Source organism: Folsomia candida, unplaced genomic scaffold, assembly GCF_002217175.1.
Source record: "Folsomia candida strain VU population unplaced genomic scaffold, ASM221717v1 Fcan01_Sc004, whole genome shotgun sequence".
NCBI classification, from domain to species: domain Eukaryota; kingdom Metazoa; phylum Arthropoda; class Collembola; order Entomobryomorpha; family Isotomidae; genus Folsomia; species Folsomia candida.
In genome coordinates this window covers 4,657,608-4,778,724 of record NW_019091196.1, presented here as the reverse complement: position 1 = coordinate 4,778,724, position 121,117 = coordinate 4,657,608, and the positions used below count along the sequence as shown (strand labels likewise).

Below are 121,117 nucleotides of genomic sequence, written 5' to 3'. Positions count from 1 at the left end.
CCAACTTTTACCTTATTCTTTAACCAGAATTCGAAAATTGTCATAATTTTTTACTACTCCGATCTTACGTGCAGTTTTTCATAGAAACATAAAATGCTATTTAAATTTAACTTGATTGTGATAAAATAATAAGTTTTCAAAGTTACAAAAAACATCATAATCTCAATTTTTCAACTCTAAATACCCTTATGCGTATCTAAAACTGCAATTAAATAAATTATATAATTAGATAATAATTAGATAAATCATGTTATATTTCGATCAAAATCTTTCTCTGGAGTTCAAATTTTGCAAATATATCTTTTATGAAATCAAATCCTGGCTGTGCTTTGCATAATTTAACTTCCTTCATTGCTACAAAATTAAGAAAAACATCAAGTTGTCTACCCCAAACTTAAATAGTGAGGCAATTCACGCAGTCGTTGGTAACATTGTAAAATTCGTAAATTACGTAAATTTTCAAACTTCTACAAAATTTATCAAATATTTCGGAGGAAAGTTAGCTTCCAAATTTTTGGAAACTTGCTCAGATCAAGGGCGTCATTTTATTTTTTGAAAGTTTGTATAATCGTTTTTCCAAATAATCGTATTATACGAAGTTACCAATGACTGAGTAAATTGTGTAAAATTGTGTCCAACAAGTGGAATTACGGACGAATTTTCACGTGATTTATATCTTATTCGTAACCGAGGTTTCGAAATAATTTTCTTATTAGAAATAAGAAAATTTCTACTCCGATATTTCCCGTCTGAAGGGGAGTATCTTTTCATTATGAAAATTAATAATTTTTTTTAATTACAAAATATCATAGTCTCAATTGTTGATGACAAGGATCTCGTCATGAACCATCTGGAAATACAAAATTAAATATATTTAACCTTTCAACTTTTTTCACTGACATTGAAATATTACACTTATTTTTCCATTATTCGAAAAAAAAACTCCTGCCTTTTTCATTAGCTTATTTCCATTTTATCCATTTTTTTTATGAAATATTGTGCAAATCGTGTTTAAATATTTTTCTGTGGAAGAAACAAATCTCTTCGAAGTCGAGAAAAATTCTTGAGAAATTTACAAATCAGAGCATGATTCTATTTCATTTTCTCTTTGAATGAGTGAGCCGAAATTGGAGTCGTCGACTAGACCAGAATTGGATTTACGAACTGTAAAACTTTACAAGTTTTGCAAAACGTGGTAGAAATTTGGTACTAAATAAATTTGTTAATCAAATCCGTAAACTTGCAAACTTTTACAAAATTTTACAAATATTTCGAAGGAAAATTTTTGTGAACTTACATACATACTCAGATCAAGGGCGTCGTTTTATTTTGTAAAACTTTGTAAAATTATTTTATGAAACGCACACTGCGTGAATTGCTTCAACATATTTTACACAGGTTTCAAAATATTTATTATGTCCAGTGGCACAAAATGGTTGTAATTACTTCTATCTAAAGCATATCCAACTTTTTGGAATTGAGTTTAGAAATTTGACCAACTGAAATTTTGAAGTGCCAATCAAAAAAAAATTCTAATTGGATTTATCATTTATAGATGTGGCAGCAAGGAAATGGATTTACTTAGAGTTCAACGTAATTTTTTTAATTTGACTAAAATTTTGCACATTATTTCAACAATTTTATAATTATTGTTAGGATCGAATCAAGGGGAAAATTGTTTTTTGTGATTTATTATAATTTTTCTCGAACTTCTTGTTAGAAATTTGATAGGCTAAAATTCCGAAATGATAATTTTTCGAAAATTAAAATCACATTTTTTACTTCAGAGGTTACATCGGTCACATCGATGTGAATGTCCGGAGTAAATGAGCAAAATATTTGTATTCTTAGGCCATCCTATTTGTATTCTTAGGCCATCCTATTTGTATTCTTAGGCCATCCTATTTGTATTCTTAGGCCATCCTATTTGTATTCTTAGGCCATCCTATTTGTATTCTTAGGCCATCCTATTTGTATTCTTAGGCCATCCTATTTGTATTCTTAGGCCATCCTATTTGTATTCTTAGGCCATCCTATTTGTATTCTTAGGCCATCCTATTTGTATTCTTAGGCCATCCTATTTGTATTCTTAGGCCATCCTATTTGTATTCTTAGGCCATCCTATTTGTATTCTTAGGCCATCCTATTTGTATTCTTAGGCCATCCTATTTGTATTCTTAGGCCATCCTATTTGTATTCTTAGGCCATCCTATTTGTATTCTTAGGCCATCCTATTTGTATTCTTAGGCCATCCTATTTGTATTCTTAGGCCATCCTATTTGTATTCTTAGGCCATCCTATTTGTATTCTTAGGCCATCCTATTTGTATTCTTAGGCCATCCTATTTGTATTCTTAGGCCATCCTATTTGTATTCTTAGGCCATCCTATTTGTATTCTTAGGCCATCCTATTTGTATTCTTAGGCCATCCTATTTGTATTCTTAGGCCATCCTATTTGTATTCTTAGGCCATCCTATTTGTATTCTTAGGCCATCCTATTTGTATTCTTAGGCCTTTTTTTTTGTTATTCTTAGGCCATCCTATTTGTATTCTTAGGCCATCCTATTTGTATTCTTAGGCCATCCTATTTGTATTCTTAGGCCATCCTATTTGTATTCTTTTTTTTTTAGGCCATCCTATTTGTATTCTTAGGCCATCCTATTTGTATTCTTAGGCCATCCTATTTGTATTCTTAGGCCATCCTATTTGTATTCTTAGGCCATCCTATTTGTATTCTTAGGCCCATCCTTATTTGTATTCTTAGGCCATCCTATTTGTATTCTTAGGCCATCCTATTTGTATTCTTAGGCCATCCTATTTGTATTCTTAGGCCATCCTATTTGTATTCTTAGGCCATCCTATTTGTATTCTTAGGCCATCCTATTTGTATTCTTAGGCCATCCTATTTGTATTCTTAGGCCATCCTATTTGTATTCTTAGGCCATCCTATTTGTATTCTTAGGCCATCCTATTTGTATTCTTAGGCCATCCTATTTGTATTCTTAGGCCATCCTATTTGTATTCTTAGGCCATCCTATTTGTATTCTTAGGCCATCCTATTTGTATTCTTAGGCCATCCTATTTGTATTCTTAGGCCATCCTATTTGTATTCTTAGGCCATCCTATTTGTATTCTTAGGCCATCCTATTTGTATTCTTAGGCCATCCTATTTGTATTCTTAGGCCATCCTATTTGTATTCTTAGGCCATCCCTATTGTATTCTTAGGCCATCCTATTTGTATTCTTAGGCCATCCTATTTGTATTCTTAGGCCATCCTATTTGTATTCTTAGGCCCATCCTATTTGTATTCTTAGGCCATCCTATTTTTTTTTTTTTGTATTCTTAGGCCATCCTATTTGTATTCTTAGGCCATCCTATTTGTATTCTTAGGCCATCCTATTTGTATTCTTAGGCCATCCTATTTGTATTCTTAGGCCATCCTATTTGTATTCTTAGGCCATCCTATTTGTATTCTTAGGCCATCCTATTTGTATTCTTAGGCCATCCTATTTGTATTCTTAGGCCATCCTATTTGTATTCTTAGGCCATCCTATTTGTATTCTTAGGCCATCCTATTTGTATTCTTAGGCCATCCTATTGTATTCTTAGGCCATCCTATTTGTATTCTTAGGCCATCCTATTTGTATTCTTAGGCCATCCTATTTGTATTCTTAGGCCATCCTATTTGTATTCTTAGGCCATCCTATTTGTATTCTTAGGCCATCCTATTTGTATTCTTAGGCCATCCTATTTGTATTCTTAGGCCATCCTATTTGTATTCTTAGGCCATCCTATTTGTATTCTTAGGCCATCCTATTTGTATTCTTAGGCCATCCTATTTGTATTCTTAGGCCATCCTATTTGTATTCTTAGGCCATCCTATTTGTATTCTTAGGCCATCCTATTTTTTTTTGTATTCTTAGGCCATCCTATTTGTATTCTTAGGCCATCCTATTTGTATTCTTAGGCCATCCTATTTGTATTCTTAGGCCATCCTATTTGTATTCTTAGGCCATCCTATTTGTATTCTTAGGCCATCCTATTTGTATTCTTAGGCCATCCTATTTGTATTCTTAGGCCATCCTATTTTTTTTTTTTTTTGTATTCTTAGGCCATCCTATTTGTATTCTTAGGCCATCCTATTTGTATTCTTAGGCCATCCTATTTGTATTCTTAGGCCATCCTATTTGTATTCTTAGGCCATCCTATTTGTATTCTTAGGCCATCCTATTTGTATTCTTAGGCCATCCTATTTGTTGGTATTTTTCTTAGGCATCCTATTTGTATTCTTAGGCCATCCTATTTGTATTCTTAGGCCATCCTATTTGTATTCTTAGGCCATCCTATTTGTATTCTTAGGCCATCCTATTGTATTCTTAGGCCATCCTATTTGTATTCTTAGGCCATCCTATTTGTATTCTTAGGCCATCCTATTTGTATTCTTAGGCCATCCTATTTGTATTCTTAGGCCATCCTATTTGTATTCTTAGGCCATCCTATTTGTATTCTTAGGCCATCCTATTTGTATTCTTAGGCCATCCTATTTGTATTCTTAGGCCATCCTATTTGTATTCTTAGGCCATCCTATTTGTATTCTTAGGCCATCCTATTTGTATTCTTAGGCATCCTATTTGTATTCTTAGGCCATCCTATTTGTATTCTTAGGCCATCCTATTTGTATTCTTAGGCCATCCTATTTGTATTCTTAGGCCATCCTATTTGTATTCTTAGGCCATCCTATTTGTATTCTTAGGCATCCTATTTGTATTCTTAGCCATCCTATTTGTATTCTTAGGCCATCCTATTTGTATTCTTAGGCCATCCTATTTGTATTCTTAGGCATCCTATTTGTATTCTTAGGCCATCCTATTTGTATTCTTAGGCCATCCTATTTGTATTCTTAGGCCATCCTATTTGTATTCTTAGGCCATCCTATTTGTATTCTTAGGCCATCCTATTTGTATTCTTAGGCCATCCTATTTGTATTCTTAGGCCATCCTATTTGTATTCTTAGGCCATCCTATTTGTATTCTTAGGCCATCCTATTTGTATTCTTAGGCCATCCTATTTGTATTCTTAGGCCATCCTATTTGTATTCTTAGGCCATCCTTAATTTGTATTCTTAGGCCATCCTATTTGTATTCTTAGGCCATCCTATTTTGTATTCTTAGGCCATCCTATTTGTATTCTTAGGCCATCCTATTTGTATTCTTAGGCCATCCTATTTGTATTCTTAGGCCATCCTATTTGTATTCTTAGGCCATCCTATTTGTATTCTTAGGCCATCCTATTTGTATTCTTAGGCCATCCTATTTGTATTCTTAGGCCATTATTTGTATTCTTAGGCCATCCTATTTGTATTCTTAGGCCATCCTATTTGTATTCTTAGGCCATCCTATTTGTATTCTTAGGCCATCCTATTTGTATTCTTAGGCATCCTATTTGTATTCTTAGGCCATCCTATTTGTATTCTTAGGCCATCCTATTTGTATTCTTAGGCCATCCTATTTGTATTCTTAGGCCATCCTATTTGTATTCTTAGGCCATCCTATTTGTATTCTTAGGCCATCCTATTTGTATTCTTAGGCCATCCTATTTGTATTCTTAGGCCATCCTATTTGTATTCTTAGGCCATCCTATTTGTATTCTTAGGCCATCCTATTTGTATTCTTATTTTTTTTTTGTATTCTTAGGCCATCCTATTTGTATTCTTAGGCCATCCTATTTGTATTCTTAGGCCATCCTATTTGTATTCTTAGTTTTTTTTTTTTTGTATTCTTAGCCATCCTATTTGTATTCTTAGGCCATCCTATTTGTATTCTTAGGCCATCCTATTTGTATTCTTAGGCCATCCTATTTGTATTCTTAGGCCATCCTATTTGTATTCTTAGGCCATCCTATTTGTATTCTTAGGCCATCCTATTTGTATTCTTAGGCCATCCTATTTGTATTCTTAGGCCATCCTATTTGTATTCTTAGGCCATCCTATTTGTATTCTTAGGCCATCCTATTTGTATTCTTAGGCCATCCTATTTGTATTCTTAGGCCATCCTATTTGTATTCTTAGGCCATCCTATTTGTATTCTTAGGCCATCCTATTTGTATTCTTAGGCCATCCTATTTGTATTCTTAGGCCATCCTATTTGTATTCTTAGGCCATCCTATTTGTATTCTTAGGCCATCCTATTTGTATTCTTAGGCCATCCCTTTGTATTCTTAGGCCATCCTATTTGTATTCTTAGGCCATCCTATTTGTATTCTTAGGCCATCCTATTTGTATTCTTAGGCCATCCTATTTGTATTCTTAGGCCATCCTATTTGTATTCTTAGGCCATCCTATTTGTATTCTTAGGCCATCCTATTTGTATTCTTAGGCCATCCTATTTGTATTCTTAGGCCATCCTATTTGTATTCTTAGGCCATCCTATTTGTATTCTTAGGCCATCCTATTTGTATTCTTAGGCCATCCTATTTGTATTCTTAGGCCATCCTATTTGTATTCTTAGGCCATCCTATTTGTATTCTTAGGCCATCCTATTTGTATTCTTAGGCCATCCTATTTGTATTCTTAGGCCATCCTATTTGTATTCTTAGGCCATCCTATTTGTATTCTTAGGCCATCCTATTTGTTTTTATTTTTTTTTTTTTTTTTTTTCATCCTATTTGTATTCTTAGGCCATCCTATTTGTATTCTTAGGCCATCCTATTTGTATTCTTAGGCCATCCTATTTGTATTCTTAGGCCATCCTATTTGTATTCTTAGGCCATCCTATTTGTATTCTTAGGCCATCCTATTTGTATTCTTAGGCCATCCTATTTGTATTCTTAGGCCATCCTATTTGTATTCTTAGGCCATCCTATTTGTATTCTTAGGCCATCCTATTTGTATTCTTAGGCCATCCTATTTGTATTCTTAGGCCATCCTATTTGTATTCTTAGGCCATCCTATTTGTATTCTTAGGCCATCCTATTTGTATTCTTAGGCCATCCTATTTGTATTCTTAGGCCATCCTATTTGTATTCTTAGGCCATCCTATTTGTATTCTTAGGCCATCCTATTTGTATTCTTAGGCCATCCTATTTGTATTCTTAGGCCATCCTATTTGTATTCTTAGGCCATCCTATTTGTATTCTTAGGCCATCCATGTAAGATCCGTAAATTTGGCAAATTTTCAAACTTTTGCTCATAATTCTGAGGGAAATTTGCTCTAAATTTTTGCAAACTTGCTCAGATCTTTATTTTTGTGGAATTATTTTACTAAACTTACGCATTTTCCAAGTTACTGGGTGAATTTCCTTATTTTTTTGACGCTATTTTTTACACACTTTGTAAATTTATTAACTTTTCCTCATTAGAAACTGCACCCATTTTACCCACGTTAATTAATCCAACTTTTTATAATTGCAAACAATTTTATGGCCGAATTTTTAATTCGAAGATTGACATCATTTTAACCTACTTTGATTTCCGGTCAGAATGATAGTACTTTCATCTGTATCTTGTAAAAATTATTTTACGACGTTTTATTTCGCTCTTACAGCCTAGAAAATCCAAACCCTTGGAAGAACCGAGCTCAAAATAGGGAGACGCAGGCCTTGCTAACACTGTAAAATTAGTAAATTCTGTAAACTTACAAACTTTTACAAAATTTTACAAATATTTCGAAAAAATTAGATTACAATTTTTTTTTAACTTCTTCAGTTCAACGGTGTCATATTATTTTTACAACTTTGTAAAGTTATTTTTCCAAATTTACGTATTTTAAAAAGTTAAAGTTAAAGATAGAAGTTATTAGTATTTCAAACTACACCGATTTTCCGTCCGAGTGAGAGCACTTTTTCATGGAAAAATTATTCGCGATTAATGCCGAATTAAAATTTAGGTGCAGAAATAGAAAAATAAGTTTTTACCTAAAACTACAAAAAATATCATTATCTGAATTTTAATTTAAGACAGACAAACGTACCAAATCTTGCACCTCAAGTATCAACTATTTTACCTCACATCTTTTTTTACTGGCATTCGAATGTTGCATTATTTCTTCACTAAACGAAAAATACTGCCTTTTTCATCGACTTATTTGTCTTTTATCCTTTTTTTTGTGAAATATTATGCAAATCGAGTTTAAATATTTTTGTTTGGATGAAACAAATCTTATCAAATTGGTGGAAAATTCGTGAGAAATTTATAAATCACAGCATGATTCCGGACATATTTTCGCTCTGAATGAGTGGGACGAAATTGAAGCCTTTCTCGAGACCAGAATTGGAATTCGGAAACTGTAAAAATTAACAGGTTTTGCAAAACGGGGTCTAGAAATTTCGTACTAAATAAATTTGTTAGTCAAATTTGTTAAATCCATAAACTTACACACTTTTACAAAATTTTACAAATATATCCATCGAAAATTATCTAGCTTCCAAATGTTCGTAAACTTGCACAGATCAAGGGCGTCTCTTTTTTCGCAAAACTTCTGTCCTTATTATTTGACATTACGCACCAATTTTATCTATAAATGACACATATTTATAAAATTTTGGAAAATTATCATTTCGGAGTCTTAATTGGACAAATTTCTAAGATTTTGTGAGAGGTTGGACCAACCGTTTTGTCTTCATCTTCTTTAAACTGGGGAATTTTATTGGGTGACATTGGCAGGTTTGGGATGAAAAATGAAAAAGGGGGCACCCGGTAGAAAATGTAGGGACCAAATTGTCTGTTTTATTTTATATTTCCCGCGTTGGTATGTAACGGTTTTGCAGAAATTGTCCATGAAATTTTATTCCTTGGTTTAGACTAACAGATGAATGCAAAATTTTGAAAATATTTGAATTGGCTGCATTTCGAGTATTTCTATGTTACTCTTATTTATTATAAAACGTTATCCTGCATTATCTGGAAATGATAAATCGTTATAAAATTGTGGAAAATTATCATTTCGGAGTCTTAATTTGACAGATTTCTAAAAACATAAATAAATTTAAAAAAAAGTTTGCATAATTCGAAGTTCAAAAAAATTATAAAATTGTTGAAATAATGCATACCATTTTGACAGCATTTCAACTGAAAAACTTAAATTGAACCGTAATTGGATTTTGTTTCACAATTATCAGAATACGCAGCAGCTTGATCTATAAATTATCAACAGATTCATAATTACTGAAAAATTATCATTTCGGAATTTTAATTAGACAAATGTTGAAAAATTGAAACAGTTAAAAAATGTTGAAAATGTTTTGGAAGTACAGTGTTTTAGAAGTACCAACAAAGCCATTTCATAATTGTTGAAACAATTAGGAATTTATTGAGACAATTCCAGCAATCCTTTGTAACTTTGTAAAATCCGTGCGTTATGTAAAATAATTTTACAAAATAAAAAGACGCCCTTGATCTCAGTAAGTTTTACAAAAATTTCTAATCTAATTTTCGTCAGGAACGTGTTAAATTATGTAAAATTATTTTATAAATTTATGGATTTTACAAAGTTATCAAGGACTGTGTGAATTTCGTCTTTGATTCTGTACAAGTTTCAAATTAGTTATTTATTATTTCTATGTAATGCCGCAAAATGGTTGTAATTGTATCCAGTTTTTTTAAATTTCAGTTTCGAAATTTGACCAATTAAAATTTCGAAATGATAATATTTTTTGAATATTCTAAAATGATTGATCATTTATAGATGTGACAGGAAAGAAATGGAATTAAGTATATTTTTCAATTTAATTTGTTAACTGACTGTGTTTCCAAAATGTTGCACATTATTTCAACAATTTTATAATTATTGTTAGGGTCGAATTAACTGTTTTAGTTGTAATTTATTTTAATTTTAAAATTTTCCAACTTCTTTTTAGAAATTGGACCAACTAAAATTCCGAAATTGTAATTTTTCGAAAATGTTAAGGGAACTTATTATTTAAAGGTTATGTTAGTCTAAATGGTCGCTCGGAGTAAATGAAAAAAATATTTACATTCTTACACCAACCTTTCGAGGTCAAGCAAAAAGTTGCAAATGTGTGTTGCTGTTGCAACACAGTTGCACACACAACAGCCATAGAGTCGACTAAGCTTGTTGCCATGCACTCGGCTGACCGGAGTGCAGCGGAGGTCCGTAAGGTCCATAAACGGTCACCTTGCCCAAATAGCTGACCTCCAAAGGTCAAGGGTTGACCTTTGACCCTATTATGGTGTATATTCGGACTCGTGAGGTCCGCAGCTTTCCAAAAATATACGGTTTGTGGGGTTTCGAGCGAAAAAGTGCACTGACCTTTGACCTCGGTTCCGGTCGAACCAGGTCACTTAGGGCTTAGGGACCAATACATTTTTTGATAAGCACCTCGAGGTGTACAACATATCAAAATTTGGGGCAAATATCACGGGGGGGGGGTGGATTTTCTCATAAGAAGGGTGCGTCCTCCTTGCCTTACTTTTTGACGCTATTCTTATACACTTTGTAAATTTATTAACTCTTCCCCATCAGAAACGGTACTCACTTTACCCACGCTAATTAATCCAGCATTTTATAATTGCTAAAAAAATTTCGGCCGAATTTTTAATTCAAAGATTATCATCATTTTAACCTACTTCGATTTCCGGTCAGAGTAAGAGTACTTTTACATAGCAAAATTCACGATTCGCGTCAAATTCAAAAATTGTTCGGTGCAGAAATAAAAAAATATAAACTCCAAAAATTACTAAAAATTTTTATTCACAAAGAATGATAGACCATCACCATATACGTCAAAATATCCGTACAATGAATAATAACATACTTTACATTAAATTACTTTTACTGGGGTTCAAATGTTACAATTATTTTTCCATTAAACAAATTAAAATTCTGTCTTTAATCCACTTTTTTATGAAATTGTATGTTCAAATCGAGCTTAAATATTTTTTATGTGGAGGGGACGAACCGCTTCTATCCAATGCAAAAATTATGTAAAATACAAAAAATTTTGGGTGCCGAAATAAAAAAAACCTACAGTGCAGACTCCGAGTAAGAGTTCTAAATTTTTCTCTGAATAATATTACCGAACTCCGTTAATAGTTTAATGTTTATTAGATTTTCTACCATTTGGCATCAAATCCTTTAACATCTTCATCTTCCAAAGCTGTGTGTGCTATCCAGAAGTGGTTTTTATCCCCCATACCAAATTTCAGATGGAAATAAAAACGGAATGGGTCAGCCTCTAGGTCACTCTGGTTGCACGTTGCTCACTTCTAACTTGATATTCTTTCATAAGAAGCCCTTAACAATGGAACTTTTTTTTCAAGCTACAGCCGGATTGCCTAACGAGTTATATCCAAAAATCAAGCCAAAAATTAGGAATCGATCATTCTGTTGAATGGCTCAAATATTGGCAGCAAAGTTCAATTGTTTAATAAATTTTCTCTTGCCTTCTCTCCCGTAAAAATTGAAATAATAGCCGTTGCTCAAATAGGAAGTAGCCGTGCATTTTTTCATAATTTGATAAATAATGACCTTGTCCAAATAGTAGCCATGCCCAAATACTTACAATAGAACCTGTTTTCATGCTACACCGGGATTGTGTAGCGAGTTATAAAATCAAGCCAAGGGTCGTTTCTTATATTTTGTAAATTTAAAATTATAAAATACATTAAAATTAGCATTTTTAAAGTTAATGAGACATGCAATAAGATGAAAAATATGTGGTAAACTTTTTCTCAGAGCTGAGAAGTAACTATATGGAAAAATTAATAAAATTATTGAGGGAACTCACGTCAAAGTTTATATAACCTTCGTAATTGTGTAAGGTTTGTAAGCTTACAATCTTTTAAGAACTTTTGACTTACGAACTTTTACAAAACTGATGTACAAACTGCAAACGCATGTTTTTGGTTCCTAAACAAAAGTTCATAAATAATTCGAATATTTGATATTTGTGTTTTCAGTTGAAATCAAGGTTAATAACCTTGATTTCAACTGAAAACTTCTAATACGCATATTATTCGTATGAGAAGTTTTTTGTAAAAAAAGTATTTACGAAAAATGACAAAGTCAACTCACGTCAAAAATGTGTAAACTTACAAACATAACACACTTACCTACATAGATACAAACTTGATGTGAAGTCCGTCATCCAGATATTTTCATCCATCATCCATCCATTTTCATCCAGATAAATAGTCCTTTGTTCAAAATTACGGTTTTTATGTAAAATTTTGGTGTCAAGCTTCCTGCAAATTGGTTTTTATAGATGACACCGAAATAAATTAATCTATACAACATTTGGTTTCTTTATATTGACAATTTTTACAAATGGAATTACAATTGTAATTTAAACTTCTATGTACATAATTTCCAATTAACATTCGAATTTTGGATCTACTTTATTAATTTTACAGCCAGTCTGTATTTGCAGATTTTTGTGAACGGAACCAAAATCATGCTACGATGTTACATTATTTCAAAATTTGTAAATTGTAAAACTCAAAATATGAAGTAAGTGTATATTTCGAAAAATCCGATTTTTAAAAGTTCACTCATATTTCGTCAATTTCAAATTATAAAGTACTTCACATTTGTATGTGACACGTGAGAAAAAATATGTAAACTAAAATGTAAAGATTTAAAAATATGAAATTTTCACTCAGAGCTAATTGCAAGAAGTGCATGAATTGTATAAAATTCGTGAAATTCATAATTGTTTGCATGAAAAAAAACTCTATTCAAAATGATACTTATGCAAATTTTTACTATTAAATTTCGTGAAAACTTGATTTCATTTATTCCACAATAAAAATAATTACAAAAAATAACAATTTTTACATCGATCTCATTACAGGTATTACTCCAGGTTTTTGGGGGTAGTGGGTTTTGCGAGTTTTGGTGGGTTTTGAATTTGAGCAATACCCACGGGTAGTCAAATTTTATAAGTATGATATCAGGGCTTTCAATGATAACAGGTCTAACAATTCCACAATTTTATGTTATGAAAATAAAATTAATAAGCAGCATTGTTGCGAAATTGCTGAAAAAGCAGAATGTTCTCACAACTTAAAACATGAGAGAATGACTCAGTTTACCCCCAAAACCCCGACCACACCTACTATTCGCAAAACCCCTGGGTTTACCTATCATAAAATGGGTTTTCAATTCAATAGCAAAACCTCGGGGTTTTATTACCTTGCTCATTTATCTAAATGCAACATTTATAAATTAAAATTCCTCAAAATCTTTGTCTGGAGTTGGAATGTTATAATTTTGTTCTCCATTAAACCAAATCCTAACTCAAAAGTGTGTAATTGTAAACTTTGCTCAGAAATTAATGTACATAATTTACATAAAATTATTTTGTAGTAACAAAATTCACATCACTAAACCTAAAATTTCAAATTAATCACTAAATCTGCAAAATTTTAACAAACGACCTCAAACGTTTGTATACCTTAATTTCCTGAATTGCTACAAACTTAAGAACAATATCAAGTTGCCTACGCCAAACTTAAATAGTGAATCAATTCACTATTGCATCATTTCCTACTCCGATATTTCCCGTCTGAAGGAAGGGGAGCTCATAGAAAAATTAGTCACGTTTCACATCAAGTTTAAAAATTGTTATGTGCTGAAAATAAAAATTTCAAAAATTTCGAAATTTCAAAATACTAATCATCGTCTCAATTGTCAACATGAATGCAACCCATCTACAAAATCAAAACTAAAATATTTTACCTTCAAACTTTTTTTCAATGCCGTTGAAATGTTACAATTATTTTCCCACTAATGACTAATCCAAAAAAAACTCCTGCCTTTTTCATTGGCTTACTTCAAATTTTATCGAATTTTTAATGAAATGTTGTGCAAATCGAGTTCAAATATTTTTAACCTACTTTGATTTCTGGTGAGAGTGAGAGTACTTTTACATATAAAATTCTCGATTCTCGTCAAATTCAAAAATTGTTCGGTGCAGAAATAAAAAAATAAGCTTTCAAAATTACGAAAAATCTCCAATTGTACTAAGAAATAATGGATCATACACATTAAAATATCTGTATAGAAAGTATAAACCTATTTTGCATAGATCAAATTTTTTTTCCTGGGGTTCAAATGGTACAATTATTTCTCTATTAAACGAATAAAAATCCTGCCTTTAATCCAATTTTGTGTGAAATTTTATGTTCAAATCGAGTTCAAATATTTTTTATGTGGAGGGGACGAATCGCTTCTATACAAATGCAAAAATTATGTAAAATGCAAAAAAAAATTCGGTGCCGAAAAAAATATAAGTTTCCGAAGTTACGAAAATATCATAACCTAAGATTTTACAAGAAATAAATCTCAATTACCAGTTCAAATTATTATCATTCAAATTTTTTTTTACTGGAATTCAAATGTAACAATTATGTTCCCATTAAACGAAATTCTTAATGGGCTTCCCTTTTATCTAATTTTGTTTATCAAATGTTCTTCACTCTACATCACACACGCACGCACCGGAAGTGGAACCACGCCCAATAATATGTCCAATTTTTCATTTTCAATGAATCATCACCACCACATTTTTTAAAAATATTTACGAATATCTAAAAATATTTACGAATTTTGCAAACAATGAGAGCAAGATTAAATACATATCCATCCATGCATCCCCTTTATCCAAATTTACGACATTCGCCAGACAAAATTTAAGGTATTTATTGTTGCATAAAAAATTCTACTTTACATACATATTACAAGATCTAGTTAGTAAATTCAACTTACTATCAAAGTACTAAATAGTATAGTTGTACTTTGTTCATGACTGAGTCTTGACAAGTTTGCATGCACGCAAAGCCACACGCATGGATTTATCGATCGAATTTGTCCAGCTGCTTTCTCTTTGATTTCTCTTCTTCGCTTGATTTGTTTGTAAATTCTTCCCTTCATTTAATTCAAAGTATGGAATAAATCTTTTTTTTTTAATAATCCTGAAATGGCTACCATTTCCTTGGATAAAATCTCTTCCTCCTGCGAAACGGCTTTAAAGAATCATTTGGTTAGAGAAGAACACAGAATTTATTAACCTAGATCTCGCTGACTCGTCACCAAAATCCTCAAAATCAACACATTTTTAATCATTTCTCGGCTCTGGGAACTTATTTTAAAATTCTGGACGACGTGGTGTAAGGTGATTAATAGAACGGCAGTGAATTTTTTCAGCCAGTTTCCACGAGTTCCAATAATTTTTCTGGAGGCTCAAACTTGAGATGTCCTCCTTAAAAATGTGGCAAAATCTAAGGTATATTTGTTACAAAATTGACAACGACTTGCTCTACATAGTTGTCCAGAAATTTAAAATAAGTACAAAGCGAGTGATTACTAATATGTTGGTTTAGACGATTTTGGCAATGAGTCATTCATATGTTAAATACTTTTTCAATTTATTCTATCATTTGAAATTATGCAGATTCTGTCCAGAATTTTCCAGTATTTGGACCTCACCTCACTAAAAGCTGTCCGACTTGTGTGCAAAAATTGGGATGTCGAAGCTATCAAAAAGTTTCGAAATTTCGACATTATCATCCGTTTAGAGCCTCCGTTCGAGTCAGAAAAATGGGAACATTTGCAACGCTTGCTCAACCTCCGGGACGACTTTCACCCCATTCTTTTCCTCTCTTTCCAGTCCCCTGCGTGGGTCTACTATTCCTTGATATCACAATTCGGAGCGTTCGAATTTGAGAATGAAAACTTCCAAAAAGTTTGGGCAACTTTAAACGATGTTTTAAATTCAAATTTTGAGCCACGTCAAACTTCGTGTGACTTTCGAGTTTTTGAATTATTGACTCAAATTGGAGTTTGCGTGAGGGAATTAAGACTTGAATTGACCCTTCTGAATGAAACAGATGCGGAATATGTGGTCCAGCTCTTATCTGCGTTCCCAAACCTGGAAAAGTTTTACCTGGATATTGTCGACGTTGGGGATGAGGGGCTTCTTGGTTTTCCGTTGATAACCACACCCCCCGATAACTCAACGCCGACGGGTTTCCTTCCACCATCCCTGGTCACACTTGGACTACGGATATATGGGGTAAGTAATTATTTACTGGGTAACAGTATTCCGGTTTACTTTTACACACGTAAAACTAGTTTTGGACTAGACTAAAGGCTTCCAAAATTGACTCAACGCACGATAATATGACACAACCAATATTGACTCCAATTATTTTTCACAAAATGTAATGGCACAATGTGGTTTCGTAACCATACCTGTTCAAAAATTTAGTATTCATTCAAGTCAGTCATCCTGATTTCTGCCTGTGAATTTTCATTTACATTCAGTCAGTTTCGTTCAAATTCATTTCATTTCATATCACTTCATCTGACTTCATTTCTTCCTTCTCCCCAAGTATGTATTAAGCATAGGCTGAAAAATGAAATGAGTTAGGAATCCCTTCATTTACAGTCATTCATATGAAATGACGAAATCTTTCAGTTATTTAAATCACAGGAAATTCATTTTCACTCATTATCCCTCACCATCATTATGACTCAAACGAATGAAAGTGAACAGGTATGAGTGCACCCTTAACAAAAATTCCACTTTATTAGGAGCCAGATGAGGATGATAGTCATATCACTGTTGGTGGACTCAAATGAATGAAAGTGAACAGGTATGAGTGAGTGCACCCTTAACAAAAACATTTTCTGCAATCCATTTTATTAGGAGCCAGATGAGGATGAAAGTCATATCACTGTAGGCGGTCATGGCGTATCCCTGGATGCGGTCACCCATTTTATGAAAACTTGTTCCATTTCTAACATACAGCTCTTGGATTTCGAAGGATGGGCCTATCAAGATCTGCTTCCTCAAGATGAGGTCGTAAAAATGATGTGGATGACTGCAATTTAAAAAATTATGAACCAGGAACCCAACCCATTCCCTAAATTGAATGGAATTCGGGTAGGATGGCACCCTCGTGATGAAGACGAGATCACGGAACCTCAGGTCAGTGTTTCGTTTAAACCCGAAATGCGACTCACATTTTTTCCAGTGCAGAGCAATAAACACAAGAAATTACTCCCAGAATCTGCAAAATTTCAATTGATAGAGTAAATTGAAAATAATTCAACATATTGAATTATTTTCAATTTATTATCAATTTTTCAAGCTGCGTCCGCATCTTGTGGGTTTGTTACATTTCTTGCATGATGGTGCAAGAAACCCAATGCCTCGTAACACCATAGTTAAATTGGAGACTCGATCAAAACGGATGAAGAGGAGCGCTCTGACAGAGAAAATAATAACTATCACAGAACCCGAGACACAATTTGAGGCTGGATGAAAAGAAGGCCTGTGTCCTATATGTGGCGTGCAAGTTCGCTATATCAGTTTCTATAGGACACAGTCGCCACCACTCAGGCACTGGCCTGAACTTATCCCCCTTACTCTATTAACAAAGAGCTCTCGTCGCTTCATTCTTATACATCCATGAAGAAACCGCAAGAAATACGCACGCGCCATCTAATGAAGTATGGCGGCGAGAAATAGTTTCTAGCGCCTTGCATTTCTTACAGATCGAAATACCTAGAAAAACCCACTTTCTTACCATTATTTCTTGCAAGTGGTTACTTATAATAGCTCCCGAAACATTGTTTCAGATACACAATCTGGCTTCCCTCCCAAGATCAATGACTCATCTCGACTTAAATGCCTATATAACTGGGGACCAATTACACCAAATCTTGAGGCAGCACGCGACCATCCTGCGCACCTTGGACCTCACTTATTTAGAAAATTTGGGTCCACTCAACTCCTTGCGGTTTCCCCTCCTCACAACATTCGAGGTGGATATTTGCCATGAATTCTCCAAAATTCGAGTCATGTTTCTGGTTAGAAATTTTTTACAATTCACGCGGTAACATTGGAAAATCCGTAAATTCTGTAAATTTACAAAAATTTTACAAATATTCCTGAAAAAAATTGGCTTACAAATTTTGTAAACTTACTCCGATCAAGGGCGTCTCTCTATTTTGTAAAAGTTTGCAAAATTATTTTACAAAAATTACAGATTTTCACAATATTACCAAAGAATAATTAAGCACAAGTTCCAAATTATTTAAGCAATTGCATACAAAATGGTTTTCTTGGAAAAAGTAGTACTTATTAATTACTTGTAAAACATATCCAACGTTTCTTTTAAACTCTGTGTTCGAAATTTAAAACTCAAAATCCGAAATGAGAATTTTTGAAAAATTTTAATTCTACTTGTAATTTATAGATGATGATGGGAATCTGGATCAAATTACAGTTCAATTTAAGTTTTTTTTTCAAGTGAAATGTTTCAAAATTTTACACATTATTTCACCAGCTATTTTTACGGCCGAGTTAACCTTAATTTTTTTGTAATTCGCTTTAATCGTAAAATTTGTCAACTTTTAAAAAATAAATATGTCCAACTACAATTCCGAAGTGATAATTTTTGAATAATTGTAAACGTATTTATAATTTTAAGATTTTTATTTCCAGATCATTCAATTAGTTTTGTTTAATTCAAATGTTTACAAAAATTTTACACATTTATGCAAGAATTTTATAATGATTTTTAGAGTAGAGTTATATGACCCGATTTTTTAGTAATTCATTTTAACATTTCTTTTTCATTGTCACACTTCTTTTTAGAAATTTGTTCAACTAAATTTCCGAAGTGATAATTTCTAAAAATTTTTAATTTATTTATAACATTCAGATTTTCATGTCCCGAACAAACAACTTCAAAATTCAGATGTTTAAAATTGTTGGCATGAATTTGATGTGTCTTGATTTTCCTTTGTTCAGAATGGACCTCAATCTTTCCAGCGAACTTTCCCTTCTCTCTCCACCATCGGAGTATTTACTTCCTTGGAGAAACCCGAAGTTTGGGAGGATATTTTTCCGAGGGAGAATTCTTCCGGGGAACGGTTGGAATTTCGGCAGATAAAAGTTTTAAATATTTCGCTCAAAGTGGATGATCGTGACGATGATAAGCAAGAAGATAACCACTGCTTGTCCCAACCCCAAATTATCAGAATTTTGGCCATTTTTCCATCTCTGCATACTTTACGACACATCCGAAAGAGAACGTCCGACGGGGTTTTATTCGTTTGTCGGCATGTTCGAAGAAGTGATGTCGTGTGGTCAACGGCAGCGAAAACGTGGCGTGGTCGAGGCGGTCAAGAATTTTTGAGTGAGGGTAAACGAATCAGTAGGTTTTTCACGCCACGCTTGAGATACTTGTTAATGAAGTCGCATGAATCTCAGGGTTTTGAGTGGTATTGAATTAAAGTTATTAAGATATTAATTAATTTGTGTTCAAACTGAATAAAATTTATGCAAATGATATAAATTATCGCTTTAATTTCAAATATGGTTCCCATTAAAAAATAATTTTTAAAATTCCAAAATTTTTTTCAATTTTTACTTCATCTTTTAACTTTACAAAACAAAATTTTACAAATATGTTGAAGGAAAATTAGCTTACAAATTTTTGCAAATTCTTCGATCAAGGGCGTCTCTGTATTTTGTAAAGTTTGTAAAATTATTTTACAAATGCATGGATGCTTTTACAAAGTTTCCAATGGCTTCGTGATTTGTCTCAATTTGTGTCCAACAAGTGGAATTAAATGGGCAAATTTTTACGTGATTTGTTTCTTATTGTTAACCCAGGTTTCGAAAAATGTCATCGCTTTAACCTACTCCTATTTCCTGTCAGAGTAAGAGCAGTTTTTCATAGTAAAATTATTCACGATTCAAATCAGATTTAAAAATTGTTTGATGCAGAAACAAAAAATAACTTTTCGAAATTACGACATATCATAATTTCAATTCTTAAAACAATTGTATCGTATCTAGAAATACACTAAAATATTTACACATTATTTCAACAGTTTATTAATTATTTTTAGCGTCTCAAAAATTGTAGGTAACTTAATTTAATTTTAAAATTGTAGGTAACTTATTTTAATTTTAAAATTGTTCAAGATTTGTCCAACTAAAATTCCAAAATAAAAAAGTTTTGTGAAAATTTTAAATAGAAATATAATTCAAAGATAATGTTTGCAGAATGACAAATAATAATTTCGTAGGACTGCAACAAATTAAAGTATTTTCAAGATGTTACACTTTACACTCATCTTGTAATAAAATCCTGTAAAATCTTGTAAAAGAAGTGATATTTTTTTGAAAATTCTAAAACGATTGATTATGTATAGATATGGCAGGAAAGAAATGGAATTCATTATAGGTAATTCAATTTATCTTTCTTAATTTTCCAAAATTTTACACATTATTTCTACAGTTTTCTAATTATTGTTAGGGTCGAATTAACCCGAAAACTGTTTTTTTGTAATTTATTTTAATTTTTAAATTCTCCAATTTCTTTGTAGGAATTTAACAAACTAAGATTCCGAAATGATAATTTTTCAAAAATTTGAAGCGAAGTTATTATTTAAAGGTTAACCCAAGCAAAATATCTGGGGCAATTGAGCAAATTAAATTATATTAAAATTTACTTTCACACCCACCTTGTAAAGTCCGTAAATTTTGTAAACTTTCAAACTTTTACAAATATTTCAAAGGAAAATTAGCTCTTTGTAAACTTGCTCTGATTAAGGGCGTGTATTTATTTTGTAAAATTATTTTACGAAACGCACGTGTTACCAACGATTTTTGTGAATTTCCTTATTTTTATGACGCTATTTTTGTATAAACTTTGTAAATTTAGTAACTCTTGTCCAGTCAGAAATGTTTCCCATTTTACACACGCTAACTAATCCAACTTTTTATAATTGCAAAAAATATTTCGACCAAATTTTGAACTCGAAGATTACCATCATTTTAAACTACTCCGATTTCTTGTCGGAGTGAGAGCACTTTTTCATAGTAAAATTCACGATTCACGTCAAATTCAAAACTTGTTCGGTGCAGAAATTTAAAAAAAAGTGAGTTTTCAAAATTACAAAAATATAATCATTTTAATTTTTGCAAGGAAATAATGACCCATATACATCTAAATACAATAAAGAAGTATTTTGCATACTTTAAATTTGTTTTTACCGGCGTTCAAATGTTACAATTATTTGTCTTTTAAACAAACAAAAGACTCCTTCCGTTTTCATGGCTTACTTCCCTTTAATCCAGTTTTTTAATGTTCAAATCGAGTTCAAATATTTCTATATCTAGGGAACGAATCACTTCTATAATATCAAATACAAAACTTCAAGTGTTAGAGTTCAAATGTAAGAATTGTTTTATCCCTTACACCAAATCTTGACTATGATCCTGCGTAATTGTAGACTTTGCTCATAATTTAATACAATTTACATAAACTTACTACAAAGTAAGGATAGTATTTTACGTGCGCATTTTCCAAATTACCAATTGTTTAACGCAATAAACTTTTGTCCCATCAGAAACGGTACCCATTATTTTACCCACGCTAATCAATTTAATTTTTTATAATTGCCAAAAAAATATTTTGACTGAACTTTTAATTTGAAGATTGTCTTCATTTTAACCTCCCCCGATTTCCCGTCCGAGTGAGAGCACTTTTTCGTAAAAAAAATTATGCACGATTCACACCAAATTAATTTAATTTAATTAATTAATTAAATTTAATTTAGTTCCTAATTTAATTTAGTTTAATTTAGTTTTAATAAAGTTTTTAAAATTACAAAAAATATCAAACTTTCAATTTCGGAATTCGGATCCAAATCCAACCTGTATCTACAAATACACTAATCACAATGTATCTACCAATAAAATTTTTTACTGGTGTTAAAATGTTACAATTATTTGCCCATTAAACGAAAAAAATGCTGCCCTTTTCATCGACTTACTTACTTGTCTTTTATGCAATTTTTATGAAATATTGTGCAAATCGTGTTTAAATATTTTTATGTGGAGGAAACAAATCTCTTCGAACTCGAGGAAGTTCTTGAGAAATTTACAAATCAGAGCATAGTTCTATTTTATTTTCTCTCTGAATGAGTGGGCGAAATTGGAGCCTCCAACGAGACCAGAATTGGAATTCCAAACCGTAAAAATTAAAAAGTCTTGCAAATCTTTACATAATAAAGTTTCTACAAAATGTACAATTTTTAAACGATAAAATTTCGACTTAAAAAATGCATCGATAACTTTGCAAAATGTTTCATAAATTGGGTAACTTTTTAATTGCACCACTTCATCTAAAACTTTATTATCCCTGTCATAACTTTGGAAGGAAAACCTTATCCTGTGTTAACATCAACAATTTTTTGAAAAATGTTCAATTTTTCAAATTTTGCACAACTGGGTAGAAATTTGGTACTAAATTCGGCAACTCAGAAAATTGTACAAAATTTTTACAACTATTTCGAAAGGAAATTCGCTTCCAAATTTTTATATAATTTTTATTTTTATTTTTATTTTTTGCTCAGATCTTTTATTTTGTAAAACTTTTTTTTTTTAACAAGGGCAAAATTAATTTTATTCCAATTTAAGTACATTTCATATCAAACTATTAAAATAAATATTAATTAATATGTTGAGGCGACGTCTTCAAAACAGGACTTAACTTTTTGGCCGTCAGGGGTAGGAACTACCCCTGACGGGGTAGTTCATAAAGTTCCTAAAAAAATTTTCAAAGTTTTTTGTAAAACTTTGAAAAATTATTTTACGAAACGCGCAGATTTAACAAAGTTATCAAGGACTGCATAAATTGCGTCTTTAATTCTGCACAAGTTTGAAACTTGAAGTTTCAAAATATTTATTATTTTTAGTGACATCAAATGGTTGTAATTATTTCTAAAACATGTCCAGCTTTTTTAAATTTCAGTTTAGAAATCTGACCAATTAAAATTCCCAAATGGAGTGTTTTTAATTCTAAAACTTTTTATCGTTTAGAGACAAAAGGACAGGGAAGGAATTCCTAATTCATATTACTTTCAAAGACTTACACATTGAGGGTATTCATTTCTACTTCGCATCGTTACTAACGTTCGCAAAAAAATAAAGTTCGCAAAAAAATAAAGTTCGCAAAAAAATTTGGCTTGCGAACTTGCGCATCTCTAAGGCTAGTATTTAGTTCGCAAAATATTTTTCACGAATATGGAAAATTTTACAGAGGGAAAAAGCCATATATCTTCATTAGTTAACGAAGTTTTGCCTCTGAAATTTGTTAATTTCAGAGGCTGACTAATGAAAATTCCAATTGGAAAATTCGAAACATTTGAACCAAATTTTTTTGAACCAAACTTTTTCATTTGCCAAGTGTCTTCATTTCGTTGCTTCGCAAAATTCGCAATTTCGAAAAAGTTATGTTGCGATGCGAACCTGCAAACCATGAGGGTATTTCAACAGTTTTATAATTATTTTTAGTGACGCGAATATTGTGCCAATAATTTATTTCAAGTTTAAAGTTATCCAACTTCGTTTTAGAAATTTGTTCAACTAAAATTCCAAAATGATAATTTTGGGAAAATTTTAAAGACGAGGTATAATGGAAAGATAAAATTTCCGAGTGTCAAATCGTAATTTTATAGGAATGCAGTAAATTTAAAGTAATTTCAAGATATTACACACATTTTGTAATAACATCTTGTAAAAGAAGTGATATTTTTTTAATTCTAAAACGATTTATTATTGATAGACGTGGCAGGAAATAAATGGTAGTTCAATTTATCTTGTTTTAATTTCCAAAATTTTCCACATTATTTCAACAATTTTCCAATTATTGTTAGGGTCAAATTTACCCGAAAACTGTTTTTGTTTTGTAATTCATTTTAATTTTTTAATTCTCCAATTTCTTTGTAGGAAATTGACAAACTAAAATTCCGAAATGGAAATTTTGTAAAAAATTAAAAAGAAGTATAATTTAAAGATAAAATTTTTGGAATGACGCCTGCAACAAATTAATAAAGTATTTTCAAGATGTTACACCCATCTTACATTCATCTTGTAATAAAGTCCTGTAAAATCCTGTAATTTATAGATTTGACAGGAAAAAATTTTCCAAAATTTTACACATTATTTCAACAATTTTATAATTATTGTTAGGGAAGAATTAACCCAAAACCTGTTTTTTGTAATTTAGTGTATGAAGTGAGACCTTCAACTTTACTTTGGTTGTCGCAACCAAATCTACATTATCTACTTGCCCGAGACAGGCAATCTAATAATTTACATTATCATTAGTTGTTAAGTTCGGTTGATCTCTGAGATTGAGATCAAACCTACACATTAGTTATTAGTTAGTTTAGTTAGTTAGTTAGTTAGTTATTATTTACATATTAAGCGAGCCGGTCCCCTATAAAAGGACGAGCTCCAGCCCAACTTGGGATCATTCGGTTTGCAACCGTGACCGTTGCGACAACAACAACCTCCATGCAACCGAGACGGTTGCATACTTAATATATGTATGATCACTAACACTCCCATTTCCTTGAGCATGAGATTTGCTCCCGTGACGCCTGGGACGGGCAGATGGGTTTCCTTATATTTCGGAAACTAACATTATGATTATTTCGGATAGTATGTAAGCAATATGAATGATGCTTAATTAGAAATAAAACTTTATATTTTCATTATTTAACAAAACTCCCACTGGTTATCCTTCATTTCTTTTTCGTAAGGTTGTTTCCAAACAAAACCCCTTACAAGTGTAATTTTTAAATTCTCCAATTTCTTTTTAGGGATTTGACAAACCAAAATCCCGAATGGAAATTTTTCAAAAATTTGAAGTGAAGTGGTTATTTAAAGGTTAAACCTACGTGAAATTGGGGATAATTAAAACATAATTAAATTTTTACACTCATCTAGTAAATTGTCTGGCATCCTTAAATTTTGTAAATTTTCAAACTTTTACAAATATTTTAAAGGAAAATTAGCTTACACGTCTTTGTAAACTTGTTCAAACGAAGGGCGTCTCTTTATTTTTGTAAACTTTTTTTATAAAACTTAAACATAAATAATTGCTGGCATATTTTTAGGCCTTTTAAGATGGCCTTATAGATTTGTCAGGATGTCTGTCTGTCCGTCCGTCTGTCTGTACGCACGATAACTCTCTTTAAACACATTCTATCGACTTGAAATTTTGTACACTTGATCTTCGGGTCAAAAGTAAGGATGAGTTCGAAGATGGGCATGATCGGTCAAGTGGTTGGCCGGTGGGGGCCATTCCCAAATGTGTTGCCATTAACTACCATGATGGCATTAATGCCATCTTAAAAGGCCCCGCAAAGTTGCTTGGAGTAGGTTTTTAATTTGTGCGCAATGAAAGAGGCAATTCACGAAGTCCTTGGTAACTTTGTAAAGTATGTAAGCCTTATAAAATAATTTTATAAACTTTAAAAAACTAAGAAGCTGTTCAAAGTAAGTTTACAACAATTTGAAAGCTAATTTTCTTCATGAATATTTGTAAATTTACAGAATTTACGGATTTTACAAGTTATCAATGCCTGCGTGAACGTTATTTTTTTAAACTTTGTAAATTTAATAACTTTTATCCCATCAGAAACGCTGTCCATTTTACCCACGCTAAATAATCCAACTTTTTACAATTCTAAAAAATTCTTGACCTAATTTTGAATTCTAAGATTGTCACTATTTTAACCTAGTTCGATTTCCCATCTTAGGAGTGAGAGCACTTCCTCATAGCAAAATTCACGATTCACGTCAAATTCAAAATTTGCTCGATGTAGAAATAAAAAAATAAGTTTTCAAAATTACGAAAAATATTATAATCTGTATTTTTATAAGAAGACCATACACATCTACATACAAAAAGTATGAATGTATTTTACGTCCATACTTCAATTTTGTTTTTACTGAGGTGGTGGCTCAAATATTATAATTATTTCTCTACTAAAGGAAAAACAGTCCTGTCTTTTCGTAGGCTTACTTGCCTTTAATCCAATTTTTGTATGCAATTATGTTCAAATCGAGTACAAATATTGTGATTGCTTCGATCCAAATACAAAAATAATATTAAATACAAAGTTTTTCTGTGCGGAAAAAAATAACTTTTCGAAATTACAAAATATCATAATTTTAATCTACCGATAAGTAGAAGTTATCATCTTGAAATGCGAAAAATTAAATATTCTTCCCTCAAAACTTTTTTACTGGCGTTTAAATCTTCAAATATTAACCAAGATTTCGAAAATTGCCATCTCCCGTCTGAGTAAGAGCAATTTTTCATAGAAAATACAATTCAAGTTCAAAAAATTGTTCACGTGCAGAAATAATTTTTTTTCAAACTTTCACAAAAATTTCATAATCTAAATTTTTTAAAAACAACAAGTTCAGATCTAAATAAGCATAAGTCGTATTTTACATCCTTCAAAATTTTTTTTACTGGATTTCAAATGTAACAATTATTTTCTCATTAAGCGATTTTCCATGGGCTTCCTTTTTATCCAATTTTGTATGCAATATTCTTTACCCTGCATACACACGCACCGGAAGTGGAACCACGCCGAATAATAGGAACAATAAATAAATATGCTCAATTTTTCATATTAAATGAATCAATTAAACACGCACAACCACATTTTTTTAACGCACTTAAAAAATATCAAATTTATTATCCTTGGCGAGACTAGAAACGCACATATTTTGACATTTCATTTTAATAACGAGAATAATAAACCATACATTTAAACAACAATTAATATAATAATAATCAAAAGTCAATTATTAATTAGTAATTAATTAATCAATTAATTAACTATTAAATTAATCCCAAAACAAAAATGTATCTTATCTGAAAAATTTATACCAAGCAAAAAAAACAAGTCAGAGATAAGGTCAGTATCTTATCTACAATAATAATAGTAAAAAAATCCCTCCTACTAAATTCAACTCTTCTCAGTTTAATTAAATCATTATTCATTAATTAGAAAACACCTCCTTAATTAATTAATTAATTAAATGATTAATTAATAATTAACCGTGTATACATACATTACAACTGCTACCACTAATTTTCTATCTATCTAAGCACGTGTACAAAAAGCCAAAAAGCGTCAAAGCACCCAACAAATACCGTCGGTTTTTCGTCACCTCTCTTCTCAAATCCAAATTCACACACTTGACAACATTTAAATACACATTTAAATTTAATTATAATCTTAATTAAATCTTCACTCAGAGATTTTTTCTTTTGTACAAATCTTTTCTTATCCAAGCAAAATCCAAGGATTACAAATTACAAGTTACACTACTTAACTGTCCCAGATTTGGAATTGAGATTCGCAAAAATCTCTTATAAATCTAGAAATACGATTTTATTTCACTCTCTATCCGTCAAGATATGGATCAAAATTACGGTAATAATATCGGCTACTCGCTAATTTTTCGATCTATACATACATATTTTTATAGCCCCATGAATACATACGTACATATGTTGTTGTCGACTTATCATCTCGAATTTAAGTCTTACAATTAATTACTGGCTTAGTAATTACTTAATTTATAAGGAAAAAAATTAGTCAAATATTTATTTACGTCATTAAAAATGTAGCTCACTAAATATTTACTTTACGCACTTTTGTAATGTAATAATGACGATTCTTCATCTCCTGATCAATTATCATTTAGGAACTTCAGTCTCAACGTGAGTGAGGAGATTCACGTTGAAAGTAGTAATTAATTAGTTAATTAATTACAATTATTATGTATGTAAGAGAGAGAAACTAGAATTCTACACATTGTCACCTTAAAAACTAGAGGTAAGATTGTAGATATTTTGATATACATAAATTCAGAGCAGCTAGAAGACTAAATTTTGATGTGGATCTCGTAAATCGCGATTGTTTCTGCAAAAAAACTACTCGCACGTCTTATTTAGTTCAAAATGCCAAAAAACGATCTTAAAAATCCTCCCCGAAAATGAGATTCCTCCAAAAATTGACAATTTACGAGATTTAAAATCCGGTACACAAATTATCGCTCCTTAATCAATTAATTAGTATTAATTAGTCAAGCATTAATTAACTATGAATAATTTAATTACATGAAATAATACTAATATGGCAGCTGCTGTCAGACCAACTCATATTTACTCAAGTCGTGTCCATCAATTATAAAATAAAACTTAAACTTAACATTTTTTCGTCAATTAAATTAATTAATTATAGCTAAATTAGATATTTTCGAAAAAATGAAATTGGATTTTGATATGTTTAACAAAAAACAGAGAAAAAAATGTCAAAAATAATATCCTACAAAATTCCGACTCGTAATTTTCTACTCGTCGTCGTCATCCTCGCAGAATCGGGCGCGCCGCTGGAGCGCTTTCACTTTTTCTTGCCAGTCATCCTTCAAAACAAAATAATAAAAAAAGTTCAAAAATAATGTTTCTATATCATTATTATTGTAATAGTTAGCATGATATAGTCCTTCACATACCTTCCATTCGATGACGACGGAGGATTTTCCCGCCATGAGGCCGGGTTGACCGTCCATGTGCTCATTCCCCATGATAAGGTAGGGCTTATCCACCTTCAGTTTGGGACACTTGCAGACCAAATCTTCCATTCGGACCCAGAGGAAAGCGGAACCACGGCGGATTCGAGAATCCATAGATTTCTTAAAAATTCCGAGAATATTCACGGTAAAGCGGGCCCATTCGTCGATCGTTTCACGGGTTAAGACTTGCACCATGACGGCTGCAAAGAGAAAATAAAATAGGTTAAGTCAGGTTTCTATTTTAAATGAGGCATTTTACGGTAGCCATGAATTAAAAAAGTAAAAATCTTATAAAGAAACCGACACAAGTTAAAAAAACCGATAGCAATCTGAGATTTATTTTCGTAATATACAAGATTTGTAAACAACACAAAATTGGCGTTAAATCCTTTCTGTTTTCATGAATGTTACTAAACATTTTTGAAAATCGGATTGGAAGTTTAAATTACATGTTAAAAAGCTTGAGACATTTCACGTCAGCTTTCGTAAGTCTGTAACCGCGTAAACCTACGAAAATCAGCTTACGAACGAATGAAAACATGTCTGTTATCTTCGTAAGGTTTTGTAAGTTCGTAAGCAACGAGATGTTCCTAAGTTTACGCGGTTACGAAGTGAATTACCACAATACTAAACGATACAAATTGACCGATTTTATTTTACATAAAACTATTTATATGAAATTGTACTGTATTAATATGCTGAATTTTTGGTAGGATATTACGCGGACTTATGTACCATTATGTTGCAAATTTTTACTAAATAAAAAGACCCAGTGGATAAATTATTAATCAAATTTAATATTTAGTAAGAGATTGACGTCGTATTCATATTATTTGCAAAATCTCCTATAACTAAAATATATTTGTAGATTCTTCAACTCGTAATTCGAATGATTCGTTCGTTCCAAAAACATTTTTTTTGTATGAATTATGTACAACGGTGTCTGATGATAAATTGATACCGAAATTATATTGAGGCAATTCACGCAGTGTTTGGTAGTATTTTAAAATCCGTAAATTCTGTAAACTTTTACAAATATTTCGAAGGGAAATTAGCCTACAAATGTTGGGAAACTTAATCAGATCAAGGGCGTCTTTTTTCAAATTTATACATTACATAAATTTAAAATATGCGTCTATAACAGGGTTCGGAAAAACCCAGGGTTTTAATCAAAAAGTAACGACCCAGGGGTTTTAATGGGTTTTTTGGGTTTTAATGGGTTTTATTGGGTTTTATTAGGTTTTACATAAGCAATACATTGAACAACAATTTTCACTACTATTGCAATCCAATTTCAGTTAATATGCAAATCCTCCTTGTCCATGTTAGAATTTGTATCCGTTTCGAAATGGTCCTATTTAACTGATCATAATCTAATACTTTATGTGACCATAATTAATTACATATATTACCTTTTTCTCGAATGCTTCCTCTCATCATAATGAAATCCAAGTTGTTTAAACTTTTTAAAATTTAATATTTCAATGCGATCTTAACGTGTATTATCAATTCTGGAAAAAATCGAGTACTTATGGAACAATGAAACTTATGGAACAACAAAAGTACGTATGTATTATGATCAGGAATATAATAAGTGATTTTTACAGACACACTTCTTTTGCTCATAATAAAGTACTTCGTTGTCCATAAGTACTCGATTTTTTCAGAGGTGATAATTAAGATCGCCTTGAAACATTTTAAAAAACTTTATAAATTAAAAAAATACTATAGTATTTTGTTTAATTTATTCGCTGAGATGAGAGGAAGTATTCGGGAAAAAAGTATTAATTATGACAGCAAAATGTAAATTAAATGTAATTAAATTATGTATGCTCAGTTAAACATACCTCGTTCCGAAATTATTTTTTATTTATTTTTTGTCACTTGAAACCTGTAATGGCACTCGCTGATTTATTCCTGGTTTTCAAAACTTACAGTATTAATCAAATAGACTGCTAGCTGCCATAAAACAACTTCGTCTAACGTATGACAGCTGTTTTCAGCTTTTAGAATATAGTTTTAAGCTGAAACACAGTTAAAACCCATTAAAACCCGAATAAAACCCAAATAAAACCCATTTAACATGGTAAAACTCAATGGGTTTTATTCGTTAACAACCCATTAAAACCCATTAAAACCCAACCCAATAAAACCCTGGGTCGGAATACCCTGGTCTATAAATGTTTGTGTCATAACGTTATCAGTAGTAGAAAACTCAAGCAGTTAATCTACATAAACAACCTTCCCGACATATTTTTGCGTTCTGATTCACGCAGAAATTTGTAAACTTTGTACACCGATATTGCAACTTTTTAAAAAAGTAGTAATTTCTGCCATTATACAGATTATAATATGAAACGGACCCTGATTTTTTTTGCTACAATAATGTTTTCTAAAATTCTTCTGAAATTTTTAAAATTTTTGTTAAAATTCTTCAACGTCCTATAAGTCCTATCAAATCCTAAGTTTAGGATTAAGAGTACAAATATCCGAGTGAGTTTATAATATAATTCAAATTCACACACGCACGTAGATAAATTTTATGTCATTAGTACATCGATTAGTTTACAAATTGGTACCCAATTAAAACCGTCTTTAATTAGGCACCTCTTCTCTCTCATAAACAAAGCATTCCCCAAATTTCCATAACTTACAAAATTTCCATACATGCACACTTTACAAATAAACCTCATTCATGGTACATTTGTACATACGTAACTACATTTCCTCTCATCTTAGCTCATTCCATTCCACACAAATCATACCTCAGAACTGGAGACACGTAATTAAAATGTAAATTATCTTTCAGCACTTTAAAGAAATTAACAAAACTCCAGTCTCCACACTTGTTGCTCTAAATGGGTTCCGCATGCAAATTAGTGAAAATATATTAGGCATGCCCGGCACGTGTTTTCCGTAAATATTTTCTTCCTCTACATGGTCACCATCACATCTTTATCCAATCCAGTCCACCGACGAGGAGGCAAAATAAGGACCAAATACGGCATAAAATGAGATGTTCATTCACTTCTGAGGACTCCATTTCCTGTCTGACATGAGAAAACAAATCAAGAAAAAGATGGTAATCTATGCCACCTTTTTTATTCACTCGTCGTAAGTTTCTGGACAAGCAGGCAGAGTAAACGTTATCTAATCTTGTCCACTTGGCACTTTTTCCTACCTGAAACAGAGTGACGCTCCATTTCCCCCATTTCTCATTCCATCCAACCAAACCATCAAATCAAACCACCACTTTTGTTTGAGAAATGCTCGGAATGCAAACTATACATGTACGCACTGTAAATAATGCGGGAAAACAATTGTCGCTAAATAATTAGTCGAATTAAAATTATTAAAATTAAAATTGGTTAACAAGCTAGAATAAATTTCTTTAAAAAAATTCTGTGAAATCAAACTAATTTAAATTGAAAATAATGCAAAATCTCCCGTGTCGTAAATCCGGTTTAATTTTTGATGAGGCCACTTTCAAATTGAATTTTACCATGATTTCCTTAACAGCGATTTACAAAATTGCACATTTGTTACCACGTTGGAATCAATAAGCTTGAAATTTTTGGGATAATTACACAAGCAGGATTTTGTTACCATATTATTTAAAGTGTAAAGTTATATTTACATGGATCCTCTTCTCTCCATCATCAATTATTTACGCAGCCAACAATACGAGAACAAAAGCATGGATGGATTTGCTTTACTTCCAGTGGTCCTTCTAATACAAAACTGATTCAGAACGGGAGGAAACGAGGGAGTGAAAGCGTATTTCCTGATCCGATTTACCCCACTCTATATAATAACGTGGTAACAATCTACTCTATACCGGAACAGAAACTAGCCTAAGCTCGTGGGAACACGTGTGTAAACTTACAAATTTAAGAGATTCTTCATGAAAATGGAGGTGAAAATTTATTTTGCAAAGTTTTTACAAAACTTAATACGTGGTCAATTTTAAAATTATAAATTTCCTAAATTTCGACATAATTATCACACGCGATCAAATGTTACAAAATTTACACCGTTACAAAGTTAGCTTCTCTAATAAAACATTTCCAATATTTGTAAACTGTGCAATTATTTGTAATATTTTCTAAATGAAGAGTCATTTCTGTAAGTAGATCAGAGTAAAAACGTTGAAGCCAATTCACTCAGATATTTGTAGTCCAATAATTTTTATAACTACGTAAAAACCCGATGTCGTAACCCTTACAAACTTATTCCTACAAAATTACAAAGTTACAAAAATATCCCGGATTCTCTGACGAAATTCAAATTTAAAAAAATCATTACTGTCCTGTCATAAAACTGATAAGAAATGTAGTTGCACAATTTAACTTCTACATAGTAGGATTTAGTTCATCTATGCTAATCATTTGTTTATTTTATTATTTTAAAAAAATCATCAGAGCCGTCCAACTTGTAACACAATTTTTGGAATGAAAGTTTTTTTTACATGAATTTTATACCCTATTTTATCTTTCATTAAGCACGACAATTCACGCAGTTCTGGGTAACTTTGTAAAATCAGTAGACTTATAAACTTTTCCAAATACTTCTAAAGAAATTAACTTGCAAATTTCTACAAAATTACTCAGATAAATGGCGTCTCTTTATTTTGTAAACATTATTTTACAAAACTTACGAATTTTACAAGTTACCAAGCACTGCGTGAATTACCTTAATACCACAATTTTACACAGTTCACAAACATCCGCCGAATGCATTTCACCCGAAATTATTCAGAGTGCGGTACAAATCCATGGTGTACTTTAAGGTAAAAGGTTCCGCCGTCCCGAGGGAGTCGGTCATCGTAATTGCCTCCTAAGCACATTTCAGTCCTCTCCAAAACACTAAATCCGAATCCAAAAACCGGCCACCAAAACCAAACCAGAATTTATTCATTCCCCTCTCTCCCGTCCCGTCCTTTGCTTATTTACACCCAACAAATTGCCTAATGTGGACAAAAACACGGAAATTTATCTCATTTTCATCCCTAAATTTATTAACTGTCCTGTACAAAATTAGGGAAATTTTACCCCCCCAAAACGGTGCGTAAATAAATAGCCCAACTAATTTATAACTGTTCAAATTAATCCTCAATATATGTATATAGGCAAAAAAGAAAGCTTAATACATATTTCCCCCATGCAACTTTCTCTTATCTCCAACACTACGAAAACCCACGGAGACGGAAGTCCACTCCTTCACAGATAAGACGAGAACAGGGTGCGAACAGGAAGACAGATAAGCTCCAACTTTCTCTCCCTCCTCCCCAACACCTGTGATTTATGTATGCGTATGTATGTACGCAACTGAGGGGTTCAGCGCAGGGGTGGGCAAAATAGTTTGGCAATATGAGCTGAGGAGTTGGATAATCAAAATAAATTTAAAAAAAGATGGATTAACTTGACCCTAAAAATAATTGTAAAATTGCTGCAATAATGTGTAAAATTTTGAAAACATTGCAAAATTTCCTAAATGTTCAAACATAGCAAATCATTTGAATTAAAAAAAAAACTAATTGTTTGCTCGCGACAACTAAATCTGAATTTTATCAGTAAATTAGAAATTTTCAAAAATTATCACTTCGGAATTTTAGTTGAACAAATTTATATAAAAAAAAGTTCACAAATTTTAAAATTAAAATAAATTACAAAAAACAACTTTTGAGCTAACTCGACCCTAAAAATAATTATAAAATTTCTGCAATGATGTGTAAAATTTTGAAAACATTTGAATTAAAATAACCTATCAGTACAGCTTTGCTTAACCCGAACCAGGATTAGTAAACCCATGTTTCTCAGTATATTTAATGTCGTCGAGATTAGAATAATCATTTTAAAACAAATATATGAACTCTTAATGATAATGGAATTTGCATGACATGATAAATATGAAATTTTGTATGGTTTTGAGACTGGAGTCCGGTAGGGAAATTTGAACCGGCTCCAGTCTGCCTGCGGATAATTGAGTTTTGTTCACATTTTATCTTCTTAAATTTGTATTTTTCAAAAGTTTTTGACCTCTCCTCTCCTCCTCTTTAAATTAAATTAATTTCAAGGTGTTCTTTTGTGATTGGTCGAGAGGAGGAGAGGAGGAAGTGCTTTTGTAAAGTTAGCGTCGTCTTTTTTGTGTGATATTCCTGCACAATTGTGAAAATTAAACAGTGTCCCTCCAGCCTTAAGAATAACAACACCATTTTTCCCCTCGTCCTCTACACTCACATTTTGTAATTGGCTTTTGTGATAATAAATGACACCGCAAAGTAACCAAATTTTGTGACCACACCGCCGCCTTATTTACGCCTCGCACGGTCACTTTTCACCATCGCAGTTACACAAAAGTCACACACATACACAGAAACATACAATTCTCTCGATTTAAAAACTACATTTAACTTCATATTATTTCACAAGAAAGCAGTAAGGATCTCTGGTCCAAATTTCAGCTTTCTACGTTAATTTCTAAAAATCGATATGGGTCACCCCATAGGGTAGCTCTAGATAAAAATTATACCAATTTCATGTCATATTCTTCCATTAGGACCCATAAGCAACCTCTCCACCAAATTTCAGCCCAATATGACAATTTTGAAAAATCAGTATGGGTCACCCCCTAGGGTCCCTCAAGATGAAAATTTTTCCATCTTGAACTCATTTTTATCTATTAGGAGCCATTAGCAACCTCTGTGCCAAATTTCAGCTTTGTACGACAATTTTGAAATTTTGGTGCAGAATGCCCCACCCACTCATACGACCCCCACCGGTCCAAAACTTTTCTGATCGAACCCATCTTCGAACTCGGTCGTTGCATTGCCCAGATACATGTCTGTACCAAATTTGGTCCAAATCCGTCAACTCGTTCGAGAGTTATCGAAAGAGACGGACAGACGGACGGACATGACGATTACATAAGCCCTGGTTCGGGCTCAGTAAATAAAACATAAAAGCTAAGCCGACGTCCTCCCAAACCAGTGAAACTCGGTGATTGGCTGTTGTTGTTTTTGGCTGCACACTTAAAAATATTATGTTGGATTATATAATATTGAACGCATCGAGATAATCGAGATCGGTTTGCGGCATCATATTTATGACCTCGGGGGGAGGATCCTCTTACCTCAATCACCACCCCCTCACACCCAGGGGGTGTGGTCGGGGGAAAATGAGATTTTCACTGAAATTGAATCTATGCATGAGATACTGTGAAATTTAGTGATTCCGAGTTGTGCCGCACCCCCTCGGCACCAAAGGGTGTGGTCTGGGCAAAATGAGATTTTGACTCAAACACTTCGAGTGTCTCATCTATAGATCCAATTTGAGTAAAAATCTCACTTTGCCCAGACCACACCCTTTGGTGCCGAGGGGGTGCGGCACAACTCAGAATCACTAAATTTCACAGTATCTCATGCATAGATTCAATTTCAGTGAAAATCTCATTTTCCCCCGACCACACCCCCTGGGTGTGAGGGGGGTGGTGATTGAGTTAAGGGGATCCTCCCCCCGAGGTCATAAATATGATGCCGCAAACCGATCTCGATGCGTTCAATATTATATAATCCAACATAATATTTTTAAGTGTGCAGCCAAAAACAACAACAGCCAATCACCGAGTTTCACTGGTTTGGGAGGACGTCGGCTTAGCTTTTATGTTTTATTTACTGGGTGTAACAGCTCCTGAAATTTAGACCATGGAAAGAACAGAGCTCAAAATTTTGCCAAAGTATTTTGCCCAGCCCTGCAGAGTTTTAAAGACGTGCACACTTCCAGGATTTCCTTCCTGCAGGATTACGTAACTCAAGACTGAGGAGACCTCCAAGTGGAAAGGCAGGGCTTAACTTGATAAGCTGCTTTCTCGCACAAAATGACTTTCTCTCTCCCTGATTAACTCACCTTCACCTCATCAAACCAAAAAAGAGCGACTTTCCATTACTAAACTACTTCCCTGTCAACGAATAAAATTACACAGGGTTTATTTATTTACAGGAGGAAGTACACGGTAAATAGGAAATGGCCGCTGCAATTCACGCAGTTTTTGATAACTTTGTAAAATCTGTAAGTTTATAAAATAGTTTTAGGAAATCTAACAAACTTTTAGGAAAAAAATTATTTACACATTTTTGTAAAACCTACTCAGGTCAAGGGCGTCTCTTTATTTTGTAAAATTATTTTATAAAACGCACGGATTTTACAAAGTTACAAAGGACTGCGTGAATTGTCTCAATAAATTCTGAATTCTTTCAACAATTATAAAATGGCTTTGTTGCAATTACTTCTAAAACATGTTCAACATTTTTTAATTGCGTTTTAGAAATTTGTCCAATTAAAATTCCGAAATGATAATTTTTCAGTAAGTTTAAATTCGTTTATAAATTATAGATGAGGTCTGTGTCCCGATAATTGAGAAACAAAATCCAATTACGGTGTAATTTTAGTTTTTCAGTTCAAATATTGCCAAAATGGCACGCATTATTTCAACAATTTTATAATTAGAGTTTTGAACTTGGAATTAACCCCATTTTTTCTAATTTACTAAAAAATGTCTTTTTAGAAATTTGTCAAATTAAAACTCCATAACTTTAATTTTTCAAAAATTGTAAAACAATTTATCATTTACAAATAAAGTTGTAATGACAATGACAAATAAGAATGACTTACAAGGGAACATACCGAGGTGTCCAACGAGTTAAGGGTCGACACCTATACCAAAATGACCACAATACATGACTTATTAAACAAACTGAAGGAATTTCCGTGTAAAATTCACTTTTCGTCACGTTGTGACGATATTTGTGACGAGCGCATGACCATCGGGTTGCCAGCGGGAGAGGTCGGCCGCTGAACGATCAGGTCGACCACAGAGAACCGTCGTCGTCTTCAGAGATTTCGAATTCTTTCAAACTTTGAAAACATTTTGAAATTTAGAAAAACTTTTTCAAATTTAGAAGAAATTTCGAAATTTTGGAAAAGTTTTGAAATTTCGAGGAAATTTTGAAATTTTGAGGAAATTTTGAAATTTTGAGGAAATTTTGAAATTTTGAATTTTTGAAACAAATTTCTTCAAAATTTCAAAATGTTTTTAAAATTTCAAAATGTTTTCAAAATTTCTTCAAAATTTCAAAATATGCAAGAATCCGAAATCTGTGAAGACATGAAGACGACGACGCTTCTCTGTGGTCGACCTGATCGTTCAGCGGCCGACCTCTCCCGCTGGCGACCCGACGGTCATACGCTCGTCACAAATATCGTCACGACTTGACGAAAAGTGAATTTTACACGGAAATTCCTTCAGTTTGTTTAATAAGTCATGTATTGTGGTCATTTTGATATAGGTGTCGACCCTTAACTCGTTGGACACCTCGGTATGTTCCCTTGTTAGAACTATGAGAAATGCAGCAAATTAAAATATTTTCAAAATTTTATACTAATCTGTTAGTCTGTTACAAGGTATAAAATTTCAGCGACAATTTCTACATAATCGTTACCAACGCGGTAAGAAAAGCAATTTTTTTCTCGATTCCCACATTTTTACGGGGCGCCCTCTTTTTCATTTTTCATCCCAAACCTGCCAATGCCACCCAATAAAATTCCCCAGCTTACAGAAGATGAAGACAAAACGGTTGGTCACAAAATCGGCTGACCTTGCGTTTCGTTTTCTTCATTTCCTACGACCAGACCACTAAACAAATTATCACTAATGACCCAAAACCAATAAATAAAATCTACCCCCCAACTCCTCGTCAACACGAGCGAGACTTTCTCTCGACAAAATCTATCCGATCGTAGGACGACGACTATTGTCAAATTACAGCATTACTACTAATCCTTCCTTACTTTCACAATGTCACCAAAATTAATGGACCAGCTTAAACAAGTCGGCATAAAGATTACGCTACATACACGCACCCACCGATTGGATTGGGGTGGCTTTGAGGGTTGTACGGGAGGGGAAGCCATATATTCAATTTTGATCATCTACACAACCTACGAAAATTTGGAATAACTTGCCAAAATTTTGTAAAATTCGCTGTTGAAATTTTGCATACAAAATCTCGCGATTTCTTGTGCTGAAAATTTACCCAGGAAATCGATATGGACTTAATTTGCAAGATGCTAAATATTTAGGTCTAAATTCGCAAAGTTTTTCGAAATCTGTGGAATTCCTAGACAAATTTTACCTGGACAAGGATGGGATTTCTTTCTTAACTAAATTCACCAAGAAAAGGACATGTTTTAATTTTGCAAAATTAATTCGCAAACTATGTAAGTATTTGCTAAATGATGATGAAATAAGAAATAAGAAACAAGAAGGTGAAAGGTGAAATAAGATGTTGACGTGAATATGCCCAAAATAACGTGCTTATCTATTTGAAACAGGGTAATTCACAAACTATTTGGTATTTAAATGCTAGATGTGTGATGCGAAATAAGACATTGACGTGAGTACGCCTAAAATAACGAAAAATGAACATGTTTAGCACAGCCCGCTCAGCTAATGACACAGTCGACACAGAATTTTTTTAGGGGGAATTGCATCGTAGCCGAACAAATATTTAGTGAGTGACCATAAACTTTCTCTCCTCTCCCCCTCAAAATCTTACCATAGTCTCGGTTGCAGTATCGTTTCAGCGTGAGGCGATTCGTCGTCACTTTGCATCGTCCGCAGCTCGAAGACGCGTCTCCTGCAAATCAAATCAGAAAATTAGTAACTTTCCCACTTCATTCATATTAAGCAAAAAAATTATTCATAATTTTTTCACTATTTCAGTCAAAAATTCATACATAACTTCATTTAAGATTTTATTCGAGACTACGTTCCATAATTGTTTCAAAATTTTAACATTGCGATATCAAAGTAGGCATTTCACGCAGTGTTTAAAAACATTGTAAACTCCGTAAACTTTGACTAAATTTTCAAAAAATATTTCTGAGGAAAATTAGCTTCCAAATTTTTGTAAACTTACTCAGATGATGGGCGTATTGCTATTTTGTAAAAGGTTGTAAAATTATTTTACAAAGTTACCAATGGCTGCGTGAATTTTCATCACTATTAATTAACTCTACATCCTCTAGTTTTCATGTTCGTTTAGTAAAACGTACTTACATACACTTATTCTCGCTAAAGCGTATAAAATGTAGGGATTTCAAGACACTATTTTACTCCTTTTTACTCCTCCATAATTTTACTCCTTCAAGATTTTACTCCTTTACATCTACCATTCATTTTTAATATTTATTAAAAATTGTACAAATTGCTTGACGGCATTTATTCATTTTTAATATTTATTAAAAATTGTACAAATTGCTTGACGGCATTTATGTAACTCAATTTCAATCCGTGAAATGCCTATGATTCCTATATTTATGTCAAAATTGTTACATCTTCTACTTTCACCACCACCCCAAAAAAATCGTCACCACCACCACCACAAAAATTTTACCCCTCATTCCACCTTCTTCTCAACCCTCGTCTCATTCTTCTTTATCCTCTCCCGATATCTCAATTCCAATCGGATCCATATTCCATTCGTGAGATCCTTAACTTTTCCATCCCACAAAATTTCCTCTCTCTCTCTCTCACCTCATCTATTTCTCCCATCTCCCCAAATTTATCCCATCCCATCCTCGACTGCTTCCATAATATGGTAATGAATTAAGACATAACTCACCCACCTTCTCACAAGGAGAAAAAAACAATACTAGACATATTTTTCCTCCTTTTACTTTTATGACGAATTTCTTGCTCTCCTCACCCAATAATAAACGCCTGCCTCTCGCAACAGTGGCCGCGGAAGCGGTGGGGACATGTGGGGACGGGTAACATTGTAGGATAGGGGAGGGACGGGTTTATATAATGTGCATACCTGTTCAAAAATTCAGTTTTCATTGAAAAGTCAATCATCCCGATTTCTGATTGAAGATTTTCATTCACATTCATTCATTTCACTTCACTTCATCGGACTTCATCTCTTATTTGCCCCATGTATTAAGTACAGGGTGAAAAATTAAAAGAGTGAAAAATCCTTTCATTCACAGTCATTCATCTGAAATGAAATTGTCATTTTCATTCAAATAACAAGAAATTATTTTTCATTCTCTATCAAAATCAGTCAAACGAATGAAGGTGAACAGGTATGATAACATGGGGAGATGATATGGACATTGTCCCTCTGTCCCCACCCAAGCTTCCGCGGCCACTGTCTCTCCACATAGAAATATATCGAGCCTTGTATGTATATTGTTTTACGAGGGGAGGAATGTGGAGGCCTTGGGGAGCTATTGGAGCTCGAGAGAAGGGAGTAATTTCATTAAGTGTAACACGTTTCCACATCAGACACCCCCAGGGACACATTCCTACCAGATCTTATCTTCCACACACACTTATCTCCTTCCCCATCTCGAGACGGACAGACAACAATCCAGCAGATAACCCCGAGAAGAAGGAGAAGATCTCTGCTGCAATTGCTGGTTGGACTGGGCTGGACAAGGGTAATAATCTGGACGTATGAAAGTAAGTGGCCTAGCCCTTGGGCTACCGTTAACCCTTAAACGGACGCACTGCATCCCTATTTATTTATTTTTTTGGGAGTTTAACACGGCACAGATCCGGTGGAATGAGTGTATACAAGTGTAGCCGGATTCCCGGTATGATCATCATCATTACGTAACACATAGATCAAGACAAAGAAGGTAAAACAGAGAGGAAAACATTTACTCGGATCAGAGAGAGGATATGTATTTATTTATGAAAAAGCGGGGAAATATGGATAATATTTGTGAAAAAATGACAAACTATGTACGAAAAAATAAGATTTTTTAAAAATTTGTATTCTTGGTGGTATAGTAATCCACATGAATTTTTTTGACCTTATTTCTTTTAAAATGGACCGAAACAAAATTTGTCCCAAATCGTTGAAATATTTATAAAATATGTTTACGAATTTTTCGAAAATAATATATGTAACAATATTTTGAAATTTTCGTGAACTTGAAGATTTAGGCAACACACCCATAAAGTTTTAACGTTGGTCGTCATCAAATGAAAAAGTTATATGAATACATATCCATCCTCTGTTTACAAGAACACTTCTTAATCCGACCTAGGCAAAAGATGCGTGTTAAAGTGTAACGAGTTAACGAGAATGACATAACATGTACGAGTAAACTTATATGTAGCCATGTACATCGGAGAGGAGAGATGACATTACAGCGGGGGCGGTTAAGAGGGGATCGTAAATTGTGAAGAAATGAGAGTGTCCACTAATTGTTCGTGTGTGCACACTTTGCTTGGCTGAACAGAGTGCATGTCGTGGCAAAATTTCCACCAAGTGGGGTAACATATTTTGTAACCAAATTGACAATTTTGTTACTGCTGAGAGGTCAAAATTTCCTAAAAATTCGACACATCCTTCCCGCACGACACCATTACGTAACGAAAGGACCGGATATCTCTGACTGAGGCCAACTTATTACTTACTCCTCCTGGATTCCACTTGCTTAACCGGAAATTGGCCTTGCTAACACCCCTGAGCGAGATCTGGTTTCTGCATTATCTCCAAAACACGACCACTTTTACTAAAAGTGTGTGACTAATAAAACTCAAAATCCGAGGTAAACCCTTCCTCCGCCGTAATCTCACAGAATCTTGAAACTAACTGTGCCTGTCTTCCTTAATGGGTAATTATTCACGACACCATAAATTAATCTGTACATTTCCTACAAAAATATAGAAACTTTCATGTTCTCAAAAAATATGTCGGAAACATATGAAAAAAAATTATTCACTCCAAAAAATCATATAAAACTTGATCACAAAATAATACGACACTATTCCAGTAACTCTAATTATTCACGTCACCATTAATTAATTCACATATTTCCTAAAAAACATCTCGGAAACATTCCTAAACAATCTCTTGGAAGCATACAATATGCGGCTTTAAAAAAAACGTAAAAATTCATTTCCTCTCAAACTTGATCACAAAACCTAAAGAATATTAAAACAAATTATGCATAGGTATATATATTCACCATAAATCAACGTATAAATTTCCTAAAAAAATATCTCGGAAACATACATATTGCCAAAAAATATCTCGTCTTCCCTCCCAAAATAATTTTCTATCAAGACAACCCAATATTTCCCACCCACCGTGGGAACAAAAAACCTACACACACGTTCCTTCCTTCCTTCCTTTCACCCCGCAGCACTTTCTCTCTCTCTCTCCCCTTAAAAAATGCACACACACAAAAAATCAGGACCCTACAGAAACGATGGAGCAGCATCATCTCAACGCTGACCCCTGTGAGCCCCCACCCACTTCTTCCTAAAATATGCCATCCCCCAGAAAAAATAAAAATAAAATCTCTCCCAAAATTGCCACGGGTTATACTCAACTCTTCTCTCTCTCCGATTGAGTGACGTGCCGTAATAACCATCACATTTTATATTTAGCACCATTCCCACTGTCTGGACGAGATAACGGTCTGCACTGCATATCCACCCACTCACCCACAAGAACAGTGTTACCACTTCATTTCAGCTTTGACACTCCAATAGCCGCGAGGATACATAAAATACTTGGAGAAAGTCCGCCAACCAACCAACCAACTTTCTCTCTCCACATACTTATGGTGAGAAGATAGTGGTGGTGGTGGTGGTGAAAGTAGGGAGGATTTCACCACACGCACAATAAGAGATCGAGCCTGATAGCTCGTACTCTCAGTAGCCAACCAATTTCCTCCCTCCCTCAACAAATGCATGGTCATTTGCATATGTAACATACATAACATAACTTCCCCACCCACGCAGGCAGCATTTCAAATGTGCAACCGCAGCCCTGCACGCACCATTTTAATGACCTGTCCTTCAAAATTCCAGCACAAACCGTGCCGAGGAATTAGTATTGTGCCTCCCTCCCCCACACACATACTAATTTGCATATTACTATTTATTTTCCCCTCCCCTTGAAATAAATTTGTCCATATCAAAATTCCAGCACAAACCACGTGGAGGAATTAGCAAAATTCTATGCACACATGTACTCCCACACTAATTTGCATATTAGTATTTATTTCTTCCCAACTCCGAAATAAATGCAAATACAATCATTGCCGATTTCAAATTTGCAACCAGCCCCGCACGCACAATTTTAATGACCTGTCCTTCAAAATTTTACGAACCACGGGGACGGATGAATTAGCAAAATTCTATACATACACAACATGTACCCCTCCCCCTCCTATTTTGCATATCACTATCCCCTCCCCCAGAAAGAAATGCATCATTATTCTCTTTATGACCAAATATGTAGCAACATCATGACCATAATAATAATAGTAACGAGACCACATTTATTTCCGCTTTTCAAAATATATACCACGAGTCTATTTATCATCGTCATCTTTATCATCATCATCACAGCCCTGTCCATCCAATCTTCTCATCCGACTTATTATTATTAGGGCCATAAATATTGCAATATTTCTACAAAATCTTCAATCATTCTGGTGAAAATGAAGGTACACATTTTCAGAAATATATATTTTTTTAATCCTTCAATTTTTTACTTTATCATCATTCATGCCTAGCTTTCTCCTTGTTTATTCACTTCAAATCTTAAATCATTCCTGGTCAAAAACAAATCAACAAAACTTAACACAAATTTTCAGAAACTAAAAAATCCTTCCTCGTCAAAAATAAACAAAAATGAACACAAGTTTTCAGAAATTAAAAACTCCTCTCATTTTCCTCTTCAGCATTTCCCTGACTTTCTTCTCGCCACGTGTTTCCCTCCCTTCAAATCTCAGATTATTGCTCGTCAAAAATTAATAAAAATTCATACAGCTTTTCAGAAAATCCAACATTTTTCCAGGTAAAAAAGTAAATACAAATTTTCAGAAATTCAAAAATCCTTCCTGGTCCAAAATAAATAAAAACCATACAAAATTTCCGAAACTACAAAATCCTCCCATTTTCCCCCCTCCTCCTCATTCTGCCTGACTTTCTCCTCGCCCTCCACGTGGTTTGTTTCCCTCACTTTCTCTCCTACCGAATTTATAATTTGCTCTCTGTTTTCTTTCCATTATATACAAGAAATCCATCCAAATCCATTCGCACCCTTCCGCCCTTCCAACTTTTAACCGTGACACCTACACGAACTATGACATAACCCTCTCAACAAGTGACTTCCATCCTCAAAAAGTAGATAATCTCTCCAGCAGACAAATCATAACTAACAAGTCAAGTCTCTCCCCCCACAAAAAGTGAACAGCATGCAGCTCAAAAAAACAGCGTCGTAAAAACTTCAAAGGCTTTTCTCGTACGAGAGATTAAGTCAAAATCTCTCCTGCTGCAACATAAAATATGAAGGCAAACGGAGGAGGGGGACCCACGACTTTAAGTCATTCGTCACCCACATCACATTCTCAAGGAGGAAAAAATACACACCAATTTTTACCACGGCCGGCGGAATGAATTGATGAGACCAACAGACCCAGGCCCAGCAAACACTCTAAATAATGTCGGGGCAAACGTGGGAATGATTCTTTGACAGTGAATATTACGGTGAAAAATTGAAAATTTATTGTCTAAAATTTGTGTCAAAATTCTTGTGTCAAAAAAGTTGTCAAAATTCTTTTACTCTGTTGTGACAATGAGTCAATTCACGCAGTATTTTTTTCTAACTTCGTAAATTAGCATGTTTTTAAAAATAATTTTACAAACTTTTCCAAATAAAAGGACGCCCTTGATCTGAGCAAGTTTACAAAAATTTGTATCCTAGTTTTCCTTTTATTACAAATATTTGTAAAATTTTCCAAGTTTATAAAATTTACGAATTTTATTAAAAAATTGGTGTAAAATTTTGGAAATATTTAAATTTTGATTCATTCTGATCTCATCTTTAAGTTAAATTTATATTAAAGTTTTTGCAAAATTATCATTTTGGAATTTTAGTTGAACAAATTTCTATCCTAACCCAACCTGTAAAATCGATTAATTTTGCAAAATAATTTTATAAACTTGTACAAAATATAGGAACGCGCCTCCGATCTGAGTAAGTTTACATAAATTTGGTAGCTAATTTCACAAAGCAATATTGAAAACAATTTCGGAATTTTAGTTGGACAATTTTTTTTAGAGTTTGGAAATTTAAAAAAAATAAACTAAATCATGCAATAAAATATATTTTCCAGGCTAACCTGTTCCTAAAACTAATTATAAAATGGTCGAAACGATTCTAAATTTGAATTTTGCTACAATTTGTGTCACCAACACGGTCACAATTTTGTCACCGAATTATTTCCAGTGTAATTTTTCCTGAGAGAAAGCCCCACCGATGAAATATTAACGTGCGTCCTGCACCAACCGGAGTAAATCATGACCAAAAAGTATGCAGCCCTGCGTAAAGCAAGTCACCAAATTTTTTCCCCATCGACATCGCCGACATGACCCCAAATCCTTTCCGCACAACCTCCAAAACTGCATCTCCTGCACAATCCGTAATACTCTTATTTGTGACCGGAATGCATTTCGTGTGAGTGCCCGACCAAGACCAAAAATCTATCCTACATGTGACATGCACTAAAATCATGGTGTGCCAAATCCATTAAAATAATTAACTTTTCCCCTCCTTCTCCAGCCCGCAAAGTATTAACGAGTGGGTACTTATTGGGATCGATTTGTCCGTCCGACCGTCACATGAAAGTCTTAAAGACAGTAACCTTTTTGATTCTGTTTTCCACCTAATCTTTACAGGAAGAGTGACTTTGCAGGTTAAAAGGTCACGACGTCAGGTCATAATATGGACTTCTTTCCCGCTAATTAATGAGGCAATTCACGCAGTGCTTTGTATCCGTAAATTCTGTACACTTACAAGCATTATCTAAATTTTACCAAATTTTGAAGGAAAATTAGCTTCCAAATTTTTGTAAACTTACCGAGAGCCTCTCCTTATTTTACAAAGTTGCAAAGGACTGCGTGAATTATCTCAATATATTTTTCTCTCTAGTTTGTGACATAAGTTACGAAAACGTAAATATTTATTGATATCAATTTGTCCGTCCGTCCGTACGACAACGAACTTTTTTTTCGTAAATCGACATTTAATTTTTTAATGGACTTTTCATTGGGTGACCTTGCCGGTCAAAAGGTCGCGATGTCAACGGCTATAATAATACACATTTTTCGCTTCCACTACTATATTACATCTGTCGCTCTTTTCCTCTCTTTATTGGAAGACAAGACGAACCTACACCGTCTCCAGATCGAGTCAAACACCCAACAAAATTAAAACCGGTTGAGAAACTGCGCAAAATAATTATCCGCACGGAGATTTATTATCTATGCAATAATAATTTCGCAACATTTTATCCCCCACAAAAATATTGTAAGTAATTTACACCCATTTTAATTACATACCTTGATCCGCAACTCGTCCACTGTTATCCTCCAGCGCCTCGGGCTCCGGCATTTTTGGAATTTCTGCAACAAAAACAAAATAATTAGTGTTAATGGGGGAATTAAAATTTCTACAAAATTATGACACGGAGGACTCCGCCTACTCAAAATTTAAATGTTTTTTTTCTACCACCCAAAATTTTAAGAATGCAAAATTTTGAAAATTTTTTAATTTTCTACATTACGATTTCGAATACTTTGATATCGTTCTTATTTGTCAAAACATGGACTTTATCTGTAAATAATAAATCGTTATAAAATTTGGGAAAAATTATCATTTCGGAGTTTTAATTGGAAATCTTTAAATCTTTAAATCTTAAATCTTTGACAAATCACGGGTTAAAAATCGGGTTAACTCGAAATTGAAACCTATAATTATAAAATTGTTCAAATAATACGTAAAATTTTGACAACATTTAAAATAAAAAAAACATGAATTGAACCGCAATTCGATTTTCTTTCATAATAAGCGACCTCATCTGAAAAGTATATACAATTTTAAAATTATTGAAAAATTATCATTTCGGAATCTTAATTTGACAAATTTCTAAAACGCAGTTTAAAAACTGTTCAACTTGTTTTAGAAGTAATTGCAAGAAAACCATTTTTTTAATTGCTGAAATAATTCTAAATTAATTGAGACCATTCACATATGCCTTGCTAACTTTGCAAAATCAGTGCATTTTGTAAAATACAAAAGAATTGGACGCCCTTGATATGAATAAGTTTACAAAATCTTAGAAGCTAATTTTCGTCCGAAATTATTTTATACCTTGATTTCAGATTATGCAAAAGATTTGTGTAAAATTGTTTTTTACTAGTAATAAAATCTTAAAATAATAAATATGTTTATATTTCAGAAAAATTATTATTTCGGAATTTTAGTTGAACAAATTTCTAAAAAGAAGTCGGACAATTTTAAAATTAATTAGTTACATTATTAAAAAACACATTTTCGGGTTAACTCGACCCTAAAAATAATTACAAAATTGTTGAAATAATGTGTACAATTTTGAAAACGTTTCGGTTGAAAAATTTAAATTGAACTGTGCGTCTATCTACGGCGATACGGTATCTATAAAATAAATGACAAACATTCTAAAATTTTCGAAAAATTATCATTTCGGAACTTAAGTTAGACAAATTTCTAAACACTAGTTTAAAAATTGATTGCCAAAATTAGTACACAATTATTAATAATATTGCAATGACTCCTTCCCTCTGGCACACCTATAAAAACACTATTTTTTCATGCCAAAATTTGAAGATAAAATCATCACAAAAATACTAATTAATTTTTGACAGGGAAAGTACAACAAATTATTTTCTTTCCAAAAGCTCAGGAAATGACGGGACTCGATAAACATGTCAGATCAAAAAAAATCAGCCAAAGCATTCCAATCAGTACACAAAGTTACGTAAGTATGACAGGGAGCAAAAGAATATAAATCAAGAAACGAAACGAGGGAAATGTCCAAAATAATTATTATTTCTCCTTCATCCTGGCTTCGATTTGTTTGATATTATTCTCCCAATTTTATCCCAAAAATTGAAAAACGGAAAAAATTCGAATTGTTTTTTGGTCATGAAAATTTTGAAGGGACCAAATTTTTGGAAACTCTTAAGGAAAAAAAAGCGAACAAGTGACTCCATGCGTGAATCGAATTTAGGAAAATTTTCGGCTTTATTTCTCCTATACTAAAATAAACTTAAAAAATGTCCAAAAATTTTCTAAAAAACTGAAAATTGAGAATTTAAATCGTATTTTTTTGCAATGAACAGTATAAAGGAAAGTAAGTTTAGAATTTTGCTGGAAAAATATGTAGAATTTTTCTTATCTCATGAAAAATCAATCATCATATCAATATGCGAATACTTTTTCGCATATGCATACAAAATTTGCCTCTATAAAAATCAGGATTAAATAAAATCGTGAAAAGTTTTTCGCATATACAAAATTTGCATATCTAGAAAAATAAGGATTAACTAAAACCTGGTAACTAAATAAAATGCATGCAAACCTTCCTTCGCCTCCAACTTTCTCCCGATCCAAATAAAAAGTATTTCGTTTAAACAAAATCATTAAAAAATGCAATATTCATCACAAGAAAATAATAAACCCTCCAATTTTTGCACTGCCACCCATTTCAAACCCGAAATTAATAAGCTCTCCCACGAACGAAACGCAAAGTAAATATGGCTCAAGAAGAAGAAGTAACTAAAACTAAAGTAAATCCTTTCCCGTCAGGGCAACGAACGATCTCAATCTCGCAGATTTCAGCCATTATTATTATTATTACAACGTCCTCCTTCCTTCCTTCGCCTCATCCCACAAGCCTCGTCCAGCGCAGGAAACGTGAAAGAAAGTAAACTAAACTAAACTAACCCAACTAGTGCTTCCAATGAGACGAGACGAGTTGAAATTCACAATTTATAAGATTATCTATCAGAAATTTTACATTTAAAAAATTGTAAATTTTTATCAAAACATAGTGGGAAAATTGAAATTCACAATTTTTAAAATTCCGGAGAAGATCAGAAATTGGTAAAATTTAGCAGGAATTGTAATCAGAAATTTTACATTAAAAAATTGTTAATTTTTATTGAAGCATAATGTAACTTGGTGCAACTCCGTAATTGAAAGTATATATTTTTTTAAATCGACGATTATCCGATTTTCAGATAAAGTATTTATCCAAACCGAATCTGAATCATTCTGTTTCGTCATCAGAAAAATTCGGGTTCGGTACAGATTCGGAACTTCAGATGGATCACACAAAGTGCAGCTTGATGAATGATCTAAAAACGTTTAAAACACTAGTAGTAGTTTTTTTCTTTAATTTGTAAAATGGTGTTTAAATGTGCAAAACTGCAATTTTTGCATAGAAGAATTTTGTTTGCATATTAATCTTGCAGAAACTCTAGTAAATTGTAAATTCGAATTTATTTTGAATTTATTTTCCCATAAAATCAACCCTTGAATTTTCAAATTTTTTCCCCATTTCGTGTTCAGCCCTACCTCCCGAAAACCAGACAAAGTCGAGTCGCACCGTTTATATTATTATTATCCGAAGATCAAAATCTGGTCCAGTTTCTTCCTTCCTTCCTCTCTTACCAATCTAAATATTTACCGGGTGGCTGCCTCATAAGATGATGATGCCGATGCCCGTGCAGATTAATCCTCCCCCGTCCAGGCAAACTTTCCCCGTAAAAATAATGCATATGATTTCAATAAAATATAAAAATATCGTAATAATTATCAAAAAACTTTGACAAAATATTACCGAAAAAACTAACTTTCCGACTAAATATATAACTCCCCTCCCCGTAAAAAAATAAAATAAAGAAGGAAACCTTGTCCGGAATCCTAATCAGGAAAAAAAACGTATCAAGTCATGGGGAAGAATAATGCGGGGAGAAAGTTAAGACGTGAGATTAGTGGAAAGCAGCGGAGAAAGTAAGTATGTAGTCCACAAGTCCACCATAAAAAGAAAAGCTGGCCAGGGAAGAGACGAGCCTTGCAGGACGGATGACATCGTGGAAATATTAGTGATAAGATTTGAGGAAAGGAAATATTTTCAACTTTTTGGGAAATTTTTTAAAAAGGGAAATATTTTTAAGTGTTGCATTTCATTGGCGCGCGTTTAGGCCGTTTAGGGCGCATACAATAGCAGTGATGTTACATATCTAATGAAACGAAGAGGCAATTCAGGCAGGTCTTTGTGACAATACATATAAAGTCCATAAATTCTATCAACTTGCAAACTTTGGCAAAATTTTACAAATATTTCGAAGGAAAATTAGATTCCAAATTATTGTAAACTTATAAAAGCTCGCAAAATTATTTTACAAACTTGACGGATTTTACAAAGTTACCAATTACTGCGTGAATACAGTGTTGATATTTTATCATGCAAAAAGATCAAGGTTTCGTGCAAAAATTCGCGACATCTCTTCTGCCCGGTCCCACAAAGATCTCTTTCTCTTGATACAGATCATAAACTTTATTACGTACACTGATTATTATTTCCGTCGGGTGTACGTAGCCCTAAAAGTGTGCTCCACACTTTCTCTATCCTCTCCTTACCAGCCTCAAACTCACAATGGAGGTCTCCCAGCGTATGCGGTCCGATTTTGAGCAAATTAGTGTCAATCTATCACTAATTTAATTAGTATGAAATTTGCAAAAGACACGATCTCCCAATGGGCACGTTTGGCAGAGATATTTGCATCCCAAGAGGAGAAAACCCCCAGTAAATTTGAAAAGTGTATACTTTGTCAACTTTAGGGTGCGTTTTCTCCTCTTCAGATGCAAATATCTCTGCCAAACGTGCCCATTGGGAAATCATGTCTTTTGCAAATTTCATACTAATTAAATTAGTGATCGATTCCCACTAATTTGGTCAAAATCCGACTACATACGCTGGGAGACCTCCATTGTCAAATGAAATCTATGTATGTCAGTCAGTCGAATGAAGTAAGTAATATTTTCCCCTTGCAAAAAATTGACAAAATATTTTTCTGTTAAGCATATCTAAATTTCTGCAAAAATACAAACTAATGCCGCAAAATGTATCGCTCTTTGCTCCAAAACTGTCAAAACTTAAATTAAACCATGGTCGAATCCAATTAACATTTGCTACTTCAATTTTTGCCGATCAGAATATTTGTATTCTGATCGGCTGTCAAAATACTGATGACAAGTTACATTTACCGGTGACAACTTGTCACTGACAGGTAAATACAGGTGACTTATTCAAGTTAATGACCATATGCAATACCAAATCGGTGCAATTATTTGTAATCCTGTCGCTAAAATAATAAATCCAATTCACTTACTGACGCAGGGCGCGATGGGTGACCGACTTTGTTGATATCCTTTCGCACATCGGTTGCAGGTGAGGCCTGTCACACCATCCTTGCAGGGACATTGACCCGTCGTCTGGTTGCATGTACGGCCTGACGCTCCGACCGGGTGACATTCGCACACTGCAAAAAAAAACGTAAAAAGTTTATGTAAAATGTACAAAATTTTGTGCAAAAAACATAGATTGATAGTTATTTTCAAAGGTTTACAACGGTTATGAAAACTCAATGAGATTCATTAAAACAAATATAATTTCAAAAATTTTATGACTAGTTATCTAAAAATTTTGTTCAACCTTTCGACAAATTTGTGTAACTAAAATTCCGAAATGACAATTTTTCTAAAATTAAATTTGTTGATCATTTGTAGATGACGATGGTTCTACATGTTAAACCAAATTACATATCAATGTAAGTCTTCAATTGAAATGTTTTCAAATTTTACGCATCATTTCAAAATTTTTAGAATTATTTTTAGGGTCGAGTTATCCTGAAAATTAAATTGTTTTTTGTTGTAATTTATTTTAGTTATCCAACTACTTTTTAAAAATTTGTAAAATTAAAATTCCAGAATGATAATTTTTCTAAAATGCTAAATCTAGTCATCATTTATAGATCTTAATCTCAGAAGCAGAATAAATTCAAATAGAATTACAGTTCAATTTAAGTTCTTAAATTGAAATGTTTTCAAAATTGTATACGTATCGACAATTTTGTAATTATTTTTAGGGTCGATGAGTTACCCCGAAAATTGTTTTTTTTTGTAATTTATTTATAGTTTAAAATTATCCACCTTTTTTTAGAAATTGGTCAAATTAAAATTCCGGAATGATAATTTTTCAAAAATTTTAAACCGGTTTATCACTAACAGATCATCTGTGGACCCTAAAATACAATTTATAAACTGTTACTAAATAAAGACACATTTTTTGATTTGTGCAAATTTACGGTACATAGATTCGAAACATGATTTTTATTCGTAACCTTCTAAAATTATTGGGATCTGTAAACAGTATAGTCTTAAAAATGTCTCTTAATTCCATCGGAAATTTTATAAAAATAAAATTATCCCACCAAATGAAAGAAAATCTCTTCATTTTTGCAAATTTACTTTGAAGATTTTCTTCATAATCGATGTCAACTCATCGCGAAACGAAGTCTTTGCAAATTTACCGGGTTCCAAACATTTCTCCAGCCAATCGCGTGATCAACGATTAAACCATAATTGTAAAATTACGACGTACTTACTTAAGTAATCGACCACTCCAATGTAAACATTTAACCTTCTTTTTCCTTCCCGAAATTGAAATTATTATCCCATCATGACAGCCCGGACATGCAAAGAGGTCGTAAAATGAGGACAATGTGGCTCATAAAGGGAAGAAAATAAAGTCATTATCCGGTGAAAAAAATATGCTCGAGTCGAAGTCGACTGCATTTTTTATGTCAATTAAATTATTCCCCTTCCTCAAAACAGCTATGAGGCATGGAAAGAAGCACGTGGTCGAAATTTTCTGATATTTTGACTACAAGACTTGACTTGACATCCTTAATTCTCGGCCCGTGCGGGTAATTGGATAAAAATCTGTCTCTCTCAACTTATGATATAAATAAACACCAACAATCCAGGAAATAGAGGTAGGAGAAAGGCAGTTAATTTATGAACCAGTTTCACCCAAGGTTATTATAGCCTGCAAGTAGCGGAATGTATAATTGTCTCAATTTTCCTCCTTAAAAAAGGCTTAATCAATCTAAGCTTAGCCAAATTTTTTTTAAATAGAAACGAAATTCGGTCTATATAAAATAACTCCTATAAAAATTCAACCAGGTGTAAATTTAGACAATTTAATGCTTAATTGTCTCAATTCCCCTCTTTTAAGAAATGCTTAACTCTAAATTTAGCCTAAATTTTCACTTTTTCCAAATAAAAAATAAGCCAAATTCGATCCCTTTAAATTAAATCGTACTATAAAGTCGACCAGGTGTACTGTAAATTTTCCTTCTTTTTTTATTATGGTCACGAAAAAAACTATGAATTGAGCCGCATAACGCCATAAATGCCTAGAAAATAGATTTTGATTGCAATTTATGTAACCATAAAGTATAAAAAAGGATGCCCTTTCAATAATACGTACTTTCACCCACATGAATTTTATGGGCTTCTCCTACTTACTGACCAGGAAGGATGTCCATAATATAAAAAAAAAACTCGATGCAATTCTACCCACTTTATTATAACCACATGCCGACACACAAGTTCAAGTTGTAAAAAAAATCCAGGGTGTCCGATACCCCATTTTTTTAACAGGCATCCATAAATGACCCCTATTAATTTTATGGGCTATGTTACATGCATATTTGGAAATTTTCTTTATAAACTTCTTTGTACAGTTTTATAAAATGTTGGATACCAATAAGACGAATTTTTACAAAGATCACGCAGGAAAATCAGGTCACAAATGTGTCGTAAATTTACAAAGATTTCTAAGCTAAGTAGTTTGTGCAATAATTTTATGTACGCAAATTTGTAAAGTTTACAATATTCGGGTGAATAACGTGTCATAATTTTGTAAAGAATTTATGACTTCCTTAAAATTAATGGGGGTCGAAATTTCTAAAATTTACCGTCACAGATTACGATATTTTTACTTTCTTCAATTGTTGATGATCTTTTAGCCGTAAAATTCAAATGCAATTTAATCACTAAATTTTATAAAAATGGTAATAATTTCTGACGCAGATTACGGTGTTTTTTCTGATTTTTTCGTTCCAATTTTATCACTAATTTTTTTTGCAAAGTTACAAATTCCCAGAAACCCTGGAACATGCCGTATAATATAATAATAATAAAAAACACTGCAGTTTTCGTCACCCCAATAAATAAATCGTCCCCTTCTCTCCCCACGAATTACACAGGTGACGAATTTTACGACCCGGCACTGCTGCTGCTGCTGGTGCGTTCCAGATATTAAAACATAATTAACTTTTGCTCAACATAAAATTGCACAAGACTTAATAACGTCACTTATGTAAATGAGATATGTTCTCTCAGGTAGAGTCCCGACTAATAAAAAGTCGGAGGGGGATCATCATTGGTCAATCCGCTCCTTAAATTTCAATTTCACACATTACTCTCTCTCTCCCACCCACTCTTTAAAAAATTTGGTGATAAAATTATCTACACTATATTTTACGAGTAGAAAAAAAATCTTCAAAAATTCAAATATAATTTTATGAGGCAACACATTTTAGAAATTTCGACATAAACTTAAGTGCTTTATTTTTACATTGCAATAAGTTACAAATTTGTGACTCTGAAATTTATAACTCAATATTAAAAGGGTTGGTAATAATCTACCTAACTTGAACAAAAACAAAGGACAATTAGGCTTTAAAATTTTTATCTTTCCAAATTGTCATATTTTGACGCCATTTGCAACGAAAACTAATTTATGCTATATTCATCATAATTATAAAGATGAAAAGGTCAAGTCTTGCAAATATTACGAAAGACAATAGGAATCAAATTTATCGCAATATGCTGAATTTTCAAAAATTCGTATGCTCACACATCTACAAAACTTAAGATGCATTTATACTCAGAAAAATTGCGTCAACGTTTTACCTATGGCGCAAATAACCATCGCATCCTAACTCCTCGTCCCCATTTACGCCACATGTTAAAAAATCCCTACAAGTACTTTTGCACGCCTGCATCTATAACAAGCAACTTGCGCCAAAGTTATACCTTAACTATGGCGCAAATAACCAATGTCCTCCCCATTTACGCCACGTTTAAAAAAATTGATGCCTTTTTACTAAGAAAACTCGCGCCAACATTGTACCTTATTGCTTAACTATGGCGCAAATTACTACCATCTCACCCTAATTCCTTATCCTCATTTACGCCACATGTTAAAAAATAACCCCTTCACTTACTTTTACACGCCTTCCTGTGATTGACCGGTCTGGCGGGGTCACGAGCATAGCCTTCCTTGCAGTAGTGGCAGAATCGTCCAGCCGTGTTGTGACGACACTTGAGACAAACGCCGCCCGAGGTTCGGCCCGAAAGTCGGTACAGTTCCATGTTGAAACGACACCGTCTCGAGTGACCGTTGCACTGACAGGCTGAAATCCAATAAAAAATTACACATTAACATTTTTACCACCATTACATAATAACTTGACAAAAATGGGTCATAAATCATCACCACAACCACTAAACAATGTAGCTCATCATAACTATTTCAGACCGCAGAAGGGGGCAAAATACCAAGGGGATTTTTGCAGTCATTGGTAACTTTGTAAAATGGGGAAGTTTTGTAAAATAATTTTACAAACTTTACAAAAAAGAGACGCCCTTGATCTGAGCAAGTTTCAAAAAAGTTGCGAGCTAATTTTCCTCAGAAATATTTGTAAAGTTTGTATCCTATAATAATTTTTAGTAAACGAAAATATAATTTTGAGTTTACAAAGATAGTACTTTATTCGTTTCGAAATCTATTCCCATCAATTTTCAATTTTTTTAACTCGAATTTGACGACTTTTAAGCCAAAAACGTTTCAAGATTTGGCATCGTAAGCTAATTATTCTCAGAAATATTTGTAAAATTTTGTAAGTTTACAGAATTTACGGGTATTACAATCAGGCAATTCACGTCTACCTTCGTAAGTTATGGAATTTACCAATTTTACAGTGTTAAAAAGGCCTGCGTGAATTACCTTATTATTTCTCACAAAGGTTTCCGCCTTAATGCAGATTGTTGCCTTTTTATCGGTCTAGAAATCCAAGCCCTTTGAAGACCGAACCTCAAAATACGGTATTTTGCCCACCTCTGCTGCATTTCACCACTTCTTATTCCTTCCCACCGACAATTAGTCTCTCGCTGTGGGCTCGTAATTCATCCCGTCTTTAAACCCCGCGACCTGTGTGACCCCTTCAACTCTCTTGGGTGTAAAATAAAGGGTGGACGTGGACGTGGATGAACACGAGGTGTGAAACCATAATCATCACTTTGCCTTGCCTGGTCGGCCAAACGTTTCAACGAGAAGAAGAAGAAGAGTCAATCCTCTCTCTCACCACCACAATTTCAATCTCAATAATAATAATATTGAATTTCAATCCTCTCACAAAAATTCATGTCTATGTACATACATACATTTTACATTTTACTGAAAGGGACGCCTGGTGGGCCATGGTCTGCCCAGCGTGAAAAAGGAGAAGACTCAAAATATAATGGTGATGAGAATATACATACAAAATCCGACCCTCTCTTCATTCTTCAAGATCTCCAAGATTCCACGTATTTCGCATTCTTTCCCCTTCTTTTTTACGAGGATACATCAAAGAATAGAGTATGGGCGGAGGTCGCTCAATAATAAAACCGAGAAGATCAGAATTTGGGCAGTAGTGTGAAACTTGCACTTAATAAGAGAGAGAGGAGTCTATACGTAAAGGATGACATTTATTCTGAAGGGACCACACCTCTTCTAAAAATCGGTGACATCCTTTATCATTATCCTCGACATGACATCTGCACCACAAAACGTCCCATGTCTGACGGAGGAGAATGAGACTGACAATGCCGTCCCAATTTGCACAGAAGTTTCTCCCAAATCAATTGAATGCTTCTTTTTTTGCAATAAAAAAATCTTCAGGATTTTTTTGAGACCCAAATAAATATCGACCAGAAGGATCTTAAAAACTGGGGAAAACTAATGATCCGAAAGTCTGAAGAGCTTCTAGGCTCTAAATTAATTCCTCAACCTTTACTTCGATCTATTCAATTTTCACTGTACCACAAACAACCATTTTCTTTACCCGGAAATCAATTTACCTTTGGGGGAAAGACAGTGAGAAAATGAAGGGAAAAATATTTTTATCTTTTTTCCGGTGGGAATAAGAGCACATGTTCTTCACTCATCTGTAAAACAACTCGTCCCATTTTTTTCATTTAATTTATGTAAAACCCAAAGTATGTAGATGTATGCTTTTAATATTTTATTGCAACGCAATTCTTCTGCTTAACCACTTTTCAAATTTCAAAAAAGTTTTTTGAAAATATGAAAAATTGATGGGAACGAACAAGCGAGTCTGTCGTTAGAGGCATCTTCTCTTTAGATTAATTAATGACAATCAATAATTGATATTAATTTAAATTGTAACTTTTGAGCAGTTACGATAATTTTCCAATTCTTGACCAAAATGAGACAAATCAAAATTAGATCTGTATAAGATTCGGATCAAAATGCAGCTTTTACATGTCTGATTTACTGATTTTATCGTTTTCGGTTAAAATTATAAAAATTCTCTCCAGTTTAAACCATTTTATTTATTCCCATGTCACACAATTGAACATACAAGGTTCATGAAAACAAGCTCGTGCACATACAACATACATAAAAATAATACACACCTAGACCTGTGCCTGGCTACTTACTTATCTGAACAAGCCTGCTAAACAAACTCTTAAAACGTCAAACCACATTTCCGTCTATGTCGAATTTTGTCCCATTTTCCGGCAGAATTACAAAAAATCTCCGTCATTCTAAATTACTCTGGAGAGGTCCTTCATAGAAAAAATTAACGATTTACAAGCTTTACACTCATGTAGGGTGCACATTTATAAACAAATCCACAGGCCTGCTCCCTGGACCTGTGGCTGGCTACTTACGAGTACGACTAATCTAAAAAAAACTTTTACTAATAAAACGTCAAACTACATCGTCTCTCCTACTCCGTGACCACTTCACCTTTCTTTTTACCTCTTCAACCCAACCACTAGCGGCTAAAAACACTATGTATTTTTTTCGCAAAAAGCAATCACTCACTCACTCACTCACTCCATCCATCCTTCATTTCTCTCTCTCTCTCTCTCTTTCCTTTATCAAGCAGCAGATGCAAATTGAATTTTGATGAGAATTGGAAGAGCACAGTCAAAATAAAACGCGATGCCAATTTATCCTTCCACGCACCTTCAAAAATAAAAATCCATCCATCCATCCACCACTCTTTTCTGTTCTTTTACCACTAATAAGCGTCACCCCGAGACAAACAGGCACTCACCGACCAGCTAAATAATTCGTCACGTGCGTAAAGGATGTCACCTTTATGATAAAGTTTCTATGTTGATACCGAAATCAGAGTTGCGTCGGTTGGACACTTTGTCTGATCCATCCGAACTGAATCAGAATATTTTATCTGAAAAATATCCATCCGAACCGAATCCGAATTTTTCTGTTGAAAATTATCCACCCGAACCGAATCCGAATTTTTCTGTTGAAAAATATCCAAACCGAGCTTAATGATTCGGATGAGTGAATACTTTATCCGAAAGTCGGATAACCGACTAAGCTACCGAAATCGTGAATTTCACCAAGAAACAAGCCCTATGCAGACTAATGACTAATATAATTAATTTATCAATTTAAATTTTAGCTTTGTTTTATTTATTTTGACGTATGTACAAGTTTGCATAATTGGTAAAAAAAAGAAATTAAACAAACTTGCGTTTTCGAGTCGAAAATATAAGTTTGTTTAATTTCGTGTTTCTAGTGAATTTAATAATAAATTTTAAAATTTCATATTTTTGGATTCCAAATTCGTCAAAAAAAGTTTAATCCTCCAAAAACTTTTACACATTTTTATTTCAGTCTCCGAAATAGATACGATGTTCTAATAAGAAACTTGAAATGGTCGAACTGCAGAACTGTCGACTGTGTGTGCCTAATTCTGCGAATAGTTTCGCTCTGCATACACGTTTTCTAAAGAAAATTGAACCAAATTTGGACAGAAATTGTCAAAAAATTCAACCAGGGCAATTTCTCCCCATAAAAATATCTACATCTTTCCCACAATACACATTTCCTGCAGAAAATTCTGACAAATTTCAAAAATCTCAACCAGGGATAATTTCAAAAATACCCACATCCTTCTCGCACTCCCTCCTCAACAAAGTAAGTAAGTAAGAAAAACAACAACCAAATCTAATTTCTATCTCGTCCTCATCTCATTATATTATGAATCCCTCGTCGTCTTTTTCCACCTTCTTAAGTGTTCCAGGAAGAAAACACGGTTTCTTTCTTCCTCTTCCTCTCCTCCAATCTTCTCCACTTTGGAGAAAGTGAATTCATCTTTCGCCTTTTTTCATTTCCATTTTCATTTTTCTATCTCGGCTTGATGCAATTTTCAGAAATAAATTTAATCAAACAAACAGAGAAGAAGAAGAAAACTTGCATCTCGATCTCACATGTGAGTGAGTGAAGGTTACGTACACATAATTTTACGACCGAGAACGAGAAAGATGCCAATGTCAATTATGTTACGTAACGTGTAACCCGAGGGCACAAGAAATAAGTACTGAACCAAGAACCACTTAGGTATTTTAGTCAAAAGTCAAACAAAATTAAGACAAAATTACACCTTTCATGCCCCACATGTGACATGACATCTCGGAGGAGAGTGTATGCGCCCAAAGAAAAATAGAAAAAGCAACAGGTGGAACAAAGTAGCGGAAGGGTATGACTGATGACCTGGAGATTTGACCTTGAAGGTCATCTAACGAATTTGTCTGATTTGTAAAATTATTTTAAAAGGTTGACACGTTCGAGAATTATCGATCCGAAAAACTACTGGAGAAAAATGTGTAATTAAATAGCTGAAAATAAATTCCTATCTTTATGAAGTGTGACCTGGCGCCGTGACCTTTTGACCTACAAAATCCGCCAAACGAAACCTCTTTCCCTTTAAAACTTAGGTGTCGGTATCCAAATATAATGTAAACAAAGGGTGACGCATTCTATTCTTATCGTGCCTACGGACGGAAGGAGTAGTGGAAAATAAATGGCTTTAGGGTGTCCCAACTTTGTAAAAAAAATCGCTTTTTCCGCTCACGATTTTTTCGCTCTTTTTGTAAACCGCACTGCGCATGCGATTCCGATCTTTTTTCCGCTTTTTCTGCTCAAAAATAAAATCTACTTTAAGATGATTTTTTCGCTCTTTTTACTACTTTGAGTGAAAAATCAGTCTCTCAGAGACATGTTTAAGGGGACATCGCCCGATTTTGATGCCCTATGGAATATATTGCAATATCAGGTGAGTGTATGAAAAGTGAGGGAGGATTTTATTCCATTGCCCCACCTGCGCCCGCCACACCCCCTGAAAAGCATTGCAACCACTAAAACTACCGCATTCAAACCTTTGCCAAAAATCCTATTTTCATCCCATTTTGGTAATTTTTGGATTTACATGATCTTAGATAGTTGTTTTATCATATCCAACATGAAGCAAATTTAAATTTTAAAAGAAACTCGAAAGTTTCCTGACCACCCATTCTCTGCTCCTGAGTATTCAAGCGATAAAAAATCGGGACAGTCAAGTATTGAGCGAAAAAAGCGGATTTCAGATTTTTTAGCTTTTCGCTTTTTCAGATCTTTTTTACAAACTTGGGAGACCCTTTTTTATGAAATTGAACTGGCGTCGTGACCTTTTGACTTACAAAATCCCCATAACGAAGTCCCTCTCCCTTCAAAAAATAGTCCTTAATATACGAAAACAGATCTCAAAAAAGTTGACGCGTTCCAAAATTCATCCGTCCTGAGTGATGGACAGACAAACCAATCACAGTAAGTGTACCTCCGGTTAACAAATAATATTCAGTCAAAAATCATCATAACACACTTTTTTTCCAGCCACAAAGAATTTACATAACTAACATCTCTCGCGAGACAACAATTACATATTCATAACGAAAATTCTGTACGTACGTATTGGATTTGTGCAGCATGAAGAAATGAATGAATGAAATTTCATATTTATGCCCGTGGCAAAAAGTAAACATATTTTCGATTCAGAAAATCAGAATTTGATTAAAAGCCAAATCTTCCTTGGTAAAGAGCAACTTTTGATAGAAACTCGTAAGAAGTAAAGTTTATGATTTAAGTGAGTCGACTAATTTAATAAAGGCCGTGTCCAATTACATCAAAAATCAAGAATCACCTCGAGCAATGGTATAAAGAAAGAAAAACATCCTGTTTTTTTTTTATTTTACCATTCAGTCAGAACCCACTTCACCAACAAGTCAAAATCTACCAAATCTACCAAATTCTATCCCAACACTCTTAATAATTCGGGAACAACGTCTTCGGGTTTGTAAGAAATTTTTAATTTTGTGGTAAAAATCAGTATTAAGCTATAAACAATATTGCTAAATTACTCGGTAAACTAATCACAACCATACAACTTAAATTTGGCAAGATATAAAAATATAAATGTGAATTTTGTGGTAAAAATGACCATGCATTTTATTTATTAGTAAACTAATGTTACCAAATTTTTTACTGAGCTTGTATGTACTACCAAATTCGGTAATACTTACCAAACTACCAATGCAAATCTCAAACCCAAAATTACCAAATTAAACTTGGCAAGACTTTAAAAAATGTAAATTTTCCCGTTAAAAAAACATCATTTAACAAACTACCACCAAACCTGGTAAAACAAACATCCCTCACTACCAAACTTCTCGGTAAAAATATTACCAAACACTAAACTCCCTCTCTCTCTAATGACACCACATTTTTAGTGTGCCGAGCAAAGATCACTTTCATTAAATTGTTATATGCGCCACACTAGGAATAATGAGGACGGACGTGATCACGGGATTCATTTACTGGACAACAAGACCAATCAATCCATCGCCTCTGCCTGATTCGACATGGCTTTCCTCTTAACAATTCGGGCTCAATGGGCATGTCATTTACACAGGTGGATGGATCGACAGGATGCTTGATCATCAGTGTCAGTCCGCATAATAGTCGTCAAGTCGATCGCCGTGGAGGTGGCTGGCTACATAAATGAGCAGACCTCGCCTCGAGTAAATAATTTTCAGACCCACCCAGTCACTGATTGATCTAATCAATTAATTAGCTTCGTATTGCAATCACACACCTTCACTGAGCTTCACTTACTTACTTAAAATTAAATAATCTCAAAATCTACAGTTTCATCTTTACTTCTTCATCATCACGTGGATTGGATTTAGTTTATGATTCATTCAATTTGCGCCAAATGTTATACATAACTAGGCAATTCACACAGGTTTGATAACATTGAGGTGTTTCGCTTGTAAGTGGGTAACCACGTGGACTTATGAAGATCAGCTTACGAACCAAAAACATGCCTTACATCTTCGTAAGGTTTTGTAAGTTCGTAAGTAAAAATTACATTTGAGATGTTCCAAAGTTTAGTCAAAAGTTCGCAAGTTTCCTAAGTTTACGTGGCTGCGGAGTTACACTGGCTGACGTGAATTGCCTCGTTGTAAAGTCCGTAAATTCTAGTCGCTAAAGTCGTGTTGCAAAAGTTGACGAAATTTATTCTAACATAAGTTATAAAATTTCTACGGGAATCATGATTTTTGAAGCATTCCGCATGAACGATATTGTAATCTTTATAAACCCAATATTGTGAATTGTTTCCTAAAAAAATATTATAGGCTATCAACTTTTACTATTTGCAAAATAACAATTTTTCTGCACAAAACTACCCACACAAATTTTATGCAGACGAAAAAAAAACATGATTTTGTTTCTATCAATAGTAGAAATATGGACGTGAAAAAATGGAACAATTTTCAGCAGTTAGATTTTCATGCGAGCAAAATTATATAAATTTAGCGCAAGTACAATGTGGAGGATTTATATAAATAAATAATTCGACCGAATAACAAAATTTTACATATTCTGCAGAAAAATGGGACGATTTTCGCCAATTCGAAGGATGCACAAAGGTGCAAACTTTTTTTGCACGAAATTTGCACTTTCTTGTCTCCAGAAAAATGTGCCAATTTAATTTTATCACCCACCTCGATATATTTTCATACGGGCAAAATTGACTACGAAATTCTCCCTAAAAAACAACTCCTCCTCCATCATCATCCCCACAATTTCATCCAATTTGCTTCTCCCCAAACGTGATACGAATTGACTCGGAGGCACTCACTCAGTCAGTTTCAGAAGAGGAAATAATAACCAGATTTGACATGACAGCAGCAAAAGAACAAGAAGTCGGAACAGGGAAAAAAATCATGATGGATTTCAACATTTATTCAAAGTGACACCACCACAAAACACGAAATATATGCGCATACTACTACATATCAAATTCTGGAGAAAAATTGGGCCCAATAATATATCATCTCCACTCCACATATTTTTTCCATTGGTTCAAATTGAATACAAAAATTCCTAAAAAATATTATTCTTGATTTTATTCTAGGCAAATTGAGAAGAACGAGATCACAAAAAATATGGGCTCCTCAGATCCAATTTGTTCACTTTCTGCCTAAAACATTCGTTTTGGGGCCGGGCAAGGATGAAGGAAAATAGGGCTGGATTCAATATGAGTGTAGAAAATGCGTGGAATTCTGGGCATAAATGGCATGTACCACAGGTGGCATAAATTTAAATAGGGCGTGCCATTTATGCATATGGCAAATTGGCGGAGAAAATATTGTAAATCGTGGAATTTTTGGCATAAATGACCTTCACCGGTGGCATCTATGTAAATAGGGCATGCCATTAATGGCATGCCCATACAAAGTAAGTAAATTTACTTACTTTGTGAGCATGGATATTAGAGGAAAAAATTCCAGTAGTATGAAAATGTTTGTAAATGCGTGGAGGTGGAATTTTGGGCATGTATAAATGGCCTAAATCTATAGGTGGCATAGATGTAAATATGGCGTGCCATTTATCCATCACAAGCATGAAAATGGACTGCCTGAATTTATGACAAAATATTTGAACGGCTTGCCCCTTCGAGTAGACTGAAGGTTTGCATTTGCAAATCCTATTAATCTTCCATCTCTCATCTCTCTCACCTTCCTTGCTCTCTACATATTTTCGTACTTTATTCTCTCCTCCTTTTCCTTCGCTTTCTCCCGATGAAGAATAAAAGTCCGAATTTATTTATGCAACAATAACCATCCATCCATCCTTCCATCTGGCTTAAATTATGATCGGCCCCCTGTGTGGGCATACTCACGTCAATGTTTTAGTATTTTTCATTTTGCACAAAAAAGTAATTTGCGAATAATCTTGTCAAAAAATTAATTTGTTCACTCGTTTGTTACCACCAATATTATATATACATTAAGTATGGGACCAAAGACGAAGGATGGTACCTGGAATCTTTCGCAACTATACAAAATACTTTACACACAACAAATATCTAATGACGTCAAACTCTACAGACAAAACTCTACAGACAAAAATCAACTTTCCTTGAATAAAATTTTCCGTCCCCAACTTCCTGCTTATTTGTTGAAAACGGAGATTGTGAATTAAGGGTTTTGTCACATAAGCGTAAATTCTCACTTAAACGCTAATGATAAATTTAGCGTTTGCGAAACCAACCGATGAAACCAGGTTACACGTAAACTGCTTTGTGAAGTTCACAATGTGAACTAGTTGCAAAATGTGCAACAGAAAATTTAGACTTACATGGGTTTTGATATACTTTAAACTTTGCTAATTCGAAAGAAAGTTTTCACCTTTTGAATTCTGGAAAAAACTGATCTGCATTCAGCTATTTGCCATCTTAATTCCCTTTAAAAATACGTAGTGACGCCAAACTCTAGAAAAAATGTGACGAAGGAATAGTAGACTACAAAGTTTACGTGCAACATTACAAAGGAAAAAAATCAGGTCGTGGATAAATTCGTCCTTAACTTACGTTTGCGTAATGTGACCAATTTAGGTCACAGAAAGTAAGAAATTGCAAAGTACATAAATCCATCAAAAAATTTGCTAGGGTTAAGCGCCACATAAAATAATTGTTCGTATTTGACCTTTTTTTTACTATTTAACTCAGGTCACCAGGGTTTTCCCCATCATATCATGCTAAAATGGAGGACTAATTTCAAATTTAACAAAAACCTAAAATATTACATGCATGTCTCTTTATTTAAGAAAACTTTGCACCATTCATTTATGAAAATTACACAGTTTATAAACATCCGCGCCTTTGAGGCGCAATCCTTGGTAACTTGTAAAATCCGTAATTTTTGTAGCATAATTTTACAAACTTTTACAAAATAAAGAGGCGTCCTCGATCTGACAATGAGTAACTTTACAAAAAAATTTTGAGCTAATTTTCTTTCGAAAAATTTGCACAATTTTGTAAAAAATTACAATTTTACTGGGTTTACAAGTTACCAATGACTGCGTGAATTTCCTCTTTATTTTGTACCAGAATCTTACAAAAATTCACAGAAACATCGCCCCTCGAAAACAAAATCAATAACTTTTAACCCGCCGCCGAATGCTAATTAATTTATCCATTTTTTATTACTTGCACTTTCCTCTTTCTCCCCACACGACCTCTAGAATTTCAATTTTGTTTTTATTTCTCACGAAATTTTTCTACTAAAGCTTTTACTTATGCTACCCGTTGCTTGCTTTGCTGGTTTGATTAATAATAAAATATGGGTACGAACGAAACACCTCTTTGAACTTTGTGCAAGGGCGATCTAGAAAGGTTTGTCTGTGGGATTAGAAAATTATAAAGAAAATAATATCGACTAAAATATTTATGCAGGAGCAAGAGCAAGATTGCATTCATCATGGCATCCTCTTTTCACACCAAATTTCACTCTCCTCTTAATAATCCCGTAATAAAAAATTGTACAATATTGGTAACAATTTGTTATAACACTGAGGCAAATTACGCAGTCATTGGTAACTTCATAAAATAACTAGTTTTGTAAAATAATTTTTCTGCTTTTTCAAAATAAATAGACTTCCTTCGTTTGAGAAAGTTTATAAAAATTCATAAACTAATTTTCCTCAGAAATATTTTTGAAAATTGAGTAAAAGTTTGTAAGTTTAGGGATTTCACAATGTTGTTACCAAGCACTGCGTGCATTTCAATGCTCAAGAAAAATAAATGAAGTTTTAAATAATTTTATGAATAATTTTCACTAAATTACCAGGAAAAATTTTCAAATTCCTCATATAAATTTAAATTTCGTGACAATAAATACTTTTCGACAAGAAATTTAAAATGAGTACTCCATTTTAGCTGGAGAGACACAGATTATCTGTTCAAAAATTAAAAAACGCTTAAATATGAAAAATTGTTTTAAATGCGTTTAAACCAAGCAATTTTTGTTAAATATGAAAGTACAATTACCAACTACTTTTGACGCCAGTTTTGTTCTCACATTATTTAGCGTGCTTCTTCCTTCTCCTTATTACATAGTCACAAGAAATTCTCTCGCTTACATCCAACACATCAGACAGGAGGGTTACATAAGCCATATAATAATTTTATTATTTCATTTTATTATTAAAGATGCACACACCAACTCGAACCAAACTTCAAACTTTTTGTAAAGATGCTTCAGAGATTCTGACGACGAGATAATGATCATGTTCTCTCTATTTATGCTACCCAATTCAGTCCGCAGGCAATCAAAAATCAGGCAAGTTGAACAAGCCCAATTTTATCTCTCATCTCGTCCTCCCTGCAACAAAGATATAGAATTCTTCTTGCCAGGATAAAGGCACGCAGAAAGGATGCAGGTCAACTTTACTAGCAAAATATTGAACGAAAAATTAATCTAATTTTTAATTTACAAGTTTCAACTGAAAAAATAAAATGTTTTAAATAGTGTTTAAATCTAGCAAATTTAAGTTTGCAATTTACGTACAATTTTTTAGATCACGTGACCTTATGTCAATTTTATTAGCTAAGGACTTCGAATCCAACTCGAGTAAAGGACAGAAGCTTATCTAATTTTTAACTTACAAGTTTCAACAAAGAAAATGTTTTAAATAGCGTTTAAATCAAGCAAATTTTAAATATGTAATTTGCGTACAATTTTTAATATCACGTGACCTTATAGTAAATTTTGTTAGCTAATCCTAAGTATTTCGAATCCAACTTTAGTACAGGACAGAAGTTCATCTAATTTTTAATTTACAAGTTCCAACAAAAAAAGCAAATGTTTTAAATCTTATAAATGTATTTAATTTACGTAAAATTTTACAGTTTATCCGCTAATTAAGGTCAATGCATGACTTTAATTAGCGCCACAAGTCGAATCTAAAATCACATTTTGAATAAAGATTTTATGTTTTCTTATCTTAAATTAGGGTTCGAGCTTCATGAGCAGAATGATCTACTCAAAGTTAAAAAAAAACTATTCAATGTGGAAATTGTTTTACGTAGCGTTGAAACCTTGCAAATTTTAAAATGGTTGTAAATATTTTAATTAAATACCACTTTACAGATCAGGTCAACACGTAACTTTGTTTATGACGACCTGAATAAATTCAAAGTCACATCTTGAATGCAGATTTTTGAATATCTTATACTTTTCTTAAATTAGTGCACCATTTTAATGGGAGGGAAAAACATGATCTGTTTTAAGTTACACAAATACGTTTAAATATGAAAAAATGTTTTAAGTGGCGCCTAAATCCGGCAAATTTTAAGTATTTGATACAATTTTACAGATCAAGGACAACACGTAACCTAATCTACGACCTATATAAATCTTAAGACACATTTCAAATGTAGATTTAAATAATGTTTAGAATTTTAAATTAGTGCTCCATTTTAGTTGGATGGACACAAATAATCTGATTATAATTTTTATAAAAACTTCAAATATGAAAACTTGTTTTCAGTGGCACTTAAACCAACCAAGCAATTTTTTTTACAAATGTAGGTACAATTTCAAAGAGCAGGACAACACGTGACATTATTTATAGTCATCTACATAAATAAATCTCAAATCACGTCATGAAAGCAGATTTAATATTCTGAAACGCAAAATTAGTGCTACATTTTTTTCTGGAAGACATTGTGATTGATCTGCCCAACATTAAAAATATTCAAATTTGAAAAATTCTTTTGAATGACGCTTAAACCAATCATTTTTTTTCTTACAATTTTACAGGTCAGGTCAATACGTGACCTTATTTATGGCGACCTATATAAATCTCAAATCACGTCTTAAATGCAGATTTTGAATATTTTACGTTTTTTAATTTTAATTTTAATTTTTGGAAGAAAGACCAGAAGTATCTATTTAAAATTAAAAACACGTTCAAATATGGAAGATTACTTTAAGTGGCGCCTAATCCTAGCAAATTTTAAAATGGGGGTATTTATTTACGTACATACAGGTCAGGTCAACACGTGCCCTTATTTATGACGACCTAAATAAATCTCAAATCACGTTTGGAACGCAGATTTAATATTCTGAAATGTAAAATTAATGCTACATTTTTGCAGACAGATTATGATCGAATCTGTTTAAAATTAAAAATATGTCCAAATATTACTAATTGTTTTAAGTGACGCGTAAACGAAGCAATTATGATGAACAATTTTACAGGTCAGGTAAATACGTGTCCTTATTTATGGCGATATATATCAATCTCAAATCATGTCTTGAATGCAGATTTGGAATATTTTACGTTTTTTAAAAACCATGCTCTATTTTTGTCGGAAACCAGAAAAGGATCTGTTTAAAGTTAAAAAAATGTTTAAATATGAAAAATTGTTTTATGTGGGGTTTAGGCCTAGCAATTTTTTTCTGATAAATTTACACAACCTCACTCAGGTCAGGTTAATCTGTGACCTAAATTTATCACACTATTCCATTCCAAATATATTTTCCTCTTTCTGATCAAGTAAGAAACACAGGTCGAAATAAAAATGCAATAGTAAACATAAATTTACCAAGAGAAAAGAGTAAAATCTTTTCTGCTGTAGAAATTCTATACAATTTCTGAACATTTTTTTCTTACAAAAAGCCACCAAACTAGGTAAAGTTCGTGTCGGTCGATGAGTGAAAAATGCATTTCTAAACTAACCCCTTATCGTCACAGATTGGTTTGATTATTACGTAAATCGTGTGAACATAATATGCCGGAGGGGTCCCGTGTAAAGGATGTCTCCCACAATTTTTACGTTATAACCACCTTGGTAATAAAAGAAAAAATCCTTCCCGCACAGCAACGTGTCCGGAATTATGCCCCATCAGAAACTAAAGTCCACTCCAGTCCGGTCCACTTCACTCCAACATCTGCTCCCAAGTTTCAGCGAAAATCTTCATGTAAACTAATAGCGAAAGAAAGTGGAATTTTTCCTCATTTTTAGCCCGAGTCAGGGATTGTGTACCAGTCATGGTTGTGAGTCTGTCTCTGTATCGATTACACTCGCGAACTTATCAAATCGACTTGAAATTTTTTTTACACACTTGGGGATATGCAAAATCATAAATTAAGTTGGAAGATGAGCAAAATCTGTCGAAAAGTGAAAACCCACAGCATTATTTAGCCAGAGTCAGGGCTTATGCACCCGTCATGTTGTTTGTCTGTCTGTTTATCGATAACGTTCGTAAAACTTATCGAATCGACTTGAATCAAAAATGAGAAAAACGTGCCAAGAACTTAAAAAAACGTGGTGATCGTACGAACCCGCCTCAATTATTAATAACAACTTAACTCGGGCTAAATCAAGTTGCACTGTGAGTTTTCCTAACCTTCTCCCCCGTTAATAAACATGTTGTCCTGACATGAGACAAATAGTGGTCAATTTAATCCAACTTTTAGCTAACCGATGGACATGCTTTCTTGAAAACTGAACACCAAGAAAAATTGCGCACTCCAAAAAAAACCTGTCCTTGCTGAGAGACAAATTGATCCGCTTTTTTCCCTGTTTCTTAATTAAGACGATATTTTTCTGATTAACCCCAGGTTTAGACTTCACGTTAGCATCACGTTCTCCTCCCAATCCGATTTTTTGATTGGCTAATCAAAAATATCACTAAGACAATTAAAAATTTCGACCAATCAAAAAATCGGATTGGGAGGAGAACGTGATGCTAACGTGAAGTCTAAACCCGGCGTAAAGGCTTAAATTTTTACCTAAATGAGAAACAAGGCATGATTTTCGGTAATAAATCTCCTACCAGTACCGCCACCGGTGATAAATAGATAAATAAAGGGGAAGGAATTTATGACCAAAAGCGAGATTCAAAAGACCTTAAAAGGACATTTTCATTCTCATCTCGATGGGAAATTAACAAATCAAGCCGTCAGTCACATTTAAGTTTGAGGAGGAGGAGGAGAAAAGCGACCGATATAGATAAACAAAATTGAAAGATGGTGGGATAAGGGGGCAAATTTAAATTAAAAGGTTAACAAGTAAACGATAGATAACGGGCGTGCTTAATTTATTTCTGGGATAATAACGTAATTTATGGATAATCTGGGATACAAATCTGGCATCCCCTTCTAACTGTTTGGCTTCTAATTTCTGTAATGCACTCTAAATAATGTGGTGGCTAAATTACTGGAAGTTTACCGCGTTTGTAACGATTTTTTTTAGAAATTTATTTATGCACAAAATGCATAACCACCCGACGTGAAAATTTTAATTCCAGTCCGGTAGCAAATTAAATTTTAGGAAAAAATAACCCAGCAAAAAAATTGTTACCAAGTCTGAGAAAATTATGTATTACTAAACGGTAACAATAATTCTATGTGAAATTCAATCTTTAGATGATTTTTGTTACCATCTTCATCAACAATTTTACATTGACTTATAAAATTTTATGGTAAAATTGGTAAAACAAATTGTGGTAAAAACATTTTATGGTAAAATTTGTAATTTCTTTATTGGGCAAGACTGGTAACCCTTTTATGGTAAAATTTATAAAAACATTTATGATAAAATTGGTAAAAATTGTTATGGTAAATTTTGTCGCCACATTATTACCAGTGCCCCTACATATCCCCCCATATTAGATAAATTCCTTCCCTATTGTTCCTGGGTGGCTGGGAGATGAATGACTCAGCCAATAAAAGCCTCTCTCCAAAAGTGAGAATAATAATAAACCATCTCAAACAAAATGTAGCAAACGACTGAAACCTATCCGTCGTTCATGATCGTAGATACAGAAAGTCAGACAGACAGACAAGCCATTCCCATAAAGGGGTCGTCACCCCTTATATAATAATGTCGCGTCACTCTCTCCGTTTTCTTTTTCTGGAATATCAATGTCAGCTTCTTTTTAACAGCAACACCAACCACGACAAGTAAATAAGTAAACCACTTCCTTTTTAGCAGAAGGTGGAAGCAGCTAACTCAAAAGATCACGAATTGATACCAGCTTCACTACAAAAGTACGGCATGATGATGATGATGATGGATCTGACGGGAAAAAGATCGTCATCATCGTCGTGTTATTCAAGAGTGTCAAGTATCACGGATAACAGATTTGAGAATAAAAATACAACCAAAGTTTGAGCTTACTTTTTTGGAGGGGAGGAGGGCATGAGGAAAGAATGGCATCTAAATTTCTTAGCAGTCCCCTCAATTCAATTATTCACGAGGTCAATATATTAACAAGGCGAGGTCATATTTAGACTTTAATTGACCCCGGAAATTCCCCGACAAAGAATATTTTGTTACTTTGGCGCAAATTACTAATAGCTTAAGTATAAGTATAAATGTAGAAAATTTAAAAATCGTATAGTTTCCAGAAATAAATTCCTGTTAAGATTAATATTCGGAAAAAATGGAAATACTGAGGCAATTCACGCAGTCATTAGTAACTTCGTAAAGTTACAAACTTTTACAAATATTCGCCAGAAAAATTAGCTTACAAATTTTTGGAAAACTTCAACTTAAGATCAAGGGCATCTTTTTATTGTGTTCAGGTTTGTATTATTTTACAAAATTTACGGATTTTACAAAGTTATCAAGGACCGCGTGAATTTCCTAGTTATTTCAATTCACAAAAATCTACTTAATAAATTACATCTTTTCTGCCCTCACTAACGAGTGAATCAGTGAAGTATCACGCTTCTTACAAAAAACCTAGAAAATTAATATTCAGAAACGACCAACTGAATGGATATTTCAATTCATAAAACTAAATGGAAATCTATAAATCGACGATGAACGTGCATGATGAGTAACATTCCAAATTAAATACTTATGTATTCCCATCAATCTTTGCCTTGCCAGCCAGCCAGCCACCTTTGTTCCTTTTTTAGAGCTCACCTCTCTCTTTTAGAGCTAATTCCATCTCGTAAGACATTTTTAAGATGAAATGTACTCACTGGGTAACCACCTGTTCAAACAATACGAGTAAAAAAAACTTCCATCGAACTATTTCTATCCCCCCACATTCCTTTTCTGCCGTCTTGGTAAAAAGTTCCCTTTCACAAAATTGTTAGATACGAAAATCAGTCGATTTTTCACTCGATTTTAATTGTAGTACTAATACGATTTCAAAATTTGGAAAGTTTTGGTTTTCTTCAAAGTCGGAATTCACGAAAATTTATAAAATTTGATGATTTCATACGGTAAAAAGTTCCCAGTCGGGCTTTTATTCCATATTAATTGTAGCAATAATACGATTTAAAAATTTGGAAAGTTTCGGTTTTCATGAAACTCGTATTGCAGAAAGTTTGGAAATTCGCTATATTTGTTTAACAAAATTTGATGATTTTACAACCATTTTAAGGCATTCCGTCGTCGCATCTTTTTGAACCAACCAAATGTGTTCCTTATTAAAAAATTATTACGGGGTACAAACTCTTACAAAATAAAAAAGACGTCATATTTTCATATCTTTTCAATATATTTTAGCTAATTCTTCTTTCTATTTCTATCCCCACAATCCTTTTCTGCAAACTCTTTCTCGGTAAAAAATTGGGCTCACATTCAACTTATCACAAAATTGTTATGTACCAGCGAGATACCAAAATTAGGTTTTTCTCCTACATTTTCAAATTTTGGAGTGTTTTTAGTCTTAAAGTGATCAAATTCGTGTTACAAAATTAACTCTTTAACAAAATTTATCAGAAATCATGATTTTCAACCTTCTTATATTTCCTATTCCGATCTTTCTAAACCCAAAATTTAGAGATAGTTTAATATAAATTATTACCGGATAGAAACTTTAACTTTTAATATAAAAAGACGCAATCATTTCATCTCTTTATGCTAAATTTTAGCCAATTTTTCTTCGTAGTTGTCCCGAAATCTTTGTGAAGTTATACGTATGTAGATTACAAACATCCGCATTAATTGCGTCAATAAGGAACTTCAGGCAGGCATTGGTAATATTGTAAAATCCGTAAATTCTGTAAGTTATAAACGTTTACAAAATTGTACACATATTTGTAAGAAAAATTAGCCCACAAATTTGTGTAAACTACTCCGATCAAGGGCGTGTTTTTATTTTGCAAAATTATTTTACAAAATAAGTTACCAATGACCGCGTTAATTGCCTCAATCTTATGTAAATCGACACACTACCTAATACTAGTAATTAATTGAAATTATTATTTTTCAACCCGATAAAAACATATTAAACTGGGTTTCTATTAATTAACACATTAATTAAAAATGGCCTCCCTCCCACCCAATTAACTCTCCCTCATTCCATCCAAAACATCACGATCTCTACTTCCACGACGCACCATTTTAATATCCCAACGACCACAAACTCACATGAAAAAAATCTATCTTAATCTCCTCATCGTATTCAAATCCAGGTCCATCCATGTCTCACCTGGATTACATCTTCTCCTTCGTCTCCTGCTCCGTCATGATAAGTATTTGTCAACAGTTTTAAAAACATAAAAGAAAAATACTGTACATGGCAAAAAATCTGGAGGGTACAAAGTTGTGAATACATAATATTATTCTTCACTCGGTCAATATTTGACCGCATTGAAACAGCAGCAAACAAGCAGAATCCGAGAGGGGAAGGATATCTACATACAACATTTTTGTGCATGTGGGATAATAAAAAGTATTAAAAAAACGACAATGTTTGCCAACACTCACTCCTCTACGTCCGACTCCTCAATGGCTCGAGAGATCAAGTATATACACAGAACATCAGCTTCAGCATCAACCCTTTACAAAGTTCACGTCCAAATCGACAGGAGAATATACGAAGAGAACCCACATTTGGACACGCTAAGAAATTCTGGGAGGTATGGTAGCATAATTTTACCAGGTTCTGGAATTAAGAGTAAGTAACATTCTGGTAATTTTTATGGTCAAATTAGTAAAACAAATTGTATGGTAAAATTGGTAAAAAAATGTATCGTAAAATTGGTAAAAAATTGTATGGTAAAATTGGGAAAGATTTAATGATAAATTTAGGAAAAAAATATGCTAAAACTAGTAAAATATTTGTATACTAAACTTGGTAAAAAATGTATAACAGAATTAGTAAAATATTTGTATGATAAAATGAAATCTGTGCAAAATTTGCATGGTAAAACTAGTAAAAAATGTATTGTAAAATTAGTAAACATTTTACGGTAAAATTGGTATATTTCAGGAAAATTTTAATTTAGTATACATTTCTGAATAAATATTTATTACCACACAGGCAACAAATTATTAAGAGTGTCCGTCAAGATTTGCTCCCTCGATCTTCTTGTTTACTCACTTTACACAAAGCCCGTCCTGTCCTGTCCTTCCTCCTCCTTGTCAATTGTCTCTCAAACGAGGACAAAGTTTATTTAAAACGGGAGCACATCAAACGAATAACACGATCCTCCATATTTACAATTCACCATAAATATGTACTTATATTCCTCAACATTACGTACAACAAAAATTGCATAAAAAATGACGAACTCAAAAATCAAACATGTCATTCCAACCAACCACAAAAATTGTATAAAAGTTGACACAAAAGATTCGCCTAAAGATTCAAAAAATGCCATTCCAACCGTAAAAACTGTAGAAAAACCGATTCAAACAAAAAAAATTACAAAATTCATTGAGGCAATTTGCGCAGTCATTACGGTAAATTTTGTAAAATACAGACTTGTATAAATAAAGAGACGCCTTTGATCTGATATCTGAGGATGAGCAAGCTTACAAAAATTTGGAAGCTAATTTTCCTCAGAAATATTTCTAAAATTTTAAAAAAATTTCTAGGTTTACGAATTTTACAAGGTTACCAAGCCCTGCGTGAATTTCGTCAATATTTACACGCGTCATGTCATCATTGTCATCTTTGTCTAAACACAAAGATTTACCCAAATTCCCCCAAAAATACCCCAACCACATCGCCCAAAAAACACCTCCCATAACTATAAAAATTGCCCATTTTAAACTGAAAAAGATGCCGAGAATCTAAACTCCGAACCGGACGAGAGCATATCTTTACTATTATTACGTGCACGTCTCTCTGGCAAAATGGAATGGAACGAGGAGTAAAATATCCATCAAAACCAGAACGATATTCAATATTCACCACACAACTCGTACCACCACCACCACCGCTTTCTCCTCCAGCTTAACTTTAGCACACGCTGTATCGAATTTTGGAGAAAGTATGACTAAAGTGAAACCCAATTGGAGACGAACCTGCTTCATCTCGAAGCATTATTTTTCCATACAGTCACTCAAGGGGAGGTGCAGTAAGGGTGTCATCTCCTTAAACCATTATTTTGTTACGAAATGGTGACAAAATTATTACCGAGTGTATGCAATAATCAAGTATTTGCATATTTTGACGCATTCAAGAGAGAATTTGCATTTTGCATACATATCTCAGAGAAATTGGGCATTGCAAGATTTATGAAGATGAGGCTACTCGTTGTTTTAGGATCTTACCAATATTGGTAAGAATTTCTCGGTAACAATAATTTCCCACGAAATTACATTTGAAATACAAGTGAATTTCTCACTTGAGGGTAATAAATTTGAATTATTGCTTCCGTTCGGTAACAAATCAATGAAATAAGGGTAAACACTTCATCCAAAATAGAGTGTCACCTCATTTGCATATTTTCTAAAGACACAGATGTAATTTTACTTTAGAAACCTTAACAAAATTCAAAAGAATTAGGTGACCGGCTATTTTAGACACGGGTCTATATCTCAATTTTGTCCCAATTCAGTGTCACGTGGTCACAAAAATCCCTTAAAAATCCATCCATCCCGCACGTCCCCCTTCTACTATCTCAATATGCATCACATCCCCGAAAAACTACACGATTTCATATGCATTTCCATTCAAACTTTCCATCCCACGACCACACTTTCTCTCGAGCAATCTGGTCGTGAGAATATCAAAATTGGTCGTCCCTTTTTCTCCATTGGATTGGATTGGCGTTTTGGGGCTGAAGAAATGAAGTGACTTTTCCATTTTCAACGGCCCATTGACTCCCAGCCAGCCAGAGATCGAGAGGGATCCAATCTGTGACCAAGAGTCAGCCAGCCAGCCAAGATTCGAGAGAAAGACAAAATCCGCTTTAAAATAAAGTCCGATTTCATCCCGTTTAAACTAACCTCATAAATAAAGAGGTCCCTTTATTTTATTACCACCAAACCAAACCACCACCACGTAGAGGGAAGAAAAGATGAGAGTTTAACTAGTCAAAAAGTGCGGGGAAAGTCGTACTTTCTTCCTATTTTTATAACTAAATCGACACAAGTTGGGGCTTTTTTTGTGTGTCGATTCCCCGGAAGTCGAGGTTTCTTAAATATCCTGTGTTTTTTTTCAATTTTTTAAAGCCAAAATCCTTCATTTTTTCTCCTAAAAAACAGCGACTTGGATTTTTTTGTAATTGAGATCTTTTTGTAGTTCATATTTTTTTACCAATTTTTTCAGATTTTCGTGTAATTTGTCATTTGTAAAAAACGATTATGTAAAAATGCAAGTATTTTTTCGTAATTTTGTATAAATACGTCGAAATTACGCTTTTTCCTACAAAACTCTTAAATAAAACACATCTCTCTACACAAAAATCCAATCTACCTAAATGTTCTTAAAAAAATCCCCATTTCAATCAAAAATATTTTTTCTAATGCGCACTTTCCCAGCAAAAAACTTAGATACCTAACTACACGTTCAGATTTCACAATATCCATCCCGTTGCAAATCACACATGCATTTCATTTCATACACACAAATCGAAAGAAAGAAAAGGCTTGCGGATTAATCAGAGTGGAAGAGAAAGCGTTGGCGAAATGTGCTTTCATTCCAAAGCTAAACGGAAATTGCAGATCGTGACGGATTGTGCAATCTTAAATGTGAATCAGACCAAAAAACCGCGACTCTGACATAACAATACTCGCTCAACTTCATTTACCTGACTGACTGACAGAGAAAGCAAACGCGACATTGTGACTGACGAGACACGTGCAAAAAGGATGCCACGCTACAACCATAAAAATCCAGTATAAAAATATTACCACGCGGTATTCATATATGACTCTAGCAACGTGGTATTGATAAGTAATACCGTGTAATAATACGTAGGTAATAAGTAATACCTTGTAATAATAGCTCGGTAATAAGTAGTACCGTGTAGCAACAGCTCGGTATTAAAATTTTACCATATCGGTAGCAAATTTTTACGGTACGGTTTTTTACGAATTTTAATACCAAGCACTAGAAACTTTAATACCGAGAAATCAATACCAACGTGACCATACCAGATTTCTAACGGTGTACATCTCACTTTGTATCAAAATTTACTACCAAAAATCCACTAAATCCTGTCCGCACGGCCCCCCAAACCAAAACAAACCGAGTGACGAAAGACATGACATGACACACTCACACAATATTACTCTTTTGTGACGGAAATTGTTAACGGGAAAGAAAGAATGCGTTCTCTGAAAAGTTGAGTATTTCGGATTGCTTAAAGATGGAAATATTATGGAAATGTAAATTCGCGAGGAGAATAATTCACTCAAATTTCTCTTAAAAAATTGTACACGGTTAAAAATAAAGTGCAAAAATTCATAAAGTGTCATCGTCTCAAAATATGATCTATTATAGAATTTATTCAGCAAAAGTTTGCATATTTTCAAAAATTTTCTGAAAAAAATTTCACTGTAAAAAATAAACTCCAAAATAAACAATTTATCTTTAGATTAAATCTTGCATAGTTTTGAGTTTAGAAAAAATTTCTAAAATTGTCTACAACGTCATCGTAGAAAATAAAAAATGTGGAGTAATTTCAAATTTTGAAAATTTGTCGATTTATAAAAATCCACGCTTGCAAATTTCAAAGGATCTGACTACATCTTATGTGATTTAAATCACTCAATTTCCTAATTAATTCCTAAACGGCGTCGTCGTCATTTTTATCGTGTCACTTTCTCCACCACCAAATTTCCCACGTGGCTGGAAAAACAACATAAACTTCTAATTTTAAAACCCTTCCAAAATTCTATTGTCCTCCTGTGTCATCATATTTCTGGTCTGGTCTGGTCAAAATCCACGCTAATTGTTGCACAACGTGTCTTTAAGATCACGGACTGGGATTACTTCCTCCAGCCCAGTTCCAGCCCAGACTTTTCTTGTCATCGTAAATTCTAATAATCCAGAAAGATCATAAATGCAATTTGGACTTGTCTTCCGCGTGGCCAGCGTAATCGTAAAAGCTCTTAAATTTCAATTTCTTCGAGTCATTATTATCTATGTCCTGCCACCTTATATTCGTTCGTTAAAGAGGACAATGTTGCTGGCTTGGCTATTTCTTCACACAATTTCTTGTTAAAAGGCCAAGAATGGAGTGACACGCTTTCCACCAAGGATGCCCTGCCCATGGACCAACTAAATACAAAGTCAGCAGCAGAAGATGAGGACGAAATCACTGGGTCGTTTAATTACAAAGGAACCAGAGGAGACAACCTTTAATAGGGAGGTACACTCTAAATAATGGGCGAAATTCGGGAAAAATCGGACCAGGGTTTGGCTATCTCCAGGTCAAAACTGACGACAAGCCATGAGAAATGGGTATAACTATCGAAAATGCGTTACCGCTTTGGTAACAATTTTATACCTAAAGTGACCGACAATTCCTATTTTACACTAAATATAACATAATTATTACCACATTGGTAACAATTTATTTTTACATGGCATCAAATGCAACTCGTTATTCACTTTTACCGTTAACTTACCAGGAAGTTCAAATTTGTTACCAAATCTGTTATCACCGTTTTCTAAAATATTACTTTTTACAACACTTATACCTAGTTTTACCAATAATTTACCGGGAAAGTTGAATTTTTTACCGCCCCTCTAAAACATTAATTGTCCCCGCATGATTACTGTATACTTATAACCAATAATTTACCGGGAATTTCAAACTTGTTACCACATACATATGTTAAATATTATTAAGTGTGTCTCTCCAACTATTGTCCATTCCAGTCTTCTCCTCCTCCTTTAACTTGAATACTGCATTGTCCACAATTTCTCACCAGCAGCTCGACTGACCAGACAATACTTAATAACAATAAATAGTCGTCATGGTTTCCTTGCACCCGTCATAAAATGAAACTGAAAGTTGTCCGTAATACAAGGAGAATAATATGAATCATGATTTATTATTTGGTTCACCAGTCCAGTCAACATTCCGAGATCAGTGTCAAACCTAAAACCAAACCAGTTCTCTCTTCTTCTTTAAAAAGGGGCCTTGCACGTGGCACGTTGCCCTCATTTTTACCGCCATAACCTTAAACTTGACCACAGCGTAAAGGAACTTAAGATGACATCGAGATTATTCACGCAATCATTGGTAACTTTGTAAAATCCGTGCGTTTTGTAAAATAATTTTACAATCTTTTACAAAATAATAAAGAGACCGATCTGAGCAGGTTTACATAAATTTAGAAGCTAATTTTCCTTCGAAATATGAGTAAAATTTGTAAAAGTTTGTAAGTTTACAGAATTTTCGGATCTTACAATGTTACCAAGGCCTGCGTGAATTGCCTAATTACTTATTTCGAAATTTCATAAATTACAAATTATATAACAAAAAAGTTATTATTTTATCAAATGGAAATAATTTTACAAAATCATCATATGATCTGTATTTCTATTATCTGTGTTATAATCTGTATTTATGTTCAAAATAAATGGGAAAACGTTAAATATAAATATCGACGTGATTCCCACCCATTTATAACTTTTAAATATTAATTATTTTAACATTCAATAACTTGAAAAATATTTCCCAAAATAAAATGAACTGCATATATAAATTGTCTTGCTAATTTTCTGATCTTCTGACCATCGAAATTGTTTAAAAGCTACACATTTAAATTCATCTACTTTTTACATCCTATCTGCACAGCCTTCTTTCTCCACTAAATAAAAATCCACAAAAATATATATCTCCATTCTCATCTTCATCTCTCCACTAAAACCAAAACCAAACTCATTACGACTTCACTCTCTCTCTCCCAAAGAAAAAATAGAATATCATACATATCAAGTCCAGTCAAACCCACTGACTTGAGCAAATTGCACACTTATTCACTCAATCCTCCTCCATCCAATCCGGTTCAAATTGTCTCCAAAATCTGAATTCTTCCATAATAAAGTTGGACAAATCTTCATCTTAAAGAGTTTCTGAATGAGTAATAAAATAAAATGGGGAGAAAAATCCGCATTGTTCTCTCCAACAATTGCAGATGAGTATGGTCATCATCATTGCGTTGTATTATTATCGCCTTGCAGTCTATGTATCGTAAGTAGTCTATTAAATCGAGTCATAAATTTGGATTAGTGACTGACACCCTAAAAACAGTCCCCTTCCGCAACAACTTCTCTGGAAAAATTCGTGATAATGTAACTGCCAGATAACGAAATTTACGAAAAATTAGGAAACCAGCATATCATCACGAGCCACACATTTTCTTAATTAGCAGCACCACGTCCACGTCCAAAAGACAAAATTAATTTTGAAACGCCAAGTATTTTAAGGGGCACGAATGAATTCCATTTTTCATCATGACTCATGATTCACAATGGGAAGAAGAATTTGAGTGTAATTCTTGCTCGGGAAACATGATACAATTCAGAAGGATAATAAATATGCGGACAAAAGTCAGGAATTTCAGAGCTATCCCCTCATTCATAACACTCACAACCCCAGATCGCATCTTCTCAGATCCACTTTTCTTTTTGGGGTGCAAATATTAAAGTAAAAAGCTAAAAAAGGAGACCGAATTCCTAAAAGTAGGGTTCTAAATGGTCAAATATCACACTTTTATCGCATTTTTTTTCATTATTTTTTTTTCAAATTACAACGCCACAATTTCATCTAAAGAAATTTCTAAATGCAAAATTGTATTTCCAACTCAGAATTTCATAAAATTTGCAAATTTGACATGCCCCAAATTTTCACGTAAACTGGAATTTTTGTAATTTTTTTTTACAAAATAAACTCTTTCTTCTCTTCAAGTTCGTATCCATGCTAAACTTTGTATTTAGCAACGTGAGTAAATCTGGCCCTGTGAATTTGTAAATTTTCGTAAATTTGTAAAACTTTAATCCCAATTTCAGAAATTTATAAATTTGCGTTAATCCTAAGTTTGTACGTTACAAGATCCACGTCTCCACGGTTAACGAACTCATGGTCAGCTTATATATCAAAATTGTTCGGGTTTAAATGAAAATCGAGCTAAATTTCTAACCGAAAAATAAGAAAAAAACGCTAAACTCATAAAAAACACTCATCTTTCCGGAACCCTACTTCAGGCACAACAATAAAAATATTTCCTGTCTGCTGCAGATGGATAACAACAATTGGGGGGTGAATGAAATGGATGAGGAATTCGAGTTCATAAAAACTTCATAAAAAGAAAGGTGACACGACCCACACGACACGACACTCGACAAGTATTATGAAATAAAAACTTCCTTTTTGGAGCGAATAGGAAGATATGAGCGAGCCCCGCAATGAGACACCTTTTTCACCTTTTTATGGCCTAATTGACTGACATGACGTGACATGCGGGAAGACGAGATCACAGAGTCGGAACTCTAAAAAATCGTTACCAATTTTTATTTAATTTTTGTAAATGGGATTTTTCGAAATTTCTGAGTATTAATAAAGTCCGGTTTTATAAAAATTTTGAGACAATCAATGATTTCGCCAAAATCCCATTTTTTATTAACGCATTTTTCTAATTGAAATTCCCAGTCGTATAGATTTTTCGCATGTCCAAAAAAAACACGCTTTATCCTAAATCCAAATTTTGTAACGGAAATTCCAAAAACTGAAGCCCCGAATTGAACACATTTTTGCATAAAAAACACGATTTGAAGAAAATCCCGATAATTTTTAATGACCGAATCTCAAAACTCCAACTTTTCATACCAAAATCCCGTTAAAATAAATCCAACTAACGTTTCGTTTCATTACAAATTTAAATTTACCTCCACGAAAAACACCACTACTTATTACCAAGCCGGTAATAACAAATTCCTCCATTTATTTAGAGTGTGTCCCTCCACACATTCTCCATCTAACAATTAAGCGAGAGTAAAAGTCAAGCCAAAGCCAATCATCATCGTCATCTCTTCCTCTTTTTCCTTCAATCAACCTCACACGCCGCGAGTAAAGCTCTGTAATAAAACACGACACATTTTGAAATTCGGAGACAATCCGTCGCATCACAAGAAGAAGAAGAAAGATCAAAGATACAGATTTTGATTCATCATTAGTCTCCCCGCACCAAAAATAGAAGATCAAGACAGTCAAACAGACAGGGAAATATGTAATTCCACACGGGCGGAAATCAGAGTGGAGTTATTTATAAAGAAAATATGACAACAGATAAACAACTCGGTCGACCCTTTGATCATAACTATGCTTGTACTTACAATGGTTGTCTCCCAGCGTATGGTCTTCGATTTTGAGCAAATTAGTGTCAATCGATCATAAATTAAATTAGTATGAAATTAGCAAAAGACACTATCTCCCAATGGGCACGTTTGACAGAAATATTTTCATTCGAAGAGGAAAAAATGCATACAAAAGTTGACAAATTTTACGTTTTCCATATTTACTGCGCGTTTTCTCCTATTCGGATGCATATAAACGTGACCATTGAGATATCGTGCCTTTTGTAAATTGCATGCTAATTAAATTTGTGATCGATTGACACTAATTTGGTCAAAATCTAATAGTATACGCTGGGAGACCTCCATTGTTACGTGTCTGCCCAGGCCATTTATGGAAACATTTTCCCCTAATACCGGAAATATTATATAATAAATTCCAGGAAATTTAATTCATGGCAAAGAACAAAATCCAGGTCGTTTATTTTTGTAAGGGGGACATTTACAGTATTTCTGGCACGCCTTAATTGCCCTATTTGACCTCCATAAGGCAAATATTATAACAGACCATTCATGCCCTGCTCATTGTATGTACAACTTTTAAATAAAAATAACACAAAACTCAGAAAATTTTCCCCTTTTTTGTACTTTCTTTTGAAACTGCACACTTTTTTTTCTCGAGTACATTCATTCTTTTCCAATTCCAATGGTTCAACATTTATTGGAACATTTCAAGAACGATATGATATCGAATCGAGAGAGAAAGCAATCCGACCCGAAAGAAAAAGATTACCATTTTGGAATCATCTCTCCAAAAACAAAACGCATCATCGTCCACGCATCAGAGCACATTCAGCATATTATTCGTGTAAGCGGGCCGTATAGAGATAGTGACATCGCAGTTTTTTCATACTTGCGTACTTTCACTTCTCACTTTTCGGTCAAACTTCATTTTCTTTTCTCAGGCGAATTGAAATTTTCAGAAAATATTCTTAAAAAATTCGTCAGGTTTTAAATAAAACAAAATTCGATGCGTAAATCTCGATTTTTAAGTAAAGTGCTGCTTTTTAAATAGGATTGCATAACAAAATTTAGGATTTTTTATAGTAAAATTTAGACTTTTCATTCGAAATTCGGAATTTTTAATAATAAAATGTCGACTTTCTACATGAAATGTCGGATTTTTTATATTAAAAATTCGACGTTTCGCACGATATTTTGGCTAGAAAGTTGCAGATTTTTAAACATTAAAATCCCGTTTCTGCCTAAAAATTCCCAGGTCATCCCCTGACCTCTCATTCTTGATCCCCTCTCCATCAACATCATTTATGCACCTCCCTCTTTCCTTCCTCCAAAACTAGTGACTCAGACACAATTTCTCCTCATGCTTTCTTTCTTCTCTCACCCTCCTCCACCTCCATCCACCGCAATTAGGAATTTCTGCCTGCCTGCATACACACGTATCATCCATCGTTCCATTCCATTCACCAGACCAGGTTTCGTTTCCAGGTTCAAAAAGAAATCAAAATTCCAAACTTTGAATTTTTTCTTACTTCCTCCTCCAAACCAAAGCAAGGTGAAGGTGATTCGAGACCGGGTTTGGAGAGCGAGAATGGTTTGATGGGGGATCAGAGATCAACTAACTCACTTCCGCTCGGGTGCAATTCACTCTCAGCTTTTGTAGGCAAAATAAGCCTCCTTTTGCTCCCCCATTACACCCTCGTGGAAAAAAGGACGACGAAAATTGAGTCTCCTCTCCAAGTCACTTACTAAAACTACCAAATCTTGTTGCTCTTCCTGATTGCTGCCAACCAACCAGCCAACCATCCGACCAACCAAGGAGACAATCTAATAGGGAGAAAGTAACCGAATTCAAGAAGAGTCAAGTAGTAGTGTGGTGGGTGGGTGAGGAATCAAATAAAGTAAATTTCCCCGGTGCGTTTTATATACCAACTTGCGCCAATGTTATGCATGGTTTAACTATGGCACAAGTTAGCAACGTTAGAAATTTGTGACCCTTGCAAATTTGTACGGAAAATTGTAGCTTGGCTATGGCGAAAGTTATCAAAAAGGGTAGCTTTAGATATTTATGTCGCGAAACCTCCCTGTAAATAAAGTTGTAAAGAAAAATTTGCACCTTTTTCCCTACAAATTTAGTTTGGTATCAATTAATCGCTCTTTTCGTCACCCCCAATTTAGCAAATTTGTTGCCAATATTTTGACTGCTTAAACATCATTTTTGTCAAAATTGTATTCACCCTCAACAACTTTGTTACCGATATTTTGCCTGTTGAAGCATCATTTTATTATTATTTCCAACCCTCTACAAGTTTGTTACCGATGAATGAAACATGCCACAAAATACTTCCACCCGTGCCTCGCATACAAAGCATACCCAAGAAATTACCTTGCTTAAAATATTTATGCATTTCCTTTCCCTAAAAAGACTCCAATACATCCATGAATCCTCGTCTCACAGCCCTCCATCCAAAACAGAACCAAAAATCACAACTAGTTTCTTCTCCTCCTCTCACTTTCCAATGATTGAATGAGTATGGAAAACTCAGAGCCCAGGAAATGGGAACGGGATCAAAATCAAATCCGTTACGATGGATGGATGGATTCCCAACCGAACCGAAGTATGTATCAAATCCTACCCTCTCTATTAAAACGATGATAAATTATTTCCCTCCCCCCTCCTCATGGACAAAATCCCTTTCAAAATTCAAATAACAACATCTGACACACCAGGCAAGGCCAATAATGTGAGGCACATACATTGTACATATGGCAATAAAACACCCCAAAATCACATCAATCTCGCCAAACGAAATAGTTTCGTTGGATGGAAGTTTTACTGTACGTATTTCGGGGGTTTAAGAGTGAATTTCCTTCAATAATGCGCAACAATAAGGTGCACAGCACATGAGTAATTTCTCGTCGTCACCATTATGATATTTACGGATGCATAATTCTGAGGGCACAAAGTTTCTGATCCTCTCTTTCTTTCTCTCGGCATCACGGGGACAATTTCTATCGAGTCGACCCCAGAGATACGTATTATTCAGTCAAAGGAATAGACAAACAAAGAAAACAATACTGTAGGCTACACTCGAAAATAAAGGTATACAAATAATGTGCACGCTAAATAATGCGGTAAACAACCTGGGTATCAATTTGGTAAGATAAATTTGGGTTTGGTAAAATATGGTAAAAATCGCTAACTGGAATTCTGGTGCAGTAAGTATTTCTCACTTAGTACTTACAATGGAGAGGTGTGAGGTGGCTATCGCCGATAACCACCGGACTAATTTTAAATTATTCAGGACCAGAAATAAGTGGACCCGTATTTTTTTGTTTTCCTGAATAGGCATGTTTTCGCCCTTGGCGGAATTTTCAAAAAAAATTTCAGCCAAAATCAGGATTTTTAAAAATGCTGTAACTTTTCGAATTTTAACCCGATTTCAAAAATAAACCCCAATTTGTGTTCAGAATTACATCCATGAAAATATAAAAATTCATTTTCAAAATTAAAAAAAATTTGATATTTTCATGCCATTTCTGAATTTGTAGAAACCCAAAAAACGATAATTTTTTTTAGTTTAAAACTTTTTAAAAAATGAATTTTTATATTTTCAGGGATGTAATTCTGAACACAAATTGGGTTTTATTTTTGAAATCGGGTTAGAATTCGAAAAGTTACAGCATTTTTAAAAATCCTGATTTTGGCTGAAATTTTTTTTGAAAATTCCGCCAAGGGCGAAAACATGCCCATTCAGGAAAACGAAAAAATACGGGTCCACTTATTTCTGGTGCTGAATAATTTAAAATTAGTCCGGTGGTTATTGGCGATAACCACCTCACACCTCTCCATTGTTAGTATAACTAACAAGGGACACTCATGACCATACCCCGGACAAATATTTTTTTATCCTACCCTACTCGTGTTGAGCTCAACATGAGTAGGGTAGGATAAAAAAATATTTTTCCGGGGTATGCTCATGACCTGTCGTTTGAGTCCAGGGTACCCACTATGTTTTTTAGAATCTACTAGGACCCCAGATGAAGGATTCATTCATATTTCCGTGTAAAACTCATATTTGGCGCCATGGCGTGGCGCCAAACTTCAAAATTTGCATTTTCGACCAGTTTCAAACCCCCATAACTTTTGCAGTTTATGTCGGATTTTCAAAATTTTATGCTTAAAATGATCACAAAAGTCGAAATTTTTTAGAAAAAAATCAAAATAAAAAATTTATAATTTTTGAAATATTTTTAGCATTTTTTCGACGAACCCCCGTTTATAAGAAAATTACGAAATTTTGCGAAAAGTTAAAAGTGATAATTTTGGAAAAAATTTCATTGGATACGAAAGTTGAACTCCTTGTCATGATTTTTGCCAAAAATTTTGAAAATCCGTCCAGGTTTTCAAAAGTTATGGCGGTTTCAAAAATAAAAACATGCAAATTTGGCGAATTTGGCGCCACGCCATGGCGCCAAATATGAGTTTTACACGGAAATATGAATGAATCCTTCATCTGGGGTCCTAGTAGATTCTAAAAAACATAGTGGGTACCCTGGACTCAAACGACAGGTCGTGAGTGTCCCTTGTTAGTATAAGTACTTAGTAGTATGGAAATAGTTGATGCTTACGGATTTAACTTTTGTGTTTACATTATTACCAATATACCAGGAAGTTCAAACTACCAACAAGACAGTTACCGGTAGCAAGGTGACCAATTTACCAGGCAATTAGTCTGTTTAAGTAACTTAAACAGACTAAATTCAAACAAACAATTCGGTAACAGGTTACCAAACTCCCTAGAAAAATCGTTATCAACCACGGTGGTAAAAAATATTTTTTGCAATTACCACCCCATTATTCAGGGTGTAATAAAAGGTGAATTTCCAATTTTGAGTCCCTCTCTTATTACGTATGTATGTATTTTTCCACTCCACTCCATCCCAGCCCAACGACGGCGACGAATCCATTCACTATTTCACCATTATTAGCGTAAACACTCCTATTCAAACGTCGTGTCAACCCGGACGGAAAATAATTCGACCTGACACACACTCTCAAACTCATTTCATTTCATTCCATTCCTGTAATCAACTCGTCTCAAACAAAAAGTTGAAATGTGAAATAAACAAAATAATCCGACCGATGACCGACCGACCGTGTAAAAAATGGATTCACTCACATCGGCATTTTATATCCTGCTCGTTTCCTCCACGATTTGTCCCACTTTTTCCGTCGCTGAATTGAAATTGTTAATCAATACGAGCAGTTTTTTGGCACGGGTGGTCTCACTAACTTTTAACGAGGGAATGAAAGGGTACTTATTGCGATTGAGTTGTCTGTCCGTCCGTCCGTAAAAATTTCGAGCGGATAAACTTTGGTTTTGAACTTATCGACATCTAATTTTACTTATTGCGATCGGTTTGTCTGTCCGTCCGTAAATTTCGAACGGATCAATTTCCCTTTAAAACTTATCGACATATAATATACTTTTTGCGATCGATTTGTCCGTCCGTAAATTTCGAACATTCGAACCGATAATTTTGTTTACCTTATCGACATCTAATTTTTAGCACAACAGAGACTTAATTAGCTGACCTTGTAGGTCGAAAGGTCACAAAGTCATAAATACTACCCACTCCCGCCACTTAATTATATCTGTTCTCCCTCCAATTTTATTAACTAGAGAGAAAGAGAAAGTCAGTCAATAAGGAAACGATGATCATTATCTCGCCATTTTCTAGCCATCCATTCTAATTTTTATCTCCGAATCAACCATATCACGAAATCAAATGGGTCCTACAATCAAATCAAATTGAGACAAAAAATACCAATGTCGTGAAGAAAGAAACGACCCCGTCGTTACAAACAGTAAGCAAAATCAACCGTTTGCGGAATGTGGGTGGACGTGGAGTGCTCCAATTTATGCGATGAGAAGGTATGTAGTAGAAGGAAACATTGATAATTAATTAATCGGGTGGAAAACCAATTACCCAAAATTTCTCCGCTCTACTGAATTCAGGGGCCTTGCAGGAGGCACGTTCTTGAGCTAGATCAATAACGTGGTAACAAAATTGTCACCGAGTTTGGTAACGATTTGTTGCAATAATTGGTTTAAATTACAAATTTTCAGATCAATTTTGCACCTAAATTTGCCTTTCAGGTTTAATTATTGTAAAAAAAAGTCCACGCTAAGAACGTGGACAAACAATTGTCACCTGGCTGGTAACGAGTACTGAACTTTTTTGTCAAAACAATTATATTTTCGAATCACAGGGTGATAAATTTGAAAATTTCAATACAAAAATTAAATTAAATTAATTAAGAAGCTTTATTTTCCAAAATCATTACCAACACGGTGACAAGTTTGATACAAGGCCAGGAAACAATGCTAAACTGACATCCTTCTTGTTCGGCCCCTAATTATGCGTCTTCTTTGGTCTAGAGAGAAAACGGGATGGAGGAATCAATGGGCTAGATTTAATCCCATGTTAATCATTTCTTCCGTCCGTTTCCACGTGTAAAGTGAAAGCAGGAGAAATCCTGATAACATATGTTTCCCGATAAGGAATGTATCAATGTAAAGAAAAAGTGCGGGTGAATTAATGAGGAAATTCACGCAGTCTTTGGTAACGTGTAAATTCTGTAAACTTCCACCAAATGTTACAAATATTCACAACGAAAATTACCTCGCAAGTTTTGCAGAATTGCTCAGATCAAGGGCGTCTCTTTATTTTCTACAAGTTTGCAAATTATTATACAAAATTTACGGATTTGACAAAATTACCAACAACTGCATGAATTGCCTGAATATTTAGTTCGCTTTCTTCCCTATTTACAACGATGTAAATTATTTCACCAAAAATTTAAAATTCACAAAGGTTTAATTGTTGGATCGATTACAGCAAAAAAAAAATTGAACGTGATTTCCTTAAAATAATGCAATTATCTTTTAAAATCTACTCATTTTCTCCTAAAAAAATTGTACTAAAAAAATCAATATTTCTGGATAAATAAAAAATACATTTTTGTAAAAAAAATCAAAACAAAAGTATCAGAAACAATTTATCTCATAAAGTTTACAATTATGTCGTAACTTCACATTTATCTTATACGACGCTAAAATTACGCAATTTCCACTCCATATTAATTTCCAGTATCATCTTCCCACTTCAACAACAAACAAACAACTTCAAACAGAATTTCCAAAAACTGGGATAAATTCAAACCTAACAAAACCCTTTATGTTTTTAAATTCCTTTCATCATCATCGTCTAAAAACTTGACCTCGTTCATATCTCTCCAGAATTACGTGATAATAAAGTACAAACAAAATAATAATTGATTAATCTCTCACTCGCTCAATGTAAACTTAAAATAATACAAAATTTCCTAATCTCACTTGATTACAAGGATTTGTTCATTCCTGGAACGAAATTGTACTAATTTTCAAGACACGAGAATTTAAGACCCGGATTGATCTACCACACCCCCAATTAAAATGAAACGCACGGTTCAGGTTTCCCCCAGATGCATACATAAAAGCCTTCAGCTTAAACGAAACCTGGCTACGTTTCAGGGTTCCGTACACATGGGTGAAAGTTTGGCTGGGAACTTTCTCCTTGTTCGAAATTTCGGAAATTTATGTAAATATGTCACGTGCGCGAAGTACCCAGATTTATAGTAAGACTAAAAGTGATTTTATGTACTTTTATTTATTTCAACTTGCGCCAATATTGCAGTTTTAATTTAATTATGGCACAATTTACCAAGGAGTATAAATTATATCGATACAATTCATGCAGGACTTGGTAACTTTGTAAAACTCGTAAACATGCAAATTTTACAAATATTTCTGAGAAAAATTATGTTATAAATTTTTGTAAACTTATGTAATCAGATCAAATGCGTCTTTCTATTTTGTTAAAGTTTGTAAAATTATTTTACAAAATTTACAGATATTACAAAGTTCCCAAGGACTGCGTGAATTGATACATTTCGGTCCCATGCATCCCAAACTTTGACACATCTCATCCCATTTTTCGCTTAATTTAGTATTTTCTCTTAACTTAAATCTCTCAAAATTTACACAGTTACAACTTACAATTTACAAACCTCACGTAAAATGCATACCTATCTTCAAAGAAAGCCCATATTCTCGGAAACCCTACCGTTCAAACCAAGCCAAGCCAGAAAGGAAACCTTAAACCTATTTATCATCCCACTCTCAAACTCAACCCTTTCCCCTCTTCACGATAAATTCCTCTTCTCTTGTGCGATCTCAGAGGCGATTTTCAGTCGCATTTAGCACGTAATTATCTCCCTGCATCTAATTTAATCCGCTTAGTAGACACGTCCAATCCCTACAAATCTACATACAATTTCTGCCCAGGTGATGGCATGGCGTGCACGAATCACGTCACGTGGTCAAATTCATCGTTGGAAATCCTGCCCAAATTGTCACTAACATTTTTTGTTGTGAAACTTGATCAGGAATATTTGATGAACATTTTAATACAAAATCCTCCCAATAAACTTTAAGAATTAAAATTTTGTATTTTCAAAATTATTCCAAAAATGAAGAAACTAGATCTTTTAATGTTTCTATGTAATAAGCCTTCAAAAATGAGAATCAATTTGTGTCGTGAAACTTGATGGGAAATGTTTGTTTAAACTTTTAATAAAAATAGGGGTTCACAACTTCTTCATTAGTCTTCCTATAAATTTTAGGTTCAAAATTTTGTTGCCACTATTTTCAAAATTAGCCCAAGTCCAAGCTAGAAGAACTCGATCTTTCAATTTTTCATATAAGAATTCAAAACAAGAATTAATTTGAGTCGTGAAACTTTATCAGAAATATTTCCTATTTTTTTGAAGACAACAAATTTTAAGTCTACAAATGTTGCTGTTGGCGTGAAGCTGACAGATCTATTAATATTTTTTAAATAATCCAAGTTAAAAAAAATCATAAAGTCGTTAAACTTTTGAAAATTTGGTTTTATCCTGTCAAAAAAGTTCAGCAATTTTTTTTAGCAGATCGGATTTACCAACCCTAAACACCTTAACCCACATCCTTCCCGGACAACCCCCACACAAAATAATACCTCTCCTCCTAACAGAATACATAATATGCACACAAATAAATAGAGAGGCGGCTTATTTTACCTCTTAACTCAGCCTAATTCACCAAACAACACAAGGCACAAGAGGAGCAATAATTTAAAAAAAAAACCTCTCACAGTTTAAACAACTAATGAACTTATGATGATGATGATGATGGCGCACCGTGGACGGTACAAATTAACAAAGAATTTCTAATTTGTTTCTAAGCAAGGTACACATTTTCTTCTTCTGTACCCTTCGTTCGACACCCCGCAGCGAAGGGATCACACAAAATTGAAAATATTTTCATCTCTTAAAAATCAATCTGTTTTAAAAAAATATAGGGTAAAAATGGTATCAGTAATTAATTGCGGAAAAAAAGTGGGACGTCACCTACAGATCATCATTTTCTACTTACAAAAATTCAACCAAGACGGATTTTTCTTATGAATGAGTGAATGTCAGTCAATTCTGGGGATCATTTTTTAACGAAATATTTTTCTTGACAGATATCAAACCACAGAAATTCGGGATGGGCTGTGCAGACTGAATGTCAAGGGTTTTTGTGATAAATTGTTACAAGTATGAAACAATCTGGGGGCAGTTTTGTGGTGACAGTCAGTTTTCAAAATTATGTCAAATTTGAGTCTTTCAAATTTTCAGGCTACGTAAAACCTAATTCCATTAATAAATCTTTATCAAAAATATTTACTGCAAATTTTAACAAAAAAATGCGGCTAAAAGATTTCAAACTTTAGATTCATTGTGTTTATCATCTTTTACTAATTTGTGCATTTTCAAATTTAAAAAATCCTTATGGTCGTAAAACTAATTTAAAAACTGTAGTTTCAATTTTTTAATTCATTTTATTATGCCCGGCATTTACGACATCTATGGTATTATTCGTTTATTTTCTTCTTTAAAAAATCATTACAGTCGTTCAACTTGTAATAAAATTTCAATTTTTGGAATCAGATTTTTGTGACTTTTATACTCTATTTTATCCCTCATCATGCATGATAATGAGGCAATTCACCCAGTCCTTGGTAACTTTGTAAACTTTACGAACTTTTTCCAAATATTTCGAAAGGACAGTAGCACCCAAATTTTTCTAAACTTACTCAAATTAAGGAGGTCTATTCATTTTGTTAAATTATCGTACAAAATTTACGAACTTTACAAAGTTACCAAGGACTGCGTTAATTTCCTAACAATTTTCTCATTGTAAAACCCCCATCCTTTCTGCACACCCTTCTAAAACCAATCTCACATTCTACCCGGCTATAAATTGCTCCAGTTTTTTCCCCATTTTTTACCTGACTTTCTCTCTCTCTCGTGACACCGATTTGTCCACTTTACTTCTTCCTGATGGCAAAAAATGTGTATGACAAATTTTGATTTATCATCATCAAATATCGTGAAAGAATAGCAAACATTTCCTCCAAAAAAAAATCTAGCCGTCCAATCCAGACGAAGGAAAATATGTAAAAAAAACTACAAAGTTTTTGTTTATCTACGTGTTGGACATGAAGATGGGAAAAGGAAACGATACAAAATTTGTGGTTTTGGTTTGCGATCAACTGTTGACAGAATTGAGTGCGTAGCATATTTTTGTGCTGAATTGAATATGAATTTTTTACGGGGAGGAAACAGGTCAAAGTTTAAAACGTCTTTTTCTCGATATTCAACAGGCAATTCACGCAGGCATTGGTAACATTGTAAAATCCGTAAATTCTGTAATTTTACAAATATTTCTGAGGAAACTTGGCTCACAAATTTTTGCAAACTTACTCAGATCTCTTTATTTTGTAAAGGTTTGCAGAATTATTTTACGAAATATACGAATTTTACAAGTTACAAACGTGAATTTCCACTTTATTTCCGCCTGGCCCACCAATCTCAAGTCTGAATCTCTCGAGAAACGTAACTCAAGTGAAATTAAATGAAGTGAAAAGCAGATGGATGGCTACATTTTTTTCGTGCCTTCTTTATAGAGTTTTTAGACTGGTTCGCATCAAATATAGACGACTTCTCGTTCCATAATTCGAGGAGGCACAGGTTCATTCATATCGCAATCATCACAGGTCGATTCATTTCTCATCTTACGTTTATGTAACTTTTTCCACCCACGTGACGAACATTTCGCGAAAGAATTAAGTCATGGATCCTATTTTAGGTCGAGATCAGATAACATGATATGAGGCAATTCATGCAGGCCTTCGTAACCTTGCAAAATTTGTAAAATCCGGAAACTTACAAATTTTTTACAAAATTTTTCAAATATTTCTGAAGAAAATTAGCTCCCAATTTTTGTAGACTTGCTCAGATTAAGGGCATATCTTTATATTGTAAAAATTTGTAAAATTATTTTACAAAACACGGACTTTACGAAGTTACCAATACCGGCGTGAATCAATTAGGCGAACATTTGCACGTATTTTCGCACCGATTTCTACTAAAAATTCTCCCTCCGACCTTAATAATCTCTTCTGAAATCTACACACCAAAATCTAAACCTGGAGTATGAACGCCTGCCTGGTAAGTAAATCTGGTGTAAACTTGACTGACGCATTCCACGCGTTTCGGTAAAGAGCACGCCGGCAATGATTATCCAACATCCCCACAATAAAATAAATGTTGCCGCAGCTCTTAAATAACTCGACGCGTCAACAAGTCCCGAGGAAGAAGGGGGATTCATCTAAAAGTACGTCCGCAACCAGCCAGCAAGCAGAGATCGACTTCGAACAGATCAGTTTCTTCATTTCAACAACTTTTACTTTTTTCGTCTAAACAGCACTCCACTCTAAAAAGATGGAAAACTTGGTTCAGCATTTTCTGCTTAGCTCTTCGTGTATCCATTTCCATTATTATTATTGCCGTTAGTTCTCAACACGGTAAAGTGCTAGTAGAGTTTTCCATGAGAAAAAGCAATCAATCGGGGGACTCACGTCAATCAAAATATGTAATTTTTCTATAAAAAATCATAAATTTTGCACAATTTCGTATCTACCAAAAAATCATATCGTTAAATTTTCCCATAATTTCACATTTTCTTATTAAAATCCTTAAATTTTTCATAAATTCGTATTTCTAATTAAAATGCCCTGTATCGCAAATTTTGTATACTTTTGAGTTTTCCGAACAAAAATCCTATACACATATTTTCGCATTTTTCAGCAAAAATCACATCCTAAAATTTTCCATATTTTTTAAAATTATTGTTCAACAACTTATTGCTGAATTTCTTATCATTTTGTAATGCAAATTATGTAAATTTTGCGACGAGTAAGTTCCTATCCTTTCCACAAAATTAGAAACGAACCCGAAACAAATTACACATTTCAAAATTTCCGAACCAAAATTCCCAAAAGTCAATGACTCGTCCAACTTCGTAATAATATTTTTTACCACCAGCAGAATTCTCCCCGTAATTGTAGTAAATTGTGGAGTTATTTCCTTGCTTTTCTTTTCACGGAGGATGTTATCGAGACAAATTCCTTCTTCTTCTTCTTCTTCCTGGATCTGTCGCATCTGTCGCAATTCCCGAATGAGTCGTATGTATCCCAACCAAGCTAATTCGTGGTGACGGCCAACAAGCCAAATCGTTTCATTTCTCACACACCAATACCACTCTAAATAATTCCATAACCAAAAATTAACCCTTTTTTGACCCTTGCTCACTCCCACATTTTAACCATTCCGATCGGTTTAAGAAAAAAAAATTCGAATTTTTAAGCGTCCTTCCCGGTAAATAAATGCTACCAAGTCGGTAAAAAAACTACCAAATTCGTCCATATCTGATCATTGTACACAATGCGAATTCTACTCCTACTTTGATCTCAACAATTAATGACAAATTTGAATTTTAAACCTTCCCGGTAAATATTTTGCTACCAAACTGGTAAAAAACAAAAATCCAAAATTTGTGCCCGCCATTATTTTCTCCTACCTTCGTACCAAATTGTAAACTTTTTCACAATAGCTGCTAAATATTACCAAAGCTCAACAATTAGCCATATATCTTTTATTTATCCCGATTAATATCAAGTTTTAAAATTTTTACCACTTTTGACTCTAAACAACTGCAATTTATAACCAAAAAAAACTCCTACCGAATTACTCATCACGACAAGATTGAGACAATTTACGTACGCAGTGCTGAGTAACTTTGTAAAATTCGTGCATTTTGCAAAATAATTTTGCAAAACAAACTTGAAAAAAATAAAGAGATGCCCTTGATCAGAGTAAGTTTACAAAAAATTTTGAAGCTAACTTTCCTTCATTTTTACGTGTCCAAATATTTTTTAGAAATATTTCTACAAGTTTGTAAATTAATTACCAAGGCCTGCGTGAATTGCCTCTCTGTTTCGTAAATCCTATTTACTAATAGTAAATTACTATTAGTCTTTCTGGAACCTTCGAATTTTACTTTATAATTAAATTTTTCCACATTTTCGTAAACGGAGTAGAAGTATGACAAAATTTTGGAAATATTTCAAGTTTTACCGGAAAATTGGGAAGTAAGTGATTGTAAACGTTTATAAGTTTACCGAATTTTACAAAGTTACCAGAGACTGCGTGAATTGGCTCATTATTTTTTAAGAGTGCATCCCCGCACACGATCCGAAAGGTCTTAACCTTTTACCCGAGAAGAACTAATACCATGTCCCAGCTGACTTTTATCTCTCAATCAACTTCAACCCGACCTTAATGCTGTCGTCGACTTATTAGTCAAGAAGACCAACGACCACTTTCTTTCACACCTCCTCGCATGCATTTTCCCCCGAGTGAAGAAACAGATCTACCAACTAATCCGCAACAGCCAGCATCTTCTTACGAAAGAACAAAGACACCCACCAGTCAGCTTACTTACTTACTTACTCACTTATTTACTTTTACTTACTTCCGCAAAGTATTTTACTCTCACTCTTCCATCCAGGTACATGTAACAAATGGCTACATGCTTAATTACGAGGGAGCGGATATGTATTTATTTTATGGCGACCGAACTCTGTCAAACTTTGTCGATGTACTCCTGAACTTGCATAGATCACAAAAATTTCTAAATACCTATATTGTTTTTTTATACATATTTCTAGATTTTCAGACAAGTATTTAAATATTTCCGCTATTATTTAAAAAATACGTATGCAAATGTTTAAGATATTTTTTTAATACATAGTTTGTAAATATTTCAACGATGTAAATGAGACAAAATTGCTTTGCTTAAAGAAATTCAGAGCATTACATTCAAAAATTCAAGTCCTGAATTTTGATCTCATAAAAATCATGAATTTTCTTACGAAACACCACTCCCACTTGTACTAGGTCACTTGGTAGCGGCTTAAAGTACAGTTGAACTCTCATCTAAAATTAAGATAATCTTAACTTCTTGCGATCTAACTACTTTAAAGTCGTACTTTGAATCATCCAGGGAATAATTTCCGTTCCACCAGCCGACTTTCGACTGTTAAGTAACAACCAAACAAAACCAAGTCACCACCCACACAAAATCCACAAGTTGATCTCTCAAAGAAAAACTGGGTAAGATATCTAATCAGGATCTACCGTATTGTATCGAATTTCATGACATATTTTCTCACTCCTTCTTTAACAAGGTAGAAGATAGAGTTGTACTTGTGCCCATGTCCGTGTCATTTACACATTTAAGACATGTTCCACAGTTTAATTGAAGTAGAAATGTGGGGCATACCGTAAAAACTGCAAATTTTATAATAAATCTTAACACCATTTTTCATGCCCTGTCAAAAATGCCACTAATTTAAATATTTTCACGCCATACCCAAAGCTGCCCATGATCCCACGACACTCATACTCTATTTCGGATCAAGAAAATCTTGATGTTTGCCCAATTTTCCCCCATTTAAATTAATGTCCCAATTGCCCCCACGAACCCAGCCTTATACTAAAATTCCACGCCATTTATTCCTTGTCCAAAAATGTCCTGTCCATCTTACAACTCTATGACTAACAAGTTTCCCAAATTTTCCCATGAACCCAAACCCACACAAACAAACTCCCTTCCTGATCCAAACTGAAATCCAATCCAATCTTGACTGAAAAGTTACCCATCTCGTCTTCGTCGAGGTACGACCTCGTGCCCTCTTATCTAATCTTTAGCTTTTTTTACTCTTAAGTGGTTGGTGTGATCCGTGTGATGCGATATATGTACGACAAGGAAAAAAAGAGGTGTACGAATAAAGTACTCACCTTTACACTCGTGTGGATCTCGGGACGTGCCGCGACCCCAGGGTCGATCCAAGTAGAAGGGCTTGCACCGCTCGCAGTCACGACCGGCCGTATTGTGTCGACAGTCACACGTCAACTCGCCTCCATCCCTGCAGGAACAAAGTATAAAAATTATGTCTGCCTTGTGAAGCACGAAATCGAGCAGGTTTTCGTAACCCAGTAAAATTATGAAGGTTACAAATCTACCGTAAAATTGCGTACTTTTTTTGTAAAAATTTCAAAATTATTTTATACAGCTGGTAGAGCAGTTTAAAAAAATACACGCCATAAATCACACTGTAAAAACTTGCCAACAATTCATGAGAATTTGCATAATACGTAAAATTAAGAAGGTTACAAATATAGCGTAAAATTGCGTATGTATGTATTGTGTTTTTTGTAAACTAGTCACAATTTTTTTATAAAACATTTATGCAGTTATTCGCATTCATTGCCAATATTCGTGAGGGTTTTAGTAATCCAGTAAAATTCCAAATCTTATCAAGGTTACACATTTTTTGTACAAAACTTTAATACTTCATATCAGATTAAACTGACCATTTGAGATTTCAAACTTTACAATAATCTTGAGCTTTTTATCAACCTTTCCATTTTATTCAAAACAATAAATTCGTAAATTTACACACATTGGCGTAAAACTAAACCAAAAAAACTTAAATAATATCACACTAAATTGACCATGTCAATTTTCAAATTTTACAAAAGTCTCCCTTCTTCATCGAACCTTTGCATTTTATTCACGCCAATAAATTCCTAAATTTACCAACCTTGGCGTAAATCTAGAAACCAATTTCTCCTCATTTTATTTATCTACACCGTCCTCAGTCATCGGATCGGTTGTCTTGTCGGTGGAAGGAAAGTGGGGATTACATGACTAATTCTCTCCCCCTCTTTTATTAGCCGTCTTCACACAAAAAAACACCACACAATCCAATCCACAGTAAAACACAAGCCTACTTTTATTTCATGTTATCTCTACAACGACAAGTATTTACTACAAGGCGAGGACCATTCGGAAAGGATTGCATCAATTTTTCCATGATTTTGACCCCTTCAAACTTAGGATTAGTTGGTGATCCATTACATCAAATTTTTAACCCTTTTGCATGACCTCCTTTACGAAACAATGCACACAAACGGACAACATTGTCACTTATTTGAGACGCCGACACGAAAAACTCGAACGTATGGAAGTAGTACATTCACGCCATGGAGTAAATGCAGTCTATCTAATACCACCAGCAGAGATGATAAAGTGCATGTACATTCAAATTCCAGGCACAAAAAATGTGTAAAATCTCGGCAAGTCTCAATCTGACGGGGATTGCGTACAAAAGGACCAATGTTTAAAGAGCTGGATTCTCTGATAGTTTGACCTTCATGTCAAAGGGCACGTTTGGGTCAAGGTTGCCAGACGCATATTTTTTTAATTGTGCAATTACATGGGCATCGCCACGTGTCATAATTTCGTCTTTTTCATCCGATTTGCCTCAATTTCAAAATTTTCTCCCTTAGCTGCATTTAAACTTTACTTCTTGCTAACTTACGCCATAGTTGAACTACAACATTGGCGCAAGTTGGTAATAAGGTGTGAAGTATTTATAAACACAGCTTTAGAATTATCCACAAATCAGATCATACGATCTGACATATGATCATGACACCCATCGACATGACCTCATTTCGCACTTTTTCCTTTAAATTCGATAAATTTGAAACGTGTCAATTCCACAATTTACCCAAATCCCAGAAGAGAGCCTAGCAATTCAGGCACGAATATGAAACTCTATCATGGTCATCTAAATGTCATATTCGTCTGAAGGTCACTATTCCCCAGGGTAAAAAAAATCCATCACATCCTTTACGCCCATCCATCCATAAAACAAAGGCACCACAACTACAATTCCTTTACACAAAGATAATACAGGACACATCACATCTTTAACTAGATTGAGACCAATAATAATGTAATGTCCCGTTGACGTTGACCATCTCTCTCATCCCTTAAACTAAAAACTAAAAGTTCCAACCAACCCGTCCGCAAAGGACAAAAATAAAACAAGTCCCAGTCCACAAGACAAAAAAATATATAAAATAAAACAAACGACTTGGACGACTCTGCTTTGATTTTGAATCTTTGATCTCTCTCTGTCAACCCCTCGGACAAGTCCAGTCCACAAGTCCACACCAAACTGACCAAACAAACTTTTTCCATTCCTCACCGAAATAAAAGTCGACTCGCTAACTATTCTGCCAATACTGCTTAACGCACATCACAGGGAGAAAATGTGACCAAAAAAGGAAAAGTAAATACAATAAAGTATTTTTACAGGGTGGCTCAAAATTGGATTCCTTCTCGTCACCCGGCAAGTAATGTGTGTGGAATAAAGCATGTCATCATTTTCGGGATGGATTCATGGGAATATTTGTAATCTGGTAAAATCTGGTAAATATTTCTACACGTTGGGAAGGATCGTTTTATAAAATAAAATGTAAATTTTGATAAGTTTTGACACCGTTTGACATTTTCCAAATTTATTTAAATTGAAAGCACTGAAAAAATCAGGTAAATCAAAGTCCAAGACCAAGTAAGTCCAAGTAAGAGTCCAACTCCAAAGGGATTAGCGTCTCATAATATAGCTCACTTTATACCACATTTTCAACATCGAGGGTGTTCACGTCAACAACTTCGTAACTGTAGTACTAGTAAATGTCGTGAATAGCGTAAATTTGCGACGTTTACGAAAATCCTATGTTTGCAAACCTAATTTGTTTTAAACATTTACGAAAGTGAGGCAATTCACGCAGTCCTTGGTAACTTTTGTAAAATAATTTTACAAACTTTTACAAAAATAAAAAGACGATTTTATTCATATGTAATCAAATTGATTTTGATTTTCGTCAATTTACAAAAATTTGTAAGCTAAATTTCCTTCGAAATGTTCGTAAAATTTGGCAAAAGTTTACAACTTTAAGGATTTTACAATGTTACCAAGCACTGCGTGAATTGGTTCAAGTCTATTCATTTTCGTTACGAAGGTCTTCCACGTCTTTTGTAAATTTACGAATATTTGTTACTAACCCAAAATTACAAAGGTGATGAAAACTCTTGATGTTATTTTACAAAACTTTCGCCTTGGTTTTCTAAGAACATCCTCGTCGTGAATTACCACCCCAAAACGTAGCATCCTTCCTGCCCGACCCCCCACGTGAGGGGTGGACTGCACTGGATAAAAAGCGAACCAGGGAGGGACACGACACATATCAAATAAATACTTATTTACAAAACACGAGGATGAAAGGATTGCAGAAAAACAAAGTGCACACAGCGATTATTTACTAAAATATATCGTCGTCCTTGTTCTCATGGTCTGAATGTGACATATTTAACTGGATTGGTCCTGCAAATGACGGCTTAATTAAGTATCTCTCTCTTCTGTCCCTATTGATTTGATTCTTCCTACTTTACATACATATATAAAATCAAAGCCTTACTTATTTAGTTTGCGTCATGCCGGTTTTAATTAACCCACCAAAATTAAAGAGGTCAACCAAGATTACAATCACAACCACAACAAGGAAGGGAACAAATCTTGTATAAACTTGGCAAAATATCCCCAAAAATTACGGAGATAAATTACGCGGTTCATTGGTAACTTTGTAAAATCCGTAAGTCATAATTTTACAAACTTGTAACAAATCAAAATACGCCCTTGACCTGAGCAAGTTTCCAAAAATATGAAAGCTAATTTTCCTTCAAAATATTTGCAAGTTTAAAGAATTTACGGATTTTACAATGTTACCAAATACAGCGTGAATTGCCTCACTGTTATTATTATTATTCGATATCAAATCCTATAAGAAGTTAAATTTAATTGTATTTCATTTTAGAATAGTCTTTCACCTCATTCATTAGATGCCAACCCATAAATCTGTTATTGATGAACATGTAAAAATTTAAGAATAATTACGATTTCGGAATTTTAGTTAGACAAGTTTACAAAAAAATGTTAAAATAAGTTGGACGGTAAAAAATATACAAAAACATTTTACTTTGTAAACTTTGGCAACTTTTATAAAAAAATTGCACAAATTTATCTAGAAACCTTGGTAAAATGTAAAATTCGTGAATCCTCAAATTCAGTTCCGAAAAATCTATACTAAAACTTCATAAATTACCAAAATTTTTCAAAAATCCTTCCCCAATTTTGATTTCGCTTCACATTACCAAATCCCAATCTTAATTGGTACTCTACTTCATTACAAATTCATCCCAAAAAATCTTACTTGTTGCCCGCGTGGCACCGACTTCCATGTCCGTTACACTTGCATCGACCCCCCACCGCAAAGTCGGCCACGGCGTAGAACGTCCGACTCAGCAGAAGTCCTGTCGACGACGACGACGACTTTGCCCCCGCGCTGCTGCCAGATCCCTCCTGCAAGGAAAGTAGATTGACATTAATTAATTATTAGTCCAGGGTGGGGTACGAGACGACCCAGGATAATGACCACCAGCACCACGCAAGGAAATTGCCTCCTCTCATCATCATACCCATGCACCACCCAACCTAATTATAATTTCTTGGGTGTCTACTGTCTGGTGTACCCAATTTTAGGAAACATATCACAAAATCTCCCCCAAAATCAATCTAATCAGGGAAATAGAGATGCATTTATTTTATTTTTCTCCCCCAAAACCAGACCATTTTCGTCATCTCATCCATTACAATTTAACCGTAAGTTTCCAAAGAATTAAGCGTTGTACGATAAGCATGGCGTGAAAAGAAATGTCCAGCATTTTATTTTGCAAATGCTCGAAATTTTGAACATGATTATATAGATTCTAAACATTTTGACCAGGAAAATAAATGCCGAACATTTCAAACATGCAAATAAATGTCACAAATTTTAGACATGTTATTGAAGCGATTTACATTTTTAAATTGGAGAAAACTTTTATAAAATTAATTTACCGACATGGATGTTTCTTGCGATACAAGTTTTTTGTAACCTAATTGGCTTTTGTTTTTTATAGTAAAGTTGCAAACATCCGAGTGAATCAATAAGCTTGTTGAAAAATCTTCTAAAAAAGTATGGTATTTTTATCGTCACGTGTTTTTAAAATCTTTATTTTTGCAAATCAGGTCAAGCTATTGAAATTTTGGTTTACTTTTTTTTTAATATTTGACAAAGTAAAAAGATTTTCCATTGCATCCCAGAAATATGGCATGCCCAAAAAATCCAATGTACAACTCTGCTTCCAAACAAAATGAAACAAAGTAGGGATGCATCCGCCGTCCATGTGTTACATAACAAGTAAATATTAAGTTGTAGACTGCACCAGGACCAGCAGACGACTCGCCACGGGTGACGAAACCAATGACCACCACACAATTCAGACAGAATTCCTTCAAAGAATCTCATTCCTCTTTCGTTAAATTTTTACCCAAAATCCAGTCAGCCAGCCCTTTTATTTCTCTACCTCGACGTCCTTCCTGTTACTTAACTGGCAAGGATTTTACCCTCTCACCCATCTCACCTCACAAAAAACTAGGTAAATTCCACTTCAATAATTGAATAACATCCTCTCTCTCCACCTCTCTTTACAAATAAATACCTCTGAATCGAATCCCTCACTCGCACAACACGTTTCTAATGAGGCATGAAATTTAAAACGAAAATTTCTGGAAAATCTCTCTCCAACTGGAAATAAATTCATGACATTCTTTTCTTTTTCGGGGTAAAGAATGTGGTTACGTTTCTACGATTGATAACAGTTGCTTGCTTTTCCAAAATGTTTTTTCTTGATTTAGTAGTGGTAAAATGTCGGTAATATTTTGTCTTAATTTGGTAGTGGTAAAATGTACAGAGAGATTTAAACCGGCGACCAAATTGATAGTAGACTGTTATAAAAATCAAAGAAACCCGTTCTTTCACGGCCCATGCAGAATTATGCAAAAAAAACGGTTCTGCAAAATAGACCCGACAAAAATTATTCGCAGAATTACGCACATGAATTTTCATACCTCGATATTCTTGCCACATATTTTCTTAGGAATTCCATAATTCTCATCCGACCTTCTCCGACTGACCAAACCTGATGGAATGAGAAATCACCACTCCCCCCTCGCTGAAAATCCCCCTCAATCGAATTTACCTACTCAATGAAACAATGTTATTCCCAGAAAGCAAACGTAGTTATTAAACTATGCTGCGAGTTTTCCACGAATAAATATTTCACTCCTTGTCACCACCATCGTCAAACACCCATTTATTACAAACTTTTAGCAAAATGCCAAACTAAACCAAACCATCGTCCAAATTCCTTAAACACCGGAACCGGAACTCACACGATTTGTGTGTATTCACCGAAATCCGAACCCTCTACAGAGCCATTAACGCAAATCAAAATAATTCGCTGGCAAGGCAAAACCAGTGCAAAAAAATTGACGAATGTTAGGAAAATGATGTTGCATGTGGTCCCAGGTTGGTGACGATAATTGTGAAAAATAAATTCAAGTTTTCTTACAATTTTTCTAGGAAATGTAAATTATTTCTTACATTGCTACCACCGTTCGATAACACATCATTGCCTGAAATATTGCAGAATTTATAGTATAACCCCGCTTTTAAATAAATAAATCTTCGGTAAAAAATCAGAACTAGAGCCATTAAAGCAAATAAATAAAATAATTCGCTAGCAAAATCAACCAGTGCAAAAAGTTGATAAATGCGAGAAAAATTATCTTGGTGTCAATAATTGCAAAATAATCGAAACTCAAATTTTCTATGAATCAATCTCTAATATTTTTCCCGGAAATGTCCATTAATTTCATGAGCAATTATTTATTACCAGCGCCCGATAACAAATCGTTACCTGAAATACTGCAGAATTTACAGTGCAACTTTACAATTTTTCCGCTGGTAAATAAATAAATCTTGGGTAACACAAGCTTTTGACTTTTTGCTAAAACTTTACTTCCTTAAAATGTCGCTTGTCAACGTGCCACAAGATTAAGTGAGTGAGATAGACTCGGAACAAAGTGGAATTTCAAAACGTTTTCCAAAACTACTCAAGTTTTGGCTAATTGATGGCCATTGCTCATGTCACCACCAAACCCTAACCAAACTCCGTAAAACATGGATTAACTCCTTATTTAATAAGGAACAAGGTGATAATGGAGAGGGAGCAGGACGTAAAAGATGTCAACTCATTTTCACAGTGCATAAACGCGAGACGAGATTTTATCAAAAACTGAATAAAAAATTTTTTAAACGAGATTTTTAGTGGTGGACAAATTTTGTCAAACTATATAGATTTTTAGTGATACCAGAATTCTGTCAAAAAACGAGGTCTCTAGTTATACAAAAATTGTGTTAAAAATGAGATTCTTAGTGGTATCAGAATTTTGTAATTAAAAAAAACATGAAATTTTTGTAACCTGGATTTTCAAGAAGCAAAAGCAATTTTCTTTAAAACAAATAACAAGCTTTCATTCCAGCCAAATCAGTTCTTATCTCATGAAATTAAAAAAAATAGATTTTGATTTTTTCCTTAAAATTCGAATTTGTATCTTGTAATAAACGAAATTCGTCCGAAAACCCGTATCAATCCTTCCTCAAATTTACCTCATCCTTCATGCACGTGCCCCTCTCCTCCAACAAAGAATCATTTCCTTGTCTTGTCGACATACGTGAAGGAGAAAACCATAATAATAATTGTCATGTCATCCCTCTAATTTACAATACAATTTCCTTTTCGCCTCGCGCATGGAGATGATCTCACTTAAAAAGAGGGATAAGTAAGAATCCGACCCTACATAGCTTCATTTTCGTTATTACCACGACGGAGATAATCACACAATGTTATGCTACACGTTTGTCCAGTCCAGATGCATGCTGATCATGACCATGACCACGTGGCCGTAACAACAACGAGTCGAAAACTGCATAACAAGAAGAAGAAGAACGACTTAACTTTTTTTTTAACCTGTTGAATTTCTGATTTATTACAGATTACGTAATAATTTGCATTTCAACGGCTCAACCGCATTCATTGTTCTCTTCATTTAAGCGATTACGCACTTTTAGAGGATGCACGCTTAAAAATTCGGTAATAAAATTTCTCACAGTAAAGATTAGAAAGTAGTTTAATTACCAAAATGAGGACAAAAACTTGACCAAATCGGTAACAAATTGGTAACCAAACTATATATGTTACCAAGATGGTAACAATCTGGTTAAATTTTCGAAGGAAATGAGTTCAACGTGCACCTGCCTCTAAAAGTTATGATGTTTTACTTACTTACATGGAATTGTAACTGATGTTTTACATGGAATCCATCCATGCATATGCAAATTTGCAAGAACAAAAGAGGAAGCCAGCAAAATAAATAATACTAAATTTCACCCGAAACAATTAAACTCATGTCCTCTCCACGTTTTAATTATTATTATGGCGAAACGAAAGGCAACCCACGCGTGAAAAGGTAACTAAAACCTAAAAAAGGTCAAGTAACATAATACCAATATTTACTCGATGCCAAATCGCTTATCTTTCCCACTTTTCTAATTCTTACAAAGCAAAATTATGTAAAAAAAAATCTGTTATCTGAAAACATTGACATTTCAGAAAAATCCATTTTTGATAAAATTCCTAATTACTTAAATACAAGAAATAAATAATTACCAAAAGTCTTTCAAGTTGGCAAATCCTGTCTTACGGCTTGTCAACCCTTTTATCCTTATCTCAACTTCAACAACAACTTTTCACCGTCAACTTAAAAATATAAAGCCACGTGGTTTTATCGTGTATCTGTAATCTTGATGATGAATAAGTAAGTCATCAAAGACGGGACAGCACATTATTTAATATCCCCTCCTGTCAACTATTTAGGTATTAATCTCCTCAATTGGCACGAAAACAAGGATCCCATTACCAGTACCACGTGTCCAATCATGTACGACTAGCAATTTGGTGGTAATCTTATGCTGTAATATTGAGGCAATTCACGCAAGTCTTGGTAACTTTGTAAAAAATTCCGTAAACTTAAAAACTTTTACAAAATTTTACAAATATTTCTGAGGAAATTTGCTTACAAATTTTTGTAAACTTGCTCAGATCAAGGGCGTCTTTTTATTTTGTAAAAGTTTGTAAATTATTTTACACAATTTGCGGATTTTACAAAGTTATCAAGGACTGCGTGAATTAGAATTGCCTCATTGATATTTAGATATTTACCGATAAATTCAAATTTTACCCATTCGGTGTCCAAAAAATTGATAAAGTCGCAATTTAAAAACCTACTAAAAACATGTATTTCAAGCCTCATAATAATCATCTAAATTCTAGTTTTAATGTGTCACTAAATATTTAAAATCCTGACAAAAATGTGCGCATCACACAAAGCGACAGACAAGTCTGATTGACACGTGTTGTATTAAAATCTTTCTCGACTGGAAATTTCTACTAAACAAAACAGCTATAAAATAATGATGACATGAAGACGACGAGAGACTTGAAAATTGGGATAAATAATAGTAATAATCCGTCCATCCCACTCCTCTTCAAAGGACTTGTCAAAACTTTGTGTAAAAACTTGACACACATTTATTAAATCCATTCAGTCATAATTACACGTATGTAATAATGACTCTGTCCACTCCTCTCTGGAGGAATTAACTTGCTGAATTTGAAGTTCTCAAGTAAATATCCAGACCAAATGTAACACAATTTTGCTATTATTTCATATCTGCACTTTCCACTTCAAAGCTTTCCTCCAACCCAAAAGAAAAATCATTAAGAAATGGACACATTCTGATCCCAGCTTTCGCATCCTTGATCTCATCCAGCGGTCACCAGGTCAAAACAATCAAGCCTCCAAAAAATAATATAAATTTGACTCTCCACTTGACCTTCTTCTCAAGGTCGTGACCTTTTCACCTGGAAGGTCAACCATTCAACTAACCAACTTCCCCTCGGTCCTCGTCACCCTCGATTAAAGAAACCAGAACTAAACAAATTTCTCTCTTCGTGCAGAGCGATAATTTTCATATTTAATTATGCAAATATTTATTATTTCTTGTGCAAATTAATTGTGCAAAATATTTAATTATGCTAATATTAACCGTGCAAATCTTACCTTTCTGTTCAACCCGAATTCCTTCCCGAAGATATCATCAGTCCTCTTATCGTCCATGTCGTCCTTCCCACCGCCCAGATTTAGCGTGGTCGCAGTACCATCAATCAGCGCGTTGGACGACTCGTTATGCACGTACGCGATGACAGCCTCCTTATCCAGGCTGAGCTGACTGTTAAACTTGACGCTGGGCGCGTTAGCGAGGGATTCCATTTCTCCAGCGAGACCGACCAGGTCAGCATCGGGGGTCAAGAGGCGGTGAAACACGACCCGAATGTCCGTCGCGGTTACCCAGTCCTGTAAATAAAAATAACAAATCATATTAGCGACAATTGGCAAAACCCCTTTTTTCGACTATCGGCAAAAAACTAGGTTTTCGCAATCACCGATCACTACCATTTTGGCTGGTAATCAATTAAAGGAAATGAATTAATTGCAATTAATCAATTATCAATCAATTAAATTAATAATCAATTAAAGGCAAAATTTTGGCAGTTTTTTTGCTAGCTGGAAAAATCAAGAGATGTGATGTGACGTCGATTTGATTTAATTCGAATGTTCGAATGTTTGTAAATCTAGTAAACTGCAGGTTTTGTACTATCATTATATTTAAATTAAGAGGCCAACATGATCCGTTTAGCTTGGTTTGAGATAGATTTGTAACCTGATTTTTTTCTTTGTGAATTTTGAAAACGAAACGCATGGTAAATTTGTAGGGCTACAAACATTAGTTTTAATTTATGGAATTTTGAAATAGTTTATATGTCAAAGTTGTAAAAATGTTTGGAAACCACGTCGATATTGATATTTTAAGTTTTCCTATATTTAATTAACAGATTTGTGTTGTCGACCCTCCAAAATATGTATATCGAGTTTGCAAAACTCCTTTACGTATTAATTTAGTAAAATCATAATTTACGTATTAATTTAGTAAAATCATAATTTTTTCCGCAAAAATATTTACAATTTTTGCAATGTTTCATTCCATATCGAAATTATGGAGAAATTTGACTAACAAATAACGTTAAAAGATTAACTTTTCTCCTTGCTGCCACTGATTACAAATTATTGTATCGTTTACTCAATCGTTTTCGTTTCCGAAAATACATAATTTTTAATCAAAGCAATTTTAAAAATAAACAATGAGGCAACTCACGCGAGAATTGGTGGCTTGTAAAATCCGTAAATTTCGTGAAATATTTTTACGAAATAAACCGACGCTCTTGATCGGAATAAGTTTACAAAAATTTGTGTGCTAATTTCCCTTCGAAACATTTGTGAAATTTTGGTAAATTTACGGATTTTACAAAGTTACCGAAGCCTGTGTTAGTTGCCTCATTGGCAAGTTTACTGAATTTACAAAGTTACAAACATCCAGGTGTTAAAAACAAGACATTAGACAATTCAAGCTGCTAATTACTGCGTAAACTTTATATACGCACACAAATCTCACCCACACCCATTACTTAATTTGTCCCCTATTAAAAAATAATCTCACAAAATTAATTTACATACAAACCCTGGCATCTAATCAATTAATCATCCCCTCATAAAACAAGAGACTACGTCGACTACGAGACGAGACAAATCTTTACACAGCTGAGACTTTCATAATTAATCACGAATGCAAACAACGCATTTTAAGACAAACATTGGCCCGGCGTCCACTCCCCGTCGAAAATGTGTCACAGTGACAAATAAGCAAATTACACTTTTCCGATTCAAACTTGTCCCTCAAATCGGCACGTTTAATCAAAATCTTTGTACTTTATTTTGTGCACGCACCACACGCAATGTCATCCATCGATCCATCATTCGTAAAGTTTTTTTTACTTGGTCAATCAAATCACCAACTGAGATTGAATATAAAAAATCTAACTTTCTGAGCGAATAGTACGGCACCAACCACGTGCACGTCAACAATGACAGAGGTATCAATTGTATTGTAGGTAAGAATTTAGTTAGGAGGGGGTGAACGTAAAGGATGGTGTCAAAATTGGGGGTTATGGGTTAGATTTCTTTAAAACATGGGACAAGAAAATCTCACAAAAAGTAATGGGAATTTATACCCCGTGTTTTTTCAGTAAATCAGAAATGTATACGAAAAACTGATTAATGAAACGGGATTTCTACCACATCGTTTTTTTCTGCTATTAAAAAATTACGGGAACATTAGATTTTTAGGCGAAAAATAAACGCGATTTCGACCACATCGTCTTTAAGAGAAAAACCTGACGAAAAATTGATTTTCATTCAATTTCAAACACCCAAAATTCTTTAAGGTTATTTTTTATTTAAGGAAATAAATACGGTGACTTTCTTAAAGTCCGACATTTTTTTACAGAATTGTAAACAACACGTAAAGATTTTGTAATAAAAAAAAATCGGGTTTTCTGCCTAAAAACAAAGAAGTCCTGACTCAAGCTAAAAATCAAATCTATGATTTTTCGGGGATCATTTCCATCGTAAATTTCTCTCCCAAAAAAAAAGTTCCCATCCTTTCTGCACCTCCCCTCATCACAAAGTCACATCCGCACACGAATCGAATTTATTTAAACAATACGTTAATTCAGAGGAGGAGAAGGAGGAGACGGAAAGATTTATCAATTCCTACGCGACTCAAATATTCATAAACTGCATGACGTATCACATCACAAAATAGTTGCAATTTAGCCACCAGGTAGTTCATATAGGTAGGTAATTGTTGCATATAAATCATCCATTGTTGCCTCATTGTTCATGATAACCCTCAAACTGCATATTATTCTCTCTACCATCAGAAATCATATCCAACCAATCTTGCTTCTCGGATCTCGGCGAAAGACTGCAATAAATTTTTATCACGCGACGAACCTTACATCACACCAGGCCAGCAATCACTAAAAACTAACCAACTAAGGATAAATATGCATTCTTCTTCCCACAAGGCAGAATTATTTAGAGGGTGAAGCACTTTTATGGGAATGTCTTGTCCGTCCGACTGTATGGCTGTCCGTCTGTCCACAATAACTTTCGAACGTTAAAAGCTAACCAACTAAATTTTTCGTCCCACAACTTGTGGGCCACAAGGCAGCGTTATAAACGGGATGAAAGACTTTTATGGGAATGCATTGTCTGTCTGTCCACAATAGCTTTCGAATGTTGAACTTCCACATGCGATATATCTTGATAAATATGTTTCTAATTTTTGGGAAAAGTAAAATTCATCTAGCGTTTATAGGTCATAAGGCACGATGCACCGTGTCGCGTTCAAAATTTAAAATCAATCTAAAAAATATTCGAAATTTTAGTTTTCACCGTTTTAGACATAATTTGACACCGATTTTCCCTGACCGCTTTAAACTGAAAGCAAGGTACGATATTCCACTTGGTTTCACCCTTTTGCTGCATCTAATTTATTACAGACTTACAAGCCCAACGATAAACAGGGTGCCCTTTTCTCTCCTCATCTCAACCAACATCTCTCCTCATCCACATATGCAATGCATTTAACGTAAAGGAAGAAATCAGACAAAAAATAAAAACAAAACGCCTCCGGTTTTGGAAGAAGGAAAGAAAGAACGAACCAACGAAACGAAACCTTTCCTTGGCAAATTATTATTCAATATTCATGAAAACATACTATACCAACCAACCACCATCATCCTGTGATGCATGCGGGTCTCGGGTGTTACACAAAAAAAGTTGTGCCACGCTTCATTAAATCGTGTCCGTAAAATAAAATGCAACCCATGCAGCAGCTTCTCCTATTTCTTGCAAAATCTCAATTATTTTCATTAACAGACTTTGCACAAGAAAATGAAATGATCTTAAGTAGAATTCTGGAAGAATTGACGACGCCCCCAGAAAATAAATCGAGCAACAAAAGGATTCTATCGCAGCATTGTTTTGATAAGTGGTGGTGGTTGGTGTGGGATGTGTAATTAAAATTGCGTCTCTTTTTTTCTACGGTACGATCCTCTACTTAAGACTAAAATACTGCCAGTTAAAAAAAATCCAATCCAAGAAAGAAAGAAGACGGGATCCACATATGTATTTAGTATTTACGAGGAAGAGGCAACCCACCCGTGCCTTTTGTTGTAGAAATATTTATGTCTTTAAAAAACATCGGTCTGTTGTCCTGTCTGTATCCATGCGGGATGAAGTTATGACTCAATTTTTCACGCAGCCAGGATCTGAATCTTGTGGAATAAAATGGTATGAATTTTGGAATTTTTGAGAAAGAATTGGAAAGTCGTGGCCATTTTAAAAACTGAGTCGTATTTATCAAAATAAAATTCAAATGATGATCGAAATTCGGCATTTGTTGCTTTCTTAAGGAAAAATTCTGAATCTTGTAAAAATCGCATGAATTTTGAAAGTTTAAGAGAGAATTTGGAAATTGCGGGCATTTAAAAAAATATGAGTCGTATGTACAGTTCAAAATAAAATTCACGATTTTTGAGAAGATAGAAATTCCACAGATGTAGCAAATTTCTCAAAAAATACAAAGCAAGAGTTTTGAATCTTATAAAAATCGGATGAATTTTTTCTTAGGATGAAAATTTGAAAGTCATTTTAAACTCTAAAATTCACGATTTAACAAAAATTCAACCTTTCCAATCGTACAAATATTAATACAAAGGAAGAATTTGTAGAACAAAAATGGTGTTTTGCGTTACCTGAAGGACTGGACTGTTGTCAAAGTCAATGGCACTCGGCCTTCCTTCGAGAGTGGAAAATGCGATCCGATTCCCCATTCCGGTATCTTTTATGTGACTATCCGTGCAAATCGCTTCCTGTTCATTGGCCCGTGTAATAGACGCCCTGTAATTAATTATTTATTTATTTGCATACTAATTAATTAACTAACTATTAATCATTCATTTAACAAGTTCTCACGACAAAATTGATAAAAAATTGTGAAGATTTTCATTCATCCACAAAATTTGTAAACTCGACAAATTTACAAATGTTTCATTGCTCCAATTGAATTCACAAAGCGTTACATTTTACCCACGTCAATCGCAACAATGAGGAATTTGATAAAGTGTTAATTTGCATAATGTACAAACTTTTCTGAGAATAAATATAAGTAAGGCAATTCACGAAAGCTTGTTTTCCAGTGTTTTGTCACATTCAGAAGTCGAATTTAATGGATTTTTGAAGGTAAGTCAGATGTCTAGTAAAGATAACTAAATTCTTTAAACCAAAATTTCTCATGTTCGCATCAACTTTACAAATTTCCGGAAAGAATAATTTTACACACTTCAACTTCATTAGCAAATTAATTATTTCGACCAGAAATAATACATACGCACAATGAGGCATTTCACTTTGGCTTTGGTAACTTTGTGAACTTGACGTAACAAAATTTTAGGAATATTTCTGAAGAAATTTATCTTTTAAGTTTTTGTAAGTTTACTCAGATCATGGGCGTCTCTTTCTTTGGTAAAAGTTGGCAAAATGATTGTACGAAATTTACGCATTTTACAAGGTTACCAAGGCCTACGTGAATTGGCATAACTTCCATCTTTCTCTTTTTTACTCACCTGTTCGGTCTCCCATACATTTTCTTACAATGGCTCGAATAATACTGAAACGGTTGCCACGTCCGGCCAAAATCCATGCTCTTAAAAATCGCCATTGAGTCCGGCTTCTGTCCACAAAACTGCAACGAGACGTACGTCAGTTCAAACTTTTTTCCCAAGTTTAACGTCAGTGTGACATTGTCGGCGTCATTTTCGAACGGCGAGGTTTCCCAGCACGTCAGATTATTGGGATTGTTCAGATCCGTCATGAATCTCGGGGGCCGGGAGAGCTTGGAGTCGGACGCGTCGCAAATGTGACACGTCGACTGTGGCGAATCCATTTGGTGTTGGCGATTAATCTTCCCATTTCGCAGGAACAGACCTCGCGTGGTGCGGCTCTTCCCGCCATTATTTTTCTTTCCGCCGCCTTGCTGTTGTTTTCCGCCGCGTCGCCCTCCTTGGCGCCGTGGGGGTCGTGGCGTTGTCGTCGTAGTGGTCGTGGTAGTCGTCGTTGTGGACGTTGTGGTCGGTGTGGTGGCGACTTCCACGGCGGGATCGTCATCCACGACGCTGTCGTCGTCCCCGTCTTCTCCGTCGGTATCTTCTTCGACGTAGTCTTCCTCGTCGAAAAATTTGTTGTCGTCAGTGTCGTCGCCAAAGCCGAGTTCCGCGCTGGACGAGGAGGAGGAAGATGACGACCCGTCTTTTCCGGTTTCCTTGAGAATTCCGTGTTTCGAGGAGGACGTTTCCATTCCAGAGAGCAGACTGAATTCCGAAGAGGAGGAGGATGACGAGGAGGAGAAAAATGGGGACAATTCTTTTCCCCCGGCGTCGATCAGGTCGGGATTTTCGGTGGGGTCGTCTTCCTCTTGGGGCGGGTAGTGGGGAAACCCGACCCCCGTTCCGTCAGAGAGGAAACACATTCGGGATGGGGCTTTCACCCCGCAGGAATGGGTCACTTCGACGTCACGACCAAAAGCGGCGTTGACAAAGTCCGGGATGCATTTTTTGGCCCTGTGAGGAGTAATTTTAATTAGTTACAATTATTTATATGCGCAATCGTAGTAAACTCTGTAAAATTACAGATTGAGACATCTTCCTTACAAAATCAGTAAAGTATGCAAATGTTGGAATTTTTACAAAGTGTGGCGTATGAAAATCTGGCTATGAATGAATCAAATGCGTCAACTAAACTGCGTAATCCATACGCGTCAACCAAACTGCGTAATTCATACACAATTACAAATCAAGACAGGTTGTTAGCAATCTTGTAAAAAATCTGTAACATAATCCACTTAAATTTGTCACAATTTATAGGCCGACTTTATTGTGCAGTTTTATATTTTCAGACGGGTTTTACGCATCATGCAATTTTTAATTTACAAGTTACAAAGGTTACATACAATGTATGATATGCAAATCTGCCTGTTAATTAGTCGAAATTTATGTGTCAACTTTGTAAACTGTGTAACTCATACATGATTACAAATTAAGTTAGTGATCAGTAAAATAATCCCATCAAAATTATCACAATTTACACGCCAACAATGTAAACTATGCCATTACACATTTCCAGACGAACTTCATCAAAGTTTTTATTTAAAAATAACAAACTTTCAGATGCATTTCTCCCCTAAAAACAAAATTGACCTCGTAAAAATATCTGACCTGGACGAGCCACCCCCATTCCCACCACCACCACCACTCATCGCAGACCCCGCCGCCATTGCAGAGTAACTTGCATGATGACCAACATCTTCATAACACGGATCCACATTCGCCGATGGGGACGAAACGCCAAACATTTTCCAGGAAGAACCACTCCCCCCGCCGCCGCCGCCACCACCGGACGACAGCGACCCGGCGGATAAGCCTAATAAACCCACCAACACGAAAAAAACCACCATTCTGCCTCGAAGCTGCATCTTTTTCAATTTTCTTTTTTTCAGAAATCAATTCTTCCTTCACTACTTTTTATGAAAAACAGTTTCACATTTTTCACTCACTGGACAACAATTCAACACTCATAAAACTACTTTTTTTCAGAATTTTATTTTCCCGTCTCACATTTCCTGCCGTAAGTACCGTGTTGTGTCTCACTATCTTATTATTACCTCACTTGTCCTATTGTCCTCTTATTTCGCGTATTGTTCTTCTCAACAACAATACAATGCACACTTTCACTCCTTATCAAATTGGTAATTAGTCACGTGCAATTAACCTTTCAATTATTTTCGAAATAATCAGAAACCCTCCAGAAACAACTTGCCCCCCAAAAAAGTCCAAATTTTGAAGAGAAGCGTCCTCTCCAAATTGCGATATTTTTGACGCACACACAAAGTACAACGTGTTTCAACTAACTTTCACGGTTGGAAACTTTGGGAAAATTTCTGGAAAACGAGAACAAGAGAAGAGCGTGGGCTTCCTTTGGGCTTCAGTGCCGACGAGAGACTGAGGAGGCAAGAATGCAGACTCGCTGGTACCACCGAACAACAGGGGGCCCTGCGTGAAGGATGCCGGTATCTTGGGGAGGCGTCAGGCAACAGAGGTCAGCACGGGTCAAGGGTCAACAGCGAGGTGTGACGGACACACTAAAAATGTATGACGTCCAGATTGTATGACCCCGGAGAAAATAAAAATCCATTCAAAATTGGTGACTATCTTTATTATTATTTATCATTTTTGGAGTTTTGCTTAAGCAATTTGGCAATAATTTGAGATTTTTAAAGCTATTTTTATCGAAAAATTTCATGATGTTTGTATGCATTTCATAAATTTGACCACTAAATCGACATCATTTTAGACAAATAAGTAATTAAATTTACCAGGGTACAATAGCTCTCTGGTCATTTTTACCTTAAAACACTCCTTAAATCAGTATTTTTATGAAAATTGTACTCGTTTTTGTATAAGAAAGAACATCGTACTCGTGGGGAAGATGAGATGCGATAAAGCTCTACTCATCTCGTTTAGATCGTCTCATCTTCTGCACAGTTTCGATAATATGTATGGTTTTAGTTGATGCTTAATAAGTGCTCGAGCCCCTCGGGAAAATCTGGACCTGAAATTCAAATGTTTTCAAATTTTGTGGCTAATAATGACCAATAAATTTTATCGAGGCAATTCACACAGTCCTTGGTATTTAACTTGGTAAAACTCGTAAAATCATTAAATTTGCAAACTTTTACAAAATTTGAGTGAGTTTAATGCCTGCCAATCATTTTGTTTTTAAGTCTAAAATATATTCAAATTTTAGATAGATTTATAACTGCAAGCGTTGTTTCTTTTTGCCTTTGCACTTTGAAAGGAATTTGGATTTTAATTTTAAACATTGTCTCATGCTTTTAAAAAGTTGAAAGTTTCTGAAAGTTTAGAATTGTGTATTTGTCAATGTTTATATATTTTATGGTTACATAAAAGTCCGTTTCTGTATTCGGAAATTTTCAAATTACACAATTTTGAGCAAAGTAGTTTTTTAAATCCGTGCGTTTTAAAAGTAATTTTACAAAATTTTACAAAATAAAGAGACGCCCTTGATTTGTGCAAGTTTTAAAAAACATGTATGCTAACTATCCTTACAAATATTTGTACAATTTTGAAACAGTTTGCAAGTTTGCAGAATGTGGGGTTTTTAAAATGTGAAATTAAACTACACAATTTAAATTTTGCGAGTCATGAAAAAGTTGTAAATATATATATATAAAAATTTCACAAATGCAATTTTTTAGGTTCGAAAAATCAAAGTTTCAAATGAGGAAAACATTATCCTCCTACATTTCAAGTTTTATGAATTTAAGCAATTATAAAATAAGGAATTCGGCTTCATAGACTTCAACCTAATATTTACAATGCTTCTCAAATCGACAAAGCTTCATGGGCAGTAAGTAGATTTTATCTTTTTCTTCAAAACTATTCTGTATTCCCATCCAAAAAGGGGAATCTGACCTTTTTCCCTTCGTTCAAGTCCTCTCTATCCTTAAGGTGTTATTAGATTAAACGTGACATAGATTTGTAACCCCTCCCCCCCCCCAAATTCCTGGCAAAAAATTGCCAACCTTTTGTGACACAACAATTCTAAAATATTGTGGCAAGTTAAACGACGTTAATGATTTTTTTGCTAATACAGAATAAATTTAAATGTTAACAGATTCGTCTGTAGCAAACCTGTGGAAAAGTTTATGGGAAAATTTAAAAAAAAGAAGATTAAGCTGCTTAATTTTGAAAATTGACCACAACTTAAAATTTATGGAAAGCATTTTTTTTATTCAAATTCGCTGTAAATATTTCTGCTAAAGTTTTCCGGCCCATAAATGAGATCTCTTCCCTGCTTCCCTTTATTCAAGTGGGATTTGATGTGGCACATAAGTATTTCCAATCTTAAAATGCAATTTTAAGACATCGGATGGCCTCAATTTAATGAGTTTTGAGATAAATGCAACTGTTCACACTTTAATGTAAAGTTAATTTTTGGGACTTCGAAAAAAATGCTAATTCATCTGCCATGTTTTCACAATGAATTTCCTTAAAAACCACTAATTTTTTCAAACAGATAGTTTTGTGGGACCTAAAATTAACTTTGCATAAAAACCATGGAAAGATGCATTTGTCTGAAATCTCATTAAATTGATGCCATCTTAAAAATTTTCACTTTAAGACATTGACCGAGATTGAAAATCTATGCCACATCAAATCGTCATCCAATAGCACCTTAAGGACCCTTCAGGCATAGTTGTTGTCTTCTGTTTGTTTGCAATGCACACCACGGCTGACAACAATGCATTTTTCTACCAATAGTTAAGCAAGGTGTGGTAACAAACAACTCCGATCCGTAATAACAATCCGTCCCACGAAGAAACCAACCTGCAAACTGAATTCCTTTTGAAAATACAATTCCGTTTTCCTTGCCCAAAATTCAGTTCATTCATGAACCGGAAATCGACACTGAACGACAGTCAAAACGAAGATGATGCCAAGGTCGAATAGATATTACGGGCAGGCTATTTAACAAAATATTAAATTATTCATAACTTTCTAAACATTTTGGAATTATTGGTTTCAAAATGATTTAAATAAAAATCAATTTTTTAGAAACATCAAATCCACGTCATTAAACGATTTTTTCATACTCCAAAGTACAAGAGTTTAAATTAAGGTTCTTCACAATCTGCTGTCTAGTTTTAATCGTAACATTTCCGTATGCAAATTTGGGTTCATAACTTTCTTTAGTGTATAAAATTATGAAATTTGAGCAATTTTTTTAGGAAAAACGATTTTTTTAAGTTTAGTGTTTCAATCGACGTCGCTTTCCATTTTTTTTATAATTTGAAGAACATCAACTAAAATTAAGGTTAAAGTGAGTTTTTTTCGTTTACGTAAAACACAAACTGATAACTTCTTAACAGAGGGAATTTCCTAATTCATGACAATGTTGCCGTGCATAAATTTCCGATTTTTTTAGAAACTTTTGGTCTTAATGGGAAAAATTTGCTAGTAACATATCTAAGATCGACATCGCGTTACAGTTTTTTGATAATCCGGAATTAAGAAATATTAAACAAGATAACTTTCGCTGCTTTCAAATTTTAACATAACATTTTTACATACGATTTATCATTTTCTGTAAAGAAATTTTAGAATTGACAAGTTATTAAATTTGAGCGTTTTTTGAAGAAAAAAAACACGGAATTTTTTTTTAGTTTTTTGTCTCAAATTGACGTCGCTTAACAATTTTTTAAGTAATTTAAAGTTTGCCTACTTAAGTTTAGGTTCAAGTAATCTTCTCTCGAAACGTAAATAAAACTCAAACAAATAATTTTCTAGCTGAGGCAATTTCTTACTTTATAACATTCTTGTCGTGCATAAATTTCTGAATTAAAAACAAATTTTAATCTGAATCTTCTAACGAAAAGTGGAAACTTTTTAGTGAAATGTTACAAATCGACGTCACATGACGATTTTTTCGTAATACAAAATCGAATAATTTAAAGTGAAGTTTTGCCTTTATAGATTTAAGGTAACATTTCCATATATAAATTTTTGTATGCACATTTTTGAAATCCGTAATAAATTAATTAATTTTAGAGATTTTTTTTCTTGTCGTGCAAAAATTTATGAATTTTGGTCTTTAACTTGTTAAGAAAATTTGAAAGTTTTTAGTGAATTTTGGTCTTTAACTTGTTAAGAAAATTTGAAAGTTTTTAGTGAATTTTGGTCTTTAACTTGTTAAGAAAATTTGAAAGTTTTTAGTGAATTTTGGTCTTTAACTTGTTAAGAAAATTTGAAAGTTTTTAGTGAATTTTGGTCTTTAACTTGTTAAGAAAATTTGAAAGTTTTTAGTTAAGTGTGAAAAATCGACGTCACTTGAGTCAAGTGACTTGACGATTTCCTTGCAATCAGAAGTTTAGAAACTTAAATTAAAACTATTCTCTTCCATCGGTAAGTTGTAATGAAACATTTCTGTAAGTTCATAAGTGAATTTAAATAATTTAATTTTTTTCTAATTATGTATATAAATTTTTGAAATATCTTAAAATTATGAAATTTGAGCGATTTTTTTTGTCTACTAGAAAATTATTATTAAATTAGGAAATTCAATATCCCAGTTTAAGTCATTTTTCTTGTGCATGAAACTCTAAACCTTTAGACATTTTC

General features: G+C 33.9%; 2 protein-coding genes across 12 annotated transcripts; one reads left to right on the top strand and one right to left on the bottom strand.

Moving 5' to 3' along the window:
* Positions 1 to 14,813: 14,813 nt before the first annotated feature.
* LOC110848971 lies at positions 14,814 to 19,350 on the top strand. Of its 11 annotated transcripts, none has more exons than XM_035851609.1 (6): positions 14,814 to 14,998; positions 15,410 to 16,030; positions 16,552 to 16,613; positions 16,769 to 16,948; positions 17,602 to 17,832; positions 18,779 to 19,350. In XM_035851609.1, exons 1-3 carry the CDS (start codon positions 14,936 to 14,938, stop codon positions 16,597 to 16,599), a joined length of 732 nt encoding a protein of 243 aa, XP_035707502.1. In that variant the 5' UTR covers positions 14,814 to 14,935; the 3' UTR covers positions 16,600 to 16,613; positions 16,769 to 16,948; positions 17,602 to 17,832; positions 18,779 to 19,350. The 11 variants fall into 11 exon arrangements, with proteins under 11 accessions (XP_035707502.1, XP_035707501.1, XP_035707500.1 ...); XM_035851608.1 differs by having other exon boundaries at positions 16,701 to 16,948; XM_035851607.1 differs by having other exon boundaries at positions 16,667 to 16,948.
* Positions 19,351 to 26,510: 7,160 nt separating this feature from the next.
* Positions 26,511 to 116,972, bottom strand: LOC110848969 (netrin-1). The gene is made up of 12 exons (XM_022096343.2): positions 116,135 to 116,972; positions 114,488 to 115,480; positions 113,618 to 113,762; positions 108,960 to 109,253; positions 103,105 to 103,253; positions 98,779 to 98,906; positions 55,709 to 55,897; positions 51,743 to 51,892; positions 46,865 to 46,927; positions 39,045 to 39,125; positions 28,373 to 28,632; positions 26,511 to 28,282 (listed from the first exon to the last, which is right to left on the bottom strand). Exons 1-12 carry the CDS (start codon positions 116,389 to 116,391, stop codon positions 28,211 to 28,213), a joined length of 2,781 nt encoding a protein of 926 aa, XP_021952035.1. The 5' UTR covers positions 116,392 to 116,972; the 3' UTR covers positions 26,511 to 28,210.
* Positions 116,973 to 121,117: the final 4,145 nt, after the last annotated feature.

Excerpts from the sequence above, each read along its gene's own strand:
- LOC110848971 (XM_035851600.1), top strand. The coding sequence starts at position 14,936 with ATGGCTACCATTTCCTTGGATAAAATCTCTTCCTCCTGCGAAACGGCT. Across the intron at positions 14,999-15,409 it reads CGGCTTTAAAGAATCATTTG|ATTCTGTCCAGAATTTTCCA; the intron begins GTTAGAGAAGAA and ends GAAATTATGCAG. Across the intron at positions 16,031-16,666 it reads TTGGACTACGGATATATGGG|GAGCCAGATGAGGATGAAAG; the intron begins GTAAGTAATTAT and ends CCATTTTATTAG.
- LOC110848969 (XM_022096343.2), bottom strand. The coding sequence starts at position 116,391 with ATGCAGCTTCGAGGCAGAATGGTGGTTTTTTTCGTGTTGGTGGGTTTA. Across the intron at positions 113,763-114,487 it reads ATGTATGGGAGACCGAACAG|GGCGTCTATTACACGGGCCA; the intron begins GTGAGTAAAAAA and ends AATTAATTACAG. Across the intron at positions 28,283-28,372 it reads CCGTCGTCATCGAATGGAAG|GATGACTGGCAAGAAAAAGT; the intron begins GTATGTGAAGGA and ends TTTGTTTTGAAG.